Source organism: Bolinopsis microptera, chromosome 1 (genome assembly GCF_026151205.1).
Source record: "Bolinopsis microptera isolate Bmic1 chromosome 1, MBARI_Bmic_1.0, whole genome shotgun sequence".
NCBI classification, from domain to species: domain Eukaryota; kingdom Metazoa; phylum Ctenophora; class Tentaculata; order Lobata; family Bolinopsidae; genus Bolinopsis; species Bolinopsis microptera.
Genome location: NC_087072.1, coordinates 25,910,959 through 26,046,582, shown reverse-complemented (window position 1 = coordinate 26,046,582; position 135,624 = coordinate 25,910,959). Strand labels below are relative to the sequence as shown.

General features: G+C 39.4%; 8 protein-coding genes, 1 long non-coding RNA gene and 1 pseudogene across 12 annotated transcripts; 5 read left to right on the top strand and 5 right to left on the bottom strand.

The window, feature by feature from the left end:
• Positions 1 to 16,664: 16,664 nt before the first annotated feature.
• Positions 16,665 to 18,169, bottom strand: LOC134818618 (tRNA:m(4)X modification enzyme TRM13 homolog). Its single transcript, XM_063828260.1, has one exon. The coding sequence runs from the start codon at positions 18,157 to 18,159 to the stop codon at positions 16,888 to 16,890; it is 1,272 nt and encodes a 423-aa protein (XP_063684330.1). The 5' UTR covers positions 18,160 to 18,169; the 3' UTR covers positions 16,665 to 16,887.
• Positions 18,170 to 27,294: 9,125 nt separating this feature from the next.
• On the bottom strand, positions 27,295 to 33,115 carry LOC134810931 (ras-related C3 botulinum toxin substrate 1-like). The gene is made up of 4 exons (XM_063818006.1): positions 32,700 to 33,115; positions 31,975 to 32,091; positions 30,883 to 31,020; positions 27,295 to 28,710 (listed from the first exon to the last, which is right to left on the bottom strand). Exons 1-4 carry the CDS (start codon positions 32,880 to 32,882, stop codon positions 28,570 to 28,572), a joined length of 579 nt encoding a protein of 192 aa, XP_063674076.1. The 5' UTR covers positions 32,883 to 33,115; the 3' UTR covers positions 27,295 to 28,569.
• Positions 33,116 to 34,326: 1,211 nt separating this feature from the next.
• On the top strand, positions 34,327 to 57,858 carry LOC134811761 (uncharacterized; annotated as a pseudogene).
• Positions 37,443 to 39,097, bottom strand: LOC134820889 (solute carrier family 35 member F2-like). Its single transcript, XM_063831540.1, has 2 exons — positions 38,972 to 39,097; positions 37,443 to 38,711 (listed from the first exon to the last, which is right to left on the bottom strand). The coding sequence occupies exons 1-2, from the start codon at positions 39,095 to 39,097 to the stop codon at positions 37,845 to 37,847; spliced, it is 993 nt and encodes a 330-aa protein (XP_063687610.1). The 3' UTR covers positions 37,443 to 37,844.
• Positions 52,140 to 56,292, top strand: LOC134826036 (serine/arginine-rich splicing factor 4-like). The gene is made up of 3 exons (XM_063838654.1): positions 52,140 to 54,994; positions 55,166 to 55,294; positions 55,461 to 56,292. The coding sequence occupies exons 1-3, from the start codon at positions 54,122 to 54,124 to the stop codon at positions 55,698 to 55,700; spliced, it is 1,242 nt and encodes a 413-aa protein (XP_063694724.1). The 5' UTR covers positions 52,140 to 54,121; the 3' UTR covers positions 55,701 to 56,292.
• A 1,335-nt stretch (positions 57,859 to 59,193) lies between the features above and the next one.
• On the top strand, positions 59,194 to 72,610 carry LOC134818852 (SWI/SNF-related matrix-associated actin-dependent regulator of chromatin subfamily D member 1-like). Its single transcript, XM_063828547.1, has 5 exons — positions 59,194 to 59,288; positions 59,436 to 60,230; positions 60,630 to 60,838; positions 70,943 to 71,156; positions 71,879 to 72,610. Exons 1-5 carry the CDS (start codon positions 59,205 to 59,207, stop codon positions 72,056 to 72,058), a joined length of 1,482 nt encoding a protein of 493 aa, XP_063684617.1. The 5' UTR covers positions 59,194 to 59,204; the 3' UTR covers positions 72,059 to 72,610.
• Positions 72,611 to 81,842: 9,232 nt separating this feature from the next.
• Positions 81,843 to 89,904, top strand: LOC134826160 (rho GTPase-activating protein 44-like). 2 transcript variants are annotated; one of them, XM_063838473.1, is made up of 3 exons: positions 81,843 to 82,089; positions 86,826 to 86,996; positions 87,260 to 89,904. In XM_063838473.1, exons 1-3 carry the CDS (start codon positions 81,916 to 81,918, stop codon positions 89,051 to 89,053), a joined length of 2,139 nt encoding a protein of 712 aa, XP_063694543.1. In that variant the 5' UTR covers positions 81,843 to 81,915; the 3' UTR covers positions 89,054 to 89,904. The 2 variants fall into 2 exon arrangements, with proteins under 2 accessions (XP_063694543.1, XP_063694542.1); XM_063838472.1 differs by having other exon boundaries at positions 81,849 to 82,098.
• A 304-nt stretch (positions 89,905 to 90,208) lies between these two features.
• Positions 90,209 to 128,312, top strand: LOC134826221 (uncharacterized). The gene is made up of 7 exons (XM_063838521.1): positions 90,209 to 91,099; positions 91,263 to 91,342; positions 91,896 to 92,803; positions 92,997 to 93,096; positions 98,420 to 98,547; positions 124,407 to 124,534; positions 126,452 to 128,312. Exons 1-7 carry the CDS (start codon positions 90,273 to 90,275, stop codon positions 128,310 to 128,312), a joined length of 4,032 nt encoding a protein of 1,343 aa, XP_063694591.1. The 5' UTR covers positions 90,209 to 90,272.
• Positions 107,419 to 111,534, bottom strand: LOC134815495 (calcium-binding protein P-like). Of its 3 annotated transcripts, none has more exons than XM_063824042.1 (4): positions 111,207 to 111,534; positions 111,096 to 111,170; positions 108,728 to 108,835; positions 107,419 to 108,549 (listed from the first exon to the last, which is right to left on the bottom strand). In XM_063824042.1, exons 1-4 carry the CDS (start codon positions 111,508 to 111,510, stop codon positions 108,296 to 108,298), a joined length of 741 nt encoding a protein of 246 aa, XP_063680112.1. In that variant the 5' UTR covers positions 111,511 to 111,534; the 3' UTR covers positions 107,419 to 108,295. The 3 variants fall into 3 exon arrangements, with proteins under 3 accessions (XP_063680112.1, XP_063680118.1, XP_063680105.1); XM_063824048.1 differs by having other exon boundaries at positions 111,096 to 111,188; positions 111,261 to 111,534; XM_063824035.1 differs by having other exon boundaries at positions 111,096 to 111,534.
• Positions 112,842 to 118,134, bottom strand: LOC134821579 (uncharacterized). Its single transcript, XR_010161029.1, has 3 exons — positions 117,795 to 118,134; positions 115,195 to 115,269; positions 112,842 to 113,249 (listed from the first exon to the last, which is right to left on the bottom strand). It is a non-coding gene; the product is annotated as an uncharacterized LOC134821579 (long non-coding RNA).
• Positions 128,313 to 135,624: the final 7,312 nt, after the last annotated feature.

Below are 135,624 nucleotides of genomic sequence, written 5' to 3'. Positions count from 1 at the left end.
GAGTAAAGCTACAGATATTGTATTTTAAAGTCACTATTTTGACAGTGAAATGTTTACCTGACCGAAGCACGTTTTATCTAGTGCGCGGCTCAATGAGGATCAATTTTGAACGATAATTTGAATAAAGAATAGTTTTGCGCCAGCACTTGCATGCGCGGCACTAACGTACGATCCTGTAATTAAAAGAGGGAAATGTTATGTATTCATATTATAATCTTTTACTTTTACAGGATGTCCCTGGTTAACTAATTGTTTAACTGAATAACAACATAATAATTATCAACAGTAAATTTGTATCAAATGTTGTCTCGTACCATCAAATCAGTGACAGAGTAGCATACATGGACCTTTCTCTACCATCAAAGTGTCATGGGAAACCATCACCGACAGCCCGTATTATAAACTGCTACAGTCCAACTAATGTCAAATCTATACAGAACCCACGCATTGCTGATGAGTTTTACTGTGAGCTCCAGGAAGCTATTAGAATTTCTGCCAGACATGAACTTTTCATCATGGGCGATTTTAATGCTAGGCTAGGGAAACGGACTAAATCAGATTTTGAAAGTGGTCTTCAAACTAACATGAGAAGACATGGTATTGGTCGGCGTAACGAAAATGGCGAAAGGTTGCTAGCTTTCAATTTGGAGAGTTCAATATGCAAATAACACCAGGTACAAGGCATCTTGGAGCAGTACTTGGCAGTACAGGTGTCAAAAATCAGTAAATTGCTGATAAGGTCCAAGGGTGGTGTGACGACATCAAGATGCTAGCTAATATTGCAGAATCTGAGCCTCAAGCAGCCTACTCAGCCTACATCTCTGGCATCCAACACAGATGGAAGTTTGTTCAAAGGACAAAGAAATCTATTAAGAACCAGTTACAAATGGAGGGCTGGTCTCAAATTCCCATGGTGTCTACCACCTCACTGAAGTTCCCTCATTATACTAGCAGAGAAACTGAGGTTCTAGTCATGAGCTTGTTTTACAAAAACAATCTTCTAAACTCATTTCTATATATCCTTGACAGACTGAAATGGCCTTCTGACCAAACAATGCCTTGGCCTGGTCAATCATCTGAGGGTCCTTTACTATACTACTTAGAATGCTCTTAGATTGATTAGGAAAATAACCGTACTTGGGTCCTACTTGGAGCAACTCTCTCCACCACTTATACACTGCTTCCAGTTGTCCTCCAGCAGCACTATCATCTGCAAACCACACTTGCTTGATGATGTTTCGCAGGCGGTCAATAAGTGGCTTGGTGCTTAGAGCATATCCACCAGTGGCAATATTGTCTCCTTGAGTGAAACCTTCACTGCTCTTGATATGATGATCACTCCCTTACTACTAATCCAAGTTGAGGCAATCAGCCGACGCGCGGCTTTTATGGTTATATATGATATGTTTAATCTGTAATAAAGATCAAAATTCAAATTTGTATTCCTTAAAAAATTTGTATTCCTTGCTATTAGCTACATAGAGGTCTGTTGGTTCCCTGTAGGTGTTCTCAAAGTATTTAGCAGATGGTGGGCAAACGTACTGCATGTTCTTGGTAGTATTAAAATTGGGGAAAATATGTTTTTCAATGGAGAAAAGTTAAATTGTTTAAACAAGAAAATGAAAATGATCCCCCCTAAAATATAATATCTATACTACTAAAATTAATTCCTCGTGATTTCTCCTTTTATGATAATTAAAGCATTCCCATGAACCATCAGATCTGGATATCTTTATTTATTAATATGCAATAACAAGTTCAATTGCAATCTGACCTAACTTTTGTTGTATCACGTGGTGACAAAAGTCGCTTCACTATAACCCCTAAAGAGTTTCAACGATACAGGGGGAGCCCACACACTCGTGCGCGGCGGGTTATACAACGTATGACAAAACTTTTGCTAGTCCAAAAATCTGAAAATGGGTACAAATAACTTATCGCAAACAATGTATGCATTGTCATACGTTGTATGACCCGCCGCGCACGAAGTGCGGTTCCTACTATAGTGAAGCGACCGTGGGGGTCACCACGTGATACAATGTATGCATTTGGTTGACGATGTCAACCCATCGAGATCGTTGCTCTGCGAAGCAGAGCAACGATCGACGATGCGAAGCAAGAATGCTAGTTCGCGCGGCGCGTCGAAGCGGCGAAGTCCTCCAATGTATGCATAAACAGCAATATATACAATATAACAACGCCTGATAAAGGTTACATTGGGCGAAAGCATGACATAACCAACTTTTATTTCTTATATTCAGAAATTAAAATTTCAATAATATAGTAAAAAAATCTCAATAATATAGTAAATACAAAATATTCTGGTCATTTTTTTATGAAATTCGGGTTTTTATAAAATTTTGTAAGATTGTTATTACATTTTTGTACCGTACATTCAATTTTTATTTATGGTCATAGCTATTTTATTTGTATATTGTTTTAATTTCTTATTGCTGTAAAAGTATTAATTTGCTTTACGCTTCAAAGCGTAAATTTTAAAATATATGCGCGGCTTACATGACCTTTCGTTTCAAAATACTTTGGGCAGTGAATGTCGAATGAAATACATCGAAATGTGCCCACGTTACTCGAGTTAGATAGGCTTAATCCTCTGGAACAAGGCTTAATCCTCTGGAACAAGTAACACGCGATGAGTTTATCCCAGCTATCATCAACAGGCTGTTTAGCTGCACTGATGAACTAAGGAACATAATGGCTCTACCACCAAGATATGGAGGATTAGGTATACCAGTTATGATGGACATGGCAGACCGAGAGTACAAATTCTCATGTAAAGCCACAAAACCCCTTAAAGAAGCTATTCTCAAGCAGGTAGACAACTACACAGAAGACTGGAGACATAGCAAAGGAGTGAAAACTGAGATAACGACTGAACGAAATCTCTTCTATCGACAAAAACAAGCAGAAATATGCCAGGAGCTCGAGTCAACATCACTGGCAAAGTTGATGTTCCAACTAGCTGCTGAGAAAGGGGCAAGTTAACAGCACTACCTTTAAAAGAGTATGGATATCTGATGAATAGACAACAGTTCTCAGACGCAATAGCTCTCAGATACAACCTGAACTTAAAGGACTGCCCTAAGACATGTACGTGTGGCCAGAAATACTCAGCAAACCATGCGCTCATCTGCAAACTCGGTGGATATGTGTCACTGCGACACAACTCACTGAGAGACACCTTTGCAGAACTAATGAAAACTGTGAAATGGGATGTGCAGACTGAGCCGGTTCTTCTTCCAGTTGATGGTCTACAGTTACCAAAGGGAACAGTCCTAGGAGACCAAGCTAGGCTGGACATTTCTGCAAGATCGATTTGGAATGCTTCAGAGAGGGCATTTTTTGATGTAAGGGTATTTCATGCCCAGCCCCCTCCAATGCAAGCAAATCGATCCCAGTAATGTACCAGTCCCATGAAAATGAGAAAAAGCGATGTTAAAACGCAAGGGTTCTTGAAGTGGAGAAAGGAAGCTTCACACCTTTAGTTTTCTCGACTTCTGGTGGAATGGGTGGTGAAGCTGAAAAACTGGTTAAGAAGCTGGCCAGTAAGATGGAGTACCACACTGGCCAGAGGTACTGGTTAGAATTTATTGATAATAGGAATTTAAAATTGTTGTTTGTTGGAGGTTTAAGGAGTATTGAGTGAATTAATAATTGTAAGAGTTTGATAAAGGAGCAAAGTGTTGTATGATGTTTGCCATTTTAATTGTAATCATGTTCACACATCCATGAAACTTTTAGTTTGACGAAAACACCGTTTTTCTTTGTTACGCTTATAAATAGATCTTATTCTTTCGTTGAACACTTTGCTAAAAGGAGAAAGAAAAACCGTTGTATATATTATATATATGTTATATATATATATTATATATATTATTAGTCAGCCACAACTATCAGTAAAACAACGCCTTGACTTCAAATGTCGGTAAAATGTACCTTTACAGTCATCCTGATATAAAGACACGTTAGTAAATTTATTAAAAATATCAATCCATCAATCAATCGAATAAAAGAAATTTAGAAATTTATGTAACTCAGCAATTCAAATTATGGTGGGTGGAATTCCCAAATGAGTGGTAGAGGTGAGAAAATACAAAATGCATATAATATATATAATATCTATATATTCCATTGCTGGACTTCTACACAATAAAAAAAAGGGAAACTTTGACAGGTTTCGTCTTATCGGCTGATTTCCTTTCAACCCGGACAGCTTCAAGACGTGGTTTTCTTCAATCTGCCGAAAAATTAAGTCAACTTTATCGCAGTTTCTCTTCATCAGTCTCCTTCAAACCAAAAACGAGCACATTTTTACTACGACCCTACTACAGTATTGTGTACAACCTTTTTCAAACTCTTTTCTAGTTCTGTAAGCAAAGGTGCAGTTTTAGACACAGCTTGACTGGGTGGGCAACAATTGACCCCCTCACAATTGTCCATAACATGGGGTCAATTGTTGGGCGGGGGGGGGGGAGTCAATTGTCGGGGAGCTAATTGTCGAAGAGTATTATTTTCCTCCATTGTGTACTTGTACATATAAAATTAAAAAGACTGTACCAGCACAACAGCAGTTGCAATGTAGCGATAAAATAGAAATAAGAGAGCCAGATTATCAACACGTAACAAAAACTGCACAATGTTTCACAAATGTATGACACACCTTTTTATGTACAACAGATATTCGGTGGTATGAAGAGCAAAAGTACAAAAAGAAAACGTGCATCTTCTAGTGAGTATTAATTGTTTTGGGGCTTTTGGCATATTGTTATGACTGTAAAAATAACGAAACAAACTGACTATAAGTGTCTTGTCTTAAATAATAATATCAATATGTTTGTCTGACGTCTGTAATTTGGATAGCATAACACAATATTTGAACTACAGAAATATAATGTTAAATAAATAGATTATGATTTGATTTTAACAAGATATAACTAAGATTACGGACTTACAGCTAGAGTTGTCTTTCATCATCGCAATCTAATTTCAGGTGCAGCAGCAGAACCAGAACCAGTAAAACCAAATAAAAAGTTAGCTGAGGAGGTTTTGTCTACCCTGAGTGAGTGATATTTTAGATCATTAATATTACTATTATTGACTATTACTATTATTCCGTCCTTGCCATTTGGGTTTTTATACATTCTCTGTTTAAGCATATAAGAATATATATGAACTGAATCTTTGGATTTTGAATTCTTTTTGGCTATAAAGCGATGTATAAATGTATAAATTTCTAGTTATTATTATTATTATAATCTTAATATATATAAAGCGAGACGATAGATATATATATATATATATACATATATATATAGACGATAGATATATTATATATATATACATATTTTACTGACATCAACTTAAACTCGACTTTCCGCAAAACCGTAATAAAATAATTTGTGCAAGTTTGGGTGAATTTCTATGTGCCAAATTTGAGATATCACTTCAAACACAAGAAAAAAGTGCTGTCAGACAGATGTCGCTGTCAGACAGATGTCGTGTTACCACCGTAAAAGACATACAACTGAAACTTTTTTGACTGGGTATGCTTTTCAAATCAGCATGAAAAAATAAAAATTGGGCAAATTGATGCTGTATGTTTACGTAGTTTTAGTTCTAAAATAATGGACAGTTTTAGATTCTTTGGCCTAACCACAATCTATTACTTTGAACTTTTGTACCGTTTGAAACCTTTCACTTTATTACTATTCAGAGCTTTACATTAATATGGATATTAATGATATTTATCATATCAGTATTTACAACAATTCTTCTAGCTTGATTGATTCAAAGGGAAAAAGTTCCTCTATTAATGATATTTACCAGGTAATAATGTAACAAAGTATTTGTTCCGCCTTGAAGAAGCCATGGTGTCGAAACGTCGGCAATAACGTGTGTGTTATTTGTATGTAATTCAGAGGAGATAAAGCCAATCTCAATTTCAACGCAATATGATAGACCCTCTGACAAGGGCAAAGCGTCAAATATACGCTACAAATTCAACGTTCTTAAATTCGTCAATTAAGTAATTATTAACATCTTAACTAACATGCGAAATATCATCGTGTACAAAAAGTTTGTTTGTTTTTAGTTTGCTTTCTTTTTCAGTGAAAAGGTTTGATGAACACAACGCAGAAAAGATAGATCCAGTGCCAAAATGTTACAGAGACCTGGGAAACATGTTGACGTCAGTGCTTTTGGATCGCTACAAAGGTAAATGGTTGTTTTATCTTTAAATATCAACTATACTGTTTTAGCACAAAGTATCTGGAGAGATAGAATCGCAAGGAATATTTCAATATGCATTACTTAGACAATAATATAACCTTCTAGTAATTACTATTTCTTGCGATATAAATTGTTTTCTTATGAATCGTATTTTCAGATCCAATGGTTATGTCAAAGATGGCAGCTAAGTTCATGTCGAGACTTCACAAACGAATAGAGGAGGAAAATAGAGGAGAAAAAATACATTTTTTCTCCTAAATTATACAATATACATTATGCATCTATTTCATTTGTTTATCTTACTGAAGGGGACCGAACCATAAGTTAGTGTACGAATGTTTCAGCTGCAGTCACTGAGCTCCCAATTGAAACAATCCTCACTGGTATGACTTATCACATTCATCATTCACTCCAGAAATCATTTGAATGAAATTAAGTAATTTTTAGTAAATAAATTTCAGAAGCCCTACCGTTTGCACACTTATGGCCCCTCTTTATTTTACCATTTTACCAATACAGATATTCGTTAACCCTGCGAAAGGAATTTGTTTTTAAGCTTATAAACGTTTATACAGCTTTTGAGGATCCTAATCAACAACAATATTGATTCTTCATTTATTTTGTTGCATGGAATTTCCAATTAAACTGTCTGCAGTTTGTAATTGTTGTTTTGTACCTGTAATTTTACCTGTTCTTTTATTTCATATTATGTTAATTGTTTAGAGTTATCATTTTATAGTTAGCCCCCGCATTGTATTTTTGTTGACTCTTAAACTAACAGCAATAATTTGACTCTTAAACTAACAGCAATAATTTGTCACTGCAGTCATAGTTTACCCTTTCACTGGAAATTGGAAGTTTAACTTTACAATTTCATAGGATTATATAGTATGCTACATTGACGAGCTTGATTTATTTGACAAATTATAGCTGTTAGTAGTCTTTATAAACTGAAACAAACATGGTGAGAAGAAAAAATAACGCAAGTTCCAATGTATGGGTGGATAATTTTATTATAAGGAATACAATTCTTTTAAAGGAATACAAATTTGTATTTTGATCTTTATTACAGGTTAAACATATCATAGATAACCATAAAAGCCGAGTGCCTCAACTTTGATTAATAATGATTTCTATCGACAGAAGCTGAAGGATAGTAGCTCCAAAGGCCCAGTGCAGTGTACCATCAACATGATCGAGGACTCGAGTGCCAATAATGGCTTTTCCGAACCCCTTTTCGCCGAGTGGCCCAGTTGCCAGTGGTCTCAGTGATCGAGCCGCAGTGCCGCTACTGCTAAACCGCACACCATGGTTTGTGTTTTGATACTTATTACTTTATTAATTTAAACGACTTTTCAGTTGATGGTTACAAATTAGAATTAAGAAGTCATATTTCTTTTCCTTTAAATAATCATGGCTCGACCCTTCAGCCATGCTACGGTGTTGAGGCAACCAGCTTTCGCACTTCAATAATTGGAAACTAAATAAATGTAAATTAATCGGAATTCATAATTCATCGTGATTTCTCTTGGAGAATTTCTCTTTAGACTCTTAACTTGCGAACAAATTGAAGCAGCAAACTTTAGGCTAGAAACTTTATTGTTTATTAATTAATTATTATTATTATTTATTATAATTATTATTATATTTAGGCTAAAGTTTGCTGCTTCAATTTGTTCGCAAGTTAAGAGTCTAAAGAGATATTCTCCAAGAGAAATCAAGTTCAAATGCGACTCATAAATATAGCCCCCTTGAACTATCATAATTCATCGTCATAAAATATCACCAATAATGTCGCTGAACCCTGTACCCCTATGGCCGCGTGGTGAACCACGTGTATTTATATATCAGTCACAGTATTGAACTTGTTATCCAGTAACGCGCAAAAACATTATGGTATACAAAGTCTTTATTTACAACATCTACCATGACGGCGGCGCGCACCAAAACGCGCACCAAAAGTCAACCTTAGACAGGACCTTGATACATGTTACGTATCACAAATATCAGAGATATTATTTTTCCGCCTTCGGCGGCGCGCGCTTCGCGCGCGAAAAGTGGCATGCAACGTATGTCAAACAGGACCCTGTGGGTCCTGTCTAAGGTTGACTTTTGGTCTAAGGTTGACTTAAGGTTGACTTAAGGTTGACTTAAGGTTGACTTAAGGTTGACTTAAGGGTCCTGTCTAATTACACGAAATTTGCCAGCTGATCCAGAAGTAGTTTCAAAACTATGGAGATTGAATGCAGCATATCTAATACTTTTTATTACACGCACTGATACCAGTACCATCATCACAGTGAGACAACGAATTTAGAATATTTCACCTTCGGATGGTAATAAAATGTAGTAAACGTACATTATTATTATAGTTATTCAGAAACGTTAAATCGAATTCATTCATATACGCATCATAATATATATTTTACAGTTCCAATTACACTATTTTCGTGTGTTTGAAGTGATATCTCAAATTTGGCACATAGAAATTTATCCAAACTTGCACAAATTATTTCTTTGTCATACGTTGTATGACCCGCCGCGCACGAAGTGCGCGGCTCCCCCTGTAGCGTCGAAGACGCTACAGGGGGAAGACGCTCCACTATAGTGAAGCGACCGTGGGGGTCACCACGTGATACAATTATTTCTTAAAGCTATCTTACTATCTAGAAAGTTTCAAGAAAATCGTATCGTTGGATCTCCAGTTTTAATACTTTCAACACTACTATATAACAAATAATTTGAGGATGTCGAAAAAGAATGTCAGTCAAGCAAGTTCGCAAGTAATGCAGCACTAATTGGAAAAGGTGTGTGGGGGTGATGCGGGGTGGCCGGGTCGTGTACTCAGAAGACTAGCCATGGACTCCTGAAGCAAGTTGAGTAATTATCATTTTTCTACAATCAGCATCAGCACCGCCATAAACATCATCATTCAAATCCACGTCCACGTGACCCTACCCTGACCCTACTTTTAACCCTGCGAACTTGCTTGGCTACAGTCTGGATATCCTTAAATATTTGTATATATATATGATACTGCTGTATGTAGTGTTGAAATGTATGGTGACTACGGTCTGCACTTGAAATAGAAGAGCCTCAATAAAATAGCAGTTATTATAAGTAATGGTTTTGTGAACCACTGCAAATAGCAAATTTACTAAAACGTATTGATATGTAATTACTTTATTGCTCATTTAATGTATGACAAATTCAAATTTAAATTATACTTTAAATTTATACTGATATCTTTGATTGTCATAACTCTAAAAGTATTAACAGATGAATATTAATTTTTTTTAAATGTTTAAAATTGCACTTGAGGTTTAGCTGTGCTTTTATCATTATGCTGTCCTATTCGTGTTAGAGTGAGAAGATTATTTAACCCAAGACAGTTATTCAATGGAAATCTAAAAAGTAAAGATATCCACCTGCAGTCTTGCAAAATCCCTCTCCCCATTTTTTCCCCTGTTATCTGCCTCCCCACACATTTTTTATTAAAAATTTATATATAATACCCGCAGACTATTTACCCTTTATATGTGTACATTCATTCAGATTTGAGATTCTAACTAATATTTGTGTGGGATTGTTTATTGATAAAGTTGAAAATTTACATTGAATTTGAATTGATAGCCCTTCCTTACCCCAACCCCTCCGATCCTTACCCCAGCCCCTTCCCCCTCATTGCACATTCACTCCATTTTACATCTCATCCAAAACAATTGACGTTTCGATATACTTTATTCATTTTCAATCAACAATCGTACTTAATAACTCATTAACTAGCCTTAAATATACTGGTGATTCCTGCTAAGCTTAACGTGATCACTGATAAATTTATGTTACTCATCTCACTGCCGCCTAGCTTGTTTCAGGTTTACTGGTCTGGTTCGATGGGTCTGACCCTGGCCCCCTCCGCTCACCCCTGTACTCCGCATCCATTATCATCATGAAAAAGACCGACAAGAAACTCGACAGGAGATCGGACCTCTTTAATTCCACGTCTCGAGGGTGCAAGTCAGCTGGATCCACCCCTATTTCAAGCCCTGTTTTAAGCCGAAAAGTCACTAGCAGAATACATAATAGGAACACAGAGCCAGATGCAGATCTAACATCTGATGGAGACTTTGTAGATGTAGAGAGCAACGAATCAGCATCGATCCCAGGAACGCTACTCTCTAAGTGTCCCTGCTTTGTAGAGTCAAAGAACCCTGCAATCTTATGTGTTACTTGTAAGCAGACCTTCCATTCTAACTGTGTTAACCTTGCTGGCCTCACAGCAACTTCTCTAAAGAAGCTCAGCACTTCCTGGAAGTGCCCGGACTGCTTTATCTTTCCTTACACAAGAAGATTGAAGGAGGAGGAAAAATCCAAAGCGTTAACAGAATTCTTTAGCAATATTTCTAAGATATCAAAGTGTAATGAGGAACTCAAAGAAAGTACAACAACCATAGAGTTCTTCAACGAGCATATCAAACACCTCATACTCAAGGAGGACAGTTGTTTCAAAGAACACTCCAAAAGAACAGAACGATTAGTGACTGGAATTGAAGATATCACTGAAGACATAGCTTCTATCAAGGGTGTACTTACGAAAGTAAAGGAGAGTGGCTCAGCTCTTGAGACAACCAGCAACTCTCTCAAACAGGAGATTGATGGCCTGAAGGACTCTCTCAAAAATATACCTATGACAGAGCAACCTCCGACTAACAGCAGTACTTTCGATCATGTTGACAACCTGATGACCCAGATCAAAGTGCAATTGGAAAAGATCAATGATCATGTATGTCCCTCAACGTCCACACAGAACTTTGATGAAGGTGAACTACGTTACAATGAATCTATCCTTATGACCCCTAACACTACTTCTCCTCACTTTGCTGCATCTCAAATTCCTGAAGGCCCTGCATGTGACCCTTATCTAACTTATCAGGAAGATATAGTGCCTGTTGAGCTTCACAGCAAACTTATAAAGCTGCTGGAGGACAATAGTGCGGATTTTTCTTCGGTTGGTGGCAGCAGGGATGTTGTCTACTTTGGTGAACATGGATACTGGTACACAGGAGCCTATCATCAGGCAAAGGAAACTCCACCGGAGATACAAGATCTTTTGGACTGTGTGCGTCCCTCTCTCCCCAATAGGAAGAGCTGGCTGAACTCTTGCCTTGTTACAAGATATACAGGCAACAGTAGCCATATCCCCCAACACTGCGACAATGAGGTTCTTATTGACCCAGAATCGATAATAGTCACTGTGTCCCTTGGTGAAGAACGCACAATAAAGTTCACACATAAGTCGACTGAAAAGTCCTTAAAGCTCAAAGATGGAAGTGTATACGTGATGTCCAGAATGTCCCAAGAAATCTGGAATCATGGTATTGAACCCCTCGCTAATGAAGAAGATGGCGAGGAATCTGAAGAGAAAACTTCTGTGAGGTACAGCTTTACCTTTAGGCATATTGCGCCTTTCTACAAAAATAGCACAGTGTTAATTGGAGACTCAAACACTAAGTACATTAAATTTGGTAAAGATGTTGGAACTCTAGGAAAATGGGTTCCCGGTAAGCGAATGTGGGCTGCTAAAATCGACGATATTCCTGCTCCCAAAGACATAGGCCCCTTTCGGAACATTGTTATACATACGGGAATCAATGATATTCGAGATGATTCCAACAGACCATCCACTAGAACACTTATTGCTAAGCTTAAGAAGAAATGTTGTGAAATTCAGCAATTTTATCCTAATAGTAAAGTTCATATTAGTTTACTCTTGCCCACCAAATCACAGTTTGTTAACTCACGTATAGGGGAGTTAAACAGTTTAATTGTCGACATGGTTTATAATAGGAAAAACATGTTTATTATAGATAACTCTGTACTAGGTTCTGTTAACGGATGTATGCCCTCTAAGTATGGTAGATTCTCACGTGATGGTACACCATTGGTCAATGATGTTGTTCATCTCGGGAGAGAAGGCCTGAAAATATTTTGTATGAACATAAAACGGTGTATTGTACAACGTGGTGGAAGTCAGTCCACGGAAAGATTTAAAGGTGGAAATGGTGACTATAGGAGTGCCCTAAGTAGGGGTAGTACGGGTGATATCTTACCGATATGACCTCAATAAACTTCAATATTACAAGAGAGAGATGTCCAGGTTGTGATAGCAATGTACTAAGCCATCATAAAATCATAATATGTGAGAGTTGCGATACAATATATCATGCCAAATGTTCTGAACAGAGTTTTAAATTTGATCATGTTAAACAAATGTGGCACTGCAGTCAGTGTTACGCCTTCAAATCCCAAAGGTACAATCCTTTTAACTCAATTATTTATGACAAATATGATCCCAACACTGTAGAAAGAGACGAGGATATGGAGACTATTTCAAACATTCTAAAAGACTGTAGGTATTATAACATGACAAATTTCAACCGGCTGTCAAAAAACATACTTAACCATAACAAGCCGTTTATATCTATTGTGTTTAACAACATTGATGGGAACGCATCTAACTTTGACAGCTTTATTACTGATATGAGTCAATATGATGAGAAATTTGCAGTTATTGCGCTAGCTGAAACAAACATTAATGAGGAAAATAAAGATCTATACAAAATTGATGGTTACAGCAGTGAGTACAACTCTAAAACTGATGGGAAAAAGAAAGGTAGTGGCCTTGGTATATATATTGACAATCAGTACCAATACAGCCGAATCGAAAAGTTATGTAAATGCTCTGACAATCTTGAAACACTTTTCGTTGAGATCACTAACACAGAGGTTCCACAGATTGCTGGTGTTGTTTACAGGCCCCCTAGTGGTGATATTCAAGATGCACTTGCTGAGCTTGATGTGTTGATGAAATTTCTACCGTCTAATAATGTAGCCTTGACAGGTGACTTCAATGTTGATCTTTTGGCCCAGGGACGAAACATAGCTGAATTTGAACAAACTATCTACAGTAACAATTTAATCCCTTTGATATCGATTGCCACCCATGCCAAGCCGGGTTGCAATGAAAGCTTAATTGATAATATTTTAGTGAACTCTACTGAGCGTGTGTTAGGATCTGGAATTCTTGAATCCAAGATTTCCCATCATAACCCCATCTTCTGTTTCATATCGTGTAATATTAAAGAGAGTTCAAATACTGCCAAACTTAAACCTAAGTATGATTACTGTGAGTCTAATATAGAAAGTTTCCTTAATGATATTGGAAAGGATATCTACCAATCGAACTTTTCGTATGATGAGGAAGGTTTTGAAAAATTTGTCGAAACTGTCCACGAAAAAATCGAACTGAATTTCAAAGTGGACTGTACTGCTGGTTTTCAATCAAAACGCAATAGATTGATGAATCCATGGATCACTTCTGCGTTAATTAAATCTGTGTTTACTAAAGGCTTTCACTACAAGCGATGGAAGGCTTCGTGTACCAAAATCAACCCATTAGGTGAGGAAACTTTATATCTTAAGTATAAGGAGTATCGTTCTATCTTAAACAAAGCTATAAAATCTGCGAAAAAAGCCCACTATGGGAAAAAATTTGAACTTGCTAAAGGAAATATTAAAAAAACCTGGGAATTGATCAACGAACTCAGGGGTAAATCTAAAAAAGATATAAAAGCATCATTCTTAATTGATGGTAGAATTGTAACTGAACGCCGTGAGATTGCCAACGGATTTAACATCTACTTCTCGTCTATTGCTCGTAATCTTAATTCAAAAGTTCAATCTTCTGTACCATCTCGTACGGTAACTGATGGCAATTTCAATAAAACGAAGTTTAAACAATACCTCAAGGGCAGAGAAAGAATAGTGAACTCTTTTTTTCTCAGCCCCTGTGACGAGGAAGAGATAAGTAAAATTATTGGTAGCCTTGAAAATGGGAAGGCAAGTGATATCTCTGTTAAAGTCTTAAAAAAGAGTGTAAATTATCTGTCTGGTCATATCTCTAGATTCTTTAATTGGTTCTTGGACAATGGGGTCTTTCCAAACAAGCTTAAAACGGGCTCTATTACACCAATTTATAAAAAAGGAGACTCACGATGCCTTGATAACTATCGACCTGTTTCTACATTACCGATATTTGGCAAAATACTTGAAAAAATAATTTATAATAGGTTATATAATTACCTCAGTGCTATGAACGTGATTTATGATCGACAATTTGGTTTTAGAAAACAACACTCAACATCTCATGCCGTAAACTATTCTGTCAATAAAATACTTAATGAGATTGAACAGAAAAATCATGTAATTGGAATATTTATTGATCTAAGTAAAGCATTTGACACAATTGAGCACGATAAACTCCTGCATAAACTTGAACACTATGGAGTAAGAGGTATTGCACTAAAAACTCTTGCTAGCTATCTAACAAACCGTAGCCAAGTAACTTCTTTTCAAACTGAAAAATCGGACAAGTGTTCAGTTGAGTATGGTGTACCCCAGGGGTCAGTGTTAGGACCTCTACTATTTCTGATTTATATAAATGATATTGTGAGCTCCTCAAGTTTGGCTGAATTCGTCCTGTTTGCTGATGATACAAATATTTTTGTGATAGGTCGTTCAGCACAGGAAGCTTTTGAAAAAGCTAATCATGTAATGAAACAGGTCAGTAACTATATGGAGTCTAACAAGTTACATATAAATGCAGGGAAAAGTTGTTTTATGCATTTTCAGCCAGGTTTGTCAAGAGCAACACAGACCTGTGCTAGAACACGGCCCTTTAACAGGAATCTAACGATTTCAATAGATGGCAAAAAGCTAGAAAAAGTTCAATGTACAAAATTTCTTGGGGTGATAATAGACGAACAGCTATGTTGGGAACCACATCTTAATCATTTATCTTTAAAGCTGAACTCCATAACTCCATACTCCATAACTCCATACTGAATACCAGTATTGTATCGATTAAGAGAATTTGCAAATTCATTCCCAAATCTGAATATTTGAAACTATACAATGCTCTTTTTATGTCACATCTTAGCTATTGTATAAGTTGCTGGGGTGGGATCCCTAAACATAAGCTGAATAAAATCTTTGCTATTCAAAAACGATGTATACGACTGCTATTTGGTAACATTCCCAATTTTGATCATAAAGAATACTACTTAACCTGTGCACGTTCAAGAACTTATAACGAACATATGGCTAAAAAGAACTACTGTCTTGAACACACTAAACCGCTATTCACTGAGCAGAAAATTATGAACCTGGAGAATCTGCACATGTACCATACATTTATGGAGCTATTCAAAATTCTTAAATTTGATGTCCCCCAGTCGATTAAAGATCTTTTCAAGTTCTGTCCTAGAAATGAAAAACTTCGTCTGATTGTCCCATTACTGAGGTTAGATATCTCCCAACAGAACTTTTTGTACACCTCTACGAAAATATGGAATGATCTCATCCCCTATGTATTCGAAATATGTGATGCTAATGTAGATGGGATAATAATCCCGGGGTCTTCCAAAAATTCAGACTTATCAGCCTTGTCAGGTATTATTAAATCTAACCTTAAAAAGCACTTGCTATCCCTCCAAAATCGAGGTGACCCTAATATATGGTAACTAATCTATATTATATCTCAAATTCTACATCTGGTACGGCTCTGCACACATGATATCTCTCTCTGCCATGAAACATGGCTAACCTTTCAAACTATGATTTAAAACATAAACCTAAACTAAAACTCAACTGGGCTCTCCTATGTCACCAAACTAGACCAATAAGCAATTTTAGCTTAGATAATTATATTTTTCTATATTTGTATAATAAGTTTTATATTGACGTAGTGGATGGTTGAGGGGGTTTCAAGCACAGGTCACTCTCAAATCCTAAAGATAAGCAGTGGCCTTCGGCACTTGAAACCTCTTCAAACCTCCCCTGATTTATTTATTATTGATATTGTTTGATTGTGCCGTAAAAATAAATATTTGTTTTATTAAATATTTGTTTTATTATGCTTTGGAACCACTGAAAACCACTGAATTAGATATATTTTTTGTGTTTAAGGTAATATCTTAAAAACTTGGCACATAGAAACTCGCTCAAACTTACACAGATTATTTGTCCTATAACCACCATACTTTATGGAAAGTTTTAAGAAAATCGTACGGTAGAATCCGACATAAACTATTGTCCAAATAACCTATTTTTTAAGTCGGACAGATGACATCTGGGCGACATCTGAGATGTCGCCCAATCTTCTCCATTCATGCCCCCCCCCCCCCTCATTTCAAAAAGAAGGGGGTATATAAATTATATATGAACTACCCCTCAGCATTTGGAAACCCCCCCTCGGCTGATTACGTAATATGTGAACAGTGAACGACCCCTTACCTAATAATAATAATACGAAACTTTCGTCCCCACTCCCGTTACACGAAATTTGCCAGCTGATCCAGAAGTAGGGAAGCCGCGCACGTGACGCGAGAATCTTAGCTCACTGAACACCTTAAAGTCACTGTCCGCATAATCAATTTGTACTCGCGCGTTCCATTGATAGTACTTATAATTTTACTTCCGTTCTAAGGGTACGGTATGTAACTGAAATTTGAGTCGAAAACTATCACTTCCGTCATTGAATGACAATAAAACGTATCGTATTGTAGCACCAGGATTAATTGTTTAAGAAGCGACGTCCTTGAAACACAAGAGCGCAGTATTTTCAGGAGATATATCAATGTTAACATATTTAGAAAACTGCACTCTGAATCCACTGTTTAACATAAATTGAGCTCTTCCGTCGTTTAAAGCATTCTTAGCACATCTACCGATGTGCCATTGCAAGGTCCTATCCAAAACCAGATGTTCTTGTATAATGTTAGATTCAGGGTGTTTCTGGAATGATTCTATCAGTTCGTTCAGAACCTTTTGATTATCTACCTGCAACGTTTCGAGTTTGAAGCAGGTAGCCCAAGCTGAAAGCGAGGACAGCGTGTAGAATTCCTCAGGTTTGAAATGTGTAATGAAGTAGTCCTTCCCCGAGTATGAGTCCCAGGAACACAGATGATGGCAACACAGGGCTATGAGAACGGTAGTCTCGGTGTGCTGACCTGACTGCGCCGCGGCAACAAGTGCTAGGTCTGTTGCACCACCACACAAGTGCTTACAAGCGAAGCAGACTCTCTTGTAATCTCCCAGTCCTGGTACTCCGCTCACATCTATGTCTTTTATGTCCATTTTTAGTCGAATAAAATTACACTTCTGTTTTCTGAAGTAACTGTCGGCCTTTCTGCGACAAGTCTGTTTATCCACAAGAAGAAAGAAGCAATGATTAGCTTTGTAGTGAAACCACTGACTAAGTTTACCAGACCCGGCTCCCAGCTCTACAAAACACGTGTCAGGAAACTTAGTGTCAGCACCATTGTGCACTTGAAAGTTAGAGAGAGCGTTCAACAAGGCTACTTGTTGAGTAGCATGCCTGACCGCTGAGTTGCCCGCATTAGTCCCTATCTGGAACAAGGGTCTGTATTGCTCTAGATCAGTAACAGTTTCCGTAGTTTCTGTCTTACACACTTTACTCTCCACTCCGTACTCAAGAAGCTTCAAACACGTTCCAATTAGTTGCTGTATAGAAAGTTTAGATAAGGGCTCTCTCCTTAAATCCTGGATTGCGTGCGGAGGGGGTAGGTTAACGTTAGCTTTAAAGTAAGGTTCTGAAGTGTAGTCGAACTTAAGGGCATTGCACACTTTAACATGCTGTTGTAGCTTAGCAGCGCTGATGAAGTGTGCGGGATCCAGGGGACAGGGCACCCTATCTGACAGTTCCTCAGTGTAGAGTGAGGCGTGTCCTGCACAGTAGGTGCTGTTCTTCAGGGGCGTCATCTTACAGCGGCGCTTCTTACGCTCCACATAGTGCGCGCAGCAAACTGCACCTTCACTCCTTACCATGGCCATGTGCCCAGTCTGAAATGTGCGGTATATAATATATAATATATGCAGTTTTAACGGGTGTATTACAGCGGAAATTTGTTTTATTTATTGACTTCCTTTACTTAGCCTTCCTTTACGCTTTTATGGATTGAAGATAATGTTATAGAATTAGGATAAATCGTAATTAGGATCGTCATACGTATTCTGCCGTTTCAAAACTATGGAGATGGAATGCAGCATATCTAATACACGCACTGGTAACAGTACCATCATCACAGTGAGACAACGAATTTAGAATATTTCACCTTCGGATGGTAATAAAATGTAGTAAACGTACATTATTATTATAGTTATTCAGAAACGCTAAATCGAATTCATTCATATTCGCATCATAATATATATTTTACAGTTCCAATTACATATTAGACATAAAAATGTATAAACTCTCGGACCATGCTATTAATACTAAAGAACTTCGCATATTTCCATCAGACTGCTCCAACAAGCATTCGGGTATGATTGATCTTATATCATCGAGCTTACCAAATCTGTTAAAATATCATGTAATAACTGCAATTGATATGCGAAATAGTAAGATAGATTATTATTAATTATTATCATCATATTATCAAAGTAGAGGGAATACAAGTGGACTCTTTCATTGATAACAAGTTCTCATACTCTGATCTGAAGTTATCGTACAGAGTTGTGAGCGCGTTACAAAGTTCCACAATCTGTCCGGCTGACTGGTCTATATTACTGGCGTCTAGACGACTACTCTTATACTTCTCCACATTACTAATGTACACTGTCAGCTGGGACAGTACTCTACCCAGCTGCTCAAACGTTTTTACAGCGTATTTCTGGTAGCGGGCCTCTATAACCAGCCTTCCTTCCTCTAGCGGACACTTGAGTCTGTCTACTAGAGTGTCTCTGTTATCCAGTATTAGAGTTAGACACTCACACACCTCCTCCGCACTACTCTCTATCTCCCCCATACTCCCCACACTTAGCAGTGCCGCGTTGGTCTTGTACAGGTTCCTGTGCAGGACCTCTAGTTCTGTGGAGTGGATTGCTTCTGTTAGATATGAGATCTCTTTCAGGGCTGATATTATCTTGAGGGAGGGATTGTCAGAGATGTCCTCCTCCGTTATGTTACCATGACAACTCTGGCTTCTTAAGATGGAGAGTAGGCTTCCTTCTGGAGTGTCAGTGGTCCATGGGTTAGACATGGTGCCTGGCAAGGTACGTTAATTAGTAGGGAGTATAAGTATACACTACTACATGGGTTAGACATGGTGCCTGGCAAGGTACGTTAATTAGTAGGGAGTATAAGTATACACTACTACATGGGTTAGACATGGTGCCTGGCAAGGTACGTTAATTAGTAGGGAGTATAAGTATACACTACTACATGGGTTAGACATGGTGCCTGGCAAGGTACGTTAATTAGTAGGGAGTATAAGTATACACTACTACATGGGTTAGACATGGTGCCTGGCAAGGTACGTTAATTAGTAGGGAGTATAAGTATACACTACTACATGGGTTAGACATGGTGCCTGGCAAGGTACGTTAATTAGTAGGGAGTATAAGTATACACTACTACATGGGTTAGACATGGTGCCTGGCAAGGTACGTTAATTAGTAGGGAGTATAAGTATACACTACTACATGGGTTAGACATGGTGCCTGGCAAGGTACGTTAATTAGTAGGGAGTATAAGTATACACTACTACATGGGTTAGACATGGTGCCTGGCAAGGTACGTTAATTAGTAGGGAGTATAAGTATACACTACTACATGGGTTAGACATGGTGCCTGGCAAGGTACGTTAATTAGTAGTAACTAACTGGTTAGTTGTATACAATTGCAGTTTTATTTATCCGTTAATTTATCTATCAATTTATGAGTGAATACCTAATAATTAAATGATAATAGTATAACTTACAGAGCACATATTTCCATCCCAGCAACATGTATTTAATTCATTTACTTGTTTCTCTAAACACCTCACACATTATTTATGTAGAATGTGTTAAAAGTACATTTGCAACACCAATAAAATACAGCAGAGTTTACAGGAGAGGTTGTTAAGAATTGGGGTGTTAATAAGTTGTCAACAGTATTATATAATGTGTCATCATGAAGTATTATATACTGTGTCATCATGAAGTATTTGTATTGCTCCATCACTACATCTTTTGTTAGATATGACCTCAATCTACTAGTACACGCCCAGCAATAAGTTCTTATCACTTGTAATACAGTACAGAGGGGGGGGTCTTATCACTCGTAATACAGTACAGAGGGGGGTCTTATCACTCGTAATACAGTACAGAGGGGGGTATTATCACTCGTAATACAGTACAGAGGGGGGTCTTATCACTCGTAATACAGTACAGAGGGGGGGGTCTTATCACTCGTAATACAGTACAGAGGGGGGTCTTATCACTCGTAATACAGTACAGAGGGGGGTCTTATCACTCGTAATACAGTACAGAGGGGGGTCTTATCACTCGTAATACAGTACAGAGGGGGGTCTTATCACTCGTAATACAGTACAGAGGGGGGTCTTATCACTCGTAATACAGTACAGAGGGGGGTCTTATCACTCGTAATACAGTACAGAGGGGGGTCTTATCACTCGTAATACAGTACAGAGGGGGGTCTTATCACTCGTAATACAGTACAGAGGGGGTCTTATCACTCGTAATACAGTACAGAGGGGGGTCTTATCACTCGTAATACAGTACAGAGGGGGGTCTTATCACTCGTAATACAGTACAGAGGGGGGTATTATCACTCATAATACAGTACAGAGGGGGGTCTTATCACTCGTAATACAGTACAGAGGGGGGTCTTATCACTCGTAATACAGTACAGAGGGGGGACTTATCACTCGTAATACAGTACAGAGGGGGGTCTTATCACTCGTAATACAGTACAGAGGGTGGTCTTATCACTCGTAATACAGTACAGAGGGGGGTCTTATCACTCGTAATACAGTACAGAGGGGGGTCTTATCACTCGTAATACAGTACAGAGGGGGGTCTTATCACTCGTAATACAGTACAGAGGGGGGTCTTATCACTCGTAATACAGTACAGAAGGTCTTATCATTCGTAATACAGTACAGAGGGGGGTCTTATCACTCGTAATACAGTACAGAGGGGGGTCTTATCACTCGTAATACAGTACAGAGGGGGTCTTATCACTCGTAATACAGTACAGAGGGGGGTCTTATCACTCGTAATACAGTACAGAGGGGGGTCTTATCACTCGTAATACAGTACAGAGGGGGGTCTTATCACTCGTAATACAGTACAGAAGGGGGTCTTATCACTCGTAATACAGTACAGAAGGTCTTATCATTCGTAATACAGTACAGAGGGGGGTCTTATCACTCGTAATACAGTACAGAGGGGGGTCTTATCACTCGTAATACAGTACAGAGGGGGGTCTTATCACTCGTAATACAGTACAGAGGGGGGTCTTATCACTCGTAATACAGTACAGGGGGGGGTCTTATCACTCGTAATACAGTACAGAGGGGGGTCTTATCACTCGTAATACAGTACAGAGGGTCTTATCATTCGTAATACAGTACAGAGGGGGGTCTTATCACTCGTAATACAGTACAGAGGGGGGTCTTATCACTCGTAATACAGTACAGAGGGGGGTCTTATCACTCGTAATACAGTACAGAGGTTCTTATCACTCCTAATACAGTACAGAGGGTCTTATCACTCGTAATACAGTACAGAGGGTCTTATCACTCGTAATACAGTACAGAGGGTCTTATCACTCGTAATACAGTACAGAGGGGGGTCTTATCACTCGTAATACAGTACAGAGGGTCTTTTCACTCGTAATACAGTACAGAGGGGGGTCTTATCACTCGTAATACAGTACAGAGGGGGGTATTATCACTCGTAATACAGTACAGAGGGGGTCTTATCACTCGTAATACAGTACAGAGGGGGGTCTTATCACTCGTAATACAGTACAGAGGGGGGTCTTATCACTCGTAATACAGTACAGAGGGGGGTCTTATCACTCGTAATACAGTACAGAGGGGGGTCTTATCACTCGTAATACAGTACAAAGGGGGGTCTTATCACTCGTAATACAGTACAGAGGGGGGTCTTATCACTCGTAATACAGTACAGAAGGTCTTATCATTCGTAATACAGTACAGAGGGGGGTCTTATCACTCGTAATACAGTACAGAGGGGGGTCTTATCACTCGTAATACAGTACAGAGGGGGTCTTATCACTCGTAATACAGTACAGAGGGGGGTCTTATCACTCGTAATACAGTACAGAGGGGGGTCTTATCACTCGTAATACAGTACAGAGGGGGGTCTTATCACTCGTAATACAGTACAGAGGGGGTCTTATCACTCGTAATACAGTACAGAGGGGGTCTTATCACTCGTAATACAGTACAGAGGGGGGTCTTATCACTCGTAATACAGTACAGAGGGGGGTCTTATCACTCGTAATACAGTACAGAGGGGGGTCTTATCACTCGTAATACAGTACAGAAGGTCTTATCATTCGTAATACAGTACAGAGGGGGGTCTTATCACTCGTAATACAGTACAGAGGGGGGTCGTATCACTCGTAATACAGTACAGAGGGGGGTCTTATCACTCGTAATACAGTACAGAGGGGGTCTTATCACTCGTAATACAGTACAGAGGGGGGTCTTATCACTCGTAATACAGTACAGAGGGGGGTCTTATCACTCGTAATACAGTACAGAGGGTCTTATCATTCGTAATACAGTACAGAGGGGGGTCTTATCACTCGTAATACAGTACAGAGGGGGGTCTTATCACTCGTAATACAGTACAGAGGGGGGTCTTATCACTCGTAATACAGTACAGAGGTTCTTATCACTCCTAATACAGTACAGAGGGTCTTATCACTCGTAATACAGTACAGAGGGTCTTATCACTCGTAATACAGTACAGAGGGTCTTATCACTCGTAATACAGTACAGAGGGGGGTCTTATCACTCGTAATACAGTACAGAGGGTCTTTTCACTCGTAATACAGTACAGAGGGGGGTCTTATCACTCGTAATACAGTACAGAGGGGGGTATTATCACTCGTAATACAGTACAGAGGGGGTCTTATCACTCGTAATACAGTACAGAGGGGGGTCTTATCACTCGTAATACAGTACAGAGGGGGGTCTTATCACTCGTAATACAGTACAGAGGGGGGTCTTATCACTCGTAATACAGTACAGAGGGGGGTCTTATCACTCGTAATACAGTACAAAGGGGGGTCTTATCACTCGTAATACAGTACAGAGGGGGGTCTTATCACTCGTAATACAGTACAGAAGGTCTTATCATTCGTAATACAGTACAGAGGGGGGTCTTATCACTCGTAATACAGTACAGAGGGGGGTCTTATCACTCGTAATACAGTACAGAGGGGGTCTTATCACTCGTAATACAGTACAGAGGGGGGTCTTATCACTCGTAATACAGTACAGAGGGGGGTCTTATCACTCGTAATACAGTACAGAGGGGGGTCTTATCACTCGTAATACAGTACAGAGGGGGGTCTTATCACTCGTAATACAGTACAGAGGGGGGTCTTATCACTCGTAATACAGTACAGAGGGTCTTATCATTCGTAATACAGTACAGAGGGGGGTCTTATCACTCGTAATACAGTACAGAGGGGGGTCTTATCACTCGTAATACAGTACAGAGGGGGGTCTTATCACTCGTAATACAGTACAGAGGTTCTTATCACTCCTAATACAGTACAGAGGGTCTTATCACTCGTAATACAGTACAGAGGGTCTTATCACTCGTAATACAGTACAGAGGGTCTTATCACTCGTAATACAGTACAGAGGGGGGTCTTATCACTCGTAATACAGTACAGAGGGTCTTTTCACTCGTAATATAGTACAGAGGGTCTTATCACTCGTAATACAGTACAGACGGTCTTATCACCCGTAATACAGTACAGAGGGTCTTATCACTCGTAATACAGAGGGTCTTATCACTCGTAATACAGTACAGAGGGTCTTATCACCCGTAATACAGTACAGAGGGTCTTATCACTCCTAATACAGTACAGAGGGGGGTCTTATCACTCGTAATACAGTACAGAGGGTCTTATCACTCGTAATACAGTACAGAGGGTCTTATCACTCGTAATACAGTACAGAGGGTCTTATCACTCGTAATACAGAGGGTCTTATCACTTGTAATACGGAGGTTCTTATCTTACTCAAATTAGGAGACGAGTACCCCAAACTCATCATCATAGTGTAACAATACGGGGACCTAATACTAGGACCTAATACGGGGACCTAATACAAGGACCTAATACGGGGACCTAATACGGGGACCTAATACGGGGACCTAATACAAGGACCTAATACGGGGACCTAATACGGGGACCTAATACGAGGACCTAATACTAGGACCTAATACGGGGACCTAATACGGGGACCTAATACAAGGACCTAATACGGGGACCTAATACTAGGACCTAATACTAGGACCTAATACGGGGACCTAATACGAGGACCTAATACTAGGACATAATACGGGGACCTAATACAAGGACCTAATACGGGGACCTAATACTAGGACCTAATACGGGGACCTAATACAAGGACCTAATACGGGGACCTAATACGGGGACCTAATACGGGGACCTAATACGGGGACCTAATACCAGGACCTAATACGGGGACCTAATACTAGGACCTAATACTAGGACCTAATACGGGGACCTAATACCAGGACCTAATACGGGGACCTAATACGGGGACCTAATACGGGGACCTAATACTAGGACCTAATACGGGGACCTAATACGGGGACCTAATACGGGGACCTAATACGAGGACCTAATACTAGGACCTAATACGGGGACTTAATACGAGGACCTAATACTAGGACCTAATACCAGGACCTAATACGGGGACCTAATACGAGGACCTAATACGAGGACCTAATACGAGGACCTAATACTAGGACCTAATACGAGGACCTAATACGGGGACCTAATACTAGGACCTAATACTAGGACCTAATACGGGGACCTAATACTAGGACCTAATACGGGGACCTAATACTAGGACCTAATACTAGGACCTAATACTAGGACCTAATAGTAATACTAGGACCTAATACTAGGACCTAATACGGGGACCTAATACTAGGACCTAATACGGGGACCTAATACGGGGACCTAATACAAGGACCTAATACGGGGACCTAATACTAGGACCTAATACTAGGACCTAATACGGGGACCTAATACGAGGACCTAATACTAGGACATAATACGGGGACCTAATACAAGGACCTAATACGGGGACCTAATACTAGGACCTAATACGGGGACCTAATACAAGGACCTAATACGGGGACCTAATACGGGGACCTAATACGGGGACCTAATACGGGGACCTAATACCAGGACCTAATACGGGGACCTAATACTAGGACCTAATACTAGGACCTAATACGGGGACCTAATACCAGGACCTAATACGGGGACCTAATACGGGGACCTAATACGGGGACCTAATACTAGGACCTAATACGGGGACCTAATACGGGGACCTAATACGGGGACCTAATACGAGGACCTAATACTAGGACCTAATACGGGGACTTAATACGAGGACCTAATACGAGGACCTAATACGGGGACCTAATACTAGGACCTAATACGAGGACCTAATACTAGGACCTAATACGAGGACCTAATACGAGGACCTAATACTAGGACCTAATACTAGGACCTAATACGAGGACCTAATACTAGGACCTAATACGAGGACCTAATACGAGGACCTAATACTAGGACCTAATACTAGGACCTAATACGGGGACCTAATACTAGGACCTAATACTAGGACCTAATACCAGGACCTAATACGGGGACCTAATACGAGGACCTAATACGAGGACCTAATACGAGGACCTAATACTAGGACCTAATACGAGGACCTAATACGGGGACCTAATACTAGGACCTAATACTAGGACCTAATACGGGGACCTAATACTAGGACCTAATACGGGGACCTAATACTAGGACCTAATACTAGGACCTAATACTAGGACCTAATAGTAATACTAGGACCTAATACTAGGACCTAATACGGGGACCTAATACTAGGACCTAATACGGGGACCTAATACTGGGACCTAATACCAGGACCTAATACTAGGACCTAATACTAGGACCTAATACTAGGACCTAATACTAGGACCTAATACTAGGACCTAATACTAGGACCTAATACGGGGACCTAATACCAGGACCTAATACTAGGACCTAATACCAGGACCTAATACCAGGACCTAATACTAGGACCTAATACTAGGACCTAATACGGGGACCTAATACCAGGACCTAATGACATGATGGTTGGTGATAACAGACAATGTAGCTCTCTCGGCACGGGAGAAGCTCTCTTATCTCTGAGTAATCTGAGCCGTTATGTTAGGTGGTGAGTGGAGTGAAGTAGTACAATACACAGACTGTGTGGGGGGAGGCAACACACCCAGTACAGTACACACGCACACGCACATTCCTCTACACTTCTTACAGAGCTGATGTTCTGTAACAAAATACTGCTAGCACTAGTTAAAAAGGAATTCACATGGTGACTGAGTAAAGTAGGGCGAGTTGTTCAGATAGGTACACAGGAAGCCACACAAGTATAATAGTATATCATTATACTAGCATAAGTAGTACATATTATAATGTATATTTATCACTTTGACGCGACTAATTCTCTCAGATTGCAAATGTGCCACCGGCGATATTTGGCAAATTTTCCAAACAATTTTCCATTTTTAAGTGCATGAAAGGCAGGTGGTATATAATTATATAAGACGCTTGAAACGCAATTTGAGAAGCTACAGATACTGGGGATTGGGAACCATGTTACACTTTCGTTATCCCCGAGAGGCCCGGTATAGAGAGGTTTGACTGTAGAGTAAACTGTGACATAAACTGAAATGTGCACATATATTTGTAATTTTATTTCTGTCCACGAGTTAGATAATTGCGTTAACAATTCAGAATCTAACATGAGCTACGTATGTAGTTATTAAGTTCTTCCTTTTTTTTTAACAATAAAACCGTAGAAATTAGAAGGATTTCAAAACATCAAATTACCAATTATAATTATCGAATTGCCTTTCAAGGCTCAACAATTCCCGGAATTCATTTTACTAGATTACGGCGATTCAGTCCAACTCACCAACTGCGAACATACTCAAAAGGTAATAGTGTGTTCATGTTACTTTAAAGGTAAAATAATGAACTGAAGTGTAAATAGTTGGTAAACTAATGTGAGTGTAGGATCAGAAGAAGAATATTACGCAACAAAGTATAATGACGTCATTATAATGACGTCACTATATGCACGCTCACACTGTGGTCTTATATTTAACATTAACTTTTAACCCGGCTTTTACAAACAGTGTAAACAACACTAAGCTTGGCCCGTACAAAAAGTGGAAACATCTCCTAAAAACGATACGTATATATTGGATCAGCACTAGAACAATTAATAATGATTGTAAGTTAAACATAAAAATTTAAATCGGTAAAAATCATATATAACAAAAATTACAAATTGCACGTGCCTCGTCAACAGAAACACACTGTATGAAATCATCAATCTAAGAAAGTTACTTCAGTGTATCCGATTATAAGTGACAGGCATGTATTGAAAGAGTCAAATATTCTATCAATATCAGAAACCTAGTCTTAAAATGTAAAATTTGTAAGACAAAAAACTTACATTAATATCGAACTTTTATCAAGCGGTTAAAACCATTTTGTGCAACTTGTTATCACACAGTTGAAAATACAGAACTAGTACAAAAATACAATCGCTTCGAAACACATTCTGTGGTGATCTTTATCAAAATAGTTTAATGCTAAGCCTAAGGGACATTTTAATTTTAAAAATCTTCCAAAAAAACAAACTGAAAATGTCATCGTCAATGGAAGGTAAAGAATTTAGTTTTAATTTACCACAAAGATGAACTATGATGGAATAAGAAAGCTACACAATATATCAAATATAATATCTAGTTGATTGTTAGGACGCACAGCTATACGTTAAAACACACTTTTCAACCAAAATACTCCGAGAAATAAGCGGACATTGTTTGTACACCTGGAGGGGGGTTTGTACAGTAAAACTGAGCAAACATTTTCTCACTCAGACAATTTGTGCAGATTTTAATAATGTCATTAGTTCATTGTAATACTAGGGAAATGACGGCGCAGCAGAGGCTCGCGTGCGCGCAGCACGGGCTTGCGTGCGCGGTACGCAAAGCTTTGCGTACGGGTGGGTTTGTGTGTGTCTTGCAAGGTCCAATATTCGACACACAAGCTACTGTATCTGTACATTACAACAGTAGACAAGGCTGCTTCTTATCTTTCTTCTTCTTGGGCTCCAAAACTGCTTTTATCGCCTCGTCGAACACTTGCTTCAATCCTTTCTGAGTCAGAGCACTGCACTCCACGTACTTCACTGAACCTATTTCTTTCTGAAATAAATTAGTGGCTAAGAAAATAACCCTACATGAGGAAGATAAAGTTAAACAAATGGGCAGCAGTCATAATAAGCAGGTTGTAAACTACAGTTTACACAGTTTACACAGCTTACATTTTCACATGATGCTTTTTACGACACTCGACAAAAGAAAAGAAGATTATTTTGGTGGGACTATTTGAAGATTGTGGGTGGACACCCATCACTACATGAGATAGTGGGTGGACACCCATCACTACATGAGATAGTGGGTGGACACCCATCACTACATGAGATTGTGGGTGGACACCCATCACTACATGAGATTGTGGGTGGACACCCATCACTACATGAGATTGCGGGTGGACACCCATCACTACATGAGATTGTGGGTGGACACCCATCACTACATGAGATTGCGGGTGGACACCCATCACTACATGAGATTGTGGGTGGACACCCATCACTACATGAGATTGTGGGTGGACACCCATCACTACATGAGATTGTGGGTGGACACCCATCACTACATGAGATTGCGGGTGGACACCCATCACTACATGAGATTGCGGGTGGACACCCATCACTACATGAGATTGCGGGTGGACACCCATCACTACATGAGATTGTGGGTGGACACCCATCACTACATGAGATTGTGGGTGGACACCCATCACTACATGAGATTGTGGGTGGACACCCATCACTACATGAGATTGCGGGTGGACACCCATCACTACATGAGATTGTGGGTGGACACCCATCACTACATGAGATTGTGGGTGGACACCCATCACTACATGAGATTGTGGGTGGACACCCATCACTACATGAGATTGTGGGTGGACACCCATCACTACATGAGATTGTGGGTGGACACCCATCACTACATGAGATTGTGGGTGGACACCCATCACTACATGAGATTGTGGGTGGACACCCATCACTACATGAGATTGCGGGTGGACACCCATCACTACATGAGATTGCGGGTGGACACCCATCACTACATGAGATTGCGGGTGGACACCCATCACTACATGAGATTGCGGGTGGACACCCATCACTACATGAGATTGTGGGTGGACACCCATCACTACATGAGATTGCGGGTGGACACCCATCACTACATGAGATTGCGGGTGGACACCCATCACTACATGAGATTGTGGGTGGACACCCATCACTACATGAGATTGTGGGTGGACACCCATCACTACATGAGATTGTGGGTGGACACCCATCACTACATGAGATTGTGGGTGGACACCCATCACTACATGAGATTGCGGGTGGACACCCATCACTACATGAGATTGCGGGTGGACACCCATCACTACATGAGATTGTGGGTGGACACCCATCACTACATGAGATTGTGGGTGGACACCCATCACTACATGAGATTGTGGGTGGACACCCATCACTACATGAGATTGTGGGTGGACACCCATCACTACATGAGATTGTGGGTGGACACCCATCACTACATGAGATTGTGGGTGGACACCCATCACTACATGAGATTGTGGGTGGACACCCATCACTACATGAGATTGTGGGTGGACACCCATCACTACATGAGATTGTGGGTGGACACCCATCACTACATGAGATTGTGGGTGGACACCCATCACTACATGAGATTGTGGGTGGACACCCATCACTACATGAGATTGTGGGTGGACACCCATCACTACATGAGATTGTGGGTGGACACCCATCACTACATGAGATTGTGGGTGGACACCCATCACTACATGAGATTGTGGGTGGACACCCATCACTACATGAGATTGTGGGTGGACACCCATCACTACATGAGATTGTGGGTGGACACCCATCACTACATGAGATTGTGGGTGGACACCCATCACTACATGAGATTGTGGGTGGACACCCATCACTACATGAGATTGTGGGTGGACACCCATCACTACATGAGATTGTGGGTGGACACCCATCACTACATGAGATTGTGGGTGGACACCCATCACTACATGAGATTGTGGGTGGACACCCATCACTACATCAGATTGTGGGTGGACACCCATCACTACATCAGATTGTGGGTGGACACCCATCACTACATCAGATTGTGGGTGGACACCCATCACTACATCAGATTTTTATGGTATGGTTACTTTATGCTGTACTAAACTAAAAATGTAACTGATGTTCAACTCACCTCCAGCGAGAAGCCCTGAGCCTGGGTGACTGGACTTTGTTTGCTCTGTTTCAGTTTGTCCAGAGTGTTCTTGTCGTCTCGGAGATCTAGCTTGGTTCCCACCAGCACAATGGGGGTGCTCGGACAGTGGTGTCGTACCTGGGGAGTGGGCGCTATATGCTACTACAAGTCATCACGCTTAGATCATTACATTCTAGTTATCATTATAGCAAGTTTTCACAATTTCTATAGAGTTGCGCACCAAATCAGTAAAAATAGTTGGAAGAACGTAAAAATGACGGTGTAAAGTTTAACAGTGGCAACTAGAGGATGTTTATCTGACAGACTAACTATTAGCACACTACTACACTACTACACTACTACACTACTACACTACTACACTACTACACTACTACACTACTACACTACTACACTACTACACTACTACACTACTACACTACTACACTACTACACTACTACACTACTACACTACTACACTACTACACTACTACACTACTACACTACTACACTACTACACCACTACACTACTACACTACTACACTACTACACTACTACACTACTACACTACTACACTACTACTACACTACTACTACACTACTACTACACTACTACTACACTACTACTACACTACTACTACACTACTACTACACTACTACTACACTACTACTACTACTACACTACTACACTACTACACTACTACACTACTACACTACTACACTACTACACTACTACACTACTACACTACTACACCACTACACTACTACACTACTACGCTACTACACTACTACACTACTACACTACTACACTACTACGCTACTACACTACTACACTACTAGTTACTACTAGTTACTACTACACTACTACACTACTACACTACTACACTACTAGTTACTACACTACTACACTACTACACTACTACTACACTACTACACTACTACACTACTACACTTTACTACACAAGAAGATTCTTATATTTTGGCATAACCCTCAATCAACTTTTCCGATCACTCGGCTAGGTCGACTGAGGAGACATTACATAGATGTGTAATTTCGAATACAGGAGTCACGTGACTCGCGACAACAGAGACTAACCTCAGGATGCCATTTAACTCTGACATTGCCGTAGGAATGAGGGTTCACGATTGAGAAACATACCAGAAACACATCTGTTTGGGGGTAGGATAGAGGTCGTAACCTGTCGTAATCTTCCTGCGATTAGTAGGTAGGTAGTTACAGATTCAGAGTCTGGGTTAATATAAAAGATAATTACAGAATAAGTAGGTAGTTACAGAGTAATGTTTCCTTAAGTCTGGGTAGAGTTAATTACTTATTATACTACTACACTAGGTATTATAATGATATGTGATGCCAACTTTCTTACATAACTATAGATTAATGGGTTAGAGGAATCCTAATTCTCTTTCATCAAATGTAAAACTTACGGTTGTTACTCAACTTAATATTGTTGTTACTCAACTTAATATTTTTGTTACTCAACTTAATATTAAAAGTGGTCAACCTAAGGGACTAGTCAATAGTCATAATAACAATAATTTAATTTTAACATAATTTAAAATCAAATGCACTCCGTTTTACAATTTTTGTACAAATTGTCCCTCTCAGAATGGAAGTTTTTCATAGTCCCACTACTCTAGACTCTAGAGTCCCGTGTAGTAATTTTAGACTAAGATAACAATTAACATAGACCATTAAGAGGCAGTGAGTTACTGTAATGAAGCGTTTACAAGGTCTGACTAACTAATGTAAGATATAATTGTGTGTAGGTTGTTATCTCAAGGATTATAAAGTAGGCCTACCTGTCCAGCGGTATCCCAGAGCCCCAGGTTAATAGGTCTGCCGTTGATCATGACGTTGGTGCTGTAGTTATCGAATACAGTAGGTACATACTCGCCGGGGAAAGCGTTGGAAGTGTAAGAGATGAGGAGACAAGTTTTACCAACCGCTCCGTCACCAACCACTACACACTTGATATTCTGCATCTTGTTACAGCTATTGAGGATGTGACAGTTAGAAGATGTTACAGTTATTGAGGATGTGACAGTTAGAAGATGTTACAGTTATTGAGGATGTGACAGTTAGAAGATGTTACAGCTATTGAGGATGTGACAGTTAGAAGATGTTACAGCTATTGAGGATGTGACAGTTAGAAGATGTTACAGCTATTGAGGATGTGACAGTTAGAAGATGTTACAGTTATTGAGAATGTGACAGTTAGAAGATGTTACAGCTATTGAGGATGTGACAGTTAGAAGATGTTACAGCTTGTTATGATTAATCATGCGCAGATAAATACAGAAATAAAAGTTAAAGAATCCCTATTTTTTTAAATGGTGCATTTCGGGTATCATCAATCTTCAAAAGGTGACATACTTTTAAGGGTGTAGTCGGTTTACGCAAAACATAGCGGAGCGACAAGTTTAGAGAAATACACAGTGTTGACTGGTGTAATCCGAGTAGCCTTTGCCCTTCCTTCTTCTCTTAGATCAGACACTATCTCAGTAGGTACATGTACACTGTACAGAGAGAGAGAGAGAGAGATTGTACATTATATTGGTGCTGAGTCACCACCAATACAGTCTCACATTTCAGTGTTTAACTCGCGCGATAACTTAATCTAACCCTGTTTATCATGTAGCGACCAAATGTCACGTTGAGTAACATTTTTACTCTTTTGCTCACCTTACGAATTAACATTATTGCTTAATAACAAATTACAATGAAACTACTTGCAATATTATTAATACAACTGACATGAGAGTGTAAACTGCAAAGGATTTAAAATGAATGACGTGTTCTTAACAGATCACCTTAATCGGACATTGAGATGAAGTAATACAGAGATGAAGTAATATTGATATGGGATGTAAGTTTAACAGTACAACTAGAGGATGATGTAAGCACCATTATCATTCTATGTAAGAAACCTGAATATAGTGATGACATATGTTTGGGTGGGGAAATCCCAGCCTCTGAACACAATAGATATAATATATAAATATAATATATACAAATAATCTGACATTAGATATCTTCCTCTTTTAAATGTTATCTTATTAACAGTTTATTACTGCTTCCAATCGTTACATCCTACACCCCGGTGTGACAGAACACAATCGTCAATTCATAGAAATCGAAATCCGAAATACAGAATACCTCACGTTCACCTACTTTACTTAATTGCGAAAACATGATGCAACATGTACCATAAAGAATGTGTAAAGATTAGCCTAGCATCTCTGAATACAAGATAAATTGTATATTATATTGCGCGTATATATAATTACAGTATAATGTATATTATAATATAATATATACATGTATATTATATCATAATATATGATAGTGTGTACTGTGTGTATATATACTAGCAAGCTACAGTTTGCTGAGAATGTCCATGTTATCATATGTTTTAATACTTTCAACACTACTATATAACAAATAATTTGAGTGCTATGTAACCTGGCAGTAACGTTGTAAAGGACTTTGAGGGGGTCTGTAGTCCCCCCCGCATAGTATGATTGTGTTTTACTGATTTGTAAACTGAAGACGTAAATATATAGTACCTTTGTTTCAATGCCTTGTATTCCTGCAAACTATACAATACCTCTATTTCCTTCTAAACAAACCTTCCTCGATCAACATTTCAATCTTCTTATGATCAGTTTGATCCTTATTCTTAAGGAAGACTGCTTTACATTGAGAGTAATCTGCACCAGCAGGATATTTTCTTCCCATAAACTGCAATTATAGCTACATCGGTTCTTTACACAGCAAAGTGTATAACTGGGCTACATTTTAAAATCCTAGTGATGAATTATAGTTGAACATCACAAATATAATTCATCATACATATATGATATGCGTTAAACTGTAGAATTAAAATGTTGCATATTAAATAAAACAACACATTCAGATTCATGAACTAAATCTAAACCAAACTGTGAACCAACGTTATGGAGACATTTAAATAAATCATCCATAATCAAAAATTTAAAAGAAAAGGAAATAGAACACGATGTAAAATTTGAACTTCATCAATGATTAACACTCGTGAAATGAAACTGATATCCTAATGTATGTCGAAACGCTCAAGAATGACAAGGCCTCATATGACAATGTGCCTCTATTTTTACTTAAGCAAGCTGTACCACACATAGTTGAGCCACTGACCCACATTGTCAATCTGAGCCTTAATACAGGTGTTGTACCAACCCTTTGTAAAAAAGCTAGAGTAACTCCCATCCATAAGGCAGGAATGAAAGATGATCCTAATAATTACAGGCCAATATCCATCCTTCCACTTGTAGGAAAACTTATAGAATACTTTGTCGGCAAGCAACTCACTGATTACATGGAAGAGAACAAACTTTTCATCCGGCATCAATATGGCTTTCGGAAAAATCACTCCACAACTTATCTGATGTACGATCTGATGGACGAAATATATATGAGTAAATCTAAGTCTTATAAACCAGGAATCATCTTTCTTGATCTTAAGAAGGCCTTTGACACAGTGAATCATGAAATATTGCTTCAAAAATTGGCATATTATGGAATTGGTGGCATTGCTTTAACCTGGTTTAAGAACTTCTTATCTTGTAGATATCAATGCACTAGGATCAATGGCAATCTAAGCTCATTTTTAGAAGTTCTGAGTGGTGTACCACAAGGAAGCATCATTGGGCCTATATTATTTAGTATCTTCATAAATGACATCATTTATGCCTGTAACCTATCTAAGCCCTTTCTATTTGCAGATGATGGAGCACTATTCTTTGATCAAACCTGCAGAAGCACATTTATAAACATGAAAATAGAACTTATGACAATCTTTAAATGGCTCAGTGTTAATAAATTATCACTCAATGAAAAGAAGACTGAATTCCTATTGTTTGATTCTGTTGACCAACATGATGAAATAACCATTGATTGTAATGAGGTAACTTTCACAATCAAGGAGTGCAAAGAGACAAAATATCTTGGCCTCATTCTAGATAGTAAATTAAACTTCAAAAGCCATGTAGATTATATTATTAGGAAGGTCATGAAGAGAATTGGTGCCATGTATAGAAGTAAAGCACTGCTACCCATTAAATATAGGAAAATGTTTGCCAATGCACTCATGTTGCCACAATTCGATTATTTAGACACGATCTATTGTAGAGCTGGCAAGACAAAACTTGCTGAACTTGACACTCTGTACAAAAAGGTAGCCAAAATAGCTCTCAACGTTCCAAAAACAGAGAGCAGCCTTAATGTTTATAGAGACATGAAATGGTTACCACTCTATCTTAGACGACAACTCCATCTGTCAAATTATATGTTTAGAATCATCCATGACAATTGTCCTACAAACTTTATGAACAAATTTAGTTACATATCAGGAGGTAGTAGGAGCGGCGAAAGCTGCAACCTTTATGTCAATAGATCAACATCACATAAAAACTTTCAATACTTGGGGGCAAAATGTTGGAATAATGTTCCAACAGATCTACGAAATCTGCCCGATGTTAAAAGCTTTAGTGATTCGTATAAGAAACAGCTACTATCATCTATAACAACAGACCCTAATTATACCGTCGACAATTCATATGACAAATTTTACACTGCAATCATAGTCGCCGATAACTAAGTAACTTCTAATTCTTTTAAATCTGAGGCATATATAATTGATGTATCGAAAAGATATTCCCTTTTTACCACCTTACCATTCTGATTGATTTTGCACATGACTGACATGTTTTAACTGGAGAAGGGGTTCCCACAGTGGTAGTTTTATAAACCACTTTTAATTTATTGACCTATTATACTTAGTGGTAGTTTTATAGACCACATTTAATTTATTAACTTATCATACTTAGTATTTTTTTTTGGTGACTGTATCACCCAGTTTTAACATTTGATAATTGTACAGTTTATTGACGACACATTGACTGAATGTTATTTTATATTCTAATTTATATTCTAGATATTTTATTTATTTTACAACAGACGACAACTTCCTGTTTTTTCTTCTATATTAGTTACTCATATCTCTTGTACAGACTTTTTTACAAGGACATTGACAAATGATACTCACATTAGGCATTCATTATTGCATCTAAATTATTTCACTTGCATTAGGCTTAGAAATTTATTCTCTGGTCAACAGATTTCAAATGTTTAATTAATTTGTAGTATGACAGTAAGGTATATAAGAAGTTATTTAATTTTGCTTGGGCTATTATATTGACTAGGTATTGAGGTTTAATGATGATATGGAATTTGAATTCTATATAAATTTACACTATGTGGTTGGGGCATTTTGCATAGTAAATATGGTTACTACTCATATATATCATATTATTTGATTGGTATTCGATTTCTGATTATTTCTCTAGGAATATGATTATTATATCTCAATTTGGCTTTAGGTAGGGTGCCCCGCTAAAAGAACTGGATTCTTCCAGGAAGCATCCCGTGCACAGAGCTTGGTCTACATATATATTAAATTATTAACCATTCATTCTGTATGTGCACGAAAATTTATTTCAAAATGCCTCGATAAAAACCTAAACTGGAAGGTAGCTTTGTCAGATGTGATTGGTTAACATTATAAAAGGACTTAACTTGAAGATGTGTAATACATACATATCCCCTATACATAGCATACTTATAATATTATGTAATGTTTTATCTAAAATAATTTATTACATTTAAAAAAGTGCAAATGATGTTTATGTGATGATTAACGTTGAGCAAGTTTAAGCTGGCAGGTCAAACCACTAAACTGTGCATAGAAATCAGATAAGTCATATATCATAATGGCGTATAGTTGAGTGAACTTTTAGTTGTATAATAAAAATTTAAATTACTATATATTACTATATATAGAAAACTTCGTGATAAATTATAGGAAACTAAAATTGTAGCTCAATATGAAATCTAAGAAAATGTCCATATCATAAAGTTACATCTGGTACATTTTCGTCAACGAGTGAGGAGGACTGTTCGACATCATCTGGTGATATTGTCTGGCTTTGTGCGGCATGTGACTGGTAAATGTACAGCAAGACTCCACCCAATATCAATACTATTGAACCTACATACAGGGGACTAAATTCAAGTGAAAATATCATGTAACCAGCTACTGCTGAGTACACATCAGCAGCAAGCAAGTTTAAATTTGCCACAGTAGCACTGTATTGTACCATTATCCTAGGCATTATTGACAAAAAGATGAAAAGGAACACAGAAAATCCGATAAGACAGAAGTAGAAATGTGGATCACGCCAAGGAGCAGAATACAGGGCCTCTCTTTCAAGAATTGCCATCTGGATCCCAGAAATAACCAGACCGTACCAGCAGTAAATGCCAAGGTAAGCATAAGTTCCTATATCTTTAGCAAGCCATTCCAAGCAAACATTGTTGATTCCATACAAAACTGCAGCACAGACCACCATGAGGTCTCCTATAAGAGATTCTTTTTCATGAGAATCAACAAATACCATTATTCCAACACCAGACAAGCAAATGATCACAGCAACATAATGAAGCAATTGATATTTGCTCTTAAAAATGGCACAGGATAGAATCATAATGGTAGGAATTGACACACAATCCAATAGTTGAACGCTAACGAGAGATGTGTATTGATATGCTTTGACAGTAACAAATGTAGCAGCAAAGTCTGTCCCGGCCAAAAAAAAACACCACAATCCAGCTTTTGACTTAATATAAGTCAAACCATTCGTCCAAAGATGGAAAACGCCATATGTAGAGGCTACAAGTCCATAAGTCAAGAAAGACTGGGCAGTAGGAATGTTAACCTGAAAGACAGTATGTTATTCGAATGGCATGGACAATGAGCATAATGTTAAATTATACAATATCATTAAGCAGACAAAAAAGTTGAAAAGGAACTTCTTAGGGGTTTTTCAATCACACAATATGCCAAGCTAGCTAAAGGGGGATGGTGTTTGAAAATGCTAACGGTGGAAGATAATGTAATTTTTAAAGTGGCTCACGGAGGGGGGCTGCAGAGTTTTTATAAACTAAAACAAGAAATTGAAATCTCTATATTCAGTACCTTAAGCTTGTCAGTGAGAAGTTGACTCGTCACGCCAGTTCCTGTATTGCAAAGAGCCAAAACTTGACCAAGAATAAAACCGCGCAGAATGTACTTGATTGATAGAGTAGTTTCAAAAGTCAACATCACTCTGGTGGAAAAATGATGGCAAACAGTTAAAAAATCCGTGGGGAACACTGTATATTGATTGCAGTAATTTTATTCAAACCTTGTAAAATATTTTGTGTTTTATTGCAAATAATTCAATATTCATGTTCACCAAATATTTACAGAACATGCCAAAGTAATTAATAGCGTATATATACAATATAGATATAATACAGGGTGGGCCAAAAGTCAGTGTGCAAACGTTGGCCTTAATACTGTGAGTACTAACAGACTCACAGTTTGGATTTAGAAAAGGCCATTCTACCACCCATGCTCTACACAAATCTGTAGACTCCGTTACTAAGTCTCTGGCAAGCAATAAACATGTCCTAGGGATATTCATTGACTTGAGCAAAGCCTTCGACACCCTTGATCACGATATTCTTTTATGCAAATTAAATTCCTACGGTATTAGGGGCACAGCACTTACCTTACTAAAAAGCTATTTGACTAACAGAAAGCAGTATGTTATGTATAACGATGTACCATCAGAAACAATGGACGTGAAATTTGGAGTACCACAAGGGTCAATTCTGGGGCCGTTACTCTTCCTATTGTATATGAACGATATAGTTAACTGCTTTTCAGACAGTGAGGTGAAATTTGTACTTTATGCTGATGACACTAATATCTTCATATCAGGACCATCTAGAGAAGCAACATACAAAAAAGCCAACTTAGTACTTAAACATGTCTCGATTTACATGAAATGTAATCTACTTCATATCAACATGTCCAAATGCTGCTACATACATTTTAAACCTGCCTCTGAATATGATGACACCTGTGCACGGACCAGACCATTTGCTATCCTGCTAGATGAATCTAGATCAATATTCATCAATGGTAAGGTTATTACTAAAGTCAAGGATACCAAATTCTTAGGTGTTGTTATAGATAGTAAGCTAAACTGGATTGCCCACATGCACTACATCCGTAAAAAACTGCGATCTATGACTGGTGCAATCTGCAGAATTCGGCACTCGATACCTTCTGAACTATATTTGAAAATATATAATGCTCTTTTTGAATCACATCTCAGTTATGGTATAAGTGTTTGGGGTGTTGTCCTCAAAGAACGGTCCAATGATAGTCTTTTCATCACACAGAAGCACTGTATAAGGATCCTTTTTGGCGACCTTGACTCATATTTAGATAAACAATCAACATGTGCACGTACTAGACCATACGGTATGCAAAAACTAGACCATAAACACTTTGAAAAGGAGCATACAAAACCCATTTTTAATAGATTAAAAATTCTTACAGCTCAAAACTTGTACAAATATCACTGTATTTTAGAATTCTCTAAGATTATCAAGTACCACTGCCCATACTCCCTTTATGAGGCTATCAACATTTCAAACCGTGCAACGAGTCTAATGGTTATTCTCCTAAATAAATCAAATACCTTTTTGTTTAATGCAGCCAAGCTTTGGAACGCTGTTCATAAAAAAATTTTAACTTCAAGCAATTGCTTAGAAACGTCCATTAGCTTGATAAAACTGAGAACCAAAGCACTATTAATACAAGCACAGGCAGCTGACTTAAAAGATACTTGGACTCCAAACAATTTTAAATTGCAGTAATCAAATCTAATTGCAGCGGCACACACTTACTATTACTATCATGATTGTACTATAGACAGAAAATCTTTCAAATCGATTTTGGGCGCTTTTTAAACATTTGTTGTAATGTTTTTAGATAAGTTAAATATCTAAATTTATAAAATTTTTTATCGGAATGAATTAAATGATATTTAATAATTTATTCGGTAGGTTTATCTGGTATTGATATTGATTATATTGATATTGTTATTATTGAACGAAGCTAACTCTAGACATAGTTAATACTACTTCTTTTAAGAAAGGGACTTGGAGTATAAACGACCAAGTTTGCATAAATTTCTACCCAACCAAGAACTCAGGAGGCAAAGGTGGGTGCGTAAACTTTTGGTCTGCACTCTCCGATCCTGTATCACCCTGGATTCTTCTCGACGTATCTTTGTAAAAGTTATATACCTTTTAGTCAATCTCTTGCTACTCCAAGTCCCCTAAGATATCTGATCTAAAGTTCGTGCTAGTTATATATATATATGAAATATATTTTTGTCTGCTTTAATTGATACTAAATAAAATTGTTGTTTTCTTGAAATTGTTGTTTTCTTGAATAGCTCAGTCACTGAGTGCCCAATTGAAATAATTCTTTCTGGTATGTCTTACTACCACCACTGGTTCGAGGAATTTGTCAAATCGAAAAATATTTGTGTTCATTTTTTTCAAATGAAGGTTCATTTTCGCATTTATTTGATAGTTTTAATAGTCGGATCAAGCCAAATTTTATTGGATTGTTTTTGGCCATTCGAATTACGTTTGTCCTCAAAAAATGAGATTTGTACCTTCTCAGATTATCACATGATAAACCACCCAGTGGCGTAACGTTGCCTGTTGGGCGTTGGCGCCCCCGCTGAAAAAGGGCCCCCCTGTTGGTGCCCCTCCCCTTTTGGCGCCCCTCCCTAAAATTGAACATATTAGTTGATTTTAGAGGTTACGCCGGTAAAATCTCTAAAAATGTGTGTTTCTAGAGCAAAACGCGCAGTTTTCCTCGTACCATAGTTAAATTTTTCGAAATTGTCCCACATTCAAACGACAATTTGGTGCCCCCTAAGATTGTGCCCGCCCGCACAGCGGGGTCGTCGGGGCCCTTCGTTACGCCACTGAAACCACCCCATTACCTTGAATTCTCAAACTCTCGATCCAACAAAGATGAAGATACACCCTCTGATCAAGAAATCAATATCAATGGCATACCTTTGGAGAGAGTACATGAAACTAAATTCTTAGGCGTAACAATCGATGAAGACTTAAACTGGAATGCACATAGAGGTAAATTAGCAAAAAAACTAGCCAGCTGCTGTGGCATGCTAAATAGAATTAAAGATAACATTCCCACATCACTCCATAAAGATCTGTATCACAATCTAGATCTGTTTGAAAGCTATCTCAGACCTTGGTCTACATATATATTAAATTATTAACCATTCATTCTGTATGTGCACGAAAATTTATTTCAATCAATCAATCTCGCATATGGTATAACTGTCTGGGGAGGAGCATCTAACAAAAAGCTCGAACCTCGGTTCAAAGCATAGAAAATGTGTGCCCGCATATAATGTTTGGTGATAAAGAAGCATACTTGGATAAATTCAAAACTAGTGCGCGATGCAGACCCTACGTAGGCAACGAATTCTACAGAAAAGAACATACTAAACCCCTCTTCAACAGTAACAAAATCATGAATGTGCATAATCTGTACTTCTACCACTGTATTAATGACATCTTCAAGGTCTTGAAATATAGAACCCCTATATCACTTTATTCCCTCTTTGAAACATCTGGCAGACTTGGCAAAGAGATTCTCATTCTCACACCTAAACCATCAGACAGCTAGATATATACAGAGCAGGGACAATCTGGAACACAGTACGACAAAATCTCATGCTAACTACATTCACCTGTAAGCCCAATCACCTCAAATCATCCATAAAAATTTATTCACGATGTCAATCCTTCGCATCTCGCCGATCTGCATACGTGGTTGCGAGAAGCATTATTTGATGCGCGCGCGACCCAGTAGTGCATCGCGCTACGACCATAAAAATAACCATCGCACACACTCAAAAAGAAGGAAAACCAAATGACTGGAACTTAACCTTAAACAGTGTTCGACAAAATTCAAAAACTTTAAAATTGACCTTGCTTACATTACTTAAGCTTACAAAAGCTGTAATATCTTAGCAAAATATAACTTGCAGCAGCCCCATACCTTGTCAAGAACATAATATCGAAACTACCTCTGTGATCACATTTTTCTTTGGGTGCGAAATGAATATAATATATAGGTTTATCAGTTTTATAGAAATTTGAAACTTCTATAGAAATTAATTCATCATATAAATTTATATATGGATTATAAACGATTTGTTTGTGTGTTTTGAGTTATGCATCTTTATACCTATTTTAGAAGAGATTTTTTGTATAGGTTTACTGGGCCGCGCTCAGCCTGTCATTCCGCCAAATCTTTATTATTAAATGTTAATGAACATAATAGCCTGGGGTCCTCAGGTAAGTATAGGTAAAATACAATTTAAGTAAAATACAATTTTTATTTTCCACAGAAGAATCAATACATATTAAATTATAAATATCCAATAATTTCATTAATAATCATTAAGAGTTATTTTGTAAAATCAAAAACGAAAAGCCGTACGCTGAACGCACGTGGCGTCTTATCGGCAGCTGCCTAACTTAATTGACGATGTCAATTCATCGCAGCTCAGCGCGGCACAGTAGCGCATCTCGCCGATGTTGTCATACGTTGTATAACCCGCCGCGCACGAGTGCGCGGCTCCCCCTGTATCATAGAAACTTTACAGATACACACTATTATATAGTGAAGAGACAATGGGGTCTACACGTGATACAACGCCGATCTAGTGCGCGAGAAGTTGCTCTAACCAGAGCCCTCTCGCTTGCAGTAGTGAAACAAGCGCGTCACGCAGTACGCGTAGACACATGGCTATGTGAACGTGAGATGCCTCATTGAGTGCGCGGCTTACCTGAGGACCCCAGGCTATTATGTTCATTAACAAGATTTGGCGGAATGACAGGCTGAGCGCAGCCCAGTAAGTGCGCGGCGCGGCACAGTAACGCATCGCGCTACAACTGCCTAACCTGTAGCCGCTAACATCAAAGCCGCCGCGCGCGCCAAGTGCTGGGTGCATTCTCATTGAAAATTAAACTTGGTCAAAGATATTTATATACAATTCTTAAATTGAATCAATAATCATGTAGATATGAGTATTCAACACTACTCGACAACAAATATTTGTCGGCCCATCGACGATTCAGTCGCCGAAACAAAAATCAAATGTTTGCTTTTTCGTTTCGGGAACTGTTTGAACTCAATATTACATGTTATATCCGGCTAATCATACTTTATAATGCAAAATTGTTAAAAACCAATGTAAAAAGATTTTCCTTACCTGGGGACCCCAGGCTATTATGTTCATAAATAAAGATTTGGCGGAATGACAGGCTGACCGCCGCCCAGTAAAATTTTCCTCGGTGGGCCGGCATTCGCAACCGCGAAACGTTTTGAGTACGACAAACGATGACACTACCACCAGCCCTTAATTGATAAGTCCATGGGATAAAATAAGATTTGTAATTTCATATTGCCTATCACCTATCATTTATGTTTCTTTACATATACTGCGTCTAGTTACACGCTAGCGATCTCTCATCTCAGTCTCCAATAAACGTGTGACCCAACAGAAGCGATTGTGGAAGGACACGTACATTTTTTATTAACACGTGCCCTGATTACCCCCTCCGTTGAGCTACGGGGAACGTTGACTAAGTAAAGTAAAGTAGTAAAGTAAAAATATGACATAACATTATCACACATGTCGACAAAGTATCAAATCACTATATTGTATAATATGGAAAAGTATAAATATCTTATCAAACTATTTGACACCCTTGTCAAGCCTATTCTACTATACGGTTGTCAAGTTTGGGCCCCAGTTCTACCCACCGTCAGTAAGGTCCTCTCTTGCTTCAGCAAGTTTCACAACCTTGATCATGCAGTCTCCCACATCGCAAAACAGCAACTGGAGCAAGTGCACCTACGTCACCTCAAATACCTTCTTGGTATTAACAGAAGGGCAGTCAATGCTACAGCCTGGGGAGAAACTGGCTCATACCCAATTATAATTGAGATGTTGAAACTGAGTACTAAATACTTCAAAAGAGTTATGAGCCTTCCCTCAACACAACTGGTCAAAGCTGCAATGACTGAGCAGATTAACCTCAAATTGTCATGGTTTGTAGGCATCGAATCAGTTATCAAGTCATTCAACAACATCGACCTTCCTGACAGGAATTCATCATCGTTGCTCAACGCAACCTTCCTCGTGGACTCCTGCAGCCCTGAATTGATGACAGAGAACCTGCGAAAACTATTCCGTGATTCCTGGGGTTCTCTTGTGAAAGATTCTAGAAAGCTATCATTCTACAGTGAAGTCAAAAAAGAATTTGGATGGGAGCCATATCTAAACCACGCTAGGTCTTTCCAGGACAGAAGGGCAACCACACAGATTCGGTCCAGTTCTCATCACCTTAGAATTGAAAGGGGGAGGTACGACAAAACTCCACTTGATGAAAGGACCTGTAACTATTGCGAGCTGAACACCAACCAGCTAATCATCGAAGATGAGAATCATATGCTCCATTCCTGCCCCCTAGGGAAAGTTCCAAGGGACAGATTTCAAAGCCTCAGTGGAAATCTAGTCAGCATTGACGGAAATGGTAGCTTCAATCTTGCCTCCACGTTCATCTCGCAACCCGATTGCATGGACAAACTCAGCGACGAGGACGTAAGTTTGATCAAACTCTCGACCAGCACCATTAATAAAATCTACAGACTAACCCTCAACTTCAAAGAAAGTCTAAATGTCGATAACTAGCTTCCTCTTTCAGTCCTTCCTTTCTTCCTTCTTTCTTTTTTCCCCTTTTTCTTTCCGCCTTTTTTTCTTTTCCAGCTTTTATCCCTACATGGGCTCCCGGCCGTGCGTCCATGTAGGAGCCGTGGGGCCTTCCGAGTGATAGGGTTACAGTGACTGTTAGTAGGGAAAGTATGAAGGCTATATCAGTAGACACAATTACCGAACGCAGGGCATTGGCTCGACCTCCAAGACAGGGTATCCGTGAGGACCCTGGATGTAATCAGCTCTGCACTGCTCCAGTGTATCCTGATGCCTGAAATCTTGGACACTGCCTACTTACGGGGTAGACAGCCACCGATGATTTTGTCTGTGAGTTTTTCATCACTTCCTGACATGAGTCAGACCTCAGCTGGATCCTTCCTGTTTAGCTTTTTTTGAGCTTCCCGCTCGACCTCCTTCTTCAATCATCATCATCAGTTAGAGCTGCCGTGCTCTCGAACTTTCCCTTCACACTCCACCACGGCACCTCCTTTGAGGCCTCTTGCCAGGTAACACCAGCTCTCAGACATAGGCAAGCTTACCGCGCACAGCGTTTTTTCTTTTTTGTTTCGTCCTTTCCGTGTGTGCCGTTTTGTGCCACCCTCTCTGCTGTTCCTGCGCTTGCACTCATTCGCTCTTCAATGGGCTGTTCATTTGACAGAGTTACTGGCTGGCACTCCAAACATCTTCTCACTCACAATCACCATCAATCAGTTAAACAAAAATTTCAGTTAAACAAAAATTTCAATTTTAAGTAAAATACAATTTAAGTAAAATACAATTTTTATTTTCCACAGAAGAATCAATACATATTGAATTATAAATATCCGATAATTCCATTAATAACCATTAAAAGTTGCTTTGTCATTTGTAAAATCAAAAACGAAAAGCCCCACGCTGAACGCGCGCGGCATTTTTTCTGCAGCTACCTAGCTTCAAGCTTGTAGCCGCTAACATCAAAGCCGCCGCGCGCGCCCAGTGCTGGGGTGCATTCTCATTAACAATTAAACTTGGTCAAGGATATTTAGATACAATTCCTAAATTAAATCAATAATCATGTTAATATGAGTATTCAACACTACTCGACAACAAATATTTGCCGGCCCATCAACGATTCAGTCGCCGAAACAAAAATCAAATGTTTGCTTTTTCGTTTCGGGGACTGTTTGAACTCAGTACTATATCCGACTAATCACACTTTATAATGGTTAAAATACAAAGTAAAAAGATTTTCCTCAATGGGCCGGCATTCGCAACTGCGAAACGTTTTGAGTACGACAAACAATGACACCACCACCAGCCGTTAATTGATAAGTCCATGGGTGACGGGATAAAGTTAAAGTAAGATGTGTAATTTCATATTGCCTATCACCTATCACCTAAGTTACTTTGCATATACTGCTTCTAGTTACACGATAGCGATCTCAGTCCCCAATAACGTGTGACCCAACAGAGGGGATTGTGGAAGGACACGTACATTTTTCATTAACACGTGCCCTGATTACCCCCTCCGTTGAGCTACTAAACGGGGAACGTTGACCGCCAGTCTGTAGTCAGATCGTTAATAAATTATACTTTAAAATTGGTTGCCGGGTGATGGTGTCAGTGAGAGACGTTAAGTTAGGTGAACATTGGTACAAAAATATAATAATCTAGCAGTTTATCTCAAAGTTAAAATCACTATTTGTTAAAGTATACAAACAGTTCTATTCAAAAGAACAAAGTCCGAGAGCAGAGAGAAGATTTGGAGACTATACACGCATATGTGGGGTTTAAATTTGGTATTAGTAATTTTAGGGTTCGACCGATAATGTTGGTCGGTTGGTTAATAGGGAGCAGTCACTGTCATTAGAATTATCAGATTAGGAGCAACAATTAGAATCAAATTGGACATATTGTGTATTGTGTATTGTGAAATCAGTGAAACCTAGAATGGCGCCAAAATGCTAGCGCGCCTTGTTATGCGCGCTAACATACTAGCTGCTGAAAATAAAGAAGTATATGCATGATAATGTCGTTTGGCGGCAGCGCCTGCCGATACCTGGATTATATTGTGTTTAACTTAGAATTCAGTGAAATTTTTGTCATTCCATTCAGCACCATACCTGTTTTGGGCATTCATCAATGACTTTTGTAATTTATTCTTAACAGAAGAACAAGAGGAATTAAAATTAAATGAGCCAATTTTACAAAACTCATTCCACAGCCACGCTGATTTATAGATGAATTGTTTAGTTGGAGAAGGTGTGATTAACATATTGTCTTTCCTATGAGATATGGTGAACAAAGAGAACATTGAAATTGGTACTCTTGTCTTAATTATCTTAAAAAATTCCATTAGGCAACGTAGTCTATATAGGTTCTCTACAGCTAGTAATTTATGTTTTGCAAATAGAGGTTTGGTAGACTCCTTAACATAAAAATCGCAACCCAAACGTTGGGAGCCGAACGGTCTAACTCTAGCACATGTTTTGAATTTGTCTACATACCTTTTATGGTCTCTGAATAGAATTCTTATACATTTCTTCTGAGTAATAAATAGTGGTTTTAACTGGATATTAGGAATACCTCCCCACACAGAAATAGCAAAACCGAGATGTGATTCAAAGAGAGAATGGTAAATTTGTTTATATAGTGATTCTGGTAAGCATTTCTTAATACGGTAGATACGTCCACAAGCACTGCTTAGTTTTTTGTTAAGAGATTGTATGTGTGGTTTCCAACTTAATTTGTCATCAATAATAACTCCAAGGAATTTAGTTTGACTAACACGCTTGATTACCTTGTTATTCATGGATAGGTAATAGCTATCTATATCGGCGTCTAATTCATTATTGTTACGTTTATTTGGAGAGAAGTACATGTAACAGCACTTTTTTACATTAATTTGTAGTAGGTTTACTATCATGTAATTATTAACAGCCTGCAGTATTTTGTTAGCCATGTCATATACCTTATCCTTTGAGTCGGCTGCAACAAATATATTAGTGTCGTCAGCAAATAGAACAAATTTACCTAGACTTGTTATATTACAAATATCATTTATGTACAGTATGAACAGTAGAGGTCCGAGCACACTCCCTTGGGGGACTCCAAATTCTACAGGTAATTCATCAGATTTTACATCAAGAACGTCCACAAATTGTTTTCTATTAGATAAATAACTAGAGATAAGATTTAGAGCATTTCCTCGGATACCATAGTTATTTAATTTTGTTATTAGCTTAGAGTGGTCTAGGGTATCAAAGGCTTTAGAAAGATCTACGAAGACACCTAGTACGTGCTGCTTTTTGCTAGTTAACGATTCAATATGTTCTACAGAATAATTAAGTGCATGACTAGTGGAATGCCCTTTTCTGAAACCAAATTGGTTTTCATGAATTATTCCCTTAGAGGTTAAGAAACTATACAACCTAGCATATATCAGTTTTTCTAGTATTTTCCCAAAAACAGGTAGTGTCGATACGGGTCTATAATTTCCTAAAAGCTGTTCATCTTCCTTTTTGTAAATCGGACTAATTCTCCCTGTCTTTAGTTCTTCAGGAAATAGGCCTTCTTGCATGCATCTATTGAAATACTTCACTAAATACGGTGCAATTACTTGACACGACTTCTTAATTACATGAATAGGTATGTCGCTTGATTTACCATTTTTTAATTCGTTTATGGTCTCTATCATTTCAGCACTGTCACAGTCTTTAAGATAAATACTGGATGTGATGGATTTCGGGAGGTAGTCGGTAAATGTTGGTAAATCATTTATTCTTAAATAGTCATGAGAATACACTTCATTAAGATTAGATGCAATGGAAGCAAAGTACTTGTTGAACTCATTTGCAATTACACGACGATTGGTTACACGCTCATTATCAATAATAAAGTTAGGTTTCGTCTGACGTCTCTTCTTACCACGTAATTCGTTAATTATCTGCCAAGTTTTCTTGCTGTCACCAATACATTCAGCAATCTTTCCCCCGTGATACTTATGTTTTGCACAATTAATGAGCAGTGGCGTAACAACTGCCCCTGCTAACCCTGCTAGCAGGGGGGCGGTACCTTAGGGGGGCGGCATTTTCCTGGATTGTAGGTCTGATTTCACGGAAAAAGCGCCTTATAGGTGTACTACCCTGTCGAATTTAGCGTTCGGTCGACGTGAAAAAAATATTTGGGGTACCATTGTTGCTTCAGGGGGCGGCAAAAAGGTGTAGGGGGTGGCAAAAAAAGTACCCGACCTTTTTTTTTTTTTTTTTAGGGACACAAAATTTTAGGGGCGGGAAAGGGGCGGCAAATTTCAATCAGCAGGGGGGCGGCACAAAGTAACGTTACGCCACTGTTAATGAGGTGGTTTAATAACTTCCGGTGTGCTTTAAATTCCTGATGACGCATTACTTTATTTGTACAGTGATAACAAAGACAGTCTGATTGGTTGGGTGTTGAAGTGTTAAGACATGCCTTTTTTCCTGCCTTTATCTTAAGTTCATAAAGCTCATGTTTTCTATTTACAGAGTTAATTAGGCCTGACGTAATCCACGGATTATTCCTAGCGGTTCGTTTAGAACACTTAGGTTGCTCTAGTTTACATGCGTTGTCTAGTTGTTGATTAAATACTGAGACAAAGTCGGTGAAATTCTCTGGTGGCATATTTAACAAATCGTTATCGAGTGCTTTAACAAAATGATCAACATTAGTTCCACAATAATCGTAGTATTGGGTGTACTTTTGCTCGTGGGCCTCATTACTGACTAGGGGTGATTTGAATATGTGGAATACAGCGTGATGATGGCTGATGCAAGTACTTATTGATCCAGAGTAAACAGAATTTTCTATGTTGGTAGTGAGTATGTTATCAATGCATGATTGCTTACATCCTGGTTTGTGGTGCGTGTAGGTGGAGATTAGAGGTGACAGACCAAGGCCTAATATCAAGTTTTCGAAGTCCTGGACAAGTTTGGTGTTTTCATCATGTAAATCAATGTTAAAATCGCCAATTAGGTGGACATTATTCTTTGGACATTGTTCAATAATCTTTATGCCATTTATTACAGATTAAACAAGTTTACAATAAATCAATTTGATATTTAACGGAATCCTAATTCAATGTGCAGTATGGTTGTCACTCTTTAAATAGATTAGATATAGGTTGACGGGGCAAAGGAGTGTGCGTGCTGTTCGCTATTGCTCACACCAAACGGCAACCTAGTAAATGTTTTGTATGAGCACCGGTCTCCATCACGAAACAAAATTAGGATTGTAGAATTTATTGTATAACTATTAGTGCAGTGGAGGTAGCGGTGTGGTGCATTAATAGAGTGACAGCCTACTGATTTAGAGTTGTTTTTAAGTGAGCATAATGGGTGTATTTTTGGATCTAATGGCAACTTTAAAATTTGTTCTTTTAATCATTTATTAAATATCAGTTTAAAAATATATAAATCTAGAATCTGTTCACTCTGTGAACCAGTCCTAAAAAAATTCCAAAAACCCTCCTAAATTAAATATTAAAAACGTCTCAGTAATGGAAATAGTCATACAATTAAGAAATTATCCAAATTCTTAATATCTACCTAAGAGAAAAATACCTACCTAAGTCAATTTCTACCTGTAATACACTAAATATTAGGTTAAATACATAAGTGGTGGAGTCAGCACACATTTACCAAAATCAAAATTGTTTAATAGGAGGAGCCTGTGGGCCGAGATCACTGGATTAAATTTGATGAAGGGGATTGTTTTCAAATGACAGCTGCATTATGTCATAATCGCTTGTGGTCCATGCCGAATCATTATAAGCATGTTGCAGCTTTAGAAGTGCCTTTTTCAGGCGACTTTTAGCAAAAATCAAATTCAAAATTATGCAATCAATCACTATACATCCACGATCATATGAGCAAAACACAAAACTTTGTAATATACTGTTTCTGTTTGAGATTTGAATAACGTTACTGTAATGTTTCAAATAATATTTTAAATGTTCAAAATGTACCACCAAAATTAATAAATTATTAACTACAACTTTATTTTTTTTTAAATTTCAAATAAATTCAAAAAGCATCCCCAAAAGACTAGCCTGTAGTCAGATCGTTAATAAATTTTAATTTAAAATTGATTACCGGGCGATTGTGTCAGTGAGAGACGTTAAGTTAGGTGGGCTATTATATTGACTAGGTATTGAGGTTTAATGATGATATGGAATTTGAATTCTATATAATTTTACACTATGTGGTTGGGGCATTTTGCATAGTAAATATGGTTACTACTCATATATATCATATTATTTGATTGGTATTCGATTTCTGATTATTTCTCTAGGAATATGATTATTATATCTCAATTTGGCTTTAGGTAGGGTGCCCCGCTAAAAGAACTGGATTCTTCCAGGAAGCATCCCGTGCACAGAGCTTGGTCTACATATATATTAAATTATTAACCATTCATTCTGTATGTGCACGAAAATTTATTTCAATCAAAACAAAAATATAATAATATAGCAGTTTATCTCTAAGTTACAATAACTATTTGTTAAAGTATACAAACAGTTCCATTCAAAAGAACAAAGTCCGAGAGCAGAGAGAAGATTTTTGAAACTATACACGCATATGTGGGGTTTAAATTTGGTATTAGTAATTTTAGGGTTCGACCGAAAATGTTGGTCGGTTATAGGATGTTAGAAGTGCAGTAGGGTCAGTTTCAGACGAATTAAGCATAAATGACTTCATTGCCATGCCTGAAGTGGTTTGTAAATGGGCCTTTGTTAGCCCCAAGCGTTTTGGTCCCTCATTCCTGCCACTCAGCATTGCCTACTGTAAAGTAGACATTTTTCTAAGACAATAGAGAAACTGACCTTGTCTCACTAAATTCCCCTAAATTCAACCACTTGCCATAATAAAAATACTAACAACCAAATAAAGTTTTTTAAATAATTATATACAATAACCAAAGAATATTTCCTCAAGTTTACTTCTAGTTAACTAATTCGTGGTTTAAACTCTTATTTCATTTATGATTAAAGGAATGTAAAATAAAACTTATTGTTTCATTGAAAACTTATTGTTTCATTGATTAAACATTATGGGAATCATTCAGGCTGCCCAATAAAGGTGTCGTGTCACAGTGTCACATAATCACCCAGCAAATTTTATCAAATAACGGAGTAGTTCGCTGTTTATTAGTCTCATGATTGAAATACTGATAGTTGGATAATATCCGGTTGGAAGAGACAAGGACAAGTGAAACAAGGAAGTTAGGATTGAAGGCAAATTTTCGGCGTCAACGCCATCTTCAGGCTAAAATTGGTACAAATGTTAGTATATAATTATTTAAAATGCTTCTATACTAGTTAAAATGCTAAATTAAAATTACACACACTGAATACAGGTTACATCAAATGGTATTATAATTTATATATTACATTGAAAAAACACATTGAAACTCAAGAATGTGTATGATATTACAGAACCACGACACCATATAATACGCAGGTATTTTGGTAAGGACGAATATTCTCGATCTGGGAACATTCCAACGGCGAGCCATCATGTTACATAAATTAGTTACATATATCAAAGCATACAATTTCTTATTCGCAGTATAGTAGTAGGGACCTGTTATGTGTACAGTTAGCGATATTTGTAACTGTTTATCATAAACATATGACAAAGAATGTAAGCTCAATAAAATGTAATTCATATATATGCTCTACTAATGACAAACTAGATGTTGTTCACCGCAGACATCTTCGCACTATTTTGAATATAAAGTACCCAGGGGTCATCTCCAACAAAAACTTGCATTATAAACGCTGCAATGCTGAACCATTGTCAGAAAAAGTGGCCCGTAGTCGGTGGAGAATGTTAGGACATGTTTTGCGGGGTCCTATTGACGGACCAGCGTTTTCTTCCCTCATTTTTGCCATCAATACACTGGACTTACCAGGGAGAAGAGGAAGACCCCAAAGCAATCTATTCTCGCTGATTGTACATGATTTATGTAAAAGAAATCTTTATTCGAATAATATCTTTGACCTGCATTATCTCCGTAATTAAGCTTATAACAAGAGATATTGGCGGAAATTACAACGAAGTTTTAGATTTTTTGTTTTTGTTTTAGGGAAAGATTAGACTTGGGAGTTGTTTTTAACTATCCCTTGTTTAGAACTTCATAAAATATGCTTTACTAAAATGTTGGTCTACTTCAAAATTAGTCGCCGAAAAATTTAGTCACATGAAATTTGGTTTACAACAATTTTAGTCAAAAGTTTGACTAAATTTATGGTAGACTAAATTTGTCGTTCTTAAGGTATCTAGATACTGCCATACTTTGGTGGGAGGGATGACACTAGATACTTTAGTTTCATATTGATTATCCATTTTGTTGTATTAGTTACATAAGGGTGTACTGTAATTTGCGAATATTCAAATTTTCTTTATCAAAATTTACTTTGGACGTTTTTTTCAGAGATGGATGAGAACATAGATTTTGATGAATTTATGGAGGTAGATGAAATTTGTGAAGATGAAAATGTAGTTAAAATACAAGATACTTCTGTGGAGGTAATCAAATCAAGTCCTAATGATATTCAATCATTTAATACAGACACTGCTAAAGACCTCAAAGAAGGCTCTATAGTAACAGAATGTATAGATAAAGCTCCTTCAACAGAATGTATAGATAATGTTCAATCTACCAGTTCTAAAAGATCTCACTCAAAACGATCACAACCTCACTACAAAAGATCTCGCTCTCGCTCTAAAGGCTCAAGATCTCATACTAGGAGATCGAGAACTAGAAGATCTCACTCAAAGAGATCAAAGTCAAGATCTAAGAGATCAAAGTCAAGATCTAAAAGGTATAGATCAAAATCTAGGAAATCAAAAAGGTCTAGATCAAAATCCCGAGAAAATCGAAGCAAGTCACCACTTAACAGACATACAATTTCTAAAGACAAGAGTTCTGATGAAAAGGCCACTGATGTAATTTTGAAAGAAGACGATACAAGTTCTAGTAAAGTAGAGACAGAAGTTCAACAAAATTACATTCCTCTCTCCGGAAAGGAACAGAAAAATGCTCCAGAGAAGAATCAGAGAAAGAAATCCTTGTCATACGAAAGGAGGAGAAAGAAAAGTACAAGAGAAAAGTCTGGGAGATCAAGAAGTCGATCTCACTCTAAACGATCTTCAAGACACTCAGGAAAGAGGAAGAGACACCGTTCAAAGTCGAGCAGTAGTAGTAGCAGTAGATCACAGAGTCCGAAATTGAAGACATCCTTTAATCCGAAAAGGCGGAGAACAAATTCACCTCTGTCTGCCAGAAAACGACACATGGGATCCAGGGTATGTTGTTAAACTGGTATAATATTGCAGTATATAACAACCTTTTTTTTAATTCGTCATTTGAAAGCCAGATACCATACCCAAAGGTCGAGCTAAATAGTTCAATTGTGTGGCCTATACAAATTGCATTTTTTCATGATCTGTAATATTTAATGAACTCTCCAACTTCAGAAAGATCCTCCACCATCACTCTCTATCGTCGTATTTGGACTCCCACTCACGTTTAGAGATGCTGACCTTACAAATTTGATTCCTGCTAAAGATTCCACTCTTAGCCCAACATCAGCCTCAATCATTATGGTAGGGATCTTGTGTACCGTTTAAACTGATCTCTTTTCTGATGTCAGTCTTGAGATCTAAGGAATCTTATTACCCGAGATCAAATTATCAATTATTGTTTAACATCAAAATATGATAATAAGTAATGTCAACTGTCCAATTTCTGCACCAATGTTTATTTTTTCAGGACAGGCAAAGTGGTATATCAAAAAGATTTGGTTTCATGAACTACACTTCAGAAGAAAATGCTAAAAGTGCCCTAAACTTTCTTCAAAGTGAATGTGAATTAATAAAAAATTCGTGTGAAATTTCGTGCAAGTTTTCCATAACACAAAGAGCACACTCCCCCACACCTAACTATTACTTAGGATGTAAGAAAACTCTATCAGATCTACGTAACCTACAACCAACTGTCAGTCAGAAATGAGTATTAGCTTTACTTGGTTATTTACTTTGGTTATAACCAAAGTATAACCAAAGTATAACAAACGTATAAATACGTTTAGAAGTTTGTAATTGCCGTTCAGATCCTTGTTTAACGTTTATTTATTTTTCATCCAAGTTTGTCTTTCATAATTGTGTTTCCTATCTTACTTATAAATCAAAGAATTATAAGAGGTTCAGATTGCCATACTCAAATATCAGTGTTTCGTTAATCTGATAAAGTGCAGGTATTAAATTTCTCAAACTAACGTAATTTGATGGACACTTTGCAAGATCAGATAACTAAGATAAGAAAATGATAAGAGGTAAAAATACGTGGAAATACCTGGAAATTCTGACACATCTCCATCTGCAAGTCAGTATAAACCCCTCCAGTTGCAGTATTAGTTCAGAAACGTGTAGCTTGGGTTCATACTGGTGTCGCCAATTGTTCTAACAACTTTTAATGTTTCTTTTCTTCGTTGCACGAGGGTTTTTAAATTATTAATAAATTTATAACATGGTATTTTATGTTTTTTGATGCTATATAATCTTGAAATAAAGTTCGTATTTTAACAAAAGTTGCATGTTTATAACTCTTCATTGTAATAATTTCACAACTCGTTGAAACAATCTTTATTTGCGTACTATAATAGTGATCCTATTGAGTAGGGTGGGGTAAATGTGGCTGTCTTCCTTTTTATTACTCTTGCTGTGTAGCTCTATGGGTACCATGGCAACCAACTTCTTCTCGCTCTCTGCAACCACACTCTCTGGGAGGGCCGTTCAGTTTAGCCAGTACAAAGGAAAGGTGAGCACATTTTATAAATATTATCAATGAGCAAGTATTTGTGGTTAGATTTATATGAAATACAGTCCAAGAGTGTTGTTTTATAATATCATGTTATTGCTCAGGTTGTGTAACTAGTGTAACCCGGCCTTATTGCTCAGGTTGCCCTGGTGGTTAATGTAGCCTCCAAATGAGGGTTCACTAACCGGGACTACTTGGAACTGAACGAACTGCAAAACGTGTTCCCCGATAATCTGGCCATCCTCGCTTTCCCTTGCAACCAATTTGGAGGGCAGGTTTGTTTTGATAATGACTAGAAGGTGGTTGGATAATGTATAATTGATAAATTCGTTAAAAGTTTGGTAAAATTTCAAGATGCTTTATTGGGGAATCAGTCTATCGTTAAATTATAATTGTGGTGATTAGTAGTAGTAGTATTAGTAGTAGTAGTAGTAGTAGTAGTAGTAGTAGTATTTCTAACTATTTTAATATTTTAAATGATAATTCCAGGAACCAGGCTCACCTCAAGATATTCAAGCATTTGCCGCCCAAAAAGCTGCAAAGTTCACTATATTTGATAAGTGTGATGTAAAGGGTAAGAATGTCAGCCCTGTCTACGCTTTTCTTAAAGAAATGTCGGGAAAGGTAAATACAGGACGTTATATTGGCCTTAATTCTCGCTCTTGTAGGGACCCAACTACACACTGCTACTAGAGTAATCCAGTTGACAAATATTAAAAATTAATCTAAACCAAAACCCGTTTAACTCGTGAAAATCTAGGCCTCAGTTAAAATTACTGTTTTTCTGAGTTCAATAATATTATTTCAGAAACCTTTATGGAATTTCACGAAATATCTTGTCGCAAAGAACGGAGTTGACGTCACTTTCTACCCTCATTCAACCTCACCTTCGTCCATGGCTCAAAAGATCCAAAAGCTTATCAACGAAAAGGATGAATTGTAAACGAAATATCATATATTTCTCGTTTTTATATAATTAACTTGATTTTACCAGTTTAAAGATCTTTGTCAGATGTTTTATCTTCTTAAATGGGTTTAATTTATTAACTTTTTATAGCTTTACATTAAATGTTTATATCGTACGTATATTTTTGTACTGAATAAGTTGTGGTTGCCAACTATTCTATTGTACCTTAAGTAATGAACTGTCTATTAGATAACGTGTTGATAGATTGTACTTAGGAATATTTGCAGTTTTTCCTAAGTTACAGTCTGTCATGATATGCACTGTGCAGGGTTAGTGAGACGCTGCGTATGATGAGGTGAGGATAAACCCAAATCTTGGGAACCGATCTTTTGATGATTTGATCTTGCTTACTCCTGCTTATTTGATATTGTTTACTCATGGTTATCAAGTTGTTTTATTTTGTCTCTCTACAAGTTTGTGTTTACGTTGCTGTCAGTTGAAATCCAGAATGCTCTGAATATTTGGTGGAAACAGAATAGGGTAAGCTAGGTAAGCTAGTTAATAGTAAGGTTAAGCTAGTTAATAGTAAGGTTAAGCTAGTTAATAGTAAGGGTAAGCTAGATAATAGTAAGGTTAAGCTAGTTAATAGTAAGGATAAGCTAGTTAATAGTAAGGATAAGCTAGTTAATAGTAAGGTTAAGCTAGTTAATAGTAAGGATAAGCTAGATAATAGTAAGGGTAAGCTAGATAATAGTAAGGTTAAGCTAGTTAAGAGTAAGGATAAGCTAGTTAATAGTAAGGTTAAGCTAGATAATAGTAAGGTTAAGCTAGTTAATAGTAAGGTTAAGCTAGTTAATAGTAAGGATAAGCTAGTTAATAGTAAGGATAAGCTAGTTAATAGTAAGGTTAAGCTAGTTAATAGTAAGGATAAGCTAGTTAATAGTAAGGATAAGCTAGTTAATAGTAAGGATAAGCTAGTTAATAGTAAGGATAAGCTAGTTAATAGTAAGGATAAGCTAGTTAATAGTAAGGTTAAGCTAGTTAATAGTAAGGATAAGCTAGATAATAGTAAGGGTAAGCTAGATAATAGTAAGGTTAAGCTAGTTAAGAGTAAGGATAAGCTAGTTAATAGTAAGGTTAAGCTAGTTAATAGTAAGGTTAAGCTAGTTAATAGTAAGGGTAAGCTAGTTAATAGTAAGGGTAAGCTAGCTAATAGTAAGGGTAAGCTAGCTAATAGTAAGGTTAAGCTAGAGTTAATAGTAAGGATAAGCTAGATAATAGTAAGGGTAAGCTAGATAATAGTAAGGTTAAGCTAGTTAAGAGTAAGGATAAGCTAGTTAATAGTAAGGTTAAGCTAGTTAATAGTAAGGTTAAGCTAGTTAATAGTAAGGGTAAGCTAGTTAATAGTAAGGGTAAGCTAGCTAATAGTAAGGGTAAGCTAGCTAATAGTAAGGTTAAGCTAGAGATAATAGTAAGGTTAAGCTAAGTAAGCTAAGTAAGCTAAGTGCACTTTAGGGGAACCTGCCTCCAACAATCCCTCCTGGTAAAACTAAGCTCATCCTATTGTGCCTCGTATTTTCCATGGAAGTAGTGGGCTCCTGGGAAACTGCTATAAAGTCGTGACAAGACGAAGCAAACTAAATTGATTTCCTTTGGAACTTGGTTTATCAATATCGGTTAATTTATTTTATCAGTTATATTTATAATTAGTTTATTGATCTATTTTACTATTAATTAAATATACTCCAAATAATACAGTATTTCACCTGACTAAACTAAAGTAGTAGGATATGTCAGTACCTATGCCGAACAATATAATGCCACCCCAGATGGCCCACCCATTCCCCGCCTACCAATCTCCGCAACGCATGCCCGTAAGTCTTTACCTGCTTTATCTATTGCTCATTAATCTGAGTGTTCAAGTTGATACGGATAATTAGAGCTTAAGATGGCCTCGAAATATAGCACTTTTAGTGTTAAGAACCAAAGTTGAATTAATTTTGACGAGCATAATGTTTCAGCCTGGAACTCCTCCACAAAGAATGAGTGGACCAGGTCCCTACCACTCGGACCAGTCTAGAAGAACTCCTGGACGCCGACCCAACGTCAAGAGTTCTAGCGGCCCCTCCAACCAACCCTCCGGCCCCTCAATGGGCCCTATGCCTCATCATTCAGTGCATCGTCCTCCTCACAAACCAAAACCGAAGAAGAAAGCCTCCGATCTGGTAATATCCCAGCAGTTACGAGAGCTTGTTCCTGAATCCCAAGCATACATGGACCTGTTATCATTCGAGCGGAAACTAGATGCCACCATTATGAGGAAGCGTCTAGACATACAGGAGGTTTTAAAGAAACCAATGAAGACGAAGAGGAAGCTGCGTATCTTCATCACAAACACTAGCTACACTAACCAGAGTAAATCCCCCGGAGATCAGCTTAACTCAGAGGAGTGCCAAACTACATGGGAGCTCAAAATAGAGGGGAGACTTCTTGATGAGAACGGGCAGGTCAGATCTGACCCTAGGGCTCCTAAGAAGAAATTCAGTAGTTTCTTCAAAAGTCTTATCATTGAACTAGATAAGGAGATGTACGGGCCCGATAGCAACTTCGTTGAGTGGCACAGGAACCCACAAACACAGGAAACTGATGGTTTTCAGGTGAAGCGTCCCGGGGACAAGCCAGTGAAATGCACGATAAACCTCCAGCTCGACTACCAGCCCCAGAACTTCAAGCTAGATCCCAGACTTGGTAGATTGTTGGGTATCCACACGGCTACGCGACCTGTTATTGTGACGGCTCTCTGGCAGTATATCAAGGTATTAAATACTATTTAAATACTATTTACTGAATATTTCCTTATAGTAGCTCATCACAGTCATCAGTCTTTCCCAATTTATCGATAAAGCTGACAAACTTGGGAAACTTGAACGATCGGGGTTACTGTACATTATACGATGTACAGACTACAGAGTATGACTCTATACACATTTAACGTTATAATACAGTGTGTTAAACTGTAATAATCTGTACATTGGAGCTTACTGAAAATTTTTAATTGATTTACAAAACACAAAATTTGCGATATTTGATATTTGATTTTAATAGTTCTTGCAATGTGGAGGTAGTGTGGTAACACACTAATAATAGTTCTTGCAATAAAAGTGAGGGATTATCGCAGTTTATCCCAGATATTTGATACCGCCTTTATTTTGCAGACGAACAAGCTACAGGACCCTATACACAGAGACACCATTAAGTGTGACGAATATCTGCAGAGTATATTCGAATGTCCCACCATGAAGTTCAGTGACATTCCCTTCAAATTGAACCCCCTTTTCCAGCAGCCTCCGGACCCTATAGTTATTGAGCATATTGTTGCAGTGGATCCGGGGGAGACAAAAAGTGTCACCCACTGGGACATAAGGTCATTATTTATTTCTAATTGTAACATTTAGCATATCTATATTATATTTTAAACTTGACGAAATCTCCCCGGCAACGCTGAAAATTGACCAAAAACCGACCCTTCTTCAACTGACCAATTTCAGCTCGCAAATGGAGTTGAAACCTCGCGATTTTAAGCAGGGTTGTAGAAAAAGGAAAGGAAGAGGAGACAGCATTCTTAGAATTTTGATTTCTAGGATTTACATTTTTTATAATTAACTTTTGAAGAGAGGAACAATTAGCGACAGAATAATGGCGTAATTTCATCAAAGGTTAACTGCGCCGTTGCGCAACATCAAAAGATTGCACGTGCGCAAGCAGGCACTGATTAACAACGTGCGATTTCGCGCTATGATACATCTTAACTAGCTCATATTTACGATCAAGCTATGACTATTTCTAACTTTGGTTGTGATTGATATTTTTTCATGCGGTAAAAAGTATCGTTTAGAAAACCCGAATACTTATAACGTTGTCAAATAAAAACATTCTACAGTACAGAGCTAGATGACGAAGAGAAATTGAAACTAAATAGATTTTTAAAATTTCTTCGAACAAAGTTTTCAACCAGCGGGTTTCTAGTCTCCAAGATGTATGAAAATTCAATTCATACTTTTTGGACTATTTAAGATTGTGTACAGCATTTTAGAGGCTGTACTAACCTAAACACTCCGCAGTGTAGAGGTAGTGTTTTAGAGGCTGTACTAACCTAAACACTCCGCAGTGTGGAGGTAGTGTTTTAGAGGCTGTACTAACCTGAACACTCCGCAGTGTGGAGGTAGTGTTTTAGAGGCTGTACTAACCTAAACACTCCGCAGTGTGGAGGTAGTGTTTTAGAGGCTGAACTAACCTAAACACTCCGCAGTGTGGAGGTAGTGTTTTAGAGGCTGTACTAACCTAAACACTCCGCAGTGTGGAGGTAGTGTTTTAGAGGCTGTACTAACCTAAACACTCCGCAGTGTGGAGGTAGTGTTTTAGAGGCTGTACTAACCTAAACACTCCGCAGTGTGGAGGTAGTGTTTTAGAGGCTGTACTAACCTAAACACTCCGCAGTGTGGAGGTAGTGTTTTAGAGGCTGTACTAACCTAAACACTCCGCAGTGTGGAGGTAGTGTTTTAGAGGCTGTACTAACCTGAACACTCCGCAGTGTGGAGGTAGTGTTTTAGAGGCTGTACTAACCTGAACACTCCGCAGTGTGGAGGTAGTGTTTTAGAGGCTGTACTAACCTGAACACTCCGCAGTGTGGAGGTAGTGTTTTAGAGGCTGTACTAACCTGAACACTCCGCAGTGTGGAGGTAGTGTTTTAGAGGCTGTACTAACCTGAACACTCCGCAGTGTGGAGGTAGTGTTTTAGAGGCTGTACTAACCTAAACACTCCGCAGTGTGGAGGTAGTGTTTTAGAGGCTGTACTAACCTAAACACTCCGCAGTGTGGAGGTAGTGTTTTAGAGGCTGTACTAACCTAAACACTCCGCAGTGTGGAGGTAGAGTTTTAGAGGCTGTACTAACCTAAACACTGCGCAGTGTGGAGGTAGTGTTTTAGAGGCTGTACTAACCTAAACACTCCGCAGTGTGGAGGTAGTGTTTTAGAGGCTGTACTAACCTAAACACTCCGCAGTGTGGAGGTAGTGTTTTAGAGGCTGTACTAACCTAAACACTCCGCAGTGTGGAGGTAGTGTTTTAGAGGCTGTACTAACCTAAACACTCCGCAGTGTGGAGGTAGTGTTTTAGAGGCTGTACTAACCTAAACACTCCGCAGTGTGGAGGTAGTGTTTTAGAGGCTGTACTAACCTAAACACTCCGCAGTGTGGAGGTAGTGTTTTAGAGGCTGTACTAACCTAAACACTCCGCAGTGTGGAGGTAGTGTTTTAGAGGCTGTACTAACCTGAACACTCCGCAGTGTGGAGGTAGTGTTTTAGAGGCTGTACTAACCTAAACACTCCGCAGTGTGGAGGTAGTGTTTTAGAGGCTGTACTAACCTGAACACTCCGCAGTGCGGAGGTAGTGTTTTAGAGGCTGTACTAACCTGAACACTCCGCAGTGCGGAGGTAGTGTTTTAGAGGCTGTACTAACCTGAACACTCCGCAGTGTGGAGGTAGTGTTTTAGAGGCTGTACTAACCTAAACACTCCGCAGTGTGGAGGTAGTGTTTTAGAGGCTGTACTAACCTAAACACTCCGCAGTGTGGAGGTAGTGTTTTCGAGGCTGTACTAACCTGAACACTCCGCAGTGTGGTGGTAGTGTTTTAGAGGCTGTACTAACCTGAACACTCCGCAGTGTGGAGGTAGTGTTTTAGAGGCTGTACTAACCTGAACACTCCGCAGTGTGGAGGTAGTGTTTTAGAGGCTGTACTAACCTGAACACTCCGCAGTGTGGAGGTAGTGTTTTAGAGGCTGTACTAACCTAAACACTCCGCAGTGTGGAGGTAGTGTTTTAGAGGCTGTACTAACCTAAACACTCCGCAGTGTGGAGGTAGTGTTTTAGAGGCTGTACTAACCTGAACACTCCGCAGTGTGGAGGTAGTGTTTTAGAGGCTGTACTAACCTGAACACTCCGCAGTGTGGAGGTAGTGTTTTAGAGGCTGTACTAACCTGAACACTCCGCAGTGTGGAGGTAGTGTTTTAGAGGCTGTACTAACCTGAACACTCCGCAGTGTGGAGGTAGTGTTTAAGAGGCTGTACTAACCTGAACACTCCGCAGTGTGGAGGTAGTGTTTTAGAGGCTGTACTAACCTGAACACTCCGCAGTGTGGAGGTAGTGTTTTAGAGGCTGTACTAACCTAAACACTCCGCAGTGCGGAGGTAGTGTTTTAGAGGCTGTACTAACCTAAACACTCCGCAGTGTGGAGGTAGTGTTTTAGAGGCTGTACTAACCTGAACACTCCGCAGTGTGGAGGTAGTGTTTTAGAGGCTGTACTAACCTGAACACTCCGCAGTGTGGAGGTAGTGTTTTAGAGGCTGTACTAACCTGAACACTCCGCAGTGTGGAGGTAGTGTTTTAGAGGCTGTACTAACCTGAACACTCCGCAGTGTGGAGGTAGTGTTTTAGAGGCTGTACTAACCTGAACACTCCGCAGTGTGGAGGTAGTGTTTTAGAGGCTGTACTAACCTGAACACTCCGCAGTGTCGAGGTAGTGTTTTAGAGGCTGTACTAACCTGAACACTCCGCAGTGTGGAGGTAGCGTTTTAGAGGCTGTACTAACCTGAACACTCCGCAGTGTGGAGGTAGCGTTTTAGAGGCTGTACTAACCTAAACACTCCGCAGTGTGGAGGTAGTGTTTTAGAGGCTGTACTAACCTAAACACTCCGCAGTGTGGAGGTAGTGTTTTAGAGGCTGTACTAACCTAAACACTCCGCAGTGTCGAGGTAGTGTTTTAGAGGCTGTACTAACCTAAACACTCCGCAGTGTGGAGGTAGTGTTTTAGAGGCTGTACTAACCTAAACACTCCGCAGTGTGGAGGTAGTGTTTTAGAGGCTGTACTAACCTAAACACTCCGCAGTGTGGAGGTAGTGTTTTAGAGGCTGTACTAACCTAAACACTCCGCAGTGTGGAGGTAGTGTTTTAGAGGCTGTACTAACCTGAACACTCCGCAGTGTGGAGGTAGTGCTTTAGAGGCTGTACTAACCTGAACACTCCGCAGTGTGGAGGTAGTGCTTTAGAGGCTGTACTAACCTGAACACTCCGCAGTGTGGAGGTAGTGCTTTAGAGGCTGTACTAACCTGAACACTCCGCAGTGTGGAGGTAGTGTTTTAGAGGCTGTACTAACCTGAACACTCCGCAGTGTGGAGGTAGTGTTTTAGAGGCTGTACTAACCTAAACACTCCGCAGTGTGGAGGTAGTGTTTTAGAGGCTGTACTAACCTAAACACTCCGCAGTGTGGAGGTAGTGTTTTAGAGGCTGTACTAACCTAAACACTCCGCAGTGTGGAGGTAGTGTTTTAGAGGCTGTACTAACCTAAACACTCCGCAGTGTGGAGGTAGTGTTTTAGAGGCTGTACTAACCTGAACACTCCGCAGTGTGGAGGTAGTGTTTTAGAGGCTGTACTAACCTAAACACTCCGCAGTGTGGAGGTAGTGTTTTAGAGGCTGTACTAACCTAAACACTCCGCAGTGTGGAGGTAGTGTTTTAGAGGCTGTACTAACCTAAACACTCCGCAGTGTGGAGGTAGTGTTTTAGAGGCTGTACTAACCTGAACACTCCGCAGTGTGGAGGTAGTGTTTTAGAGGCTGTACTAACCTAAACACTCCGCAGTGTGGAGGTAGTGTTTTAGAGGCTGTACTAACCTGAACACTCCGCAGTGTGGAGGTAGTGTTTTAGAGGCTGTACTAACCTGAAACACTCCGCAGTGTGGAGGTAGTGTTTTAGAGGCTGTACTAACCTGAACACTCCGCAGTGTGGAGGTAGTGTTTTAGAGGCTGTACTAACCTAAACACTCCGCAGTGTGGAGGTAGTGTTTTAGAGGCTGTACTAACCTGAACACTCCGCAGTGTGGAGGTAGTGTTTTAGAGGCTGTACTAACCTGAACACTCCGCAGTGTGGAGGTAGTGTTTTAGAGGCTGTACTAACCTGAACACTCCGCAGTGTGGAGGTAGTGTTTTAGAGGCTGTACTAACCTGAACACTCCGCAGTGTGGAGGTAGTGTTTTAGAGGCTGTACTAACCTGAACACTCCGCAGTGTGGAGGTAGTGTTTTAGAGGCTGTACTAACCTAAACACTCCGCAGTGTGGAGGTAGTGTTTTAGAGGCTGTACTAACCTAAACACTCCGCAGTGTGGAGGTAGTGTTTTAGAGGCTGTACTAACCTGAAACACTCCGCAGTGTGGAGGTAGTGTTTTAGAGGCTGTACTAACCTAAACACTCCGCAGTGTGGAGGTAGTGTTTTAGAGGCTGTACTAACCTAAACACTCCGCAGTGTGGAGGTAGTGTTTTAGAGGCTGTACTAACCTAAACACTCCGCAGTGTGGAGGTAGTGTTTTAGAGGCTGTACTAACCTGAACACTCCGCAGTGTGGAGGTAGTGTTTTAGAGGCTGTACTAACCTGAACACTCCGCAGTGTGGAGGTAGTGTTTTAGAGGCTGTACTAACCTAAACACTCCGCAGTGTGGAGGTAGTGTTTTAGAGGCTGTACTAACCTGAACACTCCGCAGTGTGGAGGTAGTGTTTTAGAGGCTGTACTAACCTGAACACTCCGCAGTGTGGAGGTAGTGTTTTAGAGGCTGTACTAACCTGAACACTCCGCAGTGTGGAGGTAGTGTTTTAGAGGCTGTACTAACCTGAACACTCCGCAGTGTGGAGGTAGTGTTTTAGAGGCTGTACTAACCTGAACACTCCGCAGTGTGGAGGTAGTGTTTTAGAGGCTGTACTAACCTGAACACTCCGCAGTGTGGAGGTAGTGTTTTAGAGGCTGTACTAACCTGAACACTCCGCAGTGTGGAGGTAGTGTTTTAGAGGCTGTACTAACCTGAACACTCCGCAGTGTGGAGGTAGTGTTTTAGAGGCTGTACTAACCTGAACACTCCGCAGTGTGGAGGTAGTGTTTTAGAGGCTGTACTAACCTAAACACTCCGCAGTGTGGAGGTAGTGTTTTAGAGGCTGTACTAACCTAAACACTCCGCAGTGTGGAGGTAGTGTTTTAGAGGCTGTACTAACCTGAACACTCCGCAGTGTGGAGGTAGTGTTTTAGAGGCTGTACTAACCTGAACACTCCGCAGTGTGGAGGTAGTGTTTTAGAGGCTGTACTAACCTGAACACTCCGCAGTGTGGAGGTAGTGTTTTAGAGGCTGTACTAACCTGAACACTCCGCAGTGTGGAGGTAGTGTTTTAGAGGCTGTACTAACCTGAACACTCCGCAGTGTGGAGGTAGTGTTTTAGAGGCTGTACTAACCTAAACACTCCGCAGTGTGGAGGTAGTGTTTTAGAGGCTGTACTAACCTGAACACTCCGCAGTGTGGAGGTAGTGTTTTAGAGGCTGTACTAACCTGAACACTCCGCAGTGTGGAGGTAGTGTTTTAGAGGCTGTACTAACCTGAACACTCCGCAGTGTGGAGGTAGTGTTTTAGAGGCTGTACTAACCTGAACACTCCGCAGTGTGGAGGTAGTGTTTTAGAGGCTGTACTAACCTGAACACTCCGCAGTGTGGAGGTAGTGTTTTAGAGGCTGTACTAACCTGAACACTCCGCAGTGTGGAGGTAGTGTTTTAGAGGCTGTACTAACCTGAACACTCCGCAGTGTGGAGGTAGTGTTTTAGAGGCTGTACTAACCTGAAACACTCCGCAGTGTGGAGGTAGTGTTTTAGAGGCTGTACTAACCTGAAACACTCCGCAGTGTGGAGGTAGTGTTTTAGAGGCTGTACTAACCTGAACACTCCGCAGTGTGGAGGTAGTGTTTTAGAGGCTGTACTAACCTGAAACACTCCGCAGTGTGGAGGTAGTGTTTTAGAGGCTGTACTAACCTGAACACTCCGCAGTGTGGAGGTAGTGTTTTAGAGGCTGTACTAACCTGAACACTCCGCAGTGTGGAGGTAGTGTTTTAGAGGCTGTACTAACCTGAACACTCCGCAGTGTGGAGGTAGTGTTTTAGAGGCTGTACTAACCTAAACACTCCGCAGTGTGGAGGTAGTGTTTTAGAGGCTGTACTAACCTGAAACACTCCGCAGTGTGGAGGTAGTGTTTTAGAGGCTGTACTAACCTGAACACTCCGCAGTGTGGAGGTAGTGTTTTAGAGGCTGTACTAACCTGAAACACTCCGCAGTGTGGAGGTAGTGTTTTAGAGGCTGTACTAACCTAAACACTCCGCAGTGTGGAGGTAGTGTTTTAGAGGCTGTACTAACCTGAACACTCCGCAGTGTGGAGGTAGTGTTTTAGAGGCTGTACTAACCTGAAACACTCCGCAGTGTGGAGGTAGTGTTTTAGAGGCTGTACTAACCTGAACACTCCGCAGTGTGGAGGTAGTGTTTTAGAGGCTGTACTAACCTAAACACTCCGCAGTGTGGAGGTAGTGTTTTAGAGGCTGTACTAACCTGAACACTCCGCAGTGTGGAGGTAGTGTTTTAGAGGCTGTACTAACCTGAACACTCCGCAGTGTGGAGGTAGTGTTTTAGAGGCTGTACTAACCTGAACACTCCGCAGTGTGGAGGTAGTGTTTTAGAGGCTGTACTAACCTGAACACTCCGCAGTGTGGAGGTAGTGTTTTAGAGGCTGTACTAACCTGAACACTCCGCAGTGTGGAGGTAGTGTTTTAGAGGCTGTACTAACCTGAACACTCCGCAGTGTGGAGGTAGTGTTTTAGAGGCTGTACTAACCTGAACACTCCGCAGTGTGGAGGTAGTGTTTTAGAGGCTGTACTAACCTGAACACTCCGCAGTGTGGAGGTAGTGTTTTAGAGGCTGTACTAACCTGAACACTCCGCAGTGTGGAGGTAGTGTTTTAGAGGCTGTACTAACCTGAACACTCCGCAGTGTGGAGGTAGTGTTTTAGAGGCTGTACTAACCTGAACACTCCGCAGTGTGGAGGTAGTGTTTTAGAGGCTGTACTAACCTGAACACTCCGCAGTGTGGAGGTAGTGTTTTAGAGGCTGTACTAACCTGAACACTCCGCAGTGTGGAGGTAGTGTTTTAGAGGCTGTACTAACCTAACACTCCGCAGTGTGGAGGTAGTGTTTTAGAGGCTGTACTAACCTGAACACTCCGCAGTGTGGAGGTAGTGTTTTAGAGGCTGTACTAACCTGAACACTCCGCAGTGTGGAGGTAGTGTTTTAGAGGCTGTACTAACCTGAACACTCCGCAGTGTGGAGGTAGTGTTTTAGAGGCTGTACTAACCTGAACACTCCGCAGTGTGGAGGTAGTGTTTTAGAGGCTGTACTAACCTGAACACTCCGCAGTGTGGAGGTAGTGTTTTAGAGGCTGTACTAACCTGAACACTCCGCAGTGTGGAGGTAGTGTTTTAGAGGCTGTACTAACCTGAACACTCCGCAGTGTGGAGGTAGTGTTTTAGAGGCTGTACTAACCTGAACACTCCGCAGTGTGGAGGTAGTGTTTTAGAGGCTGTACTAACCTGAACACTCCGCAGTGTGGAGGTAGTGTTTTAGAGGCTGTACTAACCTGAACACTCCGCAGTGTGGAGGTAGTGTTTTAGAGGCTGTACTAACCTGAACACTCCGCAGTGTGGAGGTAGTGTTTTAGAGGCTGTACTAACCTGAACACTCCGCAGTGTGGAGGTAGTGTTTTAGAGGCTGTACTAACCTAAACACTCCGCAGTGTGGAGGTAGTGTTTTAGAGGCTGTACTAACCTGAACACTCCGCAGTGTGGAGGTAGTGTTTTAGAGGCTGTACTAACTTGAACACTCCGCAGTGTGGAGGTAGTGTTTTAGAGGCTGTACTAACCTGAACACTCCGCAGTGTGGAGGTAGTGTTTTAGAGGCTGTACTAACCTGAACACTCCGCAGTGTGGAGGTAGTGTTTTAGAGGCTGTACTAACCTGAACACTCCGCAGTGTGGAGGTAGTGTTTTAGAGGCTGTACTAACCTGAACACTCCGCAGTGTGGAGGTAGTGTTTTAGAGGCTGTACTAACCTGAACACTCCGCAGTGTGGAGGTAGTGTTTTAGAGGCTGTACTAACCTAAACACTCCGCAGTGTGGAGGTAGTGTTTTAGAGGCTGTACTAACCTAAACACTCCGCAGTGTGGAGGTAGTGTTTTAGAGGCTGTACTAACCTGAACACTCCGCAGTGTGGAGGTAGTGTTTTAGAGGCTGCACTAACCTAAACACTCCGCAGTGTGGAGGTAGTGTTTTAGAGGCTGTACTAACCTGAACACTCCGCAGTGTGGAGGTAGTGTTTTAGAGGCTGCACTAACCTAAACACTCCGCAGTGTGGAGGTAGTGTTTTAGAGGCTGTACTAACCTAAACACTCCGCAGTGTGGAGGTAGTGTTTTAGAGGCTGTACTAACCTAAACACTCCGCAGTGTGGAGGTAGTGTTTTAGAGGCTGTACTAACCTGAACACTCCGCAGTGTGGAGGTAGTGTTTTAGAGGCTGTACTAACCTGAACACTCCGCAGTGTGGAGGTAGTGTTTTAGAGGCTGTACTAACCTGAACACTCCGCAGTGTGGAGGTAGTGTTTTAGAGGCTGTACTAACCTAAACACTCCGCAGTGTGGAGGTAGTGTTTTAGAGGCTGTACTAACCTAAACACTCCGCAGTGTGGAGGTAGTGTTTTAGAGGCTGTACTAACCTAAACACTCCGCAGTGTGGAGGTAGTGTTTTAGAGGCTGTACTAACCTAAACACTCCGCAGTGTGGAGGTAGTGTTTTAGAGGCTGTACTAACCTAAACACTCCGCAGTGTGGAGGTAGTGTTTTAGAGGCTGTACTAACCTAAACACTCCGCAGTGTGGAGGTAGTGTTTTAGAGGCTGTACTAACCTGAACACTCCGCAGTGTGGAGGTAGTGTTTTAGAGGCTGTACTAACCTGAACACTCCGCAGTGTGGAGGTAGTGTTTTAGAGGCTGTACTAACCTGAACACTCCGCAGTGTGGAGGTAGTGTTTTAGAGGCTGTACTAACTTGAACACTCCGCAGTGTGGAGGTAGTGTTTTAGAGGCTGTACTAACCTAAACACTCCGCAGTGTGGAGGTAGTGTTTTAGAGGCTGTACTAACCTGAACACTCCGCAGTGTGGAGGTAGTGTTTTAGAGGCTGTACTAACCTGAACACTCCGCAGTGTGGAGGTAGTGTTTTAGAGGCTGTACTAACCTAAACACTCCGCAGTGTGGAGGTAGTGTTTTAGAGGCTGTACTAACCTGAACACTCCGCAGTGTGGAGGTAGTGTTTTAGAGGCTGTACTAACCTAAACACTCCGCAGTGTGGAGGTAGTGTTTTAGAGGCTGTACTAACCTGAACACTCCGCAGTGTGGAGGTAGTGTTTTAGAGGCTGTACTAACCTGAACACTCCGCAGTGTGGAGGTAGTGTTTTAGAGGCTGTACTAACCTAAACACTCCGCAGTGTGGAGGTAGTGTTTTAGAGGCTGTACTAACCTGAACACTCCGCAGTGTGGAGGTAGTGTTTTAGAGGCTGTACTAACCTAAACACTCCGCAGTGTGGAGGTAGATGACACTCTCAAACAGCAGATGAACAACTTCTTAGTGTCCACAGTAGCTCAACAAGAGATTATGAGTTTAGATCAGAAGATATACGAGACAGTGGACAGTATAAAGGCGCTCAAAACTAAACGAGAGTTCATGCTGTCCTTCGCTTCTGATCCTTATGGCTTTATCAACAAGTGGCTGATATCTCAGAGTAGGGACCTAAAGGTAAGTTACAGAGTTATAGTTATATAATATAACATAGTTACAGAGTTATAGGTATAGTTACAGAGTTATATTTACAATTGAATAAGTAATTAATTATTTAGACGGAAACCATGTGTTCGTCAAGATTTAAGTTATTCATAAGTAAAGTACCTGGGGAAGAGCCCATAATAACCGGATTGTTCCTTACTACTACTCAGTACGTACTATGTAGTTTAATAATAACTTACTACTACTCAGTAACGTACGTACTATGTAGTTTAATAATAACTTACTACTACTCAGTACGTACTATGTAGTTTAATAATAACTTACTACTACTCAGTACGTACTATGTAGTTTAATAATAACTTACTACTACTCAGTACGTACTATGTAGTTTAATAATAACTTACTACTACTCAGTACGTACTATGTAGTTTAATAATAACTTACTACTACTCAGTACGTACTATGTAGTTTAATAATAACTTACTACTACTCAGTACGTACTATGTAGTTTAATAATAACTTACTACTACTCAGTACGTACTATGTAGTTTAATAATAACTTACTACTACTCAGTACGTACTATGTAGTTTAATAATAACTTACTACTACTCAGTACGTACTATGTAGTTTAATAATAACTTACTACTACTCAGTACGTACTATGTAGTTTAATAATAACTTACTACTACTCAGTACGTACTATGTAGTTTAATAATAACTAAATGTGTATCAGGTGATGCTGAATATAGATGGAGACCCGGAGGAGGAAAGGAAAGCAGGGTTCTATCAGAAGGACTGGTTAAAAGAGGGAGTGTGTCGCTACTTCTACACTAAAGTACAGCAGCGCCGCGCAGAGCTGGAGCGGGACCTGGGTGTGCGCCAACTCGGCACTAGCACTTCCACTGCAAACTGACTTTATTATTAATTGTATATTTTATAATATATTTGTTAACAAGATGACGTATTATTGAGCGAGCTGTTGAACTTGTTGAGCTGGACTTATGGGGAAACACCTGGAAATCATTTTTAAACAATTTTTACTTTACCTACCGTAATAACTGTTTGACCGGTCAAGAACCAATTTGATCTTCTTTTCGAGATTATAATTGTGTTTTATTTAATCAAATATATGAACGAGTAGCCAGAATTAGAATTATAACTTTCTTAAAGTAAGTAGATCTAATATATTTATAGTTGGTATAGTAGTAAGTTCACAAACCTAAGATTAGATTGTTGTTTGTTAAGTTACAAACTATCGTATAATTTATTTGTTTCCAACCCCCTCCAGCTCCACCGTACAATTTAGGCCATGGTTTTCATGTGTTTTGATTTCAGAGCTTACCATAAAATATTCTTTAAAGTATCTATCTCTTGAACTGTCTGGATATGAACAAAATTCCGCACATATTTTAAATTGCTATATATTGCAATATATTACAACATTGAACTGCATTATTTCAATACATATCATGATCATTTATTTCGAATTTCGCGGCAGTATGTTAATTATTATTTAAAATACAATACTAATACTAATAGTACAATATACACTAAGTCAACAATGTTTAACCACTTGAATAATCATTGAATCAAGTAAAATAGGTATCAGGGTGAATTAATGATTAATATGATACATTACGAAATCTATCGTATGTCATTAAATTACCCTATACCAAATTTCGTAGTTATTAAATAGAGGGGACCGCGGCCGGGTTAAAAAGTCACTACCCAAACATGTGCGCTTATAACATTTGCGTGTTTGAGACTTTGCAGATACCTACTTTTAAGGATACATAATCTAATGTGGTTGTTTTAGAGGCTATACTAAACTAAACACTCCGCAGCCACGCACATTCTACATCAAATACTCAAATTGCTCTTCTTTACCAAAATGCCACACACCCCATTTTCTTGTATTATAGTGTAATGGTTCTTGTGGCATGTTGAAATGACTAGCAAAGGCAGTCACATTGCACAATATAAATACTCATGATATGATGAAGAAAAACATCATGCTGGATATCTCTACCAACTGAGTAGTTACACCTTTAATTCAAGACCTTTAAATAGCCAAACATTCAACCGATTCAAAACGAATGTTCATTAAAAAAATGAGAACTGTTCTTACTTGATTTGGTGGATTCCTAGAGAATATTATCTAAACCTGGCACTAAGTGACTGGTATAAGCTCAAATAATTAGGTAGGGACTTCCCCCTGTACAGTGTACGGGGAGCCCCCCCCCCCTGTACAGTGTACGGGGAGCCCCGGCCCCCCCCCCTGTACAGTGTACGGTGAGCCCCCTGTACAGTGTACGGTGAGCCCCCCTGGCCCTGTACAGTGTACGGGGAGCCCCATGTACAGTGTACGGGGAGCCCCCCATGTACAGTGTACGGGGAGCCCCCCATGCCATGTACAGTGTACGGTGAGCCCCCCATGTACAGTGTACGGGGAGCCCCCCATGTACAGTGTAAGGGGAGCCCCCCATGCCATGTACAGTGTACGGGAGCCCCCCCCTGTACAGTGTACGGTGAGCCCCCTGTACAGTGTACGGGGAGCCCCCCATGTACTGTGTACGGGGAGCCCCCCATGCCATGTACAGTGTACGGGGAGCCCCCCCTGTACAGTGTACGGTGAGCCCCCTGTACAGTGTACGGGGAGCCCCCCCTTTACAGTGTACGGTGAGCCCCCTGTACAGTGTACGGGGAGCCCCCCATGTACAGTGTAAGGGGAGCCCCCCATGCCATGTACAGTGTACGGGGAGCCCCCCTGTACAGTGTACGGTGAGCCCCCTGTACAGTGTACGGGGAGCCCCCCCTGTACAGTGTACGGGGAGCCCCCCATGTACAGTGTACGGGGAGCCCCCCTGTACAGTGTACGGGGAGCCCCCCTGTACAGTGTACGGGGAGCCCCCTGTACAGTGTACGGGAAGCCCCATGTACAGTGTACGGGGAGCCCCCCTGTACAGTGTACGGGAAGCCCCATGTACAGTGTACGGGGAGCCCCCCTGTACAGTGTACGGGAAGCCCCATGTACAGTGTACGGGGAGCCCCCCTGTACAGTGTACGGGAAGCCCCATGTACAGTGTACGGGAAGCCCCATGTACAGTGTACGGGAAGCCCCCCTGTACAGTGTACGGGGAGCCCCCCATGTACAGTGTACGGGGAGCCCCCCTGTACAGAGTACGCGGAGCCCCCCTGTACAATGTACGGGGAGCCCCCCTGTACAGTGTACGGGGAGCCCCCCCTGTACAGTGTACGGGGAGCCCCCCTGTACAGTGTACGCGGAGCCCCCCCTGTACAGTGTACGGGGAGCCCCATGTACAGTGTACGGGGAGCCCCATGTACAGTGTACGGGAAGCCCCATGTACAGTGTACGGGAAGCCCCATGTACAGTGTACGGGAAGCCCCCCTGTACAGTGTACGGGGAGCCCCCCTGTACAGAGTACGCGGAGCCCCCCTGTACAATGTACGGGGAGCCCCCCTGTACAGTGTACGGGGAGCCCCCCCTGTACAGTGTACGGGGAGCCCCCCTGTACAGTGTACGGGGAGCCCCCCTGTACAGTGTACGCGGAGCCCCCCCTGTACAGTGTACGGGGAGCCCCATGTACAGTGTACGGGGAGCCCCATGTACAGTGTACGGGGAGCCCCCCTGTACAGTGTACGGGGAGCCCCCCATTTACAGTGTACGGGGAGCCCCCCATGTACAGTGTACGGGGAGCCCCCCTGTACAGTGTACGGGGAGCCCCCCATTTACAGTGTACGGGAGCCCCCCCTGTACAGTGTACGGGGAGCCACCCTGTACAGTGTACGGGGAGCCCCCCATGTACAGTGTACGGGGAGCCCCCATGTACAGTGTACGGGGAGCCCCCCCCCCCCCTGTACAGTGTACGGGGAGCCCCCCCCCTGTACAGTGTACGGGGAGCCCCCCCCCCCCCCTGTACAGTGTACGGGGAGCCCCCCCCCCTGTACAGTGTACCCTGCATCGTACGAAGGATATGTGCACTAGATAGGGTACCCATAGGGTATCACAGGGTATAAAATATGAAACCGGACACCTCGAAACTTCGAACTGGGAGATATTCGATATTTTGGTTTTAACACCTAATTTTTCTCTAGGAAATGTCAAAATGTACGCGATGAAGAATTCCTTAACGCCTTGATAACGTATGTAGAAAGCTTGTAAACAACGCATTGTATAATGTAGAAAAGTATAATCTTATACAATATACATCATATTTTTATACTGTTTTATATATTTTACATATTTTGCTGATTTCTTTTTTGCCTTATGATAACATGTTGTGTAGAGAGTTGTGTTTCAGTAGGTAGACACTGCGCAGTCTGGGAAACACTTTATTGTTTCCGCAGGTAGACACTGCGCAGTCTGGGAAACACTTTATTGTTTCCGCAGGTAGACACTGCGCAGTCTGGGAAACACTTTATTGTTTCCGCAGGTAGACACTGCGCAGTCTGGGAAACACTTTATTGGTTAAACTTTTCAGCTAACCCGGTAATCCTCCGCAGCATAAACAGTGTCTTCTCGTCCTAGTGCCCTGTGCATGTCACTTTGCATTTTTAAATAGAGAGAGTTTCTCCTTCTTTATTATCTGGTTACATCCAGCTTTTGGGAACCTTACTAGATCAATATTAGCAGTCACTCTTGGTACCCACAGCAGGCATGTCTCACTTCATCTCAATGAGATCTCAACCACTTAAATTATCTAAATCTCGAGATCTCTGTTTTAATTTACCATAATATGTACATTTTCCATTACATTAGAATAATATATGCTTACACAGACATTACATTATGCTATTGATGTGTTAAATAATGCCGTCGAATACAAAACAAGAATGAACATTAAGGGGTCTTCATCAAAATTCCTCGAAATTGACTTTACAGTTGTTTCTGATAGAGGGGATCGGGAGTGATATCTATCAGCTGCTTTTGATCCCATGGAAAAATATTGTTCCTAGCGGAAATTATCGCCTGTCAAAGGTCAGCGCTTATGTGTAATTGTGTTGCGCGAGCGCACCCTTAAAATCGAGTCCAAAAATCTGTCTTCTCCTACATTTTTTGAGCAATCACGCTGAAACTTTCAGGATATGTTCTAAGGACCATTTAAGAGATTCTGTTTAATTTTAAGTTAGGCCTTAGAAAAGTTTTTATTCGATTTTGAAAATCTTTGACCTCGTTTTTTGACGATTTTTTGAAGCGATGTCTTATGACCTGGGTGATTGGTAAAATATACAATTTTGCTTCTCTAATTTTAATAAGAATTTGAAATGATGACCCACTTAATGTCATGTTAAGTTATCACTTAGCTCCCATCAGAAGACGAGATATTTTGTCTACAAAAATATGATGTAGTATGATAAAAAATGTGAATATGAATATTTAATGAGCATTTAATGATACTTTAATGATACATTTAAGTAATGTATACATGTATATATTACATACTTCTCCACGCAGCACTCGTGTATAATTTTGATTTAGAAGGGTCCTCAACTGGAGTTTCATTTTCTCAAAATAGCGCTCGCATGCGCATACTATATTGAATATTCACGCGAGGGCTTTAACCCTGTGTATTTTAAACAACGTGTGAGGAGGTGACGGTATATACGGTAATATCTTCCTGCTGATTTTCTTACTCTGTCAGGTCCCGCGATTGTGTTTTCAAGTGAGGACGCGCGCACGTTCCACTTATATAGTGAATGTTCAATTCACAGCTCATCCATACACGCGCAATCAAGACCTGTGTGATCTATATAATATAGCACGTTAAACAGTGGCCGGCCTGGAGACATGAGAGAACATCAGTGACCAATTTCACCTGTTACCTGTTACTTAAGGAAATTGCAATTTTGCAAAATTACAATCTATTAACAAAGCTATAAGATATCATGAGCTATAATTGTGATGCACACATTTGTGGGTTTTTTTTCTTCGTATTAATTTTCTGGCAGACAATCAGAAAACTATTATAATGTATTATTAATTATATGTAGTAGCATTGGAATCATTATCAATTAAGCGTTCACTGCCCAGTATTAATAGTCCCCCCCCCCATCCTGTACTAGTAACAGTACTCACTACACTGCCCAGTATTAATAGTCCCCCCCCGGCCCCCCTCCTGTACTAGTAACAGTACTCACTACACTGCCCAGTATTAATAGTCCCCCCCCCGGCCCCCCTCCTGTACTAGTAACAGTACTCACTACTATTTAAAGTTAGCTCATCGAAATCACAGTATCATATTTCTAGTGGCATATCACATTTATTCTGCAACTTTCACTGTCATTAGCATGTTACCTTCCAAAATTACCTAACTCAAAACCAAAATAATCCTTATATTGTATAATACGTATATATATTGTACAATGCAATGTGGTCAGAAGATGTGATGGCCCCGTCAAGTCTTGACGAAACTCAACATAGGTCACATAGGTAGGTCAATAATCACTAGACTTGAGGCTCATTTCTTCTAGATGCTCTGGAATGTTACGTAGAACACTTCACAGTGTCATGATGTGTAAATAGTTGATATCCCTTCACTTTTCACTACTCATCTTTAATCTTCATTACTAATACCTTATTCGGGTGTAAAAGGTTGTACATATTATCCTGCTGTTTTAGTAGCAGTGTGTCCCTACTGCAGAGCTTTTCTTTACTCCGTTTATATTTTATTGATGCTCAATATTTTCCTTGTAAATTAAAAAATTTCGAAGTTTTTCTAAAAACTACTCTTCTCCGTGGTTGAATCAAAGAATCAATTTTGAGCCAGTAAAATGTTTTTAAATGTTTGATAATTAGCTATTTGGGTAATTATCCTGTTAACTTACGTGAAAACAAGAAAAGTGGTAAAAAAGTGTCGTTAAGACACGTGGAAAAGTTTGGAAAGGTTGGTCAGCCGTAAAGGGCATCTAATGGGACTAAGAAAGCATCTTGTGTCGGTAAATCCATTTTTCAGCCCGATTTGTCTGTATGTACTACCTATACTTGCAAACCATCATTTTACATGATATTTTAATTTCCTTAAAATACTGGACAATCTTTAACCTCCTAAAAGATTGCCCCCGCCCACATCCCCGGCCCCCCGCCCCCATGATGGTTCTGAGCTCCACCCCTTTCAGAACTTTAGTTTTAAGGACATAACTTCAGTTTTCATCACACCTCATCTTAACTGTTGCTGTTTCTCGTTACTTTCAGTCTCTCGTCCTCACAAGCACACACAATTTACACATTTATCTTCTTATTAAAACTAAACCCAGATTATTCGTGTCTAAAATAATTGTAAGTTCTTGAAATTTAGAAAAGTTTAAATGTTGAAATTTCACACGTACAAGCAGTTTCAAAATAAGGAAGTCACTAAATAACTGATCTCATATAATGAGACAAGCATTAATGAATCCTTATTCCAAGTGCGGATTGTCAACGCTTCCCAAACAGTAACAGTGTCCACCTTCCTGACATATACTCCTCCTCACGACGCTGTGTTACCTGCTTCCTATTGGTCTTCTCATTGTACATTATATTACTTGTTATGCACTCTTCATTACCTGTACATTACCTGTACATTGTACATTGTACATTGTATTCTGCAGATGCACGACAGGGAATCCTTGCAAGTATCCCAGATTACAACATTAGTGCACTGCACATGTACAGGTAATGTACAGGTAACAGTGCACTGTTTAATTGCAGAAACTACTAGTAAGCAGTAGTAGTTGCAGGGATTACAATTTGTACTGTGTGTAGTAGCTAACTTGTTCCATTTCTCATACTTCCAATAATTGTCAGTGTAGTGTAGTGTAGTGTTGGTATTTCTTTTATACATCCTCACAGGCTTCTTACCGTGTATTAGATTATGTCATTTGTACACACGTGTCATTTGTACACATGCACAGGTAACGTGTTATTGCGTAGTGGCAGTTGCAGCAGCACTCAGCAGGCTACTAGTTGCAACAGCACTCAGCAGGCTACTAGTTGCAACAGCACTCAGCAGGCTACTAGTTGCAACAGCACTCAGCAGGCTACTAGTTGCAACAGCACTCAGCAGGCTACTAGTTGCAACAGCACTCAGCAGGCTACTAGTTGCAACAGCACTCAGCAGGCTACTAGTTGCAACAGCACTCAGCAGGCTACTAGTTGCAACAGCACTCAGCAGGCTACTAGTTGCAACAGCACTTAGCAGGCTACTAGTTGCAACAGCACTCAGCAGGCTACTAGTTGCAACAGCACTCAGCAGGCTACTAGTTGCAACAGCACTCAGCAGGCTACTAGTTGCAACAGCACTCAGCAGGCTACTAGTTGCAACAGCACTCAGCAGGCTACTAGTTGCAACAGCACTCAGCAGGCTACTAGTTGCAACAGCACTCAGCAGGCTACTAGTTGCAACAGCACTCAGCAGGCTACTAGTTGCAACAGCACTCAGCAGGCTACTAGTTGCAACAGCACTCAGCAGGCTACTAGTTGCAACAGCACTCAGCAGGCTACTAGTTGCAACAGCACTCAGCAGGCTACTAGTTGCAACAGCACTCAGCAGGCTACTAGTTGCAACAGCACTCAGCAGGCTACTAGTTGCAACAGCACTCAGCAGGCTACTAGTTGCAACAGCACTCAGCAGGCTACTAGTTGCAACAGCACTCAGCAGGCTACTAGTTGCAACAGCACTCAGCAGGCTACTAGTTGCAACAGCACTCAGCAGGCTACTAGTTGCAACAGCACTCAGCAGGCTACTAGTTGCAACAGCACTCAGCAGGCTACTAGTTGCAACAGCACTCAGCAGGCTACTAGTTGCAACAGCACTCAGCAGGCTACTAGTTGCAACAGCACTCAGCAGGCTACTAGTTGCAACAGCACTCAGCAGGCTACTAGTTGCAACAGCACTCAGCAGGCTACTAGTTGCAACAGCACTCAGCAGGCTACTAGTACTGCAGCTGCTGTGAGCTGTTTTTAACCTGCTTGTGTGTTTGTAGCTGCTTAATTTTTTCCTTTTCACCCTTTTGAAAAAAGGCAATAGTGGAAGGTTACGAATGGAGGTTTATGCAGAAAAACGTGGATTTTGGAGAACGAGATAGGTGGGTTTGAATATGTCGCACGTGTCCTTCCGTTCGTTACCATGCAACGAAAAAGTTGGGCGCGCGCGAGGATTGCTTGCGGAGATGTGATGTATAGATAGCCTGTGATCTATGAATGCGCGGCGGGACTGTGTATATCAATATGATGCATGTAATGTATAATATTACTATTAGGTAATACGCCCAATTTGTACGTGGCACGCGTAGTGTATTGATGTGTACACGAGTATAGTTTACCTTTGCTGATAATTTCTTGAATTACAGATACAAGTTAAGTTCTACGGCAATTGAACTGAATTTCAAGTGTTTCCCGTATTTTATGCATAATATTGATCAATATTATTATCATGAAGATTGAAGTGAGCTGATTGGAGCTTATATGTTATAGTTTACTTAAATTTATAGTAGATGTGAAATGGAAATCTAGCGTCCGCCAAAACGAAACAACGGGCGCAATTCTTGTTAAACTATCTTTCGTTACTTGCAACCATTGCATCTATAAAGGCTGCAACTTTGTAGTAATCTGTAATAGTGATGTATGTAGTTAGAACTATTCTCAATGATTTACTAGCATTCAGATTACCGTTCATTTCATGCATCGCTAATTAGCACTTTCATTAGCAGGTGATATGGGGGGTCTGCTACACTTCATTAGCAGGTGATATGGGGGGGGGGTCTGCTACACTTCATTAGCAGGTGATATGGGGGGGGGTCTGCTACACTTCATTAGCAGGTGATATGGGGGGGGGGGTCTGCTACACTTCATTAGCAGGTGATATGGGGGGGGGTCTGCTACAATTCATTAGCAGGTGATATGGGGGGGGGGTCTGCTACACTTCATTAGCAGGTGATATGGGGGGAGGGTCTGCTACACTTCATTAGCAGGTGATATGGGGGGGGGTCTGCTACATTTCATTAGCAGGTGATATGGGGGGGAGGGTCTGCTACACTTCATTAACAGGTGATATGGGGGGTGGGGGGGTCTGCTACACTTTCATAAGCAGGTGATATGGGGGGGGGTCTGCTACACTTCATTAGCAGGTGATATGGGGGGGTCTGATACACTTCATTAGCAGGTGATATGGGGGGGGGTCTGCTACACTTTCATAAGCAGGTGATATGGGGGGGGGGGTCTGCTACACTTCATTAGCAGGTGATATGGGGGGGTCTGCTACACTTCATTAGCAGGTGATATGGGGGGGGCCGGGAGGTCTGCTACACTTCATTAGCAGGTGATATGGGGGGTCTGCTACACTTCATTAGCAGGTGATATGGGGGGGGGGGTCTGCTACACTTCATTAGCAGGTGATATGGGGGCATTGGGGGGGGGGGGTCTGCTACACTTCATTAGCAGGTGATATGGGGGGGGGGTCTGATACACTTTCATTAACAGGTGATATGGGGGGGGGTCTGCTACACTTCATTAGCAGGTGATATGGGGGCATTGGGGGGGGTCTGCTACACTTCATTAGCAGGTGATATGGGGGGGGGGTCTGCTACACTTTCATTAGCAGGTGATATGGGGGGGGGGTCGGGTCTGCTACACTTTCATTAGCAGGTGATATAGGGGGGGTCTGCTACACTTAACTTACAAGATAACTGACCATATCTCCAATTGTAGCTGTAATAACACGCCAAGATAACTGACACGTGACGTGACCTGGCCAGGGTGCACCAGCCGCCACTATGAGTGCCCTACAAAAGGGTTTCTACAGGTTAAAGCAGCAAGTAACAGAGACAGTGGACAAGACCACCAATAAAACCGCCGCCCTCTCCTCGGAACTTGTGGAGGTGGAGGAAAATGTTCGCAAGATTAAAATAGTTTACACTGATGCGCTGAAGCGAGCTCAGGAGTCGCTGGTGAGAGGGGTAAATAGTGGGGTGTAGTGTTACTGTAGTGTTACTGTAGTGTTACTGTAGTGTTACTGTAGTGTTACTGTAGTGTTACTGTAGTGTTACTGTAGTGTTACTGTAGTGTTACTGTAGTGTTACTGTAGTGTTACTGTAGTGTTACTGTAGTGTTACTGTAGTGTTACTGCAGTGTTACTGTAGTGTTACTGTAGTGTTACTGTAGTGTTACTGTAGTGTTACTGTAGTGTTACTGTAGTGTTACTGTAGTGTTACTGTAGTGTTACTGTAGTGTTACTGTAGTGTTACTGTAGTGTTACTGTACTAGTGTTACTGTAGTGTTACTGTAGTGTTACTGTAGTGTTACTGTAGTGTTACTGTAGTGTTACTGTAGTGTTACAGCCAAAAAATGGTAGTTATCCGAAGTAGTAAAAATAGCTGTAAGGCCTGTACAAAGCGCCTAGTCTCACACAAGATAAGTATCACTTGTAGTATCTGTTATATGACATATCACCCAAAATGTGCTCACCTAACACCTAGCGACATAACTGAACTTACTGGAGAATGGTCTTGCTACAGCTGCATTTCAGAAATTCTTCCAGTGGGCGCCGTCATGCCTCTATTACCATCACGGCCTATACAAATCCCAGTCTCCAATAAACGAGAAAAATGTCACACTTGCACAAAAATTGGGAATGTAAGACAAATGACCGAATGTTGCTACTGTGACAACCTATCCCACACAAGATGTTCTGCTGGCTCAACAGGCTGCAAAGAATGCTTGAGAAAAATTTTCCCAGCATATGATGTCTCCATTAGACAGCTTCACATGATAAATCTCAGTAACACTATTAGGTTTAACCCCTTTAATCGCGACCACCTATCAAATTAAATAGGTGATCGTGATGATACTGATGCTGATTTGAATCCATGGGAAACAACGTCTAGTCTTCTAAATAACTGCAAATACTATACCGCGAAAGCAATAAAAAATACGAAGGAGTATGAATTAAAACTTTTCTCGCTAAACGTTAGGTCACTTAATGGGAACATTGAAGAATTTCGGGAGAACATAGATCAATACACAAAATACGACGTTCTCTGCTTCAATGAAACAAATTGTAACACGGAATGTTTGCCTTTTCAGGGAGAGGAGCTCGAACTAGACGGTTTCTATCCACCGTATGTTCAGACTCCCGCCAGAGCGTCAAATCGTGGTGGAGGATTAGTTATATATGTTAACAAAAAACTATGTGAATTATCTGACATAAACGTTAAGAGCGCTCTATGTTGCCACGATAATCCTAAGATAGGAGAATTCTTGGTTGCAGAACTTACCTTGAAAGGGCACAAAAACGCGTTAATCTGTAATATATATCGCTCTCCAAGTGGGGATTTGAATGGTTTCCTTGAACAATTAAAAATTTTCCTCCGTAACTTAGCAAGACATCGAAACAAAAATATCATACTGGCCGGTGATACTAACATAGACCTACTAGATTACGGGAGAATAGACTCTGTCACTAAGTATGTGGACACTCTAGCAGAGCATGGGTTCGCTCCTGTGATATCTAGACCAACTAGAGTCACAGATCACAGTGCGACAATCATTGACCATATTTTCGTCAATAATTGCCACGCTGTTACAAAATCGGGAGTAATTTCTGAGTCAATCTCTGACCACTTGGCAACTTTTGTCACAATCATGGTTGATCAGAATAGGCTCAGTTGTAAACTTCAAGAAGATACAACAGAAATGTCTTCTCGAGTAATAAACGATGACAGTATCCAAAAGTTCGAGAACGACATTTCTGCGGTAGACTGGAACTTGGTTAATAACTATGATTCTGTAGATGAAAAATTTGAGGCTTTCGATAAAAAATATAGTGAACTATACGACCGAAATTTCCCAATTAAGGCAAAAAAGAGTAAACCAGGCCGCCGTAAAAACACAAAGCCGTGGATCCAAGAATGGTTACGGTGCGCATGTGATCGCAAAAATAAATTTTATGAAGATTTTGTCACAAACCCGACCACTGAAAATGATATTAGGTACAAGAAAATGAAGAAATTTGTGAATAAACACGTGGATAAGGCCAAAAACAAATATTACAACGCGTACTTTACAAAATATTCTAGCGACAGCAGAAAACAATGGCAAATGGTTAATAACTTGTTAAACAGAAAGAAAAAAGGCAAAATTAAGATAAACAAAATTAACTATAATGGGAGCGAGATAACAGATTCTCAGCAAATTGCGAATAGCTTCAATGACTATTTCTGCAATATAGCTGAGACTCTTAAGAGAGAAAATGGTCTCGTATGCTCTGAGGGCAGGACTATCGTAACAGAAACTCAAGATAGCAAATGCCAGCGGAGCATGAATCTAGAAGATTCGTCCGCATCAGAAATAATTGAAATAGTTAAGGGTTTGAAGATTAAGTCGACTTCTGATATGAGTATACTTCCCCTGAAAAAAGTAAGCAATATACTTGCACCAGTGCTTAGCTGCCTAGTCTCTGCGTCTCTACATCAGGGGAAGTTTCCGCATAAATTGAAAATCGCGAAAGTAGTTCCACTTCACAAAGGTGGGTCACGTGCTGAAGTTTCAAACTATCGACCTATCTCACTACTCTCATGTTTCTCAAAAATCTTTGAAAAAATTATGCAAGCGCGACTATTAGATCACTTAAAGACAGAGAAAATCCTATTTGACTCTCAATACGGATTTCGGGCTGGGCACAGCTGCGAACATGCTTTACTAGAAGCCCAAAACCATATTCACAGGGCACTAGAAAAAAAAGCAGGTCACAGCACTGCTTCTATTGGACTACAGCAAGGCCTTTGACATGGTTGACAGCAGTATTCTTCTGAGAAAACTTGAGCACTATGGAATTCGGGGGTTGGCTTTATCTTGGTTTCACTCATATCTAACCGATAGAGAGCAATACGTGAGCGTCAACAACTGCAAGTCCTCTCACCTCAACTTTAACTACGGAGTACCACAGTGCTCCATTCTCGGACCAATTCTGTTCATAATCTACATCAACGACCTTCCTCAGATTAGTAATTTAGCTAAACATATTTATTTCGCTGACGACGCAAACCTAATAATAAGTACAGATACATTTGAACAACTTAATGCATTGGTGAATGAGATTCTGACTTTGATAATTGATTGGGCTACTAATAACTGGCTTAAATTATATGCTAGCAAAACTAAATATATGATCTTTACAAATAAAAAAACTAAGGATATAGAAATCTACATGGGAGGTGAGCGACTAAAGCAAAGTTATCACGAAAAGTTTCTTGGCGTGATCATTGATACTAAGCTAAATTGGGCCCACCACATTAGACATTTAGCCACTAAAGTATCTAGAAATGCGGGTATTCTCTACAAACTCAAAGGCTCAGTACCTAACAAAGCACTCAAGTTGATATAAAACAGCTTTGTTCAGTCTCACTTGTACTACTGCTGCACAGTTTGGGGAACAAGATCGCTAAACTCCGTTAAAAGAGTCTTCTCGGCCCAGAAAAAGGGCATTCGCGCTGCAGATAACCAATACCACCGCTATTTTTATGACAAAGATCTGAATAGCACACCTTCACACACAAAGGAAATTTTCAATAAACTAGAAGTATTAGCTTTACCGAACGTGATAGCTAAATGTATATTATGCTTAATGCACAAAGTTTATTCTAACACTGCACCACCAAATATTATAAGAATGTTCACTGTTTCAAACTTAAACGCACCTAGAAGAGAACCTGAGTTCTTTGCAGTACCATTTAACCGTTTATGTAATTCAGACAAGAGCATTTCTTACATTGGGCCTAAGTTATATAACCAAACAGTCAACATTATTAACAAGGACATAAAATATGTCACCACTTGCCTACAAGACAAATTCCTAAATTCATTCAAGTCTACAGTCAACAAGCATGTGCTTACTGCACAAGCACATAAACCGGATGACAAGGACTGGGACAACTCAAATTTCGTACTTTTAGAAATTTAAATAATTTGGTACAACATACGTTGATCATAATAACGAGCAACAAAACTTTAACCTCATAACAAAATATGACTATCTTCGAGCATTTTTTACAATGCTATCGACACCGCGCAATTTCACTGTCATTTACAACTTTTAAAAGATAAAAATATCACCGCGCATTCTTCAGACCCTGTGTCGCTGTTCTAAATTTATGTCAAGAGATAAGAGTTATTTAAAATTCTTAATAGTACTATTTAAATTTGCTAATAGCATAATCATATTTTATACATTATTAATACTTTATACATTGTGTGCATATATTTATATTTGATTGTAATTAAAGATTTTAAGGCGTTAGTGCCGAGTAATGCCTTCGGGTAGTGCTCCTCAATCAATCAATCAATCAATCAATCAATCACTGTAGTGTTACTGTAGTGTTACTGTAGTGTTACTGTAGTGTTACTGTAGTGTTACTGTAGTGTTACTGTAGTGTTACTGTAGTGTTACTGTAGTGTTAATGATACTGTAGTGTTAATGATACTGCAGTATTATGTGCTTTAGATCAGACATTATATAACTTCTTAATTTGTTTGTACGCTGTTGTTATGTGTTATAATACCTTCCGGGTAGCGAAGGTATTATAGTAGTGTAATTTTAATTTTAAAATTATTGCGTCAGTTTTTGATATTGTCATGGATATTAATTAAATCTTGTTGCCTGACACCACCTGACACCACTTCCCACCAGCCCTCCTACCAACACTTCAAGAACGTAGCAGGAGCGGGGAATGTGGATGCTGAGAAGCGGATGAGGAAGCAAACTACCTGGGCTCTAGGAAACACCCTGGTTGAGGGCAGCAAGGTCGTGGAGGAGGAACACTTCCTCTTCGACATCCTCAAATCTTGTGGTGATACTTTGGTAAGGGCCCTTAAATATCAGTATAGATGATATGTGGGTGACAGCAGCCATTTATACCTATAAATATATTAAATTTAAGTGGTCACAGATTATGCATCACACATGAATCTTGATAGACTTAGTAAGTAGCCGTACTAATAGTGATAATATACCAATACATAATATACAGCTAATCAGGACCTTTAAAACAAGTTGCCAGTATAATAAGATAACTGATACTGACTACCGATAATAGAAATCGTAATAGTATAATCATATTTCAGGTGCTAATGGCGAAGCAATCAGTAAGATTTGAATACGATCTACACGAGCAAGTAATCACCCCCATGCAAACTATCCTATCAGAGATAAAAGAGATTGAGATTTTAAAGAAGAAACTCTCCAATGCTCGTCTAGACATGGACAGTGCAAATAACACGCTCGCAAAGCGCAAGTCTCACAAGGGCACAGAGGGGGATGCTCAGTTGCTAAGCAACGCTGAGAACGCTACAAACCAGTTCCAGATGGCACAGGACACCTACATAACCGCTCTCTTGAGCTTCTCATCTAAAGAACTGGACCACATAAAACCTCTGCAGTGTCTGCTGACTTGCCAACAGAGAATGTATAACGATGTCAGCAAGATATTAAATGCTAAACTGCCAGGACTTCAAGATAACATCGAGAAATCAGTCAACACTCCTGTATTTGGGTCCGACTTGGATAAGCACCTTGAAACTACTGGCAAGCAAATAGCCTCAGTCTTACACAGATGCTGCAACTCTCTGCTGAAGTCTGGAATTGAGCAGCCGGGTATTTTCCGGCTTGCAGGAGGATTGCCGCAACTCCGCAAACTTAAAGCCATGTTTGATTCTAACCGTATGGAGGAGGAGGATTGGGAAAATGATGTGTTTACCCTGGCTCAGGCCATTAAGCTGTACCTCAGGGAACTACCTGAACCGCTTCTCACTTTTACCATGTTTGAACAGTGGATCGCCTGCATTGGAAACCCCAATATTTCAAGTAGAGTTCCCAGATGTCGTGATCTCGTGCAAAAGCTTCCCAACTCTTTCCAGGTCAACTTACAGTATCTTATATGGTTTCTGAGCCAAGTGGCTGGTAAGGAGCCAGAGAATAAGATGGGAGCCAGCAATCTGGGTCTGGTACTGGGGCCTAATGTGCTGCGTACTAAGAACGAGGACGACAGTGACAGTATCACAGCGTTGAATGCTTCCTCCAGCTTGGTGGAGTTAATGATAAAGAACTACGTTACAATATTCCCCGACCCACTACCTGCTGACTCTACTCGCATGTCTCTCCCTCGCTCTATGACTATTTCTGGTGCTATCAACTCCTCTCGACCCTCTGTAAGGACTCATAAGAAAGGCAAGGCACCTACCCCTAAACGACCTAACAATGCCCCTGCTCCTCCCCCCAGGATGGACCTCAATAAAAGTGATTCTGTTCCTGTTTTGTCGCCCTCTACTCCCGCTAAACCTGTACAAGCTTCAACTGAATGTAACCCATTCGGCGACAGTGATGATGACTCCGAGAAGACGCCAGACCCTCCAAAACGACACATTGAGGGTAAATCACTGGAACTGGATGTAAGCATACCGGTCCCCTCCGCTCAAGCAGACGACTCAAACCCTTTTAATTCCCCTACTCCTGACGAGACTAACATTACGTTAGAGCAAAATATTAAAGAAACGAGGCAGGGAAAAGAAGTGGAGGAGGATCTAAATCCATTCGGAGACTCTGACTCTGAAGAGGTTGTCTCCACTCCGGCCTCACCCGCTCCTCCTAAACCTCCGGTTAAGAGACCTCAACCTCCTAGTCCTCCTAGTAAGCCTGTACTACCACCCTCTAGACCCTTTAAATCTGATGATGTTGTTAATATTGAGAATACCGCCTCTCCCACCTTTTCCAGATCTAATGTGGCTACTCCAACTCCAACGCATTCGCGAAATGCGTCAAATACTTCAGTAAATAGTGATACGGCTAAGAAACATAGTCAAAATCCCTCGGACTCTGTGCACAAACCAGCGCCACCGCCCCGTCCCAGCCTCGAGCAATGAGTGTAGCAGTACACTATCTTTTTCTTATGAGTGGAATTACTCTTGATATTGTTTTGTTGATGTAAATATAGCAATTGCCCAGTGATACATAGAGATGTGACGGTATTTCTAAGTCTGGAATGCGGGAGATATCAGACTACACACTTTGCCTAAACCTATCAGTGATGGCTCCTATTTTGGGACTAAAACGTTTTTAATCTTTGGGTGAAAATAAAAGGGTAAAATACGATTTTAAACGATGTGGAAATTGTTTTGTGTTATTTTACTCGTTTTTAAACAATGTACAATCATTCTTGATGCGATGTTAATCTTGGAATGTAATAATTACGATAATAATATGATGGATTGAAATTCGTATTAGATTTTTGTAGCAAGATCGAATTTTGTATGTTTGTTAATACTTTAGTAAGTTAGTAAGCCAGGATGTGGCTCTAGAATCTAGCTTCTGGGGGAGGAGGCGCTTCTGGCCATCTCTCCGCTTAGAGCACTGTTTATTGGTCTCGTTTATTTTGCTGTTAGTTTTTTAGATGTTAGGAATGCATTGAAACTCCAAATGTTATGATAACATTCTAATTTTAACCACACGCTCATCTTTATTTCAGTTGATAATGATAATAGGGATTGAATGCTGAGTTAAGCAGGATATGGTAATTATTTTTGCAGGAATTGATTTTCTATCTTTAAACTTGTAGCCAGATAATCGTAGATAATGCAACCACATGAAGTTCGCAGAGAGTCGAGGGCTTGCATTTTCTCCAAGTTTTGATGTAATCTAATTAAGACGTCACTTTTTGCTCTTTTCGATGTGTTATGTTCAATTAACTTTGATAATTTTACGATATAACATGCAATCTTTGGTTCTCTTCACTTCTTCAAACAAATTTACACACATCAAATAAATAATCTGGCATTTGTGTCTAAACACTTCCTATACACAAAAAACATCTTTTAAACTAGCAAACATATTACATTTACCTATGCAGAGGTCTTCGGATTTCGCGCACGCGCGTTTCATTTCATTGTTCAATCCTTTCTGGCGGCCTTAGGTGCCTTCTTTGTGACCATTACGCTGTCAGAAATTCCTAATTTTAATTATATAATTAGCTTACTGTGGCCAGAGGAATGTTGACTTTGACTTTGATCTACTTTCCACATAGGTCATGATTCAACCGGAGATGGAGCAATGAAGAGGAGGAAATGACGATGTTTTAGTTGATTTATGAGCTGCGACACCACCTCTCCCCGGCTCACTATTGTCAAGCAAACCTACGGTCGAATCAACAAAGCGAAGAAGGTTTCAAATGTAGATAGGAAGTGTCGTGGTACTCGTGTGTCTGGTGCTACTCCTGCTGCTTCTACTCCTGCTGCTTCTACTCCTGATCCTCCAGCTATCCCGACCACGCAACTGGACATTAAACAGGAGCCTATACAGCCTCCTCAGATACTCTCATATCCGTATCTTGATAAGAAGTTCGTTGCTCCAACTCCAACAATCTCCAGTGTCACGTTGCCTTCTGGTGGACCACCTTCTCCTCAAATACAGACATCTCTGCTCCAGTTCACTTCCCCTCGACCTCAGCCACCTAAATCTTTAACTCTCACCCCTCCGCGGTCTGTTCCTAATATACTGAGGAGGACTCCAGTCAAGCAAGGAGGATCTAGAAAACCAACGACCCCTAAGTCAAAATCAGTGAATTTATCGCCGATACTCTACTCTCCCAAGATTAAGAAGAAAAACCCCTTCTTTAACGATGCCCCGGAAGGGAGTGACTTGTCCGAACAAGCGCATATCATAACCTCCTACGTGAAGGTGGCACCTCACAATAAGATAACACCTCAAAACAACAAAACTACTGGTACTCAGTGCAACATAAACGTGCCCCGAGTTATGCAGGGAGCCTCCTCAAGCAAATCACCACAGAAACCTGGTTCTAGCGGGGAAAGGGTTATATGCGATGTGGAGCTGCAGAGCGAGAAGGTGATGATGGTATCTCACACGGTTAACGGCTGTGTTTATAGTGGGATACTAGTAGCAGATACTCACAGGTAAATGCAGTGCTGTAGACACAGCGCACTCCTCAGTAATACTAATGCAGTGCTGTACACACAGCTCACCTCAGTCCTCAGTCCAACTTTATTTGGTGTAGAGAAATTTCGTTAAAACTTTTATCTTCTGAGTAGAGAATTGACTTTTGCTAAATCTTTGCAGGCATAGTGCGGCTTCTCAGTGTGGATATATTTCGGAGCAGTTTCCTTCGCAATATCACAAAAAGTTAAAAGCTAAGCTAGGTTAGTAGGTCAATTAACACATTTAAAGTAACCACCCGTCACTAACAAGGACTAGATAGTTTATAAATCTATTTTGCTACTGATTTATACTGATACTACTGTATATACTGATTTCTTTTGTCTCGTGTTGTCAAATGTGCTTAGAGTATGTGTTGAGAAATGTTCAAAGGGAGGGGGGGTCCAACTACATTTTTGTACATGGCCATTTTGCCAAATGTACATGTACAAAAATGTACAAAATATGTTTTTTCCTGTTTGGCCATCAGATTTTTGCCAAATGTACATGTACAAAATATATTTTTTCCTGTTTGGCCACCAGATTTTTGCCAAATGTGCATGTACAAAAATGTACAAAATATGTTTTTTCCTGTTCCGTTTCCAGGGATTTCCGATTTTTTGTACATTTTTTATGACCATTAATGTACATGGCCATCAGATTTTTGCCAAATGTACGCTAAAGTAGTGTACAAAAATGTAGTTGGACCCTCCCCCCCCCCCCCCCCCCAAGGGAATTTAAACTGGAAACATCATTGAAATAAATTGATTTTTTCAGGATTGTCGTTCGAAAGTGGCTGTGAGTCGGAGAATTCTGACAATGAATGTACCAAAACGAAACTACAGAAACTAAAATACTCTGACTACAAGTCGATGAAGAGCTCTATAGTAGGTGCCTCTGCTGACCCCGTGACTGAAGCTACATTCTCTTACCATTCTGAATCCTTACCGGCAGTTACACCAACATCTCGTCAGAATACCGCCTTTCAGAGCACTTCCCACCACAACAAGAAGTCTATCGATGGAGTAGCTAATTTTCTTCAGGAGGCCGCATCAGCACCGGTGGATACTGCAGCAACAAAAACCAAAGAAGTTACTCCTAAAGAATCCGCCGAAAAGAACTCTAAGCAACTTCAGACAAAAGGTTTCAAGCCATCTCAGCCAAGATCCAATCCTAATAGCCCAAAAAAGCAGAAACTTGAAAAAGCTAAAATTGTCACCGAAAATTGGCTGGACGGGCTCGAGCCGAACAAGATCAAGAAACCTAAATTGAAATTTGGTGAAATCGAGCCGAACAAGATCAAGAAACCTAAATTGAAATTTGGTGAAAAGTTCATCACACAAAACAAACCTCCAAAAGAGGTGAATGTATGCCATAACACCCAGTCTGAGGACCCAGCCACGGTGCAGAGGAAGTTAGAAGAGGTTTCACAACATTTCAGGATGCGGTCACACTCAATTGATGACCAAAAAGTGCTAAGTTCGGTACTTGCTGAAAACTCCGCAAAACTCCCTTTCGTTGATTTAGAGTGGCCCATGTGGTGTCCCCGTGAATTTAAACTGGAGATAACTCCAATTAAGCGGGGCAAACCTGCTCGTTTCAAGCTCCACAATAACGGCTCCAAAAGAAGAAGGACTGAGTCAAACGAAACTGAATTTAAGGATACATCTGAAGAAATGTTCACGGTAATCTACTCGGGGTGGGGGTGGGGGTGGGGGTGGGGGTGGGGGTGGGGGTGGGGGTGGGGGTGGGGGTGGGGGTGGGGGTGGGGGTACACTACATCTACTCTAAACTCTAGAGTTATGCTTTTAAGTAAAATATGCTAATTGTTCATAATCCTTTACCAACAGCAGAAACATAATCATGTTTCATTTTCAGGAGACCAATAACCCTTTCGGGATCGGAGATGTGGTGATTGCCAAATATACACCTGGTCAGGGGCGGCCGTACTGGCCTGGGAAAATACTCTCTGTAACAGGTACAGTGCTATACTGTTACATAGGGAGTGTTTATAGTAGTGTTACATGATAGTGTTTATAGTAGTGTTACTATTCAATTAAAGCAATATTATGTTAACATTTTAAATGTTAAGCCTAGTAAATATCATCAGGTAAAGTTTGAATAGTGTGATTAGTGAAACTAACAATACTGCTACAATAGTACAGTTTACAATATTCTCTAGGTCTGACAGTATGTGTGCTGTTCTACAACACTGCTACTATAATACAGTTTACAATATTCTCTAGGTCTGACAGTATGTGTGCTGTTCTACAACACTGCTACAATAATACAGTTTACAATATTCTCTAGGTCTGACAGTATGTGTGCTGTTCTACAACACTGCTACAATAGTACAGTTTACAATATTCTCTAGGTCTGACAGTATGTGTGCTGTTCTACAACACTGCTACTATAATACAGTTTACAATATTCTCTAGGTCTGACAGTATGTGTGCTGTTCTACAACACTGCTACAATAATACAGTTTACAATATTCTCTAGGTCTGACAGTATGTGTGCTGTTCTACAACACTGCTACAATAATACAGTTTACAATATTCTCTAGGTCTGACAGTATGTGTACTGTTCTACAACACTGCTACAATAATACAGTTTACAATATTCTCTAGGTCTGACAGTATGTGTGCTGTTCTACAACACTGCTACTATAATACAGTTTACAATATTCTCTAGGTCTGACAGTATGTGTGCTGTTCTACAACACTGCTACTATAATACAGTTTACAATATTCTCTAGGTCTGACAGTATGTGTGCTGTTCTACAACACTGCTACTATAATACAGTTTACAATATTCTCTAGGTCTGACAGTATGTGTGCTGTTCTACAACACTGCTACAATAATACAGTTTACAATATTCTCTAGGTCTGACAGTATGTGTGCTGTTCTACAACACTGCTACAATAATACAGTTTACAATATTCTCTAGGTCTGACAGTATGTGTGCTGTTCTACAACACTGCTACTATAATACAGTTTACAATATTCTCTAGGTCTGACAGTATGTGTGCTGTTCTACAACACTGCTACTATAATACAGTTTACAATATTCTCTAGGTCTGACAGTATGTGTACTGTTCTACAACACTGCTACAATAATACAGTTTACAATATTCTCTAGGTCTGACAGTATGTGTGCTGTTCTACAACACTGCTACAATAATACAGTTTACAATATTCTCTAGGTCTGACAGTATGTGTGCTGTTCTACAACACTGCTACTATAATACAGTTTACAATATTCTCTAGGTCTGACAGTATGTGTGCTGTTCTACAACACTGCTACAATAATACAGTTTACAATATTCTCTAGGTCTGACAGTATGTGTGCTGTTCTACAACACTGCTACAATAATACAGTTTACAATATTCTCTAGGTCTGACAGTATGTGTGCTGTTCTACAACACTGCTACTATAATACAGTTTACAATATTCTCTAGGTCTGACAGTATGTGTGCTGTTCTACAACACTGCTACAATAATACAGTTTACAATATTCTCTAGGTCTGACAGTATGTGTGCTGTTCTACAACACTGCTACTATAATACAGTTTACAATATTCTCTAGGTCTGACAGTATGTGTGCTGTTCTACAACACTGCTACTATAATACAGTTTACAATATTCTCTAGGTCTGACAGTATGTGTGCTGTTCTACAACACTGCTACTATAATACAGTTTACAATATTCTCTAGGTCTGACAGTATGTGTGCTGTTCTACAACACTGCTACTATAATACAGTTTACAATATTCTCTAGGTCTGACAGTATGTGTGCTGTTCTACAACACTGCTACAATAATACAGTTTACAATATTCTCTAGGTCTGACAGTATGTGTACTGTTCTACAACACTGCTACAATAATACAGTTTACAATATTCTCTAGGTCTGACAGTATGTGTGCTGTTCTACAACACTGCTACAATAATACAGTTTACAATATTCTCTAGGTCTGACAGTATGTGTGCTGTTCTACAACACTGCTACTATAATACAGTTTACAATATTTCTAGGTCTGACAGTATGTGTGCTGTTCTACAACACTGCTACAATAATACAGTTTACAATATTCTCTAGGTCTGACAGTATGTGTGCTGTTCTACAACACTGCTACAATAATACAGTTTACAATATTCTCTAGGTCTGACAGTATGTGTGCTGTTCTACAACACTGCTACTATAATACAGTTTACAATATTCTCTAGGTCTGACAGTATGTGTGCTGTTCTACAACACTGCTACTATAATACAGTTTACAATATTCTCTAGGTCTGACAGTATGTGTGCTGTTCTACAACACTGCTACTATAATACAGTTTACAATATTCTCTAGGTCTGACAGTATGTGTGCTATTCTACAACACTGCTACAATAATACAGTTTACAATATTCTCTAGGTCTGACAGTATATGTGCTGTTCTACAACACTGCTACTATAATACAGTTTACAATATTCTCTAGGTCTGACAGTATGTGTGCTGTTCTACAACACTGCTACTATAATACAGTTTACAATATTCTCTAGGTCTGACAGTATGTGTGCTGTTCTACAACACTGCTACTATAATACAGTTTACAATATTCTCTAGGTCTGACAGTATATGTGCTGTTCTACAACACTGCTACAATAATACAGTTTACAATATTCTCTAGGTCTGACAGTATGTGTGCTGTTCTACAACACTGCTACTATAATACAGTTTACAATATTCTCTAGGTCTGACAGTATGTGTGCTGTTCTACAACACTGCTACAATAATACAGTTTACAATATTCTCTAGGTCTGACAGTATGTGTGCTGTTCTACAACACTGCTACTATAATACAGTTTACAATATTCTCTAGGTCTGACAGTATGTGTGCTGTTCTACAACACTGCTACAATAATACAGTTTACAATATTCTCTAGGTCTGACAGTATGTGTACTGTTCTACAACACTGCTACTATAATACAGTTTACAATATTCTCTAGGTCTGACAGTATGTGTGCTGTTCTACAACACTGCTACAATAATACAGTTTACAATATTCTCTAGGTCTGACAGTATGTGTGCTGTTCTACAACACTGCTACAATAATACAGTTTACAATATTCTCTAGGTCTGACAGTATGTGTGCTGTTCTACAACACTGCTACTATAATACAGTTTACAATATTCTCTAGGTCTGACAGTATATGTGCTGTTCTACAACACTGCTACTATAATACAGTTTACAATATTCTCTAGGTCTGACAGTATGTGTGCTGTTCTACAACACTGCTACTATAATACAGTTTACAATATTCTCTAGGTCTGACAGTATGTGTGCTGTTCTACAACACTGCTACAATAATACAGTTTACAATATTCTCTAGGTCTGACAGTATGTGTGCTGTTCTACAACACTGCTACAATAATACAGTTTACAATATTCTCTAGGTCTGACAGTATGTGTACTGTTCTACAACACTGCTACTATAATACAGTTTACAATATTCTCTAGGTCTGACAGTATGTGTGCTGTTCTACAACACTGCTACAATAATACAGTTTACAATATTCTCTAGGTCTGACAGTATGTGTGCTGTTCTACAACACTGCTACAATAATACAGTTTACAATATTCTCTAGGTCTGACAGTATGTGTGCTGTTCTACAACACTGCTACAATAATACAGTTTACAATATTCTCTAGGTCTGACAGTATGTGTGCTGTTCTACAACACTGCTACAATAATACAGTTTACAATATTCTCTAGGTCTGACAGTATGTGTGCTGTTCTACAACACTGCTACAATAATACAGTTTACAATATTCTCTAGGTCTGACAGTATGTGTGCTGTTCTACAACACTGCTACAATAATACAGTTTACAATATTCTCTAGGTCTGACAGTATGTGTACTGTTCTACAACACTGCTACTATAATACAGTTTACAATATTCTCTAGGTCTGACAGTATGTGTGCTGTTCTACAACACTGCTACAATAATACAGTTTACAATATTCTCTAGGTCTGACAGTATGTGTGCTGTTCTACAACACTGCTACAATAATACAGTTTACAATATTCTCTAGGTCTGACAGTATGTGTGCTGTTCTACAACACTGCTACAATAATACAGTTTACAATATTCTCTAGGTCTGACAGTATGTGTGCTGTTCTACAACACTGCTACAATAGTACAGTTTACAATATTCTCTAGGTCTGACAGTATGTGTGCTGTTCTACAACACTGCTACTATAATACAGTTTACAATATTCTCTAGGTCTGACAGTATATGTGCTGTTCTACAACACTGCTACTATAATACAGTTTACAATATTCTCTAGGTCTGACAGTATGTGTGCTGTTCTACAACACTGCTACAATAATACAGTTTACAATATTCTCTAGGTCTGACAGTATGTGTGCTGTTCTACAACACTGCTACAATAATACAGTTTACAATATTCTCTAGGTCTGACAGTATGTGTGCTGTTCTACAACACTGCTACAATAATACAGTTTACAATATTCTCTAGGTCTGACAGTATGTGTGCTGTTCTACAACACTGCTACAATAATACAGTTTACAATATTCTCTAGGTCTGACAGTATGTGTGCTGTTCTACAACACTGCTACTATAATACAGTTTACAATATTCTCTAGGTCTGACAGTATGTGTGCTGTTCTACAACACTGCTACAATAATACAGTTTACAATATTCTCTAGGTCTGACAGTATGTGTGCTGTTCTACAACACTGCTACAATAATACAGTTTACAATATTCTCTAGGTCTGACAGTATGTGTGCTGTTCTACAACACTGCTACAATAATACAGTTTACAATATTCTCTAGGTCTGACAGTATGTGTGCTGTTCTACAACACTGCTACAATAATACAGTTTACAATATTCTCTAGGTCTGACAGTATGTGTGCTGTTCTACAACACTGCTACTATAATACAGTTTACAATATTCTCTAGGTCTGACAGTATGTGTGCTGTTCTACAACACTGCTACTATAATACAGTTTACAATATTCTCTAGGTCTGACAGTATGTGTGCTGTTCTACAACACTGCTACTATAATACAGTTTACAATATTCTCTAGGTCTGACAGTATGTGTGCTGTTCTACAACACTGCTACTATAATACAGTTTACAATATTCTCTAGGTCTGACAGTATGTGTGCTGTTCTACAACACTGCTACTATAATACAGTTTACAATATTCTCTAGGTCTGACAGTATGTGTGCTGTTCTACAACACTGCTACTATAATACAGTTTACAATATTCTCTAGGTCTGACAGTATGTGTGCTGTTCTACAATACGTCAGAGGTGATGCAGATAGCTAAATGTAACGTGGAGTGGTTCTATGATGGCTGTAAAGAACACAAGATATCTCTCAATCCTGCCAACTCCAGTACCGTTAGTAGTATTATAGTATTATCTTGTTATTGTAACTAAACATGTATAATATACATTGTATATTGACTGTACCGTTAGTAGTATTATAGTATTATCTTGTTATTGTAACTAAACATGTATAATATACATTGTATATTGACTGTACCGTTAGTTATATTATAGTATTATCTTGTTATTGTAACTAAACATGTATAATATACATTGTATATTGACTGTACCGTTAGTAGTATTATAGCATTATCTTGTAATTGTAACTAAACATGTATAATATACATTGTATATTGACTGTACCGTTAGTAGTATTATAGTATTATCTTGTTATTGTAATGGCTCATGTATAATATACATTGTATATTGACTGTACCGTTAGTAGTATTATAGTATTATCTTGTTATTGTAACGGCTCATGTATAATATACATTGTATATTGACTGTACCGTTAGTTATATTATAGTATTATCTTGTTATTGTAATGGCTCATGTATAATATACATTGTATATTGACTGTACCGTTAGTAGTATTATAGTATTATCTTGTTATTGTAACGGCTCATGTATAATATACATTGTATATTGACTGTTCCTTGTGCAGACTAACTGCACTGCGCACATTCTCAGTGTACACCTGTATCTTTCAACTACTTGAAACTTGGCTATTTAATATTGTTGTTGGTGTTATTATGAGGCGTAGTATTTACTTGTTCAGTGCGAAGTAGCCGACACAGACAGACACACGCGATCAGAGTCCCTTACTCAGGTTACTAACTGCTACCACCATCAGTAGCAGGGTAGCACCATCAGTAGCAGGGTAGCACCATCAGTAGCAGGGTAGCACCATCAGTAGCAGGATAGCACCATCAGTAGCAGGGTAGCACCATCAGTAGCAGGGTAGCACCATCAGTAGCAGGGTAGCACCATCAGTAGCAGGGTAGCACCATCAGTAGCAGGGTAGCACCATCAGTAGCAGGGTAGCACCATCAGTAGCAGGATAGCACCATCAGTAGCAGGGTAGCACCATCAGTAGCAGGGTAGCACCATCAGTAGCAGGGTAGCACCATCAGTAGCAGGGTAGCACCATCAGTAGCAGGATAGCACCATCAGTAGCAGGGTAGCACCATCAGTAGCAGGGTAGCACCATCAGTAGCAGGGTAGCACCATCAGTAGCAGGGTAGCACCATCAGTAGCAGGGTAGCACCATCAGTAGCAGGGTAGCACCATCAGTAGCAGGGTAGCACCATCAGTAGCAGGGTAGCACCATCAGTAGCAGGGTAGCACCATCAGTAGCAGGATAGCACCATCAGTAGCAGGGTAGCACCATCAGTAGCAGGGTAGCACCATCAGTAGCAGGGTAGCACCATCAGTAGCAGGGTAGCACCATCAGTAGCAGGGTAGCACCATCAGTAGCAGGGTAGCACCATCAGTAGCAGGGTAGCACCATCAGTAGCAGGGTAGCACCATCAGTAGCAGGGTAGCACCATCAGTAGCAGGGTAGCACCATCAGTAGCAAGGTAGCACCATCAGTAGCAGGGTAGCACCATCAGTAGCAGGGTAGCACCATCAGTAGCAGGATAGCACCATCAGTAGCAGGGTAGCACCATCAGTAGCAGGGTAGCACCATCAGTAGCAGGGTAGCACCATCAGTAGCAGGGTAGCACCATCAGTAGCAGGGTAGCACCATCAGTAGCAGGGTAGCACCATCAGTAGCAGGGTAGCACCATCAGTAGCAGGGTAGCACCATCAGTAGCAGGGTAGCACCATCAGTAGCAGGGTAGCACCATCAGTAGCAGGGTAGCACCATCAGTAGTAGGGTAGCACCATCAGTAGCAGGGTAGCACCCTGCTACAAGAGCATCTAGCCCCCTCTTCAGCGCCTCCTGCATGTCCGTGTGTGATGTTCCTTGCATTAGTCGGGGGGGTAGTCATGCAGTGAGTAATGTGTCTCCTAGTTTCACGGCGCATTTCTGAAGCTGTAAACCTAATCAACCAGATTACATACTGTGGTTGTGACATATTGTGAGTGTGACATATTGTGGTTGTGACATATTGTGAGTGTGACATATTGTGGTTGTGACATATTGTGAGTGTGACATATTGTGGTTGTGACATATTGTGAGTGTGACATATTATATTGTGAGTGTGACATATTGTGGTTGTGACATATTGTGGTTGTACAGCATTATTAGTTCTTGTGTATATTAAAACATAACATCAATCGCACGTGAGTTTCCACCTGCCGCGTGTATGTAAATATATTGGAACTGCATGTTACAACACACATAACCCCGGCAATTTTATAATGATATAATATACCCGCTGAGTTTATAAGCATGTGAAATGTGAATTGTGAATATCCCCCCACCCCAAATAAACGCTGAAGCTCTGGCGCCTTATAGCTGTTTTTTTGTTGACAAATCACGCGACAGATTATGAACTATGACGGATTTGATACACTACAATTTATCTATATAATATTTTAAACTTGACGAAATCCCCCCGGCAACGGGGACATAGAAGAAAAACCACTGAAAATCGACCTAAAAATGACCCTCTGGCGTGACCAATTTCAGCTCGCAAATGGAGTTGAAACTATGAGCGCAACGGTTATTTATACTTACCAAATTTCAGCCGGCAAAGTACATAATCATAATATAATAACAGTTAACATACGTGAAATGCCTGTCCTGTACTCACTCAAAATCATAATGTACAGTGTACTACAACTTAATAAACCTAATGAACACTTTAAACAATAAACAATAAGTATTATCTAGTTTAGCAACCATATAATCAGTAACATTATAAGCTATATACTGCCCTACATTATCCCAGTATGTATAGTCAGGTAACCAATAGTGCCACCACTTCCCCCCACCTACCACAGTTACTTTGTTACCAGCAGCTGTGTGTCTTGACCTAGTACGATACCAGAACATTTCATGTGCAGAGATGATATCATGGAAGTGTAATCCAGTGTCTGTATAATCCTCACTGTTTGTACACAGTTCAAATGTAGATTTACTGTCTGGTTTAGCTGCTCTCAAGATAAAACCACATTTACCTGTCTCTGTGCAGGTTCCTGTACCAGGGTGTTTAAAGGTAAACAGGTCTTTGTACTCCATATTATCTTTTGTTACTTTAATTAGGTACTTATCACTTTTTATGATAACGTTCTGATGACTTGTGGTGAGCTTATCATTACTCTTAATCTCATTGAGCATATTGATAATATCATCAGACTGTGCAAGATTGGAATACTTTAAGGCAGCAATAATGGTATCTTAGTATTCGCCTGATACTTTTTGGAGCCTTTTCTCGCTGCAGAGGTTCTGAAGTGAAGTTAAAAATGTCATTGCCTCTTCTTTATCTGGTGTGTTTTTGTAGAAAACCCGAAGCAATTGCTCGACCACCAGGAACATCGTTGTAACGCGATCTTCAGAAATGCCCTTTATATTCTCATTACTTTTTGTACAGCTACTAGTTTGATCCAAATATTTCTTGTTATCATAAACCAGCAACGATTTCGTTTTCGTTCTCTCTCTACGCCTGGTGACCAATCTTGAAGTATCCGACATCAATTTTAAAGAAAACTGCATATCAGCTACTGTTATTTCAGGTAAATTTGATACATCTTCAAAAACATGAAGATAAAGTTCTTCATTCCGTTCACTACAGAACGCGAGGTTTATATTTTGAAGGAGATACTTTATCTTGTCTTGAAGTTTTCTTTGCCCGGTCAAATTCTGCATTATAGTTTGAAGAAACAGATCAGTGTTACTTCCTCCCAATGTCAACATCAGATCTATTTGCCTTCCTCCAGTCTGTCAACATCCGACATATACTCGGAGATGAATGCTGAATTGTCCTGGACCAATAGACAGGACTTTAACTCGTTCAACATATCTTTATCCTCCCACTTTATAAAGATATACCAGCTCTCATTCAATGTGAATGTCTTGTCTGCAGTTTTTGTGGCCGAGTTGATTCTCCTCCTCAACCAACTTATACAGCTTTCATTTAACCAATCGATTTCAAATACTCTGGAAAGTTTATGTATCTCTTTGTACATATGATCTTCAATATCTACAAACTGTTTGTCCTCTAGTAAGGTTAGAAACAAGGTCACAGCTTCAGGTGTAAAATCATCCATTTCAAGCTCATTATACTTCAGCTCTTCTATTAGGTAACGAAACATACGACTCTCAGTTGTGAGTCGTTCTTTTGAGACCAGCAAAGGATCTCCGTCTCTTATCTTGATAACAATATTTTGTTCTCCCATGTCGCCTACGGTATTAGAAATATTGTTAAATCCCAATTTCACAAACAATCAGTACAACTTGAATTATCTCAAATTCTGAATTTTTAAAAATGTATTTTTGATTTATAATCGTTACTTTCAGTATACTGTACAACAACCCCGACTTTCAGTATACTGTACAACTTACAATATTCAAACACTCAAAATAAGACACGATCAAATTGAACGATAAGATAATAGAACAAGAAATGTGGCCGCTTTTCTTTTGTGGATGGCCGCTCAATTTCCCGATCCGTGATGGCATATTTTATCATATTCCACACAACCTGGTATGGGGACCCCAGTTTTTACTTTTTATAAGCATGCAGATATGGCGGAGTGACAGGCCGAGCGTAGTTAATATAATTCCATATTGAATTTGAAAATCATGTATATTTATATGTAAGTGTAACCATATGTTTATTGTTTATGCAACCTGACACGGATCTGTGCAAAATAGTAATACTAACTCAAAATAATAATAATAATATGCTATCAATTAGTGCCTAGTGGGATACGTACATGGTGAAATTAACAATCGACAATGTACTTGGTCAGTTCAGCAACGTGCGCCAACAATTGTTTAATTCAGGTTATAATCGCGCAAAATAACTTTGCGCAGGTATGAACGTGGGCGACAACAGTGCGCGCGGGCACTTATGTACGGTCGCAGGCACGGTCGCGGAGCTACCATATACAAAAAAAACCTCGTTCGCCAACCCTTGTCCTTGACTCTTTTGTGCCTTCGGCACTTTGAGTCATGGATCGGGAAAAAATTTAGATAACAACTTGAAACGGACTACATTCAAAGTTACAACAAAGAAGGCAGGATCACAGTAAAACGATGACCTCACACCATCAAAGATAAAAACGTAGATAAGACCGCAGGCGTGCGTAATGTGATACCCAACCAAGCAAATCTAAAACTACTCGACCAGTCGAGTCATAATTTACTGAGATATTTATAAACGTATTATGGGAGAATAAGGGCGATATTATAAAGATTGGAAATATTAAGCTGTGTGTTTACGGCGGTATGGATGAATTTAACAATGATTCACGCTCAATTCAACAATAAATTGATGAATATTGTTAGAAAATTAAACAATTTCAAACCTGCCTTGATTACTGCAATGGCCTCTTCTTCGGTGCAACTGAAAAAGTATGGCACCAGCTACAGTTAATTCAAAACGCTGCAGCCAAAGCTGTCACTGGTAAATATAAACATGATCATTGGGTGATGACCTAAAGAAACTCCATTGGCTGGATGTCCGAAAACGTGTGGTGTTCAAGCTAGCACTACTTGCTCACAACCACAAGGCGATTGTAGGATCTGCCCTAGAATACCTCCAACAAATGTTTCGGTACTCCCATCATGGTCACTCTCTCAAGTTGATTGTTCGGTGTTCCACACGCTTATTCATTAGCAGGCCAAAGATCTTTCAGCGTGATAGGTCCCAAAATCTTCAACAACCTTTCTCTGTCTGTTCAAAGCTGTCCTACTAGTAACAGCTTCAAATCGGCCCTCAAGACTTATCTGTTCAGTTTATCAAATCATGATTTGGAAAAACTTTATTCATGAACTCGAGACTCTAGGTTACTGAGTTATATTAATAAATCGTGTATTGCTGGGAAGGCTGTTATTTTAGGATAGAGTTTTTGTGGCACTTATCTCAGTTTGTTCTTTTGTATGTAGTTGTTCTCACACTGCTGAGTAAAAGTTTTACAACTTAAAAGCAGTGTTTATAATTCAATTTATTATTATTATTATTTGATTGATTGATTGATTGAGGAGCACTACCCGGAGGCATTACTCTGCACTAATGCCTTAAAATATTTAATTACAATCAATTTATATTAAAGATATACACACATATTTAAATATAATGAACATTTAACACACATAATATATTCGCTTATCTCCGTAACTATCGTTAAAAGACCTTCTTTTTAATACATATAGTTACAACTATTACTGAGAAGGGGGGATGGCCCCTGCCCCCCGCTTCCTACACCTTGGCTATAATGTTAGATGATTGATCATATGACAAGATCTGCCGAGCGTAAAAACACATAACTGCATGCTTAACACAGCATGCCAGTAATGCAGTCAACACCTACTCATCATTTATGGTAACTCTTCTAAAGTTATTTTGGTTCCTAGTATCTGCATTAACAGGGTAACTGTTCATGTCATCTTCAGACAAGGTCTGCACCAGAGACCTCCTCTTCTCCTCGCCAGAGAGCTGTTCCTTCTGGTTAGTGCCTGGTCTTCTTATCGCCTCCAGGAAATATCTCCTCACCACACTGCTCCGGAACAGAGTTGCAGAGAAGAAGATACTGTCCGAGTAACTGAGAAACCGAGCTAAGATACAGTAGCACATTGGTTTCATGTAACTGGGGGTGGAGTAGCCGAACAAGCAGCTCAAGTCGCCGTATGTGAGGAAGGTGTCCGCTAGAAGGGTGAAGACACAGTTGAGACCGATAGTGCTAGCTATAAACCTCTCCAGAGGACTGGACGAGGAATCGTATCTAGTGAAGATGTAAAGTCCTGCTACTAACCAGCTGCAAGCAAACAGTACCATAGTCTGAATCCCTAGAAAAGGAACGGACACGTGTTTAATATTGTAGTAACTCGTCAGGTACATGACCGTCATCTGGGCTAGGGACCAGATCAGGGAGACTGCCACTATAGCGTACCCAGCTCTCTTGCTCAGGGGTGTTGGTGCTCTTGAAAGGTTGGGTCGCGCTGGATACCACGACACGTTTAGATTCCCCATCAGGAACCTGTGCATCTGGTACGCGCAGAGGAAGAACTTGAGAACCCATGATGTGTACAGAATGAGCCAGGTCCCCCACTCCAATATCAGCCTCGTAGTGTCGGCGCTAAATGATATTATCTTCCTGAACCCAAGCTGTTCAAACAGTCTGAAACATAGCCAGCCGTTTAGAAAGTCTAGGGTAACCACTGCCATGAAGATAACCCCCGTACCATTATCCGTCATCTTAAAGCGGGACTTCAGAGCAATGAAAGCGGAGGTAGTGAGCAGGATTATTGCAAAACCCACAGGTAGTGAGGCGTACTTTACAAACTGTAGGGACACTGAGCAAAATGTGCTGAAGGTTTCAACATCTGTTCTGTTTTCTGGAGGTAATGATACTTCCAGATAGGTGGTGCCATTTTGACAGAACATGACAACTGTAACGAAACTAAGGTAAAGTCAGGTAAACCCAGATATTATTAGGTTGAGAACTTGAGCCTCTAGTTACTAGTACCTTATTAGATTTGTAAATGTCTCGATATATACACGCTCATGTTACAAGGAGCCCACTGCATATATGTTATATATATCTATATTATACATAGTAAAATATAGCAAAATGTTTGCAGAAAATGTTGAAAATTATCGTAAAGTCTATCAACGCTACGTTCTGAGCAAACATTTTTAAAGATCAGTTTTAACCGGACTTCAAATTATCATTAGTAATTTTTTTCAAAGTATGGTACACACTACCTTAACCGTCACTGGCTAAAAACAAATCCTTCGGCTTCCTGTAATTGGCTGGTTGCACTTGTGTAACAATATGGCTGTTGGAATACTCCGAAGTAAAATAAGTGTCTAGATAAAAAAACATTACTGTAGTATACAGTATACTAGAGCTCTGTAGTATACAGTATACTAGAGCTCTGTAGTATTACTGTAGTATACAGTATACTAGAGCTCTGTAGTATACAGTATACTAGAGCTCTGTAGTATACAGTATACTAGAGCTCTGTAGTATACAGTTTACTAGAGCTCTGTAGTATTACTGTAGTATACAGTATACTAGAACTCTGTAGTATACAGTATACTAGAGCTCTGTAGTATACAGTATACTAGAGCTCTGTAGTATACAGTATACTAGAACTCTGTAGTATACAGTATACTAGAGCTCTGTAGTATTACTGTAGTATACAGTATACTAGAGCTCTGTAGTATACAGTATACTAGAACTCTGTAGTATACAGTATACTACATTACTGTAGTATACAGTATACTAGAGCTCTGTAGTATACAGTATACTACATTACTGTAGTATACAGTATACTATAGCTCTGTAGTATACAGTATACTACATTACTGTAGTATACAGTATACTAGAGCTCTGTTGTATAGCGTTAACATTATCTGATCAGCGGCAATTTTGTTATACTAATTTCTATTGATAAAGCTATAAGATGTTTCTATGGTATCTTAAATGATAATCTCAATAAATCTGTGTGTGTGCAGGAAATTTCCGAGCGGCTATATTTAAAAAAACAGTAACAGTTACGGGACTGATTTTTTCGGTATAGTAACGACAAAACTCTGACGAAGCCAATAAGCAAATTTTTTTAAATCGGCCGACGGTAATTGGTTTATTTGATGGTTTTGTACCACAAATGTGACATAAAATGGCTCACATTTTCTCGCTCTCTCTCCCATTACTGCATATTATGTAGCGTTGGTACATATATCATAATTAGGTTAGCTTCGATATATACTGTCATGTAATACTATTTAAGCTTAACGACTATAAAAGAGAAACTAACCAATCTTTAGAAAAAATAAACATGAAACCAAATATATAGAAAAAATAAGCTCTGAAACCAGTTTCAGCTTGTTTTCATCTAAAAGAAATACCGGATATCATCATAACCGTAACTGAACTAGTATTGCTTATGAAGCAGAGTAGTTCAAGACGTGTTTTTTATCTTAAAATCAGCTGACATTAAGATACAGTCAACTCCAGAGAGATTTTAGTACAAAGGGTGGGTACTTAGTGTTACACGTGATGCCCATATAACTATATAAGGCGTCCTCTTTCTTGCAATCAAAACTTCAAAAGGGTGCAAGTTCGAGCGCGCCATACCCATCATTATCAACTGGGTCACTCAATAAAAATGTAGCACACAAATCTTGAAAGAAAATGATAAAATAATTTATATTCTTCTACTACCAATGTTTATTAATTACCTTTAAGATCTTTAAAATTAGCAAACTGACAAGATTATGCTAAAACTTGACAACTTCTGGATTTTCTCAACATAATTAATAATTATTATTGTTAATTATTAAATTATGTTTCAAGGAAACAGAGGTGGTAATAATTAATAAAAGTCACTAAATGGTCTCATTTAATACCAAAGATGTCCTGAGTACACTGTACATAACAGATATTTTTAGCCAGTCTCTTTATAAGAGACGTTTACTTATCTCATAACTAACTTTGTAAGTGTTAATGGTTACCAAGGTTACCAAGGTTACCAAGGTTACCAAGGTACCAAGGTTACCAAGGTTACCAAGGTTACCAAGGTTACCAAGGTACCAAGGTTACCAAGGTACCAAGGTTACCAAGGTTACCAAGGTTACCAAGGTTACGGAGATCAAAACCATCTCTAAAACAAAAGTTCCTTTTTTCCTCTGTATCTCAGTTACAACCATATAGATTGATCCTTTTTGGCGTCACACGTGTGGGGGAATCTAGCCTTCTGGCACGTTGTAATGGAATACATGAATATGAAGAAGATAGTAGCAACTCCCAGAAAGAGTACAATAGGGAAGTGAGGGATTGGCAGACCCCAGCTGTAACTGGGCCATGTAGCACCCATTATTATCAGGACTAGTACTGCCACACCTATGAAAACTACTTGACAGATTCTACACGGTCTCGCTCCAATCCCCGGCCCTGCAAAAATAGAAAGGAAATAATATAAAATGTAGAAATGTAGAAAATATTTGTTGGTGATACTGAAAATGTTTGTGAAACTCGCTTTTGTGATAGCAATTAATTGGTGCATGTGCGATGTGCGTACTGGACACTGTGCGTACACATGTGCGTACTGGACTGGTACTATTGCTCTCACCGTTATATTGGTTATGACCATAACGACCTCCAACGTTACCTCCGTATCTACCATACATCCCGCTCTCCATGTTGCATCCCATACAGTTAGAAACAGCACCAACAATAACTGAAGTGATAATTAGATACAGCACCAACAATAACTGAAGTGATAATTAGATACAGCACCAACAATAACTGAAGTGATAATTAGATACAGCACCAACAATAACTGAAGTGATAATTAGATACAGCACCAACAATAACTGTAGTGATAATTAGATACAGCACCAACAATAACTGAAGTGATAATTAGATACAGCACCAACAATAACTGTAGTGATAATTAGATACAGCACCAACAATAACTGAAGTGATAATCAGAAACAGCACCAATAATAACTGTAGTGATAATTAGAAACAGCACCAACAATAACTGAAGTGATAATTAGAAACAGCACCAACAACAACTGTAGTGATAATTAGATACAGCACCAACAATAACTGTAGTGATAATTAGATACAGCACCAACAATAACTGAAGTGATAATTAGATACAGCACCAACAATAACTGTAGTGATAATTAGATACAGCACCAACAATAACTGAAGTGATAATCAGAAACAGCACCAATAATAACTGTAGTGATAATTAGAAACAGCACCAACAATAACTGAAGTGATAATTAGAAACAGCACCAACAACAACTGTAGTGATAATTAGATACAGCACCAACAATAACTGTAGTGATAATTAGAAACAGCACCAACAATAACTGTAGTGATAATTAGATACAGCACCAACAATAACTGTAGTGATAATTAGATACAGCACCAACAATAACTGAAGTGATAATTAGATACAGCACCAATAATAACTGAAGTGATAATTAGATACAGCACCGACAATAACTTAAGTGATAATTAGAAACAGCACCAACAACAACTGTAGTGATAATTAGATACAGCACCAACAATAACTGAAGTGATAATTAGATACAGCACCAACAACAACTGTAGTGATAATTAGATACAGCACCAACAATAACTGTAGTGATAATTAGATACAGCACCAACAATAACTGAAGTGATAATAAGATACAGCACCAACAATAACTGAAGTGTTAATTAGATACAGCACCAACAATAACTGTAGTGATAATTAGATACAGCACCAACAATAACTGAAGTGATAATTAGATACAGCACCAACAATAACTGTAGTGATAATTAGATACAGCACCAATAATAACTGTAGTGATAATTAGATACAGCACCAATAATAACTGTAGTGATAATTAGATACAGCACCAACAATAACTGTAGTGATAATTAGATACAGCACCAACAATAACTGTAGTGATAATTAGAAACAGCACCAACAATAACTTAAGTGATAATTAGAAACAGCACCAACAATAACTGAAGTGATAATTAGAAACAGCACCAACAATAACTGAAGTGATAATTAGATACAGCACCAACAATAACTGTAGTGATAATTAGATACAGCACCAACAATAACTGTAGTGATAATTAGATACAGCACCAACAATAACTGTAGTGATAATTAGATACAGCACCAACAATAACTGTAGTGATAATTAGAAACAGCACCAACAATAACTGAAGTGATAATTAGATACAGCACCAACAATAACTGTAGTGATAATTAGAAACAGCACCAACAACAACTGTAGTGATAATTAAATACAGCACCAACAATAACTGTAGTGATAATTAGATACAGCACCAACAATAACTGTAGTGATAATTAGATACAGCACCAACAATAACTGTAGTGATAATTAGAAACATCACCAACAATAACTGTAGTGATAATTAGATACAGCACCAACAATAACTGTAGTGATAATTAGAAACATCACCAACAATAACTGTAGTGATAATTAGATACAGCACCAACAATAACTGAAGTGATAATTAGAAACAGCACCAACAATAACTGAAGTGATAATTAGATACAGCACCAATAATAACTGTAGTGATAATTAGAAACAGCACCAACAATAACTGAAGTGATAATTAGATACAGCACCAACAATAACTGTAGTGATAATTAGATACAGCACCAACAATAACTGTAGTGATAATTAGATACAGCACCAACAATAACTGAAGTGATAATTAGATACAGCACCAACAATAACTGTAGTGATAATTAGATACAGCACCAACAATAACTGAAGTGATAATTAGATACAGCACCAACAATAACTGTAGTGATAATTAGATACAGCACCAACAATAACTGAAGTGATAATTAGATACAGCACCAACAATAACTGAAGTGATAATTAGATACAGCACCAACAATAACTGTAGTGATAATTAGATACAGCACCAACAATAAGTGTAGTGATAATTACCTGGAACTGCTTGTCCGGGATAGCCTGGATTTCCCACTACCACATTTTGGGCCGGATATTGTTGTACGGGGTAGCCTGCTTGGGGCGGATAGCCTGCTTGGGGCGGATAACTTGCTTGGGGCGGATAACTTGCTTGGGGAGGATAACTTGCTTGAGGCGGATAACTTGCTTGGGGAGGATAACTTGCTTGGGGAGGATAACTTGCTTGAGGGGGTGCGGGAGGATAACTTGCTTGGGGAGGATAACTTGCTTGAGGGGGTACAGGTGGATAACTTGCTTGGGGAGGATAACTTGCTTGAGGGAGTGCGGGAGGATAACTTGCTTGAGGGGGTGCGGGAGGATAGCCTTGTTGAGGTGAAGGATAGCCTGGGGCAGTATAAGGCGGGGGAGCAGCTCCTCCCTTTTCTGAGTCCATCGCTGTCAACTTCACGCTGTAAACTTTGCTAGAGGATAAACTTGATGAATAAATGATAATTGATAGAGATAGTATTCTTGAAAAATAAAACTAGTTGGTAAATGATAATTAAGCTAGCCGAATGATAGAAAAGAGAATCTGTTAAATTGATCTTATAAATATTGATAACTCAAGAATAACGACATCACGATCTTACTTATAATTCAAAAAATTATTTCTGTCTGTACGACCGCCCACGTGCAAATAAGATGAGAAATAGGAAGTTGCATAGTAACCATGGTTATGAGGGTTGTTACACGCACGTGCACGTGCAAAGATTTGCGAGCGCCATTTTCGGTTTTGTGGTAATTACGTTGTGTTCAGTGCGAACAACATTTCAATCGGCTCTATCATCGGTTGTGATGGATATTTTTTGATGCAATAAAGACTGACTACCAACAAATACTACTAGCTTCCTCCCTGTGACAACGGGCTTTCTAGTCTTCTATATTATAATTCTAAAGATTCTTTTTGTACGACCGCCCACGTGCTAATCAGATGAGAAATATGTAGTTGCATAGTAACCATGGTAATGGTGTTGAAACGCGCACATGCACGTGCAAAGATTGTTTTAACGTCATTTTGTGGTAATTACGTTGTGTTCACTCATTCAGTGCGAGATAAATTTTAATCGGCTGTGTCTTCGGTTGTGATGGATATTTTTGATGCAATAAAACTGCAAATTCCCTCCCTGTGACCACGTAACGGGCTTTCTAGTCTATATTATAATTCTAAAGATTCTTTTTGTACGACCGCCCACGTGCAAATTAGATAAATAAATAGAAGTTGAGAGTGTTTTAAATTTTTGATCGACTATATCTATGGTTGGGATGGATGTTTTTTATGCGATAAAAACTTACTTTCAAAGAACGCTATCAGTTTCCTCCCTGTGACCACGGGTTTTCTAGTCTACCTATAATATTCTACATATACATAATATGTATTATATGTATGTATAATGTATGTATAATATTACAGTGTTATCTAAAATCAATACTTATTATTTGGTACATAATTGAAAACAATCATTAAATCAAGTTACTCGCGTAATTCAAATTTTAAAGAAATAATTAATAATTTAATTTCAGTTATTAATATAACTCCACTTATATTAATAGTGTAATTGCATTATACGCAGTTAGATTAGCGTACATAATGCAACATGTAAAACAGCTCTAAACAAGTTTTAATATAAATCATTCTCTGAACGTGTTAGAAAAGCCCCCATGTGACCATTTCCGCTTAACATTCCAAGTATACGTATTTAATTTTAAAATCCTTTCAAAAATAAATTTCAATATGTGGATAAAAATAGCTCTCACCGAGCTTAACGAACATTTAATTTTGATATATTCATGCTTTTAGCCTTTTAGCAACCCTGTAAGATGTTCTAAATTTAAATTGTATGTAAATGTTCTAAAAATGTGTCCTTAAGAAGACCCCCCCCCCCCCCCAGCCCCCTTAACACCAAAGTGACTCGTTCTTTCTGTCGCAACTGTGGGGGTTTCTAGATCTTTGAATGGTGACGGGAATGTAAAACATCAAGTTTACTACAATTGTGAAGATTATAAAAGGAATGAGAGCTGCCTGGGGGAAGGCATTACCTCCGTCAATAGTAGAGATGAGTACCATTACAACAACCACTGCCGCTATTACGTAAATAAACTGACATTTTCTTCCATTCGAGCTTAGCAGACAGCCTGCGGTAGGAATGCAGTTAGTTAATAGTGTTTACAGTATTATTATTATTATAAAACAGGATCTTACCGACAAAAATGATTCTTAAAAATACCTTAATGCGGTAAACTGTACCCTTGAAAAAGATTTTCCCAACATCTGTTGCATGCAGCTATATCTCTAATTTCGTTCAATTCATGCAAGTTGTCCATTTGCAAATTTCTACTACTTAAATCACTTCTTAAAACCGATAACAAGTTCATTCTAGGTCTCCCCAATCTACCAATGAATAAATTATCTGATTCAATTGCAAAAGAGAGAGCCGTTTGCGCTGGGGTGTTCTCCATACTCCTGAGAATGTGTCCAAACATCTTCCACCGCTGGTGTTCAATACGCTTGGATAACTTTTCAACTTTGCACCGTTCATACAATGTTTTGTTGATTATCATACCTTTAGGCCATTTGATGTTTAAAATGGACCTGAGGTGTCTACGATGGAGTGTGTCCATTTTCTCCATGGTTGCTTTCTTAGGACTCCAACTATTTGAGTTGTAAATCAATACAGATACAGTATGTTAATTTTATATTCCTACGAATAATTAATATTAGATATGCAGGTTCGCATATTTTTATCAGAAAATTTTAATTCCAAAACAAATTTAACTATGAAATGAAATGAAATGAAATGAAATGAAATGAAATGAAATGAAATGAAATGAAATGAAATGAAATGAAATGAAATGAAATGAAATGAAATGAAATGAAATGAAATGAAATGAAATGAAATGAAATGAAATGAAATGAAATGAAATAATGTGCTTATGTCCCGCCCATATGATTAGCAGCCGGCACAAGTGCCAGCTACGAACCATGTCAATGCGGCTCTAAAGGGTGAGTGAAAAAGACTAGCATGAAAATGAATATGACAATGTCGTAAATGATTTAAATTAGTCTAGGATCTTGTCCTCACAACAAATAATACCACTTCTGATATAATAGCGTATATTCAAATCTTCCTTTGCCTTCTGTTTCATTTCCAATACCAGCAGATGGTGTTTGGTTTGCTCCTTAAGGTGACCGATCCGGAGAAATGAAAACTGTTTTGTGGTGCTGGCTCAGTTTCAGTTTCTTCGATTTCAATAATATCTCGTGGACATTGTTGGTATTTGTAACCGATATTTTGACAGGTCTGGTCTTGTCGGCTGATCTCCTTCCAATCCTGACAGCTTCAAAGCGTGGTTTTACTTCGATTTGTTCAAACAGTTCGTCTACTTTATCGGATAGTTTCTCATCATCTGACTCCATTAAACCAAACACGACCAAATTCCTACTGCGGTCCTCTTTCGATACAGCACTTTGAACTACCTTTTTCAAGCTCTGTTCTGTCATTGCAGTTTCCGGCGGGACCTTTGAAACAGCTTTACTGTATGACCTGATCTCAGCTTGTACACTTTCCTGAACGGCAGATTTTACGGTGGTCTGAACAGATTCCAACTGCTTTGATTTGCCCTCAAGAAGTTCACTCTGCAGTTTAATCACCGAATTTTGTGTCTGAATAAGAGAGCTCTTCAACTCCTCCAAATTTTCTTTCATTTTGACAGCTTCTCTGACAAATTGTTTCATATATCTGTACAAACTGTACAATAACTTTGACATAACTTTCTTAGTCGGTTTCCCTGGTTTTTCCAATTGTTCTGCTGAGAACTCTGATTCATCACAGTTTGAGACTCCGTTAAGTTCTGTAATCCAAGTATGGAAGTCCTGATGCACTTCAGTCACATACACAGAGCGAGCTGACAAACGTTCTAATAATTCCATATCGTCCATGATGTACTTAACTTGTATGTGAGCGTAGTGTAATTAAACGATTCTACTGATAAGAGAGCGACTGTTATCAACACACAAGCTAAAAGGTTTACATAATCTTATACTAAAGAAGAAAAATCGATTGCGACATAAATATCTTACCTTGTATCGGGTTTCCCCCTCCAAAATTCTGCATATTGCAAGCGTTACAAGGAGATGCAGTCACCATTTGTACACCTGACGTTATTTCAATTTTACAGCGGCGGGAGGGGTGGTAGCTAACCTTGATATGGTAGACATTGTTAAGGTGGTAGCTAACCTTGATATGGTAGAAATTGTTGAGGGGGTAGCTAACCTTGATATGGTAGAAATTGTTGAGGGGGTAGCTAACCTTGATATGGTAGACATTGTTGAGGGGGTAGCTAACCTTGATATGGTAGAAATTGTTGAGGGGGTAGCTAACCTTGATATGGTAGAAATTGTTGAGGGGGTAGCTAACCTTGATATGGTAGAAATTGTTGAGGGGGTAGCTAACCTTGATATGGTAGAAATTGTTGAGGGGGTAGCTAACCTTGATATGGTAGAAATTGTTGAGGGGGTAGCTAACCTTGATATGGTAGACATTGTTGAGGGGGTAGCTAACCTTGATATGGTAGAAATTGTTGAGGGGGTAGCTAACCTTGATATGGTAGAAATTGTTGAGGGGGTAGCTAACCTTGATATGGTAGATATTGTTGAGGGGGTAGCTAACCTTGATATGGTAGACATTGTTGAGGGGGTAGCTAACCTTGATATGGTAGAAATTGTTGAGGGGGTAGCTAACCTTGATATGGTAGAAATTGTTGAGGGGGTAGCTAACCTTGATATGGTAGACATTGTTGAGGGGGTAGCTAACCTTGATATGGTAGAAATTGTTGAGGGGTAGCTAACCTTGATATGGTAGACATTGTTGAGGGGGTAGCTAACCTTGATATGATAGAAATTGTTGAGGGGGTAGCTAACCTTGATATGGTAGAAATTGTTGAGGGGGTAGCTAACCTTGATATGGTAGATATTGTTGAGGGGGTAGCTAACCTTGATATGGTAGACATTGTTGAGGGGGTAGCCAACCTTGATATGGTAGAAATTGTTGAGGGGTAGCTAACCTTGATATGGTAGAAATTGTTGAGGGGGTAGCTAACCTTGATATGGTAGATATTGTTGAGGGGGTAGCTAACCTTGATATGGTAGAAATTGTTGAGGGGGTAGCTAACCTTGATATGGTAGACATTGTTGAGGGGGTAGCTAACCTTGATATGGTAGAAATTGTTGAGGGGGTAGCTAACCTTGATATGGTAGAAATTGTTGAGGGGGTAGCTAACCTTGATATGGTAGAAATTGTTGAGGGGGTAGCTAACCTTGATATGGTAGAAATTGTTGAGGGGGTAGCTAACCTTGATATGGTAGAAATTGTTGAGGGGGTAGCTAACCTTGATATGGTTGATATTGTTGAGGGGGTAGCTAACCTTGATATGGTTGAAATTGTTGAGGGGTAGCTAACCTTGATATGGTAGAAATTGTTGAGGGGGTAGCTAACCTTGATATGGTAGAAATTGTTGAGGGGGTAGCTAACCTTGATATGGTAGAAATTGTTGAGGGGGTAGCTAACCTTGATATGGTAGAAATTGTTGAGGGGGTAGCTAACCTTGATATGGTAGAAATTGTTGAGGGGGTAGCTAACCTTGATATGGTTGATATTGTTGAGGGGGTAGCTAACCTTGATATGGTAGAAATTGTTGAGGGGGTAGCTAACCTTGATATGGTAGAAATTGTTGAGGGGGTAGCTAACCTTGATATGGTAGAAATTGTTGAGGGGTAGCTAACCTTGATATGGTAGAAATTGTTGAGGGGGTAGCTAACCTTGATATGGTAGAAATTGTTGAGGGGGTAGCTAACCTTGATATGGTAGAAATTGTTGAGGGGGTAGCTAACCTTGATATGGTAGACATTGTTGAGGGGGTAGCTAACCTTGATATGGTAGAAATTGTTGAGGGGGTAGCTAACCTTGATATGGTAGACATTGTTGAGGGGGTAGCTAACCTTGATAAGGTTGATATTGTTGAGGGGTAGCTAACCTTGATATGGTAGAAATTGTTGAGGGGGTAGCTAACCTTGATATGGTAGAAATTGTTGAGGGGGTAGCTAACCTTGATATGGTAGACATTGTTGAGGGGGTAGCTAACCTTGATATGGTTGATATTGTTGAGGGGGTAGCTAACCTTGATATGGTAGACATTGTTGAGGGGGTAGCTAACCTTGATATGGTTGACATTGTTGAGGGGGTAGCTAACCTTGATACGGTAGAAATTGTTGAGGGGGTAGCTAACCTTGATATGGTAGACATTGTTGAGGGGGTAGCTAACCTTGATATGGTAGAAATTGTTGAGGGGGTAGCTAACCTTGATATGGTTGATATTGTTGAGGGGGTAGCTAACCTTGATATGGTAGAAATTGTTGAGGGGGTAGCTAACCTTGATATGGTAGAAATTGTTGAGGGGGAAGCTAACCTTGATATGGTAGACATTGTTGAGGTGGTAGCTAACCTTGATATGGTAGACATTGTTGAGGGGGTAGCTAACCTTGATATGGTTGATATTGTTGAGGGGGTAGCTAACCTTGATATGGTAGATATTGTTGAGGGGGTAGCTAACCTTGATATGGTAGATATTGTTGAGGGGGTAGCTAACCTTGATATGGTAGACATTGTTGAGGGGGTAGCTAACCTTGATATGGTTGATATTGTTGAGGATGGTTGCTAGTGGGTGGTGTATAATCAGCTTGTACAGGTGGGTAACCAGTTGGAGGATAGCTCCCTTGTGGCGGATAGCTTCCTTGTGGTGGATAGCTTCCTTGTGGCGGATAGCTTGCTTGTGGCGGATAGCTTCCTTGTGGTGGATAGCTTGCTTGTGGCGGATAGCTTGCTTGTGGTGGATAGCTTGCTTGTGGCGGATAGCTTGCTTGTGGTGGATATTGATAGGGAGGCGCTGCTGCGGGTTGAGTGGAGTCAACGTACGAGGGGGGAGCCTCACTAGCCATTCCTTCCTCTTTTCCCATTCTGCAAATCAAAGGGAATTATTAACGGAGTTGTGACAAGTATAGATGCCTTGTAAACAGGTATTTTAGTACATTAGCATGTTCCCCTTCATACAAATAATGAATCAATCAAAGCGTGTGTAAAAGTCAGCGGACATAATACACAGAGCAACTAATACACAGAGCAACTAATACACAGAGCAACTAATACACAGAGCAACTAATACACAGAGCAACTAATACACAGAGCAACTAATACACAGAGCAACTAATACACAGAGCAACTAATACACAGAGCAACTAATACACAGAGCAACTAATACACAGAGCAACTAATACACAGAGCAACTAATACACAGAGCAACTAATACACGGAGCAACTAATACACAGAGCAACTAATACACAGAGCAACTAATACACAGAGCAACTAATACACGGAGCAACTAATACACAGAGCAACTAATACACAGAGCAACTAATACACAGAGCAACTAATACACAGAGCAACTAATACACAGAGCAACTAATACACAGAGCAACTAATACACAGAGCAACTAATACACAGAGCAACTAATACACAGAGCAACTAATACACGGAGCAACTAATACATAGAGCAACTAATACACGGAGCAACTAATACACAGAGCAACTAATACACAGAGCAACTAATACACGGAGCAACTAATACACAGAGCAACCAATACACGGAGCAACTAATACACAGAGCAACTAATACACGGAGCAACTAATACACAGAGCAACTAATACACGGAGCAACTAAAACACAGAGCAACTAATACACAGAGCAACTAATACACGGAGCAACTAATACACAGAGCAACTAATACACGGAGCAACTAATGCACAGAGCACCGTTAAATAAGTGAAACTACAAAACGCCCAGTCTGGAGCAGGTGGGGGGGGGCACGGGGGGATAAGGTTTCAACTTTATTATCGTTAGAACATATTATTTCAGATCAAATGTCAAGTCTTATAAAAGGAATATGAACCCCAATATAGTAACCCCAATTAAGTAAGCTACGTTCGTGTTACAATGTGGTACCGGTAAGATCATACCACCTACGTAATGTTACATCAAATCTTATTGCTGTGTGTGGCCCAGAACATACTTCTAAACAGCGGGAACATACACACTTACACACAAACTTACACACAAACATACACACTTACAAACAAACATACACACTTACAAACAAACATACACACTTACACACAAACATACACACATACAAACAAACATACACACTTACAAACAAACATACACACTTACACACAAACATACACACTTACACACAAATATACACACTTACAAACAAACATACACACTTACAAACAAACATACACACTTACAAACAAACATACACACTTACAAACAAACATACACACTTACAAACAAACATACACACTTACAAACAAACATACACACTTACAAACAAACATACACACTTACAAACAAATCAACTCAAATTATACGTTATAATAATATACGGTATAATACGAAGAGTAAACATCTGCGAGCCCGCCAAATGTATAGTGTATATAACAGAAGTACAATAACAATACATGAGCTGCTTTAATGTATAATGTATAATGATAATACATGAGCTGCTTTGTATAATGTATAATAAGAATACATGAGCTGCCGTAATTTAAGATTTATTTCATCAATAATAAATCTGGACATCGAATTAAATTTTGAGAAGCAGATTCTACAGTTGAAAAATAAGTGTTTTACGAAAGATTCCTTCTAAACACCAGAAATTCCTTCAACAGTAGTCGTATTGTTTCATGTATACTGTATATTGTATATATACATTGTATACAATAAGGTATAATATGTATACTGTATATATGTACATTGTATAAAATAAGGTATAATATGTATACTGTATATAATATACATTGTATACAATAAGGTATAATATGTGTAGTACACAGTAAACATTGTGTACTGTACGAGCCACCTAATTACACCTCATACAGAATACTGCTGCAAAAGTGGTCACTTGGAAATACAAACATGATCACATGGAAGATGATCTACGGAAACTACACTTACTGGCTACACTTTAAAGCTTTAACTGGCTGGATGTTAAAAAGAGGATTGCTTGGAATGGCCCCTGACTATCTACAGGACACTCTCTCAAACGTATTGTTCCTCATGCAGTATCTCATGCTGGGCAAAGATCTACCAGTGTTATTAGACCTAAAAGCTGCAGTAATGTACAATAATAATACAAGAGCTGCAGTAATGTACAATAATAATACAAGAGCTGCAGTAATGTACAATAATAATACAAGAGCTGCAGTAATGTACAATAATAATACAAGAGCTGCAGTAATGTACAATAATAATACAAGAGCTGCAGTAATATACAATAATAATACAAGAGCTGCAGTAACGTACAATAATAATACAAGAGCTGCAGTAATGTACAACAATAATACAAGAGCTGCAGTAATGTACAATAATAATACAAGAGCTGCAGTAATTTACAATAATAATACAAGAGCTGCAGTAATATACAATAATAATACAAGAGCTGCAGTAATGTACAATAATAATACAAGAGCTGCAGTAATGTACAATAATAATACAAGAGCTGCAGTAATGTAAAACAATAATACAAGAGCTGCAGTAATGTACAACAATAATACAAGAGCTGCAGTAATGTACAACAATAATACAAGAGCTGCAGTAATGTACAATAATAATACAAGAGCTGCAGTAATGTACAACAATATTACAAGAGCTGCAGTAATATACAACAATAATACAAGAGCTGCAGTAATATACAATAATAATACAAGAGCTGCAGTAATATACAATAATAATACAAGAGCTGCAGTAATGTACAACAATAATACAAGAGCTGCAGTAATGTACAATAATAATACAAGAGCTGCAGTAATGTACAACAATAATACAAGAGCTGCAGTAACGTACAACAATAATACAAGAGCTGCAGTAATGTACAACAATATTACAAGAGCTGCAGTAATATACAACAATAATACAAGAGCTGCAGTAATATACAATAATAATACAAGAGCTGCAGTAATATACAATAATAATACAAGAGCTGCAGTAATGTACAACAATAATACAAGAGCTGCAGTAATGTACAATAATAATACAAGAGCTGCAGTAATGTACAAGAATAATACAAGAGCTGCAGTAATGTACAATAATAATACAAGAGCTGCAGTAATGTACAATAATAATACAAGAGCTGCAGTAATGTACAATAATAATACAAGAGCTGCAGTAATGTACAATAATAATACAAGAGCTGCAGTAATGTACAATAATAATACAAGAGCTGCAGTAATATACAATAATAATACAAGAGCTGCAGTAACGTACAATAATAATACAAGAGCTGCAGTAATGTACAACAATAATACAAGAGCTGCAGTAATGTACAATAATAATACAAGAGCTGCAGTAATATATAATAATAATACAAGAGCTGCAGTAATGTACAATAATAATACAAGAGCTGCAGTAATGTACAATAATAATACAAGAGCTGCAGTAATGTAAAACAATAATACAAGAGCTGCAGTAATGTACAACAATAATACAAGAGCTGCAGTAATGTACAATAATAATACAAGAGCTGCAGTAATATACAATAATAATACAAGAGCTGCAGTAATATACAATAATAATACAAGAGCTGCAGTAATGTACAACAATAATACAAGAGCTGCAGTAATGTACAACAATAATACAAGAGCTGCAGTAATGTACAACAATAATACAAGAGCTGCAGTAATGTACAACAATAATACAAGAGCTGCAGTAATGTACAACAATAATACAAGAGCTGCAGTAATGTACAATAATAATACAAGAGCTGCAGTAATGTACAATAATAATATAAGAGCTGCAGTAATGTACAATAATAATACAAGAGCTGCAGTAATGTACAACAATAATACAAGAGCTGCAGTAATGTACAACAATAATACAAGAGCTGCAGTAATGTACAACAATAATACAAGAGCTGCAGTAATGTACAACAATAATACAAGAGCTGCAGTAATGTACAACAATAATACAAGAGCTGCAGTAATGTACAACAATAATACAAGAGCTGCAGTAATGTACAACAATAATACAAGAGCTGCAGTAATGTACAACAATATTACAAGAGCTGCAGTAATGTACAACAATAATACAAGAGCTGCAGTAATGTACAACAATAATACAAGAGCTGCAGTAATGTACAACAATAATACAAGAGCTGCAGTAATGTACAACAATAATACAAGAGCTGCAGTAATGTACAACAATAATACAAGAGCTGCAGTAATGTACAACAATAATACAAGAGCTGCAGTAATGTACAATAATAATACAAGAGCTGCAGTAATGTACAATAATAATACAAGAGCTGCAGTAATGTACAACAATAATACAAGAGCTGCAGTAATTTACAACAATAATACAAGAGCTGCAGTAATGTACAATAATAATACTAGAGCTGCAGTAATTTACAACAATAATACAAGAGCTGCAGTAATGTACAATAATAATACAAGAGCTGGAGTAATGTACAATAATAATACTAGAGCTGCAGTAATTTACAACAATAATACAAGAGCTGCAGTAACGTAAAATAATAATACAAGAGTACATGATAAAACTGAGCTTTTATCGAAGTACAATTAACTTGGTATGCAGAACAAAATAACCGCTAAATTATACATTCCTCTTACTCTGTAGACGTATCGTAACGTCACAGATTGTCTAATCTACTTGTAAATGTGAGTAAAAGTGTTGTATTGCAAACTTTGCTAATTTACATAAATTATTTCGCGTGTATATTATCCCTTCGTTTCGCCACTGACCAGTGAAAGGCACCAGAAAGTATTAATACAGATACCAGATATCAATTACTTAACGTTAAGTTTAGATATATCATACTACCGCACTAGTGTACTACTACTACCGTATACCAGAAACAAACAGACGATAACTATAATGCAAACATAAGCCAAATACTATTGTGTGTTATAGACTGCTGGACTGCAGACTGTATCAGACTAAAGTGTAGCACACACAAGAGATTAGGTCATACTACAGTACACACGCACATAGGAATGTAGAACACACCGAGGGATGAAACACAGTTATCTTACTATATAATATAGGTACCCTGCTAGTGGTATGTAATGTGATACCCCTAAACACACTGACATTGTAAACTTATTTAGGTGACACATTACTCACCTTATTTAGGTGGCACATTACTCACCTTATTTAGGTGGCACATTACTCACCTTATTTAGGTGACACATTACTCACCTTATTTAGGTGGCACATTACTCACCTTATTTAGGCGACACATTACTCACCTTATTTAGATGACACATTACTCACCTTATTTAGGTGGCACATTACTCACCTTATTTAGGCGGCACATTACTCACCTTATTTAGGTGGCACATAACTCACCTTATTTAGGTGACACATTACTCACCTTATTTAGGTGGCACATTACTCACCTTATGTAGGTGGCACATTACTCACCTTATTTAGGTGGCACATTACTCACCTTATTTAGGTGGCACATTACTCACCTTATTTAGGTGGCACATTACTCACCTTATTTAGGTGACACATTACTCACCTTATTTAGGTGGCACATTACTCACCTTATTTAGGCGACACATTACTCACCTTATTTAGGTGACACATTACTCACCTTATTTAGGTGGCACATTACTCACCTTATTTAGGCGGCACATTACTCACCTTATTTAGGTGGCACATTACTCACCTTATGTAGGTGGCACATTACTCACCTTATTTAGGTGGCACATTACTCACCTTATTTAGGTGGCACATTACTCACCTTATTTAGGTGGCACATTACTCACCTTATTTAGGTGGCACATTACTCACCTGTGTAATGTATCAACCTGTAACCTAGATCTTATTTAAAGGATTTTGGAGCACTCTCTGTCTTATTCCATATATATATAATACCTTAGAAGCAAATATTTAATCTACAATAAATTTGGTCAATGTGTTGTAGCCCCTCCCAGTTTACGTAATGTCTGACTGAACAATTATTTATAATAAAAGGGATAAAATGTTACAATAATATTGGGAATATTAAATAACATTAGATAACATTAGATAACATAAGATAATATTATATAACATAAGATAATATTTGATAACATTAGATAACATAAGATAACTATACCAATTAACTAAACTAACTAATTGATAGTTGTTATAAACCCATTATTATGTACAGGAGTGGAAAGAGGCGGTGGAAGAGGCTGAGAGTGATGTTAAGAGCTGCATTGGACGAGAGAGTGTTGTGTGGGGATTATACGAGCAGGACTGGTGGCCTGCTAGAGTACATGACATCCACCAGCAAACGTTAGTACAACTGCTACTGGGGGGGGGGGGGGCAACCCCAACTAAACATTTTAACTACTACTACAACTGCTACTGGGGGGGGGGGCAACCACAACTAAACATTTTAACTACTACTACAACTGCTACTGGGGGGGGGGCAACCCCAACTAAACATTTTAACTACTACTACAACTGCTACTGGGGGGGGGGCAACCCCAACTAAACATTTTAACTACTACTGCAACTGCTACTGGGGGGGCCGGGGGGCAACCACAACTAAACATTTTAACTACTACTACAACTGCTACTGGGGGGGGGCAACCACAACTAAACATTTTAACTACTACTGCAACTGCTACTGGGGGGGGCAACCACAACTAAACATTTTAACTACTACTACAACTGCTACTGGGGGGGGGGGGCAACCCCAACTAAACATTTTAACTACTACTACAACTGCTACTGGGGGGGGGGCAACCACAACTAAACATTTTAACTGCTACTTCAACTGCTACTGGGGGGGGCAACCACAACTAAACATTTTAACTACTACTGCAACTGCTACTGGGGGGGGGGCAACCCCAACTAAACATTTTAACTACTACTACAACTGCTACTGGGGGGGGGGCAACCACAACTAAACATTTTAACTGCTACTACAACTGCTACTGGGGGGGGGGGGGCAACCACAACTAAACATTTTAACTACTACTACAACTGCTACTGGGGGGGGGGGGCAACCACAACTAAACATTTTAACTGCTACTTAAACTGCTACTGGGGGGGGGGCAACCCCAACTAAACATTTTAACTACTACTACAACTGCTACTGGGGGGGGGGGCAACCACAACTAAACATTTTAACTGCTACTTCAACTGCTACTGGGGGGGGGGGCAACCTCAACTAAACATTTTAACTACTACTACAACTGCTACTGGGGGGGGGGCAACCACAACTAAACATTTTAACTACTACTACAACTGCTACTGGGGGGGGGGGGGGCAACCACAACTAAACATTTTAACTACTACTGCAACTGCTACTGGGGGGGGGGGCAACCACAACTAAACATTTTAACTACTACTACAACTGCTACTGGGGGGGGGGCAACCCCAACTAAATATTTTAACTACTACTACAACTGCTACTGGGGGGGGGGCAACCACAACTAAACATTTTAACTGCTACTTCAACTGCTACTGGGGGGGGGGCAACCCCAACTAAACATTTTAACTACTACTACAACTGCTACTGGGGGGGGCAACCACAACTAAACATTTTAACTGCTACTTCAACTGCTACTGGGGGGGGGGGCAACCCCAACTAAACATTTTAACTACTACTACAACTGCTACTGGGGGGGGGGCAACCACAACTAAACATTTTAACTACTACTACAACTGCTACTGGGGGGGCAACCCCAACTAAACATTTTAACTAATACTACAACTGCTACTGGGGAGGGGGGGGGGCAACCACAACTAAACATTTTAACTACTACTACAACTGCTACTGGGGGGGGCAACCCCAACTAAACATTTTAACTACTACTACAACTGCTACTGGGGGGGGGGGCAACCACAACTAAACATTTTAACTACTACTACAACTGCTACTGGGGGGGCAACCCCAACTAAACATTTTAACTAATACTACAACTGCTACTGGGGGGGGCAACCCCAACTAAACATTTTAAGAACTGCAAATTATATTATTAGTACGACTAAACATCTAACGTCAGTGTGCAAGCGTTTGGTCTTATAACATTGATGTTTTTCATGTTCGAGACTTGTAATTTTGCAGATGGTACTTATTGATATTCGAGGACATTGTCGCGCCCTTTCAACGATTATTGCTCGTGAACATTCTGTTGTGAGGGAAGCATTTTGTTAATCTCGTCATATATTGTGTCATTGAGGTTGCTGCATACCCTTCAGGTACACGGTAGAGTGGCTGGATGATAACATACCCTTCAGGTACACTGTAGAGTGGCTGGATGATAGCATACCCTTCAGGTACAGGGTAGAGTGGCTGGATGATAACATACCCTTCAGGTACACTGTAGAGTGGCTGGATGATAACATACCCTTCAGGTACACGGTAGAGTGGCTGGATGATAACATACCCTTCGGGTACAGGGTAGAGTGGCTGGATGATAACATACCCTTCAGGTACACGGTAGAGTGGCTGGATGATAACATACCCTTCAGGTACACGGTAGAGTGGCTGGATGATAACATACCCTTCAGGTACAGGGTAGAGTGGCTGGATGACAACATACCCTTCAGGTACACGGTAGAGTGGCTGGATGATAACATACCCTTCAGGTACACGGTAGAGTGGCTGGATGATAACATACCCTTCAGGTACACGGTAGAGAGGCTGGATGATAACATACCCTTCAGGTACACGGTAGAGTGGCTGGATGATAACATACCCTTCAGGTACACGGTAGAGTGGCTGGATGATAACATACCCTTCAGGTACACGGTAGAGTGGCTGGATGACAACATACCCTTCAGGTACACGGTAGAGTGGCTGGATGATAACATACCCTTCAGGTACACGGTAGAGTGGCTGGATGATAACATACCCTTCAGGTACACGGTAGAGTGGCTGGATGATAACATACCCTTCAGGTACACGGTAGAGTGGCTGGATGATAACATACCCTTCAGGTACACGGTAGAGTGGCTGGATGATAACATACCCTTCAGGTACACGGTAGAGTGGCTGGATGATAACATACCCTTCAGGTACACGGTAGAGTGGCTGGATGATAACATACCCTTCAGGTACACGGTAGAGTGGCTGGATGATAGCATACCCTTCAGGTACACGGTAGAGTGGCTGGATGATAACATACCCTTCAGGTACACGGTAGAGTGGCTGGATGATAACATACCCTTCAGGTACACGGTAGAGTGGCTGGATGATAACATACCCTTCAGGTACACGGTAGAGTGGCTGGATGATAACATACCCTTCAGGTACACGGTAGAGTGGCTGGATGATAACATACCCTTCAGGTACACGGTAGAGTGGCTGGATGATAACATACCCTTCAGGTACACGGTAGAGTGGCTGGATGATAACATACCCTTCAGGTACACGGTAGAGTGGCTGGATGATAACATACCCTTCAGGTACACGGTAGAGTGGCTGGATGATAACATACCCTTCAGGTACAGGGTAGAGTGGCTGGATGATAACATACCCTTCAGGTACACGGTAGAGTGGCTGGATGATAACATACCCTTCAGGTACACGGTAGAGTGGCTGGATGATAACATACCCTTCAGGTACAGGGTAGAGTGGCTGGATGATAGCATACCCTTCAGGTACACGGTAGAGTGGCTGGATGATAACATACCCTTCAGGTACACGGTAGAGTGGCTGGATGATAACATACCCTTCAGGTACACGGTAGAGTGGCTGGATGATAACATACCCTTCAGGTACACGGTAGAGTGGCTGGATGATAACATACCCTTCAGGTACACGGTAGAGTGGCTGGATGATAACATACCCTTCAGGTACACGGTAGAGTGGCTGGATGATAACATACCCTTCAGGTACACGGTAGAGTGGCTGGATGATAACAGTATGGAGCTACTTCCTCTCTCCTCCCTCTCTCCCTTCCTCTTATCCTACAGTGTAAGGTACAGTAAACAGTGCGCTCAAGACTTTAAAAGCTACCAGAGAGTGGTAGATAGGGCTCACTCCCTCGCTCTACGGATGTTGCTGGATACTCACACTCAACTAACACAACCAGCACTTCCAACGCACCACACTTAACATGTTACACTTCCAACACACCACACTTAACACACTGGGAATGCAAGGTCTCACCAAGCTCTGCTTATTGGAAACTAAAGAAATAATAATGAGGGAGATACTATCCCGAATATTCACCGTAAGGAAGAGATACATATTACACTTATCATAATGCGTGGGAGATGTGTAAATAGCTAGACAGTGGCTGGCACCTAGAATAGGACATAATAGGTGTGAGGTTTATGTAAATATATTGAGATTGTGTAGTAACTCTTCTTTCTTTAGATTTGATAGTCGCTAAAATACATGTTTATCAGAACATGTAACATGTATCTGTTATCATGGCAACAGAATTGTTGGGAATTTATAATTGTATTTAACTAATCTGACCAGTTAGTTTACACTAATTAACTACTAATTAAAGTGTGTAATTAACGTTAACAAGTAGAGTTATTGAGCGTATTGTTAAATATTTCATATTACTACTTTTAGTAGTTCATATTTGTTACACGTTTCGCACTTCTAGCTTTGTATTTTCTAATTTAAATTGCTAATTCTAAGTTCACGTTTTGGAAATTCTGTTTCGTCAATCAACTGAAACAGCTGCAGGCGTTTAAGTCAATTTTCAAGTTCTGTCTTTTCATAGAGTTATTAGGAGAACTTTATTTATCTTGAAATGAGAGATGAAATTGGCAATTTATTATACGTGTTCGGTATTCCAATCTTTGATATTAAGCATAATATGTTGAAAAGGACATGTTAAGTTATATTTATATTTCAGGCTTAATTTGATTATTATCAACTTTTGATTTCTATCACAACGTTTTTGAATTCGTCGCGTATATGTTAATTTGTATTTCCACACTTATGTGTAAATTTGTACTCCTTTGAAATTATGAAACTATATCAAGTTGTGTATGATTGGCATTTGTTACATGTAAAATTAATCCTTGATTTAACGAAGGTTGGGGCATAAATAATAAAACACTAAAGAATATTAAATTGCCAGGTCAAATGGTTACGATGTATAGATAATGACATTGTAGCCCTCGCAACTAACATTGTTATATTATATTCCTATTACTGCCCTATTACCTTGTGGGAATCACATACCGCACATATTTACACTTATAAAAAATCTGTATTAGCTTCACAAATTTTATTAAAAATGAATATTGTGATCGATGGTGTTGTTTATTTGAAAATTATAACTGATAATTCTGCATTTTTGCAGCATTTAAATTTGATGTAGAAACGTGTTTCTTTTTATACAAATAAAAAAGTGAGCCACTTCCGAAGTTGGTCAAGCATCGGGGCCCCTTTTAGAACAAGAATTTCGCCGCGGTTAAACATTAAACCATGCACGATCAATTTTCCCTACGTGAAATTTCACTGTAATTAATTAACACATGGCCAGCGTTGCGCGCAGCATAACCGACGCTTCCTATACACATAATTATAGGGGAGTGGTCTATATTGCGAAGGAGCAGACTTTTGTCATCAACGTCGGGCCACCTTCATATATCCAAACGGAAGCCCGATTACTTATTTCCTACGATCTTTTTGCCTTCGGCAAATGTAGGGAAAAAATCTCGAAGTTCGAGTGTAGAGTGATTTTCATTTAGATTTAGAACGCTTTGAACGCTATGTTACGTATCCCAAATACGGCGGCGCGCGCTTCGCGCGCGAAAAGTGGCATGCAATGATGCAACGTATGTCAAAGAACGCTCGAAAACAAATATTGATGGATATTAATAATACTATTACTGGGCGGCGCTTAGCCTGTTATTCCGCCGAATCTCTGTTGTTTATAAACATTATATATAGCCACTTCCTCTAAGTGGCTCTGAAGAATTAATCATCATCCGAGCTTGGAAGCCCGAGCTTGCGAAGCAAGAATGCTAGTTTGCGCGGCGCGTCGAAGCGGCGAAGTCCTCCAAGTGAAGTTACAAAGCCAGACAAAATTGATGAGCGCTCGATTTTATCACAGAATTTCGAGCTGCAGAGTGATTTTACGCCGCGCATAGCTCACGTGACTCAATATAAGCTCTCCTATTGGCGCAAATGTTTCAGCCAATCAACATCTACGGCACTATGCCGTAATTGAGTCGTATTTCTACCTACTAGGACCGTTGATTGATTCACGATGTCAATCCTTCGGTGAGGCACAGTGGTGCATCTCGCCGATCTACCGAAGTGTGGTTGCGAGAAGAATTATTTGATGCGCGGTGCGACCCAGTAGTGCATCGCGCTACAAGACCGTTGACGAGTCCAACTCGAGTCCTGGTAGGTTACAAACCTACAAGTCATGTGGCGTGATTCGGAATCAGCGTTCGAAAATACATCGAATCATGTAGATTCCAACTGTCAGGGGCCCTTATATATTAGAAAAATTTTGAAGATCGACTGTACACTGTAAATTGATTTAGCACGCTCGCAAATGTTACTCGTCTAAATTTCTTCGAAGTAGCCCGATTTCTCTATCCAGAGCCCTCTCACTTGCAGTTTCACCTAACCATGTGCTTTCGCGCCACTGCGGGTGCGCAATTGTTTCACAAGTAAAGAAGGGAGGCGGGCGCGCGCCACTGCAAGCGCAAGGGCTTTGGATAAAGCCGAAGGCGCAGCGGCTCTTATACTTGTGAAACAAGCGCGTCACACTACACTACACAGTACGCGTAGACACATGGCTATGTGAAGTAGCCCGATGCAAGTGCTACGACATACGAAAAAGCGCGCGCCGGGTTAGTTCATTAACAATGGACACGGCGCGCGCTACTTCGAAGAAATTTGGACGAGTAACATTTTATGTTATGTTTTGTCAAAAAGAGTTGGCATCGTTTCATCGATTCAAACTGTAATCTAAACAGACGATGTCGTCAAAATTGATTTTTATTACTGTGAAACACCTATTAGTAGTCAATGACTAAACAGGGTTATTGCAAATTACAAAGAATAAAATGGCGTCTGGACTTGGGACCAGCTCATAGTACATTTCATTAATGCCCTCTGAAAACCATTCTGCTAGCTTCAAAATGATATTGTTAGGTAAAACGTACTGAAAATTAAAATTAAGATTAAAAATTGAAAACGAGCTGAACTAACAAAAAGAATGGCACACATATCGCTATACCTACCCATCTGTAGAACACGATCGCTCAGTTTGACAAGACATGTGCTTCATTAAAACTCACATTACATTCCCTGGATAATCACTGGTGATGTGAGTACATATATCGAGCTGCACTCCATCGAAATACTACACAATACGTGCATATATGGCTGAGGTGTATGAGATGCTTGACATGTTTGTTGTTACCTGGGGACCTCAGGCTATCATGTTCATTACATTGCTTTGAATTTGTATATTGAATTATATTGTATTTCAGTGCTATGTAACCAGGCGGCAAATTTGAAATGGGTTATGATGGGGTCCGTAGTCCCCACACATAGTATCATGTCCTTGTTTTAACGGGTGATACTCGTAAAATATCTGTTCTCGGCGCGCGTCCTGGTAGGTTGTAAACTTGCAAGCCAATGTTTACAAAATCATATGATATATAACAATATAATTTTATTTAATATACGTGAATGTAGCATCTGCTAGCGCCATCAATATGACAGTGAATGAGCAGTTAAAAATGTGGCATATGATTGATAGTGACTAATGTGCAAATCGTCTAGTTTTACTTATTCCTTAGGTACTTCTCGGTAGTTGATTTGTTGAGTGCCTGATCTTGTCGATTTACGTAGCCCGGGTAAATTATGAAACAGAAAAGGTGAGTAATTGTATTGCGCGAGCGATTTTTGATGATTTTTCGAGGTCCACGATTTTCAAAATCGAATAAAAAATATGTAAAAGCCTATAATCTCAAAATTCTGACTGGCTCATCTCTTCTAAATGATGCCTAGAACATATCCTGAAAGTTTCAGGGTGATTGCTCAAAAATGTAGGAGAAGATAGATTTTTAGACTCGATTTTCAGAGCACGCGATCAAAAATCGCTTGCGCAATACAATTACACACACGCGCTGACCTTTGACCGTCAATAATTTTGGCTAGGAACAATATTTTTCCACGGGATCAAAAGCATCTGATAGATATTACTCCCCTCTATCAGAAACAACTAAAAATTCAATTTTGAGAAAATTTCCATGAAGACCTCCCCCCCCCCCGGCCCCCTTAAGGAGACAAATTGATTGCGACCACTGAGGTATGAATCAAACCATTTCAAAGTTTTACCATGTTATCAAAGGTTTCCGATTCTTAAATTATTGTCTTGATCTACTGAAATTTCAAAGGAATGCTAACTATTAACTATTTTTGACAATCAGATGAAGAAGGAATTCGAGTACCTAGTCTACCAACCAAAGCACCAAGCAGGTAGTAAACTAAAGCAAAGTAAAAGTAAAAATTATGACATCACATCATCACACATGTCTACAAAATATCATCGCACTATGTGAAAAATATATAATAAATATTTTCCCACTAAAATTAATTATTTATCAAATAAATATTTTTTTTTAATTGTCAAAAAATTATCCTATTTTAAAAATTGTCAAAAAATTATCCTATTTTTAAAACCTAATCAAACTTCCCAGTGGTACCTATAAATAAGACAAGAATTATATAGATAAGGCATCTGCTGTGAATTTCTGTGACATCATATTATCGTAAGCTTCAAGTTTGTTTATAACAATCACTAGCTTCTATTAATGCACCACACCGCTACCTCCACTGCACTAAAAGTTATACAATAAATTCTACAATCCTAATTTTGTATCGTGATGGAGACTGGTGTCCATACAAAACATTTACTAGGTTGCTGTTGGGTGTGAGCAATAGCGAACAGCACGCACACTCCTTTGCCCCGTCAACCTATATCTAATCTATTTAAAGAGTGAAAACCATACTACACATTGAATTAGGATTCCTTTAAATATCAAATTGATTTATTGTAAACTTGTTTACTCTGTAATAAATGGCATAAAATTGAAATTTTTGTTTAACTGAATCACAGTGGACAGAATAACAATTGAAAATCGACCAATGAGTGATGCGTTATTGTTTTATGAAACAATAACGCATGTCATCGGGAGGATGTGACCCAGAACATCCTCCCGATGACATGGACACTAACATTCGGGATATCACTGTCCATAAGCCTCCTTACTTGGTGTCGAAGTAGAGTGGGTGCCCCACAAACAAACAAACAAACAAAACAAGCAAAAAAACAAACAAACTTGTCAGACTCATCATTTTCTCTAGCTACCTCATACTTGATTGCTTGTCAACTATTACCCCTGATTTGGAACCAGGATTTTGTGGAGAAATCTGTTATTCAAAAATTAAAACCCTGATTTACCATGCTATTTTCCTTTCCCCAAACTGTGAGTTTTTCTGTACCTTGCTCCAGCAATCACCATGAACATCACTCAAAAACAATTTAGTTGGATCAATGCTCCCCTCTGGTTTCTACCCATAAGGTCCCTCGAGTTAGATTAATAAGAACTAGGTAGGATAGTACATACAAATTTTATTTTACTCACGTGCAGTACAAAACTGTGCACTGGATCAAGCTTCTTCTTTACACAATTTTAATTTTTTTAAATGACTCGTACCACATTCCTACAATCGAGAAAAAATGTAACTTATTTGAAACTACAGTGTTATAAAATGCCCTGCATACTTTATGGTTATTAAACACGTGTTATATTGTTACAACGTAAACAATGTTGCAACAATATATAATTGTACCCTATTACTTATTCTCTATGATCTCATGAAACAGTTTTTTCGGACGAAGCAATGGTATGGAATTATTGGCCTAAGAATCAAAGGTGAAATGGTTAGGCCTTTCTTCATTAACTCTATTAGACAAGTTGCTCAGTTGCTTACCATGTAATTGTGTGAAAGAAAAGAGATTGCGCAATAATTAGAAATAGTTACTGGGCCATAGTGTCTCTGAAGGATTATAGGACGTTTAAATTAGAAAGAGTAAATTACATATACATTATATACATATATCATATATATTTATAATTTTATTGTGAAATGTGAATAAATAATTTGTAAAGTGAAAATTCAAATTTGTTATAAAATCCACTTGCTTCACTTGTAAATTGTGTTGATATAAGTATAAGCAATCAGTTATCTCACTGTCACCTACTGTTATAGTACACCCAACTTGAGACAAGGACTAGAACAACTAAACTAAGTGTAAATTAATTCCATCTTGGCAATAGTAGGATAATGTGTTGTAATATTCTAATTGAGTGCACCTGCTTTAATAGCAGTTAGTGCACATGTTAGTGTGGGGGGTGTTTGTTTATATTCTAATTGAGTGCACCTGCTTTAATAGCAGTTAGTGCACATGTTAGTGTGGGGGGTGTTTGTTTATATTCTAATTGAGTGCACCTGCTTTAATAGCAGTTAGTGCACATGTTAGTGTGGGGGGTGTTTGTTTATATTCTAATTGAGTGCACCTGCTTTAATAGCAGTTAGTGCACATGTTAGTGTGGGGGGTGTTTGTTTATATTCTAATTGAGTGCACCTGCTTTAATAGCAGTTAGTGCACATGTTAGTGTGGGGGGTGTTTGTTTATATTCTAATTGAGTGCACCTGCTTTAATAGCAGTTAGTGCACATGTTAGTGTGGGGGGGTGTTTGTTTATATTCTAATTGAGTGCACCTGCTTTAATAGCAGTTAGTGCACATGTTAGTGTGGGGGGTGTTTGTTTATATTCTAATTGAGTGCACCTGCTTTAATAGCAGTTAGTGCACATGTTAGTGTGGGGGGGGGGTGTTTGTTTATATTCTAATTGAGTGCACCTGCTTTAATAGCAGTTAGTGCACATGTTAGTGTGGGGGGGGGTGTTTGTTTATATTCTAATTGAGTGCACCTGCTTTAATAGCAGTTAGTGCACATGTTAGTGTGGGGGGTGTTTGTTTATATTCTAATTGAGTGCACCTGCTTTAATAGCAGTTAGTGCACATGTTAGTGTGGGGGGTGTTTGTTTATATTCTAATTGAGTGCACCTGCTTTAATAGCAGTTAGTGCACATGTTAGTGTGGGGGGTGTTTGTTTATATTCTAATTGAGTGCACCTGCTTTAATAGCAGTTAGTGCACATGTTAGTGTGGGGGGGGGGGGTGTTTGGAACATGTTCCTTTATAATAATCTTCGTCATGTGCTCTTTACCATTTAGCTGAGCTCTTTTATTGTCTCCTGTTACAATTATCTTTGTACATATTATAACAATAATATGTCGACTAAAACATTGTCATACATTTAAGTTTTGTATCTTTATACTCCACTGAATTTAGAGGTGAGTC

Coding starts and splice junctions, on each gene's coding strand:
- LOC134818618 (XM_063828260.1), bottom strand. CDS start 18,159: ATGGCCATGGTAAGGAGTGAAGGTGCAGTTTGCTGCGCGCACTATGTG.
- LOC134810931 (XM_063818006.1), bottom strand. CDS start 32,882: ATGCAGAATATCAAGTGTGTAGTGGTTGGTGACGGAGCGGTTGGTAAA. Junction 31,021..31,974: donor GAGTTAAATGGCATCCTGAG/GTTAGTCTCTGT, acceptor CCCACTCCCCAG/GTACGACACCACTGTCCGAG. Junction 28,711..30,882: donor CTCAGGGCTTCTCGCTGGAG/GTGAGTTGAACA, acceptor AATTTATTTCAG/AAAGAAATAGGTTCAGTGAA.
- LOC134820889 (XM_063831540.1), bottom strand. CDS start 39,097: ATGTTGACTTTTGAAACTACTCTATCAATCAAGTACATTCTGCGCGGT. Junction 38,712..38,971: donor TTCTCACTGACAAGCTTAAG/GTACTGAATATA, acceptor ACTGTCTTTCAG/GTTAACATTCCTACTGCCCA.
- LOC134826036 (XM_063838654.1), top strand. CDS start 54,122: ATGGATGAGAACATAGATTTTGATGAATTTATGGAGGTAGATGAAATT. Junction 54,995..55,165: donor AACGACACATGGGATCCAGG/GTATGTTGTTAA, acceptor CTCCAACTTCAG/AAAGATCCTCCACCATCACT. Junction 55,295..55,460: donor CATCAGCCTCAATCATTATG/GTAGGGATCTTG, acceptor TTATTTTTTCAG/GACAGGCAAAGTGGTATATC.
- LOC134818852 (XM_063828547.1), top strand. CDS start 59,205: ATGTCAGTACCTATGCCGAACAATATAATGCCACCCCAGATGGCCCAC. Junction 59,289..59,435: donor AATCTCCGCAACGCATGCCC/GTAAGTCTTTAC, acceptor ATAATGTTTCAG/CCTGGAACTCCTCCACAAAG. Junction 71,157..71,878: donor CTCAGAGTAGGGACCTAAAG/GTAAGTTACAGA, acceptor AATGTGTATCAG/GTGATGCTGAATATAGATGG.
- LOC134826160 (XM_063838472.1), top strand. CDS start 81,916: ATGAGTGCCCTACAAAAGGGTTTCTACAGGTTAAAGCAGCAAGTAACA. Junction 82,099..86,825: donor AGGAGTCGCTGGTGAGAGGG/GTAAATAGTGGG, acceptor ACTTCCCACCAG/CCCTCCTACCAACACTTCAA. Junction 86,997..87,259: donor AATCTTGTGGTGATACTTTG/GTAAGGGCCCTT, acceptor ATCATATTTCAG/GTGCTAATGGCGAAGCAATC.
- LOC134826221 (XM_063838521.1), top strand. CDS start 90,273: ATGAGCTGCGACACCACCTCTCCCCGGCTCACTATTGTCAAGCAAACC. Junction 93,097..98,419: donor GAAAATACTCTCTGTAACAG/GTACAGTGCTAT, acceptor AATATTCTCTAG/GTCTGACAGTATGTGTGCTG. Junction 124,535..126,451: donor CATGACATCCACCAGCAAAC/GTTAGTACAACT, acceptor CATACCCTTCAG/GTACACGGTAGAGTGGCTGG.
- LOC134815495 (XM_063824035.1), bottom strand. CDS start 111,510: ATGGACTCAGAAAAGGGAGGAGCTGCTCCCCCGCCTTATACTGCCCCA. Junction 108,836..111,095: donor TCCCGGACAAGCAGTTCCAG/GTAATTATCACT, acceptor TTATCACTTCAG/TTATTGTTGGTGCTGTTTCT. Junction 108,550..108,727: donor TGGTCATAACCAATATAACG/GTGAGAGCAATA, acceptor CTATTTTTGCAG/GGCCGGGGATTGGAGCGAGA.